Consider the following 121,896-nt stretch of genomic DNA (forward strand, 5'->3'; position numbering starts at 1 on the left):
TTCTTATTTGTCTTTAAATTCCCAGTGCCTTGACCACGGTGAATTCTCAGTAAAAGTCTGCAGGGTGAATCACGTGTCCAATTTTGTTACACCTCTTGAAGATCAGAAACCCCACCCCTTAAAATACACCCCAAGATATAAAAGGAGATTTAGCCCAGATGTCACTAGTGTGGAGAAAGGTGAGTGCTTCTAACAGCTGTTGGAGAAGGTGTCGGTTAATACCAAGTACGAATGGTTCTCGAAGATGGGAGAACTGTCCCTCTCAGCTGGACTGTCCAAAGATGAAAAATTAGATTTGCCTAAAATGTCTACAATGGGGTTGCGAGATACAGATGCTAGATTGGCTGACATTCTTAGGCTACCCAAGTGAATGTTATAAACATTTATGGAGTAGGTTAAATACAACTACTTGTACATCTCAGGTAAGGAATATACCTGGGAGCTGTGGCTCCCCTGATCCCAATTAAATAGATGATAATTTCCTCAGGACATAAGGAAGTCATTTTCAGCTTAAATAAGGGTTCATGGAAATATGTGTTAACCCATGAACTATGTACCAAACTATGTGAAGGCAGATTAGTGTGACCTGCTGTTCTTGGTGTCACTTGAAATGGCTTAAAGACTTCTTCCCAACAAGGTGTGAAGAGCCATCTACTCCAGGGAGCTATGCTTTGGTTGATAAAAGGATTAGGCCGATTCTTGAGGACAAAGTGGGGAAGGGCAAGTTTGAGAGAATAGTGCTCTTGGTGGGCTTACACTGACTGGGCGCATTTTATATCGGAACTCCGGATTGGCTTCTACTGTGGTTATCACTGAAAGAGCATGGCTTAGAAGACATCAGCTCTGGGCTTGAGACTCATCCCCCATCACATGAATTATTCGGGAGAGGCAACTGTTTTGTTGTTTGAATTCCACTATCTCCAGGTACACATGGGGACAACTCTTTTTGTACCCACCTTACTGGGTGCTGGATAAAACCTTAGCAATCATTTCATTTAATCCCTTTACTTCCCCAGGAATTAACTCACCAAGTAAAGTACCTGTTCCTCCTCTACCCCCCCTCCCCCCTTTTTTTTTTGGTCAAGGCTCCCTCCAAGGATTTGTTGAAAACTACTGACCTCCTCCACGGAAAGATGTGCTTCTGTATGTGTGCACTCTCTCACACACATTTTTGCATTTTATTTCTGGGAGGATCACAAAAGCCCTGAGGTTCATTTTTAGAAAAGCCAAATTAAAAAAAAAAAAAATCTAACAAACCCTGAATTAGAGAAAACAATTTCAATGAACCAAAAGAATTTTTAAAAGTACATGCACGGAAAAACAAACTGGTTCATTTAATTATGAATTTAGTTATTTTCCAGCAGTATTATCGTTCTACTAACCCTCAGCATACTGCAACCGTCCGGGTCGAGCACCATCTCCTCATCAGTGACGACCACTTGACACGAGCTCCTTCTACAACCGTGAGAGTGCAAACGGCTGTTTGTTAGTATGTCAGTTCAGTAAGGTGATCGGATCCTAGAGATGAACTAGCAACGTGGCTCTCTTCCGCCGTTTATAAAAGGAGTTGAAGCAGGATCTTGTTGCCTTCATTTTCAAATGCTTCTTCTTAGACATGCTTGTCTTGAACTTGTCTAAACACAGGCTTAGGCAAACTAACCCATTATCATGTGTGGTTATAACCAAGGAAATCATTTCACATCGACAGTTTATTCAAGCAGGACTAAGGGAAAGCACGGAGAGTCTGTAAGCATGGCAGAAAAGCAACTCCCGAGGAAACGGCTTTCATCTGTGTCCTGTGGCCTTAGTATAGCTCTCGAATGGCGCAGGGACCCGTGGAGTGAACCTTTAATTCCCAGGACACTGCTGCATGTTGCCCTTATTGCTAAAGCCTTCCTCTAGAAGCAGGAAAGGAAAAGGCCAAAAAACAAACAGAAAACCTCGCAGAATTCTCTTTGAAAAAAACTCTCAATTTATATATTGAACACAATTCTCTTTATAAAAAAAAAAAAAAAAAAAAAAAAATTTTTTTTTTCAAAACCCAAGTTAAAGCCCTGCCAGACATTCATTTCAAGACACAAATCATTCCAGCGGTCCTCCTTGAAGTACCTGCGATTTCCTCACGTGGCCTCAGAGAAGGGCACTGGGCGCGGGCTTTGTGCCGTCCGGATAGACATCCAAGAGGGAGAACTCTTGCTGCAAGGGGAAGCTGTTTTCATCCAGCACAAAGAGGCTCTGCAGCTTCACCGCACAAGGCGCCCCTCCGCCTGCCAGCAGCGCGTGGAACAGGTCCGCGGCGACCATGCCGTACGTGACCTCTGACGAAGGGGCTGCAGAACAAGGAAACGCGCACAGCCTCAGCGTCCGTCCCTTCCGGGCGACGGAAACGCACAGGGCGAAGGGTTCACTGTTCGCCTTGGTTTCTCAAGCCCCGAACCCACTTTACAGTTAGTTCTCTTTCTACCCCTTCTCCTTCTAGTGACGGGCGCTGAGGATACTCTAGAATTGATGACCCACAGTTCCTGCCGCTCACGGACAGGCTGTTCAGGCTGATGGCACTTCCTATTCCGCACAGCTAAGCGCTTCTTAAAACAACAGAGGAAAGAGCGGACATTAACATCTTCTTAAGTCAAGTCTGAGACAAAAAGAGTGTGTCCGGGTCAGAAAAGAACTCTTATTTATCCAGTCTACAGCCCTTATCATATGTATAAATTTATATAACAGAACCCTGAAGCAGCTACGCAATGAGCATCAAATCTTCATAACACAAAAATACTGAAATTATAGACATAGCTATGTCACTCTATGTTTGCACTTGTCCTATAGGCTTCCTTTTATTTTTTTAGGACACCAAATCCAGTTATTGAGCGGGGTGCCTCCATACTAGACTGACCAGGCACACGTCAAGCTACACTCGCTCCCTGACCAACACCACCAGCCTTTCTTGGATCGGGTCTACAGACTCCTGGGCAGCCAATCACAAATTTTTGGAAGTGAGAGAATTCTCTTAACGATACTTTTCTTTTTCTTTCTTTCTTTCTTTCTTTCTTTCTTTCTTTCTTTCTTTCTTTCTGTTTTTGTTTGTTTGTTTGTTTGTTTTGTATTTTCACTTGGATAAGCTTAAAAGAAGTCAAGATTAGTGATCATTTGAATGGTCTGATGACCACTTTAGAACTGGTACCCACATGTTCCCTTAGGGTTACTATTTAATTAATGCCAGGAAGGACAACTTTGACCCTGTGGGCAAAAGAGACATATATTTGATCTGAGGATGATGGTGCTTCTGTGAGAAACGAAGACTAACTGGTATTGTGCCTAAAACGAAGGGACAAGACTGAAAATACAACAAACAACCTTGAGAGAAGGCCTGAAAGAGCCAAAAGAATGCAAGTTAATAAAGACAGTGAATAAAAAAAGAACAGAGAGCCTTCCAGTTAGGATGTGAAAAGCTGGAAAGAACATGGCTCCAACCTTAACAATTATTAGGAAAACTGAAGAAACTACAAAATCACAATTTATTGAGCCGCTAAGAAGGCAGAGGCAGTGAGGCAGCCACACCCACCGAAGTGAGCGGGGACAGAACAGGAGTACAGGTGAGCTACAATTTTAATGACTTGCTAAAAGCCGAGTGTAGGCCAGTGCACAGGCGAGGGGAGTCCGTACCCTCAAGTGTGCTTCTCGTCCCTACCAGGTGCTCACAAGCCTGGACTGAGGGCAGGACAGAGAGAAAGCTTCCAACCTGGTGAGGCCAGGAGAAGGGGAGAAGCGGCCACAAGGAAAACACAAACCACCCCCCACCCAGGACCCCTCCGCCCTCCTTTAAGGAACAAGAACCTTAAAGTGCTCCAGCAGGGACTGGCAAATCCTACTGCTCCAGTGCTGAAGATGGGAGAGGGGCGGGGAAGGTGAAAGAAAAATCCCCCCATTCCTGGGGGAGGAGCAGGAAACCGCCCAGGATCAAGACCATCCGGGGTGCCCTACTGCGGGGAGAGGGGCAGGTCTTAGCTTCCAACTGATGTCCCCTTTGTTTCCTTTTTACGTGGATAGAAAAAAGACCTTAATTTACAGCCTAGTGTTCTTTCTGCTCCAGTGTACTGTGGACACCCCTGAAATGAATGGTCTCACCAACAGCAGCCCCTGGACGGCGTGTTGATACCTTACCGACAACTCTGCTGAGCCAGTCAGGAGAAATGTTGAGTAGCATCTTCTCAATCAGCTCTGATCCTACATGGACGCACACATTATGTACTCCATCAGTGATGGTCATTAAAGCTGGCCTACAAAAGAGCAAATAACACACGACCCTCAACAAGGTTTTCAAATTAAAGGAATGCTTAAATACAAGGTCATTTCAAAGAGCACTGGGTTTTTATTCAGAGTCCATTTTAATTACTAAAATGACTCTAGAATGCTCTGAGACATCCTAGGAATAAGGGAAGGGCTTTTTTTTTTTTAGTTTCAACCAATAAATGGATAAATTTGATTTATTCCAGATTCATTTTAAGATTTCAGATACTAATATAAGAAAACATATTTTTACACCGTTGTGTAAATTATTTTTAGAAATAAAAATAAAGATAATCACACATTTCAAAAATCACAATTTCAAGTCATTTTTCCCAACTGGGCTCTTTCCTGTCAGAACCAAACTATTAACCAAACTGTTCTGCATGTCACTAAACAGGGAACAAGATAAATCATTTCCAGTATGTCCTACAGCAGAATACTATGTGGGTGTTAAAAAGAATGAGGAAGGGTTATAAGTGCTATTAGGGAAGGAATGCCAGTCCTTAGATGGACTCTAAGGAACCAACGACGTGAATAAAACAAAGTGAATATTATTCTATCTATGCATTTTTTTTATTTATTTGAGAGAGAGAACATGCAGGTAGGAGCAGGGGAGGAGTCGTGGTGGGGGAGGGAGGGAGGGAGGGAGAGAGAGAGAGAGAGAGAGAGAGAGAGAGAGAATCCCAAGCAGGATCCACGCTCAGCCTGGAGCCCAATGGAGGACTTGATCTCATGACCCTGAGATCATGACCTGAGCTGAAATCAAGAGTTGGATGCTCAGCCAACTGAGCCACCTAGATGCCCCATCTATGTATTTTTTTTAATTTTTTTTAAATGTTTATTTATTTTTGAGACAGAGAGAGACAGAGCATGAACAGGGGAGGGGCAGAGAGAGAGGGAGACACAGAATCTGAAATGGGCTCCAGGCTCTGAGCTGTCAGCACAGAGCCCGACACGGGGCTCGAACTCACAGACCGTGAGATCATGACCTGAGCCGAAGTCGGACGCTTAACCAACTGAGCCACCCAGGCGCCCCTGTATTTTTAAAGAAAGGACCAAAACCCATAAAATACCTAGGAATAGGGGCGCCTGGGTGGCGCAGTCGGTTAAGCGTCCGACTTCAGCCAGGTCACGATCTCGCGGTCCGTGAGTTCGAGCCCCGCGTCAGGCTCTGGGCTGATGGCTCGGAGCCTGGAGCCTGTTTCCGATTCTGTGTCTCCCTCTCTCTCTGCCCCTCCCCCGTTCATGCTCTGTCTCTCTCTGTCCCAAAAATAAAATAAAAAACGTTGAAAAAAAAAAAAAATTAAAAAAAAAAAAAAATACCTAGGAATAAACCTAACCAAAGAGGTGAAAAATCTATACGCTGAAAACTATAGGAATCTTGTAAAATTGAAAAAGACAAAAAAAATGGAAATACATTCCATGCTCATGGATTGGAAGAACAAATATTGTTAAAATGTCAATACTACCCAAAACAATCTACATGTTCAATACAATCCCTATCAAAATAATATCAGCATTCTTCACAGAGCTAGAACAAACAATCCGAAAATGTGTATGGAACCAGAAAAGACCCTGAATAGCCAAAGCAATCCTGAAAAAGAAAACCAAAGCTGGAGGCATCGCAATCCTGAACTTCAAGATGTATTACAAAGCTGTAATCACCAAGACAGCATGGTACTGGCATAAAAACAGACACTTAGATCAATGGAACAGAATAGAGAACCCAGAAATGGACCCACAAACATATGGCCAACTAATCTTTGACAAAGCAGGGAAGAATATCCAATGGAATACAGTCTCTTCAGCAAAAGGTGTTGGGAAAACTGGGCGGCGACATGCAAAAAATGAACCTGGACCACTTTCTTACACCATACACAAAAATAAACTCAAAATGGATGAAAGATCTAAACCTAACACTGGAAGCCATCAAAATCCTAGAGTTTTGAGAAAGCAGGCAAAAACCTCTTTGACCTCAGCTGTAGTAACTTCTTACTAAACACGTCTCCGGAAGCGAGGGAAACAAAAGCAAAACTGAATTCTGGAACCTTGTCAAGATAAAAAGCTTCTGCACAGCGAAGGAAACAATCAGCAAAACTAAAAGGCAACTGACGGAATGGGAGAAGATATTTGCAAATGACATATCAGATAAAGGGCTAGTATCCAAAATCTATACAGAACTTATCAAACTCAACACCCAAAAAACAAATAATCCAGTGAAGAAATGGACAAAAGGCATGAATAGACACTTTTCCAAAGCAGACATCCAGATGGCTCACAGACCCGTGAAAAACTGCTCAATATCCCTCATCATCACAGAAATGAAAATTAAAACCACCATGAGATACCACCTCACACCAGTCAGAATGGCTAAAATTAACAACTCAGGCAACAACAGACGTTGGCAAGGATGCAGAGAAAGAGGATATCTTTTGCACTGCTGGTGGGAATGCAAGCTTGTGCAGTCACTCTGGAAAACAGTATGGAGGTTCCTCAAAAAGTTACAAATAGAACTACCCTATGACTCAGCAATTGCACTACTAGGTATTTATCTAAGGGATACAGGGATGCTGTTTTGAAGGGGCACATGCACCCCAATGTTTATAGCAGCACTATCGACAATAGCCAAAGTATGCAAAGAGCCCAAATTTCCATCGATGGACGAATGGATAAAGAAGATGTGGTATCTGTATACAATGGAATATTATTCAGTGATCAAAAAGAATGAAATCTTGCCATTTGCAACAGCATGGATGGAACTAGAGGGTATTGTGCTAAGCGAAATTAGTCAGAGAAAGGCAAATATTATATGACTTCACTTATATGTGGAATGTAAGTTACAAAACAGATGAACATAAGGGAAGGGAAGCAAAAATAATATAAAAACAAGGAGGGGGGAAACATAAGAGACTCTTAAATACAGAGAACAAATTGAGGGTTGCTGGAGTGGTTGTGGGGAGGGGATGGGCTAAATGGGTAAGGGGCATTAAAGGGGAACACCTGTTGGGATGAGCACTGGGTGTTATACATAGGGGATGAATCACTGGAATCTACTCCTGAAATCATTATTGCACTATCTGCTAACTAACCTAGATAGAAATTAAAAAAAAAAAAAAAAGTGCTCATGTCCTTTAATAGAACGTTTCCTACAAGTACCCATAGGAAAATGGCAAAGGCCATGAGGACACAGAAAAAAAAAAGCTTTGCAGGAAAGCAAAAGCAATAGCTCTTAAACCACCAACAATAAAAGTTCAACCTTACTTCTCAATTGTAATGAGAGAAATACACTTAAAGGGCCACTGAGGTTCCATTTGCAACTACTAGATGGTCGAGGAGCATGATTCTTGTTGGCAAGGTTATGGGATCATGGGTACTCTCATACATTGGTGCAGGAAGTATGGAATTGATCCAGTGTCGATGGAAGGCACTCTACAGTATCTGCCAGCCCAGAAATTATCCTGCAGCCATATAATCACTCATAGGAGTGGCATTTGTCTCAGGACGTGCACTGCAATACTGTTAGCAGTTGCGTTACATTTGGACACATCACTGTCTACCCACAAGGCACCAATTAAATATATGCCGATCTATTCAGGTATGGAATATGAGGCAGCCAACTAAAGTGTGAGGAAGCTCCCTAACTGCTGACATGCACTGATTTCCAAAGTGAAAACGATGAGATGGGGAGAGAGTGCTGTGTGTCACAGGGGAGTGAAATCTGGGCAGGGAGGCGCACAGCTTGTGTCTGGACGGAGGCCCAGGACACAGTGGGTGGGGGGAGGGAGGGAGGGGATATTGTCACAGTAAGGCTTTTGTATCTTTTAAACATTTCTATGTTGGTATTAGGAATGTCTTACACATTAAATTTTACATATTAAAAACAATTTTTAAAAATTAAAAAAAAGAAAGGGATATACATGTGCTGGTGTTAGCATAATAAATTACTAGACGAATATACAAAAAACTTTGACAAGCATGGAATCAGCACTGGTGGTGGATGGGGTGGGTGGGGAGGAACTTTCTGCTTTGTATCTTCCTCTACTGTTCGCATTTTTACCATGGCTATATTACCTCTTTTAAAAATAAATTGTAGAAAATAAATTGAGAACAGGTTTTAGAAACAGACTCATTAATATAGAGGAATTTAACATAACAGCTAAACCACACTCCTGATTTTCCCCCTTTACCCACATGATGATTCTAGGTCTTCCCTCTTTTTCACTCTACTCTTTCCCCCATGCTGTCTTTCCTCCTCCATTCTTTATTTCAGCAAATACACACTCAATATCTACTATGTGCCAAGCACCATGCTAAGCACTGGGTGCTTGCTAGGAAACAAGACAAATCTGGTTCCCTCACATGAGGAGCGTAAGAGTTTAGAGGGGCGAAAAGACAGTAAGCATTTTGACAGTGATGCCAAGATGATTCAACAGGGAGAGAATAGACTCTGCAATAAATCATGCCAGGACAACCGGATATCCACATGTGAAAAAATGAAGTTGGACCCCTTCCTTATAATCCTGACAACTCAAAATACACTATGGACCTATATGTAAGAGTCAAAACCATAAAATTCTTACAAGTATAGGAGTAAATCTCTATGATCTCAGCTTAAGAATGATAGCTTTCTTAGCTACGATACCATTTAAAAGCACAAGCAACAAAAAGAAAAATACATAATAAAAAAATGTTGGCAAGGATGTGCAGAACTTCATATACTCTTGGTGAGAATGTAAAACTGGGCAACACCTTTGGAAAACAGTTTGGAAGTTCCTCAAAAAGTTAAACATAGAGTTACCATACAACCCAACAATTCTAAAACGTACATTCACATGAAAATGTGTACACAAATGTTCGCAGCAGTACTATTTATAGCAGCCAAAAGGTGGGGAACAGTCCAAACGTTGAGTTGGGGGGGGGTGCCTGCTAATGGAAATGGGGCTACTGGGGGCAGGGGTGATGAAAATGTCATAAAATTGACCATGGTGACAGCTGCATAACTCCGTGAATATACTAAAACCATGGATTGTATATCTTGGATGGGTTCATTTGATGCTATGTGAGTTCTACCCAATAAAGACGATTTTTAGAAAAGACAGAACACAACTAGACAAGTACAAATTGCAATGTGCACACGCCTGGTGCTGTAGCAGAAAATCGAGGGATTAGGAAGGCCTCCTGATGAAGTACCATTTGAACAGAGACGTGAGGGAGCCAGGCTGGTGGAATCAGGCAGAGGGAAGAACACGCAAGAAAGCCCACGGAGAAGAAGAACAAGTGTCCAAGAACTGCCCGAAGGCTGGGGTGGCTGGAACACAGCGAGCCGGGGTAGGCGTGGCAGCAGACAAGGTTGCGGGCGCGACATGGGCACGACAGTGTAAGGGGAACCTCCTGGAAGGTGTTTAAGTGAGGCAGCGATCACCCAGTCAGCTGCGTAGAGAATGGGCTGGAGCGGGCAAAGGCAGAAGGAGACCAACTGAGAGACGATGCTGCTCTGACAGTTTGAGCAAGACATAGCAGCGGCTTGGACCAGGCCCACGTGCTGCTGGACCAGGACGCACTGACTTCCCTTTCTTGTTTCACAATCACTGGGGTTTCAGCAAGGCCAGGTGAAAAGGATGCCACGTGCTCTGCAATGTGTGGGATCCCCTCTACAATTGGAAAGTGTCCTGCCTGAAATGTCAATAGTGCCCCTGAGTCTGAGGAACAGGACTAAGATGCCAGCAGTGGAGACAGAAAAAAGCAAGTGAATTTGTGATACAGTTTTGGATGAAAATTTGTAGGACTTGCCAGTGGATCAGACATGAGAGGTAAGGAATAAGAAATGATTTAAAGGTTATGTGCAGGTTTCTAGGTTACGGGGGTAGACGGTGATGCCATTCACTGGGAAGTATAAAAATGGGAAGAATCCAGTTTGATATAGATGGGAAAAAATAAGAGAGTCAATCTCAGGCATTTTTAATGTGGGATACCTGACAAATAGTCAAGTAGGGAATTCAGCATCTCAATACTTGAGCTTGGAGGAAAAAACCAGGGTAAAGATGCAAATGAAAGTCACCAGCACATAGAGAATCCTTTGCAAGCAAGTATGAGACTCAAACCATGGTATCTAATGTTTCCACTGGAAAATCAGCTCCAAGTTGCCAGTAACCAACATAAAATGTGATTGATCCACTCACAGTATGGGACTCTCCTGCCATAGGAATGTTCATTAAGTATTTCATAAAAGACTTTTAAGTACAAGAAGTATGCTTGTATCAATCAATATAACCTCCACAGCAATAAATATCAGGTGAACATACATAGACACCTAATAACTGCCTAATTGATGGAGTCTTTGAAAAATAACCAGAGCTTTTTCTTCTTCAGTTTGCTGACTGAGTTATGTAGAGTCCTAAGTGATGATTTATGCGATGTTTTCTGAATTACGTATGTGATAATTTGAAAGAAGCTGTCATTTAATATCTCAAAGTTTTCTTTTAATCTGGATCCTAAACCTAAGAACAATTTAAAGACTTTTAAATAAATTTAAAAAAAAAACCCAACTCTTACTTTGGCTATCAACATTCGAGTGACACAAAGAATTAGCACTACCTCTTCAACGCAGTATCGTTTAGGATTAGACCTTATGTACCTCATACTAGATTATACCATAATCGGGTGATATTGATATGTGAGGTCCTTCTCTTGAACAGTTATTTTTTAGACTGAATATTCAAAGTCTCTCTTCTCTTTAAGGGATATTTATTGGGTAATGTTTTTGTCCAATAAACAATATATTGATTAGGAACATTAAGAATGGCATAAAATAACACATATACTCTGTAAGGAGCCGTAACTGTTGATAAGAAATAAATTTTAATTAATTATGTTTCTTATATACCATGCATCTTAATTTAATTTTCTTTCTCATACAAGCAACCTTCAGAGTAAGAGCAAAATGTACTTACTTATTTATAAGGTTTATAGATTAAGCTTCTGAAAATGTTCTTAATGTATACCATGATAACATGCTGAATACATGTGCATTTAGTTTTTAGATACAGCAGTAGTTAGAAATAGAAAAGAGCATAAGACACTGATGGCTATTCTGTAAAGCCATATAATTTACAAGGTAAAAAGAAAAATATTATCCATGACTCTGAACATTTATTATTTGAAAAATGTGTTTTCCACTGAGCTGGTTTGCAATTTTACCAAAGAACATTTGCAATCCTTAATTTCTAATATAAAGTTGGAAAAACTAAGGCACAGAAAAGTTAAACATCTTATTAGCTTCCAGAACTCAGAGGTTAGATCATAGAATACTTTTAACTTTTAAATTCCAATTATATGTTAAGGTAGGGAAATCAGTTTCTCATGAGCCATTTAGATCTTGGTTAAAAATATAAACCAAGTAAAAATTTTCTTCAGTATAGCTGCTTGAAGACAATAAAAATCTCCCAATTACTGCTTTTAAAAATTCCTGTTATGATTACTGGGTAATTTTTGCTTTCATAAATAACCATTTGTCATTCAAGGGGAAAAAATGTATTCTCTTGGATTTAGCTCTAGTTTGTTCTCATAGGGTGATGGGCGTTGAGGAGGGCACCTGTTGGGATGAGCACTGGGTGTTGTATGGAAACCAATTTGACAATAAATTTCATATATAAAAAAAAGAAACTTACAAAAAAAAACAAAAAAAGAAAGTAAGAATTGATATACACGATTTGTTGGTCATTTCCGGTCCTCTAATAATAAATATCTTCCATCCCACTGGCTTGCCTGGCTGCCTCACCTGTAGTACAGCTTCTTCATCGTAAAGGGCAAGCAGCTGTAGCACTGTTTATAGATCTTATTCCCATCAGTTTCCAGTTCCGATCCGCACTTTGCACAGCCAGTATATACGATGTCAGGAAGGGAAGAGAAGATGCTCCTCAGGGAGCTGTGGGCATTCAGAGTTATCTTCTGAGCTGCTATAACAGGTATCACTAGCTCTAAAATCTGGGCTTTGATTAGAATCACTCCTACAAGAGACCAACAAAAAGACGTATTTATAAATGACAGGACCAAAATTATAACTGCAATTTACAAACATGGTTAATGATATGGTTGATTCAGTTGCTTTTACACTGAAGGATATCCCTGAGGACTCGCTTTTGGTCTTCTCTTTTGTTCACTCTTTCCCTGGACAATCTCACCCGCTTGCAACTTCAGTGTTTACTCTGGGAAGTGAGGGGTGAGCTGCCGGTAACTAAAAGTGAAGATTTATTTGGAGAGTTTGGTTGCAGAGGTGGGTGTTTTCTTCCTCTCTGTTCTCTAGCATCATGCAAAATAAGGTCTATCCTTCTTTCAGGAGAAATTCCTTCAAACACTTGAAACCAGCTAATATACCCTCTTTCCCTGTCCTGTCTTTCTTCTGATCATTGCTAAAAGCCAAATGGCCTGATCATTGCTAAAAGCCAAATGGCAGGTCAGCTATTCTTTCAGTCTCTGCTTTATCCAAAATAATACACCACTAGCTTATCCTCTGTTTAAACTTTGTTTTTGTTTTTCAATTTCCTGCCCATCACCATCCATTCTCTGGGCATAGGTTACACAGCACATGAGCACCGAGAGTCTGCATTTACGAAATGTGTGACTCGCCAGGACATTGAGCATGTTCCTTGACTGCTCACTGGCTCATGCATTCACCTGTTAGACAAATACTGAGTATCTGGTATCTATCAGGCATTCCCTTTTTCTAATTCACCTTTGCCTTATTATATACTAGTGAGGTCTGTGAGTTCATCTGAGTTCATCTTCTCCCCTCCTCTCCAGATTCAGTTTAAAGCCTTTATTTAAGCCTTTGGATTTGTTCTTCTTCATCCTTTTAGCAGGGAGTATACTCCAGGTCAGGAACTCATCTTTCTGGCTACCTATGCTCTTTTTGGGTTATCTTTAAGACTCCCACTAATGGTGACTTTCCTATTCCTAAGTCCTTCTGTTTGCTTTAGTCTTTTGGCACCCAAAGACTTTTCCAATCATGTCCTGTATCCCTACATGAATTGCAAGAATGCGTAGTGGTCAGCATACTTAATAAACTACAGCAGACTCTACATCACACCTTTCCACAGACATGCTGAATCACTAAAACATTGATGAAAGAATTCAATAATTTTAGAAGAACACTAACATCACTCCTAACATTTTATAAATTTACATGCCTCTATAAAAGAATTAAAAGTTCATTATTAATGTAGCTTCTGTTTCAAGGGGGCTTATAGCCTGCTGGGTACTGACATTCTGCTGATGGAAGGACCAGATGCTGAGTAAGCATCTTCATTTCTTTATAAGGAGCCAGGCACAGCCTCACCCCATCCGGCTTCTGTGAAGTTTTGTTAAGAGAACAGACTTTCTTAGGAAATTGTCCCATGTTAAGCTCCCTTTCTCCCTCCTTTTATTTAACTGAAACATGTCAGGAAAAAACTGTTTGTACTTCTATATACTCTATCCATTTCTGTCTTAAAAACACATAAACAATGAGAGAAACAATGAATTTAGCCCTCATAAGTGAACGTAAAGAGAAGGAAAAACGGCTAAAAGGACCACTCTGAACACAGCCTACCAGGGACTGACTGTACAGCACAAAGTCTTTGCATGGTTTAACAACGGGGAGTCCATCTCCAGAGTTTGCAAGGACATGCCCAATCCTCAGCCTCAGCCCCCAAACCAGATCTTCAGAGCTGTGAGCACCTATTTTGTTAGTGTTTATGATAGTCATTTTTATTTTAAAATCTATTTCTATGTCTTCAATTCCAGCAGGGAGCTGCTCTGTGTAAGCAGTAGATAATAGAGCTGACTTCTCCATGACACCAAGTTAAATGTAGCCCCTATTCTACCTGTGGCATACTTTCTTGCAGCGACCAGCTCCATAAGCCTATAGTGCTCTTGGAGGGCAGAGGAGGGGTGCATAAATATGAAGCAGTATAAAAATTTGTATATTCTATCATCTGTGTTCATCTTCCAGAAATGTTAGTTTTTTAAGGTTTTATTTTTACATAATCTCTACACCCAACATGGTGCTCGAACTCATGACCTCAAGATCAAGCGTTGCATGCTCTACTGACTGAGGCAGCCAGGCGCCCCCAGGAATATTAATTTAAATTAACTGTTAGTATGGGGGTGCCTGGGTGGCTCAGTCAGTTACGCATCCGACTTCAGCTCAGGTCATGGTCTCTTGGTTCATGAGTTTGAGCCCTGCATTGGGCTCTGTGCTGACAGCTCAGAGCCTGGGAGCCTGCTTTGAATTCTGTGTCTCCCTCTCTCTCTGCCCCTCGCCTGCTCACACTGTGTCTCTCTCAAAAATAAACATTAAAAATTAAAAAAAATTAATTAACTGTTAGTATTAATAAATGTTGCAATGTAGAACTAGGTATATGGAGTTCTTCTCTAAGAATAAATCTCTGTATTCCATTAAAAGTTGGGTTTTTTGAGAGGTGTTACTGTTTTTGTTTTCCACTTGCATTCTCCTTAGACTTAATAATGGTCATATCTTGGAGAACATATATGCATACATATGTGAATTAACACTACACAAGTCAGAAAATTTTAATCTGGCATTTGGCCAACGTAGAAAAAGGGACTGGATTTATGCTCCCATCTTATGATATAATAAAAAATAAATATTTGATCTTTGTCCCTAGTTCCTGGCACAGAGCTCTAAAAAATGCTTGGATCTCCAAGTGATAAGAGTGACTTCCGTATGCTAATAAGATGATGACAGGCGGCTGGGGGCCCATGGGCAGCCTCAGGTCTTGGTGGGGAAGGGGGCTGATGACCACAAAGACCAAGGCATGGTTAGAGGGTTGGAACTTTCAGCTCCACCCCTCCAAACTCTGGGGAGTGGAAAGAGGTTGGAGATTGAATTAATCACAAACAGCCAGTGATTTAATCAATCATGCCTACACAAGGAAACCTTGATAAAAACCCTTAAGCAAAAGGGTTCAAGGAGCTTCTGGGTTAATGAACATGTTGAGGTACTGGGAGAACTTGAAAAGGGTGGAGGCTCTGTGCCCCTTCATCCATACCTCGCCCTGTGCATCTCTTCCACTTGGCTGTTCCTGAGTTGTATCCTTTATACCAAACCACTAAACGCAAATAAAGAGTGTTCCGGGGGCACCCGGGTGGCTCAGTTGATTAAGCGGCTGACTCTTGAGTTAGGCTCAGGTCATGATCTCACAGTTCAGTTTGTGAGATGGAGCCCTTGTGTCAGGCTCTGCATTGACAGCACCAGCGCAGAGCCTGCTTGGTCTTCTCTCTCTCCCTCTCTCTCTCTGCCCCTCCTCTGCTCACACGCGTCCTGTCTCTCTCTCAAAATAATAATTTTTTTTTAATGGATACATTGGAGTTTATCAAGATTCAAAACTTAGGGCCTTCAAAAGACCTGGTTAAAAGAACAGGTGAGAAGACAAGTGATAGACTAGGAGAACATCTTTGCAAAGCATATATCTAATAAATAATTTTTATTCAGAATATAAAGTACTCTCAAAATTCAATAATAATAATCAACCCTTGTTTTTTAAATGGGCACAAGATTTCAGTTGACACTTCATCAAAGAAGACATATGGATGGCAATGAAGTACATGAAAAGATGCTCAATATCATTAGCCAATAGGGAAATGCAAATTAAAACCACAACCACCTATCATTACCTAAATTAAAAAGAATGCTCATACCAAGTGTTGACGTGGATGTGGGAAAAACAGAACTCCCACACACTGCTTGGTGGAAATGTAAAATGCTACAACTACTTTGGAAAACAGTTTGACGGTTTCTTAAAAAATTAAACACACATCTACCATACAATACAGCTATTTATTCAACTCCTAGGTACCTACCCACCAAAAAAGAAAGGACTATGTCCATCTAACACTTTATACATGAATGTTTATAGAAGCTTTACTTATAATAGCCAAGAACGGAAACAACCCAGATGTTCGTCGGCAGATGAACAGACAAATTGCAGTGCATTCATACAACAGAATAAAAAGGAATGAATTAGTGATATGCACAAAAGCAGAGACACATCTCAAAAGAATTTGCTTAAAGATGCCAAACAAAACAGTGTACATAATATATGATTCCATGTATAAAAAATCATAGAAAAGTCAAACTAATCTCTGGTGATAGAAAGCAGATTGATTGCCTAGAAGGATCAGGGGGCAGGCATGCGTGGAAGGGAGAGATTACAAAGGGGCAGACTGGTGATGGTTTAACGACTGTGGTGATGGTTTCATGGGTTTCGTGTCAAAACTCACCAGTGTGAATGTGTATACTTCAAATAAGGGCAGTTTACTGTATGAAAATTATACCCTAAAAACTCAGTTAAAAAAGTTTTTTAAATCTGACACTCTGAGCCGTATTTGAAAAGCACTGTGATAGATCCTCTGCTCTGCCTATGATACAACTTATACGTTTCTGTGGATGTACCAAAAGGGGGTATAGCGTGCCAGCAAAAAGTCCCAGAAATAAACTTGAAAATCTTAGCATGTGATCTCTTAGGAGCTTCAACCCATTTCATTTTGGAACAGATTCTTTTTTATTAGAATTGTAAAAATAATCTTATTTCACTTAAACCACACCTAGCATTTAATAAAATCTAAAACCATCTATAAGAATTCAGAAAATTACTCATGCAGACGGGAGAATAAAATTAAAACTTACTATCAAGATCCAAAGTTCCTGAGATATTCTTAAAAACTTAACCTACAAAAGCACCAAGAATGGTAATCTTATATAAATTCTGAGAAAAAAAATTTGACCAAATATTTTCTTCTTCATTAGAAAATTTAAATTATGTAACAATAAACCTACAGATACATTCCATTTTTTTCAACCCCCATTTCCCCTCTAAAAACAATTGCTACAATAACCACTAGAAAACATTCTATTAGTTTCCAAGATTGATGATCACTGACATTTACTGATTGATTATTGGCATTTCAACCTTAAATATAGCCTTGAATGCCATCTAATTTGTTATACCTTTAACTAGGAGTTAGCATACTTTTAGCATCATCTCTGTACTTAGGAAGCCAATGCAATATATGAGAAGTATTTTCCACTTAACTTGTATCACTTTATCTAGTTATTTTCACTATTTGACTCTCTTTATTCTGAAGTGTATAACATATTGAACCTAAAGCACATTCCTTTTACTACTGCACTCTAATTACTTCAATGGTATTAAGTTCATGGAAAGCATGTACGTGAATAAAATCCATTTCCAAAGCCATTCTTTCATGTAGTGTTTCTGAGGATTAATTTTATACCCATATATGCACACACACATACAAATACGTAAGTTCAGAAAGTACATTATATTTTACTAAGCAGTAAGCAAATTGCGTGGATTCTATATCAATGCTAAATTTTAACAACCATGTACAGGTAGCAGCTTAGTAACTTGATAAAATGCTTATCTCAACAGTCACTCTGGTTAGGGTCATTTTTCTATTTCCGGTTTATTAAATGATGAATGGCTTGTATAAATATGCAAAAAATATTTTTAAGTAATTCTCTAATAATTACAACTTAACCTCAAAGGATTGGTAGGCAGAAAGCTCAGAAGATGCAAATATCTGGTTCGGCTATTTATGATGATCTGTATTTCACTTTTATGTTCAATTGTACATTTTTCCCCACAAATGGCAGCTTAAACTAGCAGTGTCTTACATATTAGAGATCTTACCTGAACGCTTGTCCTCTAAGTGTGTTGCCAAATCTGACATCTTCACAAAGGAGGGCATGCTTTTTTGGAATTTTGCTTTAAATTTAACCGCCCTTATATCATCATCAAACAGGCACTCACAGGATGACCAAGATGTTGTATGCAATTCTAAGCTTTCTAGGATGTAATTGCGCTGAACAAAAAGATATTTAAATTCCCAAATATAATCTTAAACAAACAAACAAACAAAAACAAAAAGTCACCAAAAAAGAAATAATCTAGGCTCAGAATCAAATTAAATAGATCAATCTGATTAAATCAGTTAAATGCAACATTTATCGCACTAAGGAATTTGGGTGTAAAGAGACAAAATGTGAACGCTGTTTTAAGGCAATAGGATAAAGATGCTGGAGATAATTTTAATAAAAATGTTTTCTAAAGATTTCCTGGTCTCTTAAACAGTCATAATTTATCATAACTAACTGCTTTTCAGAGTAGCTATTTCCTGTTTTGGTGTCTACAGGCAAAGATTTTTAAAAATAGGAAGGCATAGAAATGGACACATGTCTGCCATAAGTAATACCTCTCATTGATTTTCCAACACCTTTGTTTTCTTATTTAGCTAATTTTTCCAGGACAAAAAAAAAAAAAAAAAAAAAAAGCATTGAGAGACAACTGCATGTATTTTTAGCTCCATCAGTAATAATTTGAATCCTTAAAACCACAGTAGCACAGAGCTCCTTTCCAAATAATCACATTCTATATTAATAAATTCAACTTTATAATAAAACAAAAAGATTTCTTAGCACTAAGTTTTCTAATAATAACAGCTATTTTTATAAAACAGTATTTTTAGTTTCCTTCAGGCAATAAATCTAATTCACACCCCTCCCCAACACTGCCTTAGTTTTTTTCCTTAGTTTCTTTTGGAAAAATGGACAGTCTTAAAAACGGTAAATCTGTACAGACAGAGCATCATTAGGAAGAGCTAAAGCATATATATTCCAAGTTATTGCTTAAAAACAATCGCTATTTTTAAAATGGTTTGCTTGTCTTATTATAAAATACATGCTCAGAAATCAGAGAAGCTAAATAAGCAAATAAATAACACCTGTAATCTCAACATCCCCAAATCAACACAGTTAACACTTTTGTGGACATCCAGTTGTTTTCAATGTGATTTTTACTTAATATGTTAAATATATTTTGTATGTCCTTAAGTATTATTCTATATTATTTTTTTTAATGTTTATTTACTTTTGAGAGAGAGAGACAGAGAGACAGAGAGAGAGCAAGCAGGGGAGAGACAGACACAGAAGGAGACACAGAATCCAAAGCAGGCTCCAGGATCCGAGTTGTCAGCACAGAGCCCAATGCAGGGCTCGAACCCATGAACCACGAGATCATGACCTAAGTCGAAGTCGGATGCCCAAATGACTGAGGCACCCAGGCGTCCCGTTATTTTATATTATTTTTAAATACTACATAATATGTCAATACTTTGGCACAGATATTCCAAAATCTTAAAAATTATTATAGCAATTCCCTATTTAAAGCATGTTGGTTGTTTTTTCAATTTTTTATTATTATAACAATACTGTGATAAATATATTTTTAGCTACATCTCTATAGCCATGAGAAATTCCTAGAAGTATAATCATTAGGCGAAAGGTATTCCAAATTCTGAGATTTTCAAACACATTATCAGTTGTCCTCAAGAAAGGTTTTGCCAAGTTACATTTCCAATAGTTTATGAGAGTAGCTGTTCCTCCACATATTCTCTATCAATTTCTCAGGAGAAAAATCACGGGCTGTCATTATTTTATTTGTGTGCCTTCAATTACTAGTAAGTAAATTTTTTTCATACATTCATTGGCCATTTTTATTTCTTCTTTGGGGGACTTTCTGTTCATATCTCTTGCCCATTTATCCTTACAGATATTTGTCTTTTGCTTATTGCATTATCTTCTGACAAAATGCAATATTTTTTTCTGGTTTTTCACTTTCTTTTTAATTTGGTATATGGTGATTTTTATGTACGGTTCTTGTTGCTGCATTTTTTTAACCTTCTAATCTTTTTTTTTTTTTTTAACGTTTATTTATTTTTGAGACAAAGAGAGACAGAGCATGAACGGGGGAGGGTCAATGAGAGGGAGACACAGAATCTGAAACAGGCTCCAGGCTCCGAGGTGTCAGCACAGAGCCCGACGCGAGGCTCGAACTCATGGACCGCGAAATCATGACCTGAGCCGAAGTCGGACGCTTAACCAACTGAGCCACCCGGGCGCCCCTAACCTTCTAATCTTTAGATACCAAATAAGTTTGCTTATATTTTCTTCTACTACTCACAGTTTCTTTTTTTAAAAGATATTTGAAACTTTAATGCATCTGGAATTTATTTTGGCACAAATATGAAGTATAAACTCAATTCTCCTTTTTCCCAAATTGTTAGCTCGATATTTCAAACATTACCTGCTCTTTTTCCAAAAGGAAAAAGTTTCCTTTATTTCTTAATTATAAATAAAATATATTTACTATAAAATATTTATACAATAAAAGAAAAGAGCAGTAATAGATAAAATAAGATTGGCCAATGTTTTAATATAGTAGATAATGGGTACTGTAGCTCATTATATTATTTTGTATATATTAAGTTTGAAGTTTTTACTAAAGGTTTAAAAAATAAATGTGGATTCACACATCCATATAATTCAAACTAGAGGCATAAAGAAAAAAAACACACATAGCATTTTGGTATCTCCAATTCTTTAATATTTAGTATTTCCAATTCTTTTAATGTATACACATACTTACATACCTGCTTTATTAAAATGGGATCCTACTGTACATGAAACTATATAATGTACTTATTTTTTCCTTTTTCCATGTTTTTAATTGCCATTATTGCACCAATACGGCATATGCTTTATACACATATATATTTCATTTTCAATTTTATCATGTACTGTTTAAACTAAATATTAACATCATTTCCATCTCTCCAGGCTAATGAACATACATATCTTTGGTAGTGAATACCTTTCTGTGTCCACCCAGACCACAAATGACCTTCTCAACTGCTCCTTCACCCTCTGAAATAAGCTCAGGCATTCCTATTGTACTTTCCCACCCTGCCCCTGAGGCCACAGTTGATTGAATAGAATTCAATCCGGGCAATCAGATTTTCCGTGCTAGGAATTTGGAAATGGCACTGGTCTAGGTTAAAAGGAAAAGTAAGAGCAGGAGCTACAGGGTAACCATCTTCTGCTGCCTTCCCTATGGTTGAAAAGCAGAGGAAGTCTGCAAGGAGTGAATAAAGCAGACAGACAGAGAAGCTGCCTGGTACCCACAAAGCTTTTCAGCTCCCAGTCCCAAGAACCCCTGAACCCATCAGCGCTCTTGCTCTCTGCACCCTGAGACATTCATTCCTGTATACTTCAGATACATCCCCCTGAATTGTTGAAATTACCCAGAGAAGAGGTCCAGTTCTAACTACAAGCCCTCTGTGCCCAAGTTTAAATGTAATTTCTTAATACATTCCATGGATTGCAAAACCTCTGTGCACAGACATTTTCAAATGTGTGTGTGTTTTTTTTTTCTTATCATTTGAAATGAAGTTACTCCCTCCTCAAACTTGAGTCTCTTACTTCTTAAAGACTGGGAATTTTGACTGGTTGCTTAATCTGTATTTTATTCTTACTTCATTTATTCATAAAGAAAACAGGGGCACGAGGGTGGCTCAGTCGGTTAAACGTCTGACTTCAGCTCAGGTCATGATCTGGCGGTTTGTAGGTTCGGCCCCACGTCTGGGCTCTGTGCTGACAGCTCAGAGCCTGGAGCCTGCTTTGGATTCTGTGTCTCCCTCTCTCTCTGCCCCTCCCCGCTCACACTTTGTCTCTCTCTCTCTCTCTCTCTCTCTCTCTCTCTCTCAAAAATAAATAAACATTAAAAAAAGAAGAAAACATCTATGAGGGCAGGCACAGTGCTGTGTAATGAGCATACAGTGGTGAACAAGCATGGCAGGATGCTTGTATTCATAGAAATTTTAATCTATGGAGAAAATCAGTTTTCAAGCAAGCAAATAAGCTGGATAATCCTGATTGTGTTCAGTGGCACAAATGGCCTTCAAAGAGTTGATCTGATAGAGAGTGGTTATGCATATGTGTGTGAGGCCCCTCTAAGAATATGAAATTGGGGCTGAGAAATGAAGGAGCCATCCACGCAGGGAGCTTCAGGAGAAAGCACTCTGGACAAGGGAAACATGTAAATTCAGGATCCAAGCCAGGAAAAAGATCAGCAAGTTCAAGTAACAGAGAGGAGTCATGTGCAGGTTGGACTAGTTAGTCTGAGGGAGACTGGTATTGAGACAATTTGTAATACATTTTTATATTGAATCATGAATTAAGGATGTGAATAGATTTCAAACTGCCATGCAGACCTAACTATGATTTTGCATGAAGTATAATCACAAATGTTGGGATCATTTGCATTACTCTGCCTATTTAGTAATATCACAAGAGTGATTTACTACAATTTGTTACATTTTTAAAGTATTAGATTTCTATTAGATACTTTCAGGTGAATATTGCATTAGAATGGCATTCACTTCTGAATAGCTTATTTTATGTACCCACTTATCCCTAAGAAGTCCACACTCATTAGGACCTAGACTGTGATCAACACTTGCTACATATGAGGCATCCCAAATTCCCATGCATATTTCAAAAGAATGTGGATTTGGGATTTCTTATTATTCTTCCCCCAAAATATCAGCTCTGTGATCTCCAGTATTCAGTAACAACTACCTGACGGTCATTTCTGGTTATATCACCTACATGTGAGTTTGTTATCCTCAGGAACAAGTAAAACCAGTGCCCAGTGTGGAGGTTAACATAGAGAATGCCTCAAGAAGTCCTAAATGAATACATAAAATGCTAACCATTTCTGAAGGGAGAATTACTTACTTAGATGATCCTTCAAAATTGGTATTATCCTATTTTAAAAAGAATAATCTTGAGGTATTGAGGTGGATTATCATAACTTAAAAGTGATGGCAATGAATAAAGTGTGCTAAATTATTGAGTGAACAAAGAACAACTGTATCTTAATTCCTGGACTCACAAATTTTCAATATTAACCTAAATACCATAGAATTATCTAGAGACAACTGGAATGTCTCTTCTATTAACCAAAGAACTACTATATTCTTCTATATTTCAAAGAATATCCACATTAAGCCCAGAGCAGTGTGCTTGGCTACAGCTCTATCATCAATGGAATAACACCTTTGACCTACATTTTGTCCCGCATGCACTAGACTCATGTTCCCAGCTCTGACATAATGGTCAATAATGATGGCTGGTCTACCACTGACACGTGTTTGTCGGATTTCTCAACTGAACAAATATTTGTTGCTGTTTGATCCTAACATGAAAGTCAAAAGTCAGACTTATCTCAAATCTTGGTTATGGGCTATTAATGATTAAAAGAGAGAATGTGACAGATCGTATCCTTAGATAATTATTTTGTAGGTAGAAGTTTGGGAAGAGGCATTAACTCTTTGGGGTAAAAAAAAAAAAAAAAAGTCACACACCTAATCAATCTGTAGATTAATTTAGCAGGATAAAATGACTGGTAAGCCACTAATTAAACTGTCTCTGACTGTCACAACTAAAGAATCTCACAATATCAAAATGAAGATACATCATTTTCTTGAAACATCAATTCCATTTAATTAAATACATCATAAATTATTATTAACTCCTGTTTTAAAGAAAATGGAATCGTAGGTCATATTTTAAACACGAACATTGTATGGATGGCTAATAGTCCGCACTTTTAGAACAACTGGTATAAAAGCCTGGAATGCACTCATTTATTAAACAGTAACATTGAGACTTGAAAGGGTTAATGCAGCTCCCCTAACATCTGCCTTATAACCAGGGAGAAGTTTATTTATCAGGGTACTTTGGCTGAATAAAAACTGTAGAAGCTTCTCCAGAATTCAATTTTAAAGAACATTTCCTGAAGGAGATAAGACCTTCGCTAAAAAGGTAAAGTAGTATACCTGGGAATAAGTAGAAGCTTTTATTCTACCACCATTAATTATAGAGGACTTTTCAGATCACTAAACTGCTTACAGGAGGTATAAAATTATAACAGAAGAAATCTGAAGAAGAATAGTCAATTATGACCACCTACTATTTCAAACACAGACCTTCTTAATCTCTTAAGAAGTTCCTCATCTGAAGCTCATAAGCATTAATCATTTACCTAACTATAAATAGATTAAATGCTTTTTGGTGTATTTACCTTTTTTCCTTTGAAGTTGAGGGTACCAGGCTGCTCCAGGACCCCATAATACAAGCACATAATGTTGACCTTGGACCTGTTCCACTGTTAACATAACTTTCCTTTGCTTCTGTCCTCTATAACTGTATAATGCCTCTGGAAAAGAAATATTTTAGTTGGCATTACTCTCTCACAGGTGACACCATACTCTAATGTCTCATGATAAATACAACCGTGATACCCAAATGATATCCTAAGAAAGTCTTGTATCTTAATTATTTTATAATCTAAAATTGAGAAGGGGCCCCCAGTGTTTACCTGTCAGTATAGTGATATCAACAACCCTCAGCACCGCATGGACTAACGTGTCCGGCTGCAGCTCCTCCAATTCTACAAATTCTATACTGCTCACTTTCTGAGGCTGCCTCTGAGGAAGATCTCGGAGACAGGAATGTTTTGAAGACACGTATGCCAGTAAGTCTCGAAGTACGGCATCACTGACTATCTTGGAATCTAAGAAAGAAAAACACACACATGCAGAAAAGATGGCAAAATTATATTTTCTTGAAAACACAGTATTTTCTTAGAAATGCATTTTATCTTGTAAAGTGTGATTAAGTGTAAAAACCACGCTTTCATTTCTACAAATATGTAACTTATTCTTAAATGTGTAGATGCAAAACATAAGCCTGATTATTTTTAACCAACGGAATTAGAATTATTTACTATCTCCAGAAATAACTTGCCCTGTTCCCTTCTCGGTTCCATTTTTCTACCAATTAACTAAGACCAGTATTTCTTTTTTTTTTTTTTTTTTTACTCCTCCATTACCCTCTTATACCCAATCGGTCCCCTAATCCTGCAGTCTGATTGGCTCACACCTTCCACGACCATCCCAACCACTGCTATTCTTCCTCAAGGCTCTTACATTTCTCACGTGAAATGCTCTTAAGGGTCACCTACCTGACCCTCCCTGAACATGTCTTCCTTTTCCCCACTTCTATGCCTCTTTCCTTACGATTGTCCCTGGCTACAATGCTGCCATCCTCTCAACCTATCCAAATACTACACAGAATACACTATGGAGAGGCTCTCAGTGACTTCTTCCCCTGAACTTAGAGGGTTTTTAGCTCCAGCTCCCGTGTGGCATGTGAGCATGTGCTACACTGGCATCGTCCCTTGATTATTAGAAGTTATTTAGTTCTTTGGTCATTATGCCATTTACATGTTTTTCTCCTATGTTTAAATTATTTGTCTCAATTTTTCTCATTTTTTGAGATACATTTACATATAATAAAATGCACACATTGATAAGTTTGCTGATTAAAATTTAATTTCCTTGAAGGAAAGGGAGGTGTATTTGAATATATGGTGGATTGTTGATCAAAATACAATCTTAGCAAAAGGCACTTACGTACCTTTTTAGAAGGTTGGGTCTACTTGCCGATTTCAGTAGAAAAAAAAACCAAGTAATTCTTCTTTCCTTCTCCCTTTAACACCCTCCTCCTAATGTATTTCTTATGCCACACTAAAGCCTCATTATTCATTCACTAATCAGAAGACCATCCACTGTGTGCCAGGCGTCATGCCAGGTTCTAGGGATACAAAGATATACCTTGTCTGTATACCTGCCATTATACCTGCCCAGAAGAATTATCAACCTAGAGACAGTCAATAACAAACACAGGGCTTAGAGTATAAGAGATACATGGAAGCATTCTAGCAACACACAAAATCAACTGCCCAGGCAAGTGGAAAGAGGCTTTATTGAAGAAATATTTGAGCTGGGTTTTGGAAAAATGTCCTGGAGTTTTCTAGGTAATAATTGGAGGAGGGGGTATATCTCCAGGTAAAGAGAAAGGGGTCTGTATTCCTTTATGTATTATAGATGCCTCTGGCAGTCTGATGAAGTATAAATCCATTATCGGAATAATATTTTTATAATAGCCTTATTGAGATATAACTCACATGCATAAAATTATCTTTATCAGAATAGTATTTTTATAACAGCCTTGTTGAGATACAATTCACATGCATAAAATTCACATTTTAAAGTGTATAATTCAGGGCACCTGGCTGACTCAGTCAGTAGAACATTCAACTCTAAACCTCAAGGTCATGAGTTCAAACCCCATGTTGGGTGTGAAGTCTACTCAAAAATAAAATTTTTAAAAATGGAAAGAAAAGAAAAGGAAAGGGAAAAGAAAAGAAAAGAAAAGAAAAGAAAAGAAAAGAAAAAATAATGGGGCACCTGGGTGGCTCAGTCAGTTAAGCATCCCACTTCAGCTCAACTCATGATTTCATGGTTCATGGGTTCAAGCCCCAAATCGGGCTCTGTGCTGACAGCTCAGAGCAAGATTCTGTCTCCCTCTCTGCCCCTCCCCCACTCATGCTCTGTCTCTATCTCAAAACTGAATAAACGTTAAAAAAAAAATTTTTTTTAAAGGGGCACCTGGATGGCTCAGTCAAATACCTGACTTCGGTTCAGGTCACGATCTCACAGTTCATGGGTCCAAGCCCCTTGTCAGGCTCTGTGCTGACAGCTCAGAGCCTGGAGGCTGCTTCAGATTCTGTCTGCCTCTCTCTCTGCCCCTCCCCAGTTCATGCTCGCTTGCTCTCTCTCTCTCTCTCTCTCTCTCTCTCTCAAAAATAAATATTTTTTAAAAATTTTTTTAATTTTTAAATAAAATATAATAATAAAAATAATTTAGTTCTGCATAGTATTCCACTGTGGAAATGTAACACAATTTAATCAACCATTCTGCTATGTAGAGGCATTCCAATTTTTCCCTCTTGCAATTACAAATACTGCCTCATGTTGTTATAATTGTATCTTTAGGACAGATTCCTACAAGTAGGCTTGCTGGGTTGAAAGCTGAGTACATACGTACTTTGTAATTTTGTATCACCAAATATCTCTCCAGAAACTGCAGCAATTCTCATTGCCTCCAGCAATGTGTCAGAGGGCCTGTTTTCCCACAGCCTCATCAATAGCATGTGTTATCATATTTTTAAATTTTTGCCAATCTGATAGTAAGAAATAAAATTTCTGTGTAGTTTTAATTTGAATGACTCAGGTCTTTTTCCCATTTTCCTATCAGGTCCTTTGTCACTCAGTTTGTAAGAGTTCTCCCTATACTAGGAATATTAGCCTTTCGTCTAGGTGTATGTTGCAAATATTCTCTCCAAGTCTGCAGATTGTCTTTTGGCTTTGTTAATGGTGCTTCTGGTCATGCAAAATTTTCTTTTTCTTTTTTTTTAAAAATTTTTTTTTAACGTTTATTTATTTTTGAGACAGAGAGAGACAGAGCATGAACGGGGGAGTGGCAGAGAGAGAGGGAGACACAGAATCGGAAGCAGGCTCCAGGCTCTGAGCCATCAGCCCAGAGCCCGACGCGGGGCTCGAACTCACGGACCGTGAGATCGTGACCTGAGCTGAAGTCGGACGCTCAACCGACTGAGCCACCCAGGCACCCCAAAATTTTATTTTTCTACAGTCAAATTTATCCGTCTTTTTTTTCTTTAACTGCTTCTGTATTCTGAGTAATAATAAGAAAGTGTTCCCTACATCAAGATGATAGAGAAATTCATCCATGTTTCCTTCTGGTAACTGAATGGTTATATTTTTTATGTTTAGATTTTTAATCCATTTGGAGTTTATTCTTCTATTTTGTGTGAGATATTGTTCTAATTTTCTCTTTTTTCGAAATGGCTACCCAGTTGCCTCACCACCATTTATTAAAAAGTTTACCTTTACCTCAGTGATCTCAGATAATATCTTTGTCATATACTAAATTATATGTATACAGGTCTAATTCTGATCTTCCTGTTCTATTCCACTGGTCCATTTGTCTATTTATGTACCAGTATCACACTATTTTAATTATAGAGGCTTTACAGTTCAATGCCTGTCTCGTAAGCATGGTCCCTTGTGCTTTCTCTTTTTGAATGTTTTCCTGGATATTCCTGCATGTTTGTTTTTCCATACGATGGTTAGTATCAAGTTGTATATGCCATAGCATGGCTTCCCAATATTGTTATTGAGATGGTCCTGAATTTATAAATTCACTTATGGAGACCGGATACCATTATAATGTTGAGTCACCTTATTCAGGAACAGGGAATGTTGTGCTTCCATTTCTTCTTGTCTTTCTTTCTTTCTGGAGTGGTTAAATTTTTTTCCTTATATAGGCTTTGCAAATTTCTTGTTAAATGTATTCCGAAGTATCTTCTTTATTGCTTTCACCAATGACTTTTGCCCTACCGTCATGTCCTCTGTTCAGTGTTTGTATATGGAAGGCTAGTGACGGTTTCAACATTAATTTTAGTATCCTGTTGCACCACTGAATTCCTTTATCGTTTGAATTGATTCTTTGGTTCCCTGGAGTGTTTCTGATATGTTATCAAAGCATTTGCACGTATAGTTTTTACTCTTCTTCACCCATCCAGATACCTCTGCTTGTCTAGTTGTATTGGTTGATAACTCCAGTATCATGATAACGAGCAACAAGCAGCAGAAATAGTGGACATCCTTACCTTGTTCCTGATTTTAGTGGAAATGCCTCTAGTGTTTCTCCATTAAATAAGATACTGGCATTAGGACTAAATACATCTGTTTTAGTGACACAGTATCAACTGTATTGTAATTGTTACCACTGTGTTGATACTATATTTATTGATCCTGAAGGAAAAAGTATCCTCAACTCCATTTCCTGGAAAGCTTCTTATGATAAAGGGGTGCTCAATTTTGTCAATATTTATGGAGATAATCATACAATTTTTCTTTCCATTTATTAATATGGTATATGATAGTCATAGACCTTCTAATATTGAAACACATCTTTCCATTTCTGGAAAAAATCTCACTTGGTCATTATTTCTTTAAGGTAGTGTTAGATTTCGTTTACTAATATTTTGTTTAGACTTTGTATGCGTGTACGATACTAGTCTGTGTTCTTATTTGTAATGTCTTTCTTTGGTTTAGGTGTCAGTGTCTTACTTACTTTATAAAAGGAATCAGGAAGTTTCCTTCTTCAATATTCTAGAAGAATTTTCAGAGCACTGGAACTATCTGGTCTCTTGGTAGAATTCTCCTGTGAAACGATGTGAGCCTGGCAACATTTTTGTATGGTAGTTCTTGAATAATTTTCTCTATTTCTTCTATAGAACTGGTCTGCCTAAGCTATATCTCAAATCCATCCATTTCTCATTATCTCTGCTGGCCACCCATTATCTCTCAACCTCGACTACTGCAGTAACTTCCTAACTCCCTAATTCAGCTCCATGAGCAGCCCCTCGCAGCCAGATCTATGGTATTCCTATCTCTGCCCTTTGTTAGTTTCCATCATAGCACTCATATCACCCTCATGTCTGTAGGTTCTTCCTTATCGGCCCGCCACACAGGGACATCGGTGCCACGAAGGCTGGCACCAGGTGGACACTGTTCACCACTGTACCCCCGGTGCACAGTGCTTCAAACAACGTCAACACTTCATACATATAAACTGGGTAGGTGAAGAACTCAACTTTAGTTATTTTATGAGATCATGTCAGTGCTGATTTTCTGTTGACTAGTTTCCCTCGGAAACAGGGAAATCTTAACCCTTTCCAAACACCTTTGTTATTGTTCTAACTGTTGTTACTCTCTTCTACTTACCCTGCCTTCCTTTGAGAATACTTATTATTCACGGGTTGGAATATGCTGTACCTTCCATACATGCCACACAACTTTCTTGTTATTCTAATTAATCTCTTGTAAAATCAGTGTATTCTTATGTACTCATAGCTATCTTTCTATGACACTGTTTCAGTATTCCATCAAATACATTTTGCTTACTATTTCTCCGTTAATATTTCTGTATTGTTATTATATATTACATGCAGGTTCAATACCTCATGGTTCAATATATTACATGCAGGTTCAATACCTCACATTTAATCTTCACAGCAACCCTATAAGCTACGTATGTATTTTAATTTCCATTTCACAGATGAGGAAACAAGGGTACAATGAGGTTAAGTAACTTGCCGGAAGACACAGACTGTGCAAGTGGTAGGGTCAGGATTCAAATCTTGCTCTGACTCCAGAGACTATAACTACCAGTTTATACTGTCTCCCTTACTTTGTTTTCTTTCTTTTTTTTTATTTTTTTTTATTTTTTTTATATATTTCTTGGAGAAAAAGATAGCTTCTGGGCTCTTCAGTGATGATTTTAAAGAAGAGAAAATGGATGTCAGAGAAGGAGGGTAGTCTTTCCTTGCAGTGCTGGACTGAAGAACAAGGATTCAAACCACAACTGTCTGAGTGGAAGGCCCAGGCTTTTCTCACGACCTCAAGGGTTCCTAACCAGAGGCTGGGGAACCCCACAGAGAACTTTAGCCTGGCAACAGAGAACTTTAGAGGTCCAAGGAACCATTTGGAGTTATGTGCAAAATTCTGTGTCTATCTACCTAAGTCTATTTTTCTGGAGAAAGGGCACATAGCTTCTCTAAGAGAGCTAGGACTCCCTAAAAGGTTAAGAACTACCACTATGTGGACACTCTAAGGAAAGTAAGAAAATGGAAACTGAACCCCAATATTTCTTAAAACAAATATGATTTACAACGTACAAGTTTATTTTTATAAATTCTATTTTCAGTCTTACTAAAGAAAATAAACCAATACTGTCCAGCTAATCCGTTTAGAAAACATTTTGTAAAATTACTATTTTAACTTTTTTTTCTAATATGTATATATACTTTTGAATACTAAGAAATGATTACATTTAAAACGTGTCTTACATTCTTCAGACTGGACAGACGGGTAACTCCCAAGATTTAATAACTGACTGGTAAAAGTTGATTGTAGTACTGTCTCACCAACCCAATGATCTTCATGAACAGTAACATCTAGACAGGGGGAAACAAAAGTTCTGATCATGTCATAAATTCCTTCACACTGTGGTTAACTTGCCAATCATAGCAAAATATTATTAACATCTCTCACAGGCCAGGCAACTAAAGATCAAGTGGGTTAAATCATCTAAAGCCACAAAATGATAATATAGCAACAACAGAATTTCGAACAGTATCAATATGGAAGCTCATTGCTCCACAAAGAATGGTTTAATGGCTTTTGTTCATGTAAAAAAAAAAAATGTTATAGTGTCTATTTTGAGAAATTAAAAGGAAATCATTTAGGGGCAGGAAGCAAAGTAATGGTTCCAAAACAGTAGTGTCTAACAGAGTAAATAATATTAGTATGCATTTACCCCTTCTGCCACAAACACATATGAATATAAGACATCCTTAAAGGACTTGGATTATTTTCCCCTCAATAGCATGGTAATCTTCATCTACAGATGTTAAAAGTGAAAGATTTTGGAGGTAAGGAACACTTTCCAATAGGAAAAAGAGAGCTCTATGATCTAAGATGGATACAAAAGAATCATAAAGTGGCACTAAATATACCAACAGGTAGAAACAATTTCAAGTAGAGCAAAACTGTAAGTTAGAGACAGAGACATAGCAATCTCTGGAAGAATATAAACAGTGCATAAAAGAATATAAACAGTGCATAAAATGCTAGAGGTATAAAGATATCCTAATAGTAGCCAATTTTTGAGATAATAAGGAAGAAAAACAAGGATGCACACATTCCAAGTAGTCACTTCCAAATTTACACCCAGACCCTTTCCCCAGCTTCAAACCCACTTACCCATTTATCCACAACTGCCTCACGGACATTCCTGACTGGATATTCTATTGGCTCTCCAAATTCAAAAATTGCTCAAACCTGCTTTTCTTCTCACATTACCCATCTCATTTGTTGGCACTGTGGAGCTAGCCAGGTAAATTAAAATGTGAAGTCATCCTGAACATCTACCTCTCCCTCCCCACCTTCTGTCTCCAAACCCCCACCTGCTGAACACTGCCCCGTGAGTCTCCCCACCGGCCCTTGACAGTGCTATTTTATATCGTGCATTCCTTTCTCTCCTGGTAGGTCCCCTTCCCACCTCCAATCCATGTCCCCCAGGGCCAATGAGTAATTTTTCACGAACATTAATGTGATCCATTAACTAGTTTAAAAAACACTCAGCTCCCCTCTGCCTGGCCAGAAATAGCTAGGACAGCATTTTAGACTCTTCATAATCTGACCATCAGGATGCCTGCTCTTCAGGAAGGAACAAATAAGAAATTTCAAGGACAGACTTCGGAAAACTAGGTTGTAAAACCTATGTTGGGTTAGTGACCTGCTAATCACTGGTGACAGGGTGGAGTGGAATCAATGGCCCAGCCCTTGCCTCCTGGCTGTCCTGATTCCCTCTCACTTATGTGCCCTAGAGCCTCTCCTATTTGTTCTTAAAAATCTGTGGTTTCCCCCAGATAGGGCCCAAGGTCCTCTTTGAATTCTGGTCAGCAGTCTCCCATAGACCATCCTTACTTACAGCATCTCTTCATTCTATTGCTGAAAGTCTAACGGCAAAAGGTCAACTGTGTTACTGAACGGAACGTGATCTAGAATACATCTGCTGTGGGAAAATTTTCAGTTTTGGGGTGTATATCAGTAGATAGTATGAGATATCCAACATAGAGATATAAAAATGTACAATTGGATGCTGTTAATTAACATGAGTTTACCTACAAATTTCTATGTAAATATAATTTTACTACCTAATTAGGAAAGTATAGGTTTCTCTGTTTTCCATGAAGTTTCCATCTGTCCCCACAAACAAAAGAAACTTATTCAGAAATTGATGAACTAGATTACTTTACTAAGGAAATAAGGTAAAAGAGGGGAAAAAAAAACCCTGATATTATTTTTAAAGGTGCTGATAGAAATCATCTAAATATCCTATAATGAGAAAATGGCTAAGTAAAGCGGTAAAGTCACTTGACAGGTTACCTAGTTGCTAACAACCGTATGGACACTAGGGGAAAACACAGAGATGGCAGGTCTGAGTTTCCATCTACCAGGAAAAGTCCTCCTATGGGGCCCACACAGTGACAGTAATTGCCTTGGTAAAATAACCAGTCCAGGGCTCAGCTCTCTCTTTATAGTCTGGGGAATCTGATTTTGTCAGCATCCCCAAAATAGATTTCAGCTCTGCAACATAAGCTCACATTAAACAGGTTCATGAGACAAACAAACAAAAAAAAACAGAACACAATTTTTTTTTTTTTTTAATTTTCACTGAGGCATTAATTGCCACAGAAACAACATTGGCAGCCAATTCTCACCTTGTAGGCAGTTTCACACCTGGGAAGCCAGATCATAAGCAAAAGGCAGCTCAGTGAGCACTGAATCAGAACAGAGGGAGCTGGATGAACCGCCTTGCCAACAAATAAGATGACATTGCCAGTGGGACGGGACTGTGCTGGGCCTATGGGTTATAGCCCACGTTTATCCCCTTATTAGAGGCTGCACCTGATGTACAGCCTGATGCACCTAATGTACAATAGCCAAGGCTCTCATTCCCCCAGCAAGCCATTAGGCGGGAACCACTAATGATTGCCTTCATGTTTTCTTTTTCCTAGCTTCTAAGGCTCACCCACTCTTCTTCTCTACCACATTCTTTCTTTAGACACGTTATTGAGCTTAATCAGTTTCCTCCCAGTCTGGGACTCATCCTTAAAATGACTGGTATCTCTGGTCTAATACAATGTGTATTTATTTTCAATTAATAAAGAACCTGTAACACAATGTTAGATTTCTTATGTCAGAAAAAGAAGCAAGGTAAAAACCGTTCCTTGGAAGGTATTATGCTAAGTGAAATAAGTCAGTCAGAGAAAGACAGATATCATATATTTTCACTCATATGTGGAACTTGAGGAACTTAACAGAAGACCGGAGGGGAAGGGAAGAGGGGGAAAAAATAGCTACAAACAGAGAGGGAGGGAGGCAAACCCTAAGAGACTCTTAAATACAGAGGACAAACTGAGGGTTGATGGCGGGGGGGAGGGGAAAATGGGTGATGCGCATTGGGGAGGGCACCTGTTGGGATGAGCACTGGATGTTGTATGTAAGCGATGAATCATGAGAATCTACCCCCAAAACCAAGAGCACACTGTACACACTGTATGTTAGCCAATTTGACAATAAGTCATGTTTAAAAAAAAAAAAAAAGAATGTTCTTAATGATTACAAGTATATAGTAAGAGTATGGGTTCCAGAGTCTAGGTGAAATCCTGGCTTTGCCACTTCCTAGATGTGTGAAACTGGGTAAGTGGCTTTACTTTTCTGGGTCTCAGTTTCCTCAAAGTAAAAAATGGGGATAATAATCCATACCTTTTTCATACAGTTGTTGTAATGAGTTGACATACATGCAAAGTTTAAAACACAAAATAAGTTCCCAATAAACATCAACCATCCTCTGTGTACGTATATACATTCTAAGGAGCACAGGGAGAACAACGGGACGGTAACTCTCCGAAACGTTACCGGTGGTGACATGAGGCTGGTTTACTATCAAGAGTTCTTCCTTTCCACATTTCCAAATGTGATTAATACAATTTTAGTAATTAAAAACACAATAGAAAATCTGTCTCTGATCCCTCACTAAGAATGCGATGTGCACAGCATTATCAGGGAGTAAGGAGTAGAAACACTGTCCTTTCATAAGACTGCTAATATAAAGAAAAGGCTTAAAAATAAGACACACGTAGACAAAGCCATAAGAAAACAAAGAGCAAGCCTGATGATATGACCTGATTGCTAACAGAGCAAATGAAGGAGGGGTGCGACCAGGGAAGGCTTCTTAAAAGAGGAGTGGAAGGGAGGTTCAGAACAAAGCAGACTAGAGCACAGGCCCAGAAACAGCAAAGCACAGGATACAGGGCAATGTTTAGGAGACCAAAGCAGATGCTGGAAGGGGCTGGACCACGCTGGCTCCCACAGAGGCAAACGGTAAAAAGGCGGGGTAAAAGTGGGAGTGCGGAAAAGCCTACAGCTTTAAGCTACCACCATCCCATGATGACCTTACCTGTGAGCAAAATTATATCTCCAAGAAACACTGTAAGTGCCCAAAATGCTGCAGTCCTCCACAGAACGACCTTCTTCTTAATTTCTGATTGGTCAGTTACCACAATCGTTGCTAAAGGCACTTGAGAGCCAGAATTTGGCCCAGATTTTATATTTATTTCTTTCACATGACATGGAGATAATACCATGACTAAACAATTATACTTCCGACCTTTAGAATCACAATTTTTTATTAATGATGTCTTTTTAATCCCCTTAAAACTAGACACATGCCTCTGGCCCACTGCTGCAGTAGGATCTCTTGCATCAGAAACCAACTTAATTTTCTTGGATGGTTGGAAGGCTTTAGACAGAGCTTTGGAATGGCCCAATTTATCTTCAGAGGTCCAACTTCTTTTAGTAGAACTTTTGTGGAAGGTATTTAGTTGGGAACACAGTATTCCTGAGCAATAGGACTCAATACATACATCACTGGGGGGCACTTTGTCTTCAAAATTGAAAAGTTCCTGAGATCCTATATTTTCTTCAAGACGTTTATCAGGCTTCACGTGAGTGTCACCACTTTTTGTTTCAGGACAAACAGGACTGAAGAGTTCAAGGGAATGTGCTTGGTTTTGTCCACTTTCATCTCCTGCAAAATCATTATTAGGCTGAATCGAATTATCTTCAGTTATCCTTATTTCCCCATGACTTGCCTTTGGTTCACTCTCCACACTTATGGGCCCTTTATTTCTAGAATTTTGTCCTTTATACTTCCTCTGAGATAAAAGAACAACCTGGCTGGCAGTCATTATACTAAGAAATTCAGTATCAGTAGATATTTTAAGGTCTGAGACCCTTCTAACAGGTTCAGACCTTGGCTTATCTTCCGTCTTCAAGGAAAAGAACCCCAGACACTGGTTTTGTCCCTCATAATGTCCGGTTGGCACACATTCTGTTTCAACAGCTCCCGGCCCTGTATGAATGTGTTCTGTACCACAGACCAAATCCAGTGCAGCGGCATGCTTATGATCTAACTGAAAGACATTTTTGTGAAAGTTTTGACCACATGTATTTGACTGATCTTTGTGCTGTTCATCTGTGATTTTCTTATTGTCACCGAAAAGCTTTGGATACTTTTCTCCTTCAGTTAAATGCTGAACTCTGTCCTTAAGTTCACGTATTTGCACATCAGAACTAGTTATATCACTCACCCCTAAGAGGTGACTCTTCTGGGATTTTCCAGTCTCCGTTTCAGAAATACAATGTGTAAAGTCTTCTTTCACATGAACAGGTTCATTCATTGCCTTTGTTAAAAAATCACCACGAGGGAGATCTGGAGGGCCGACAGCTTCTAGGACTTGATAGTCTTCAAGAGTTTCGTGCATGCCTTTTTCATCCCTCGGATGTAAAGAACGGTGATTGTATAAAAGTTGAATTTTTTTCCAGGGGTCATCATCGGATATTAAAGAAGTTCGCTCCTGTGACATTGTCATGTTCAGTGGACCACCTGGGGCACCCCAAAAAATGTGGACTTGAGATCCTCCACTCATAGTTTCTGAAAAAAATTTAAATGAGTATTTTGTCAGATTTTTTATATATTAACTTATTATATGCCATCAAAAACATAATTAATAAAGGTTGTTTATTTTGGTATTCCATTAAATTATGAAAGGCATAAATATACAAGAAATCATAAAGGGAAATCAAAATAGCCAGAAAATATCCTCACATGAAGACTCTTTAATACATTAAAAGGGATACTTAAAAAAAGACTACAAAAAAAATAAAGCTAAGTACACTGACATCAAATGGTGTTTAATTACATTTAAATAACAAGTTAGTAGAGAAGGAAAAATAAAGCATTGGTTTAATTGTACTACAGTCACCTTTAAATTTCCTGTTTTCTTCACTCCATAGACTATCTCAGTAACTTTGGGGCCTCCTTCCTTCAACTGTGAACTCAGTTCCCGAGACCAAAATAGAAGTTCAAACAGGAAGGGAGAAAAAATTAAAAAACTGAGGCTTGAGGCTCTCTTCAAGATGTAGAAGTGACTGTCATTTATGCTCACTCCAATCTGTTAGCATAATAATTACTTCTGTATTTTTAAATCTTCTCTGAAATACAAAGAATTAAGAGTAGTCATTTTGTAATACATGGATAAAAGAAACTCGTTATAATTTAAACTTTTTTCATTAACTGTGGCACCTGATATAAGTACATCTAAGAAAGCATCTTATTCATTAAGGTAAAAATGAAGAATTGTACCATGATTTACTTGATCATAACTGACTTTCAAAAGGAACTTATTAAAGAGATCCAGTCCTGGAGTTTGTTGAGAACTCTTTCACAGTGCTCCAGGGACAAAAAGACAGATAAGGCTCTTGGCCTAAGGGAACTGTCAGCCTGGTTTTAAAAAAAACAAAATGGAGGGGGTGCCTGGGTGGCCTAGTAGGTTGAGTGACTGAGGGTTCAACTCTTGATTTCAGCTCAGGTCATGATCCCAGGGTCGTGGGACTGGCCCGTGTCAGGCTCCACACTCAGTGTAGAGATTCTTGAGATTCTCTCTCCCCCTCTGCCCCTCTCCCCCACTCACACACTCTCTTTCTCTAAAATAAAAAAGTTAAAATAAAATTAAAAAACAAAAACAAAAAGGAGGGAAAAATAGTGAGTGTAAACTGACATTCTCAAAATAATGTAATGGATACTATAGACTATAAACAGGAAACAACCATCAGCCAGGGAAGAACGCAGCTACGGAAAGCAAGCATTGTGGCTAAGAGCATTTAAACAAAGGAAACAGCCTCAGTAACAGGCAGAGTTATGAAAAACCATGGTATGACTAAGGACTTTTGATTAGAGTATAGGGTCCTTTGTAAAAAGATGTTTTCAAATCGTGAAAAGTCCATATAGAAGTATGGAAGTATATAGGAAGGAGGAACCATCAAGAAATGACAACTATAATCTCCCATCACTCTTATCCTTGAAGATTCACTCATTGTCACCTTTTCCAAATCTAATAATTTATCCAATTATAATTCTTATGATTTCAATATCAGTGTGGACGATCCCTGGCCTCTCGGCTCCTTGACCTCTTCTCCTCCATTGACTGTATTCTCCACCTTACCCCAGTTATCCATTCGTATAGTCATGTACCCTCCCATTTCAATAACTGCACACCCTTCCCTAAACTCAATTTTAAACCTTCAACTCTCTGACTAGCTTCTCCCATCTTCCTACTCACTCTCTAAATGCACAACTCCAACAACTTTCTGAACGTGCGGGATCTACAACTGATCATACATACCACATTTTTACAGCTTCATTCTTCACTTCCCTCCTTAACCAGCTCAGCCGCTATGGTCCATTATTATAATCACTCCCTAGCACACATCGCTAATTCTGCTGCTCTCCTCACTAAGATATTTGCCCAGCTGAACTCAAACACTGGTTGAATCACCACCTACTCTGCACCTATAGCCCATGGGCTAGAAGTAACTAGGAAAAAAAAATTACACCTTCATCTGAAAACTAGTCTCATTTTAAGTTCATTAGCACTAACCTCCAGGTGGTACCTAGGAATCTATCTTTCCCTATCTGCTCACTCACTAAGGAGCTCTTTCATACCTCTTCATTCTCTAAGTCTCCAGAATCTCTTCCCCAGTCCTCGCGTACAGCTGGTGACCATGCTACCACCATCTCCAATTACAAGCTCTCAACAACATTCCTACCAACCCACCCCTGTCATATTATGTACTGTGCCCACCTTCCTGTTACTATGGATGGACAGTCCATGCTTCGATGCAAGGCCATCTCTTCCTCACTTAGACATTAGATCTTATTCCCTTGTGCTTCCTCAGGTTCCAATAATTCTCCCCTTCGCTCCTACGTTATTTTTTTGCTCCATACTGGAGCATCTCCATCCACATAGAAACATGCTACCGTTCCTTCTCATGTTGTTATTCCTCACCTTCTTTGCCGCTCCAACTGTTGCACCATTCTGCTCCCTTCTTTAGCAAAATTCCTTAAGAGAATTGTCTATACTCCCTCTTCTCTTGTTCTCTCTTAAACCCACTCCTCTCAAGCTTTGGTCCAAGCCACTCCACTAAAACAGCACATTTCGAGGCCCCCAATAACCTCCACATTGCCATGATGAGTCAACTCTCCATCTTCAGCTCACTCAGCCCATCAGCAGCATTTGACACTGCTGACCATGCCTTCCTTCTTGAACACTCTACTAATTTGGCTTTAGGGATACTACATTCTCTTGGTTCCCACTCCACTTCATTCTATTTCAGCAGTTGCTCCTTCTTGGTCTCCTCTGCTAGCTCCTCCTCATTGCCAAACTTCTTGCTCAGGGGCCCGTCCTTGGATCTCTCTCTGTGCTCACTCTTGAAGTGACTTCACTCAGCCTCAGGCTCTGAATACCTTCTATACACGAATGACTATCACAAGTTCACCTCCATCACAACCTTTCCTCTGAACTCCTGACTCTTCAACCCACTTTCTACGTACTCCCCACCACCACAAAATGTCTAATAGTCAGCTGTGCAGAAAAGAGGTAACACAGTAAGGCCTGAGACTACCGTCATTAAAGACGGCTTGCTTGCAAGGTGGGCCCAGGTTGGCATCTAGGAATTTAAATTCCAGGAGGGTTCCCACCATTCCTTAATAAGAATAGTTCAGCCTGCCTATACTATCTATGTAAACAAGGTTACGATGAGCTGGAAACATCAATGTGTGCGCTATGCAGACGGTAGCTCCGTAACCAGCACTCCTTAGAGAAATGGCTGATTCCAGGTCTGGAGCAGGAAGAGTACAAAATACAAAAGAAACCTGAAATATCTCATCACACCAGGCAGCAGTAAAACTAGCAAAGACTACTAGGATGGTGTCAAAATAACTCAGGAGCCAACTTAAAGAGGTTCCCACTGGCCAAAGTTGAGCAACCAATAAGAATAATTACCATAATAGGTTGAAACACACCAAATCACCAAATATGTTTAAGCCCATGAGTTCACAAAGATAACTAAAACAAGCTCACTCAGTGATCACCTTGAGAGGATATTAGTGACTAAGCAATTGTTTTGTTTTGTTTTTTTTTCAACGTTTTTTATTTATTTTTGGGACAGAGAGAGACAGAGCATGAACGGGGGAGGGTCAGAGAGAGAGGGAGACACAGAATCGGAAACAGGCTCCAGGCTCCGAGCCATCAGCCCAGAGCCCGACGCGGGGCTCGAACTCACGGACCGCGAGATCGCGACCTGGCTGAAGTCGGACGCTTAACCGACTGCGCCACCCAGGCGCCCCTAAGCAATTGTTTTAAAAGCTGGTGAGTGAAAAGAAACTTTATCCTTTCTTTACTAACAGTATTGTAAGATGACCAACTATTTAAAAAAAGAAATCTCTCTTTACAGAGGTAGCCTGCTAATAAACCAACAAATAAAAAAGAAATGACAGAAACACACCACTTTGCCACTCCTGATGAAGTAGCAGATTTTCTAGGCAATAAGCATAAGTGACTGTTAACATCGCAAGGTAGATGTCATAAGGGAGAATGGAGGGAATCTGTAGACTGAGATCAATTATAATGTACAGACCTTATTCAGATTCTGACTTGAAGACACAAATGTAAAAATACCTGTATTACAAGACAGCTAGAGGAACTGAAACTCTAATGTTTAATAACATTAAGGGATTATTGTTAGTTTTTAGTGGGATAACGATACCGAGGCTATGTATGAAAGAGTTACGTGCTAGAGATGCAGGAGTGTCTGCAGGCAAGACAGCGTGACATCTCAGATTCCTTTAGAACACTGGGAGGGAGAGGGAGGGTAGGTGTAGATGAAGCAAGATGGGCCGTGTGTGATCAGGATGACGAAACACACAGAGGGTCACTGCACTAATCACTCTCCTTTTGTATGTTTCAAATATCCTGTAATACAAGTCTTCACTTCTGTGTTGGCTTTTTTTACTATCTTATTTTAGAGAGAGAGAGAGAGCACACACATGGCGTGTGCACAAGCAAACACAAGGCAGGGAAAGGGGCAGAGGTAGAGAGAGAGAGGATCCCAAGCAGGCTCCATGCTCAGCACAGAGCCCAATGCACAGGGCTCGATCCAACGACCCTGGGATCATGACCTGAGCCAAAATCAAGAGTAGGCCACTCAACCCAGGTGGCCCTCTTTGTTGTTGCTCTTAAGAAACACTGTTTCATACCCACAGGACTGCAAAAAGGTTTATGCAGAGATACCTAAGATTGGGGAACTCTCACACTGCTGGTAGAACAGGAAATTAGCATTCTACCAAATAATTCCACTTCCAAGTTTCTGCCCTGGAGAACTCCGGTACATATATACGTATACAAGAAAACATGTATGAGAATGATCATGGGATACTTTATAAGCAAAAAAAATTTGGAACCTAAAAGTCCTTGGAGAGGAGAATGGATACATCATGGAATATCCAGAGAAAGATTACTGTACTATATGGCAGTAAAAAGCAGTTACAGGTCAGCACGGATACATCTTACAAATATAATTTTAAATGAAAGAAACAATTTGAAAAATATGTAACTTTTGGTATCAATATATTGAATATTTTTTGTATTTTTTTAAATTTGAGTATAGTTGACACACAATGTTACATTAGTTTCAGATGTGCAACTTAGTGATTTGACAAGTTTATACATTATGCTATGTTCACCACAAGTATAGCTACTCTCTGTATTGAATTACAATATATTCATTTTTAAATATGCCTGAGTATAAAACACCAAATTCAGGATTGTGGTTAACTTTGGGAGAGAGGAATGGGGATATAATAGGTAAAGAGTAAAGGGCTTGAACTGTTCTGAACATGTTTTTTTTTTGTTTTTTGTTTTTTAGTGCAGTGTGGTTAAAGAGGTGTTCCTTATATTGTTCAAAAATATTTTAATATTAAAAAATCCTAGAAAGAAAAACATTAAGAAGCAATATTAAGGATGATTTTTAAATTTTTTCTATATTTTACAAGTTTTACTGTGATGAATAATGAATATGCATTATTTTCTTAATAATTAAATCTTTTTTGCTTGGTAATTCAGGTTTTTCTTTTACAATCTTCAAACTGAATATGATGTTCCAATAGTTGTAGAACAAAGGACCCAAATCTAACATTGCAGAGTAAGAATTGAGCACAATGATGGCAGTTATTAATGCGTTAGCAGCTAAACAAAGATACACTGCAATTTTCAAGGTTCACAATAATGAATTATTACCATAGAAACAAAATTATAGTGTTTAGGTGTCAAGTTTTGACAAATAAAAGAGAAGTAAGCATCACTAATTACCATAACTACATATCCCACCCTTGTCTAATCCACAGAAAGAATAACCTGCGTAAGGAATAACTTATATGTTGGACCAATCAACAATTTACTACTTATATATCATTATCCAGATTGGCCACTAGGGGGCCCCCAAATAGCAGAGCAAAAACCTTCAAGTTGTGAAGATGTGTTCAAACCAAGCAGGAGAAATAAAACAGACTGACAAGCAGGTGAGAATACTTATTTTCAAATAAAATGTATAAAATTACTATGATAATGACCTCCCTTCTCTTAAATCTTTGGGTTTCTCTCCAATGGTTTCTTCCCTTTAATCTCAAATCTTTAAAAAACAAAACAAAAAAGCAAACTTCTATTTTGTTTCTATGTTCTTATTTCCCATTTATTCTTCAGCTCACTTAAATACAGCTCTTACTCCACGCATCTTGCTAGAACACTTTTTACCATGAAAACCAATGCCCTCTAATAGCTAAACCAAAGGTCAGTATTTGATCCTTATCTTACTACTACTTGAAACTGTAAGTCCCTCTTTCCTGAAACATTCTTTTTTTTTTTTTTTATTCTGTGAGAGCATCAAATTGGAATTACTTTGTGCTTAAGAGACAGATAATTGTTGGTTTCTTCATTCAGTCATTCACATAACAAATACCTACTCAATACTATGTGCCAGACATTATGCTAAGTAGTGGGAACTCAGCGATAACAACAGGGAGTTTTAATAGCCTGATGAGAGAGATAAAATGACAATTCACAATAGTGACATTGAACTGCCATGGGATTAAATGCAGGGGTGTGCCTAGAAAGCAGAAGGTGGGGGCTACCAACCAAAATAGGACTGCCTATTATCTGCATTTTTCATAGGCTCTTTGGACTACAGTTAACAACAAAATTTTGAAACTAAATTTAAATAAATACAGGAAAAAAAAGGAGTACAATACAGCCCCCAAGTCCCCTTGCCCCCACTCCAGCACAGGACCCAGGAAAGCAGCTTTAGTTGCCTTACCCAAGAGACACCAGCTACAGAACGTTTTTAATCTCCAGAACGTTTTTACAGATAGTTTAAGACACTCACTGCTTCTGTGTCCTTACTTAACCTTTTCTCCTAAATGTCCTGCAAACGGACTTCTATTTCTTATCTCTGTTAAGACAACAGTGAAGTCCAAATTGTCAAATAAGCACTCACAGTACAGGACTACTCCAATCATAAAACTCTCTTTCCTTCGTTTCTAGAATGCTATGCTTTCCTGTTTCTTCTACCTCTCTGGTTCTTCTTTCTTTTTCCTTGGACCATCTTCTTTTCCCTCCACACAACTCTGCAGAATTTCATCCAATCTCCTTCATTTAACTACTAAATATCCAATTATGCTTTACCAATCTATATTTAACCAACCACTCTCCCTATTATCAGACACATTTCTAGTTTCACTATATTTGACACAATCACAGTAGATAAAAAAAAAAAAAGCAACATTCTATTTAGCTTTCTTGAAGGGAAAATCTGACTAAATGACCTTACATCTAGCCTGGATTACACAGTCCTTGGACTCAACTCTAGTATGGTTTATGGTTACAGGGCCATGAGACCATAAGTCCCCAAGATTTAGAGCTCTATGTGCCCTCTAGACAGGGGAGGATGGGGAAGTGCACAGAGGTGACACAGGGCATCTTGAGAGTTCAGAAAAGATGTCCTGGGAAAAGAGATGTCTGAAATGAATCAGTTCTATAAAACACAAGTGTGGAACTTCCCACACACACACCAAAAAAAAATGGACTAGAAAGTATGGTCCTGTTAATTTAAAAAACAGTAATTTTTTACAAAGTCTTTATACCTAAGGCTGCTGCTATGAAATCCAGTAATTTATAGGAGTTGTATGTGAACAGGGGAATGGGATGTGGGCATCCTAGGTGAGGGCAGGGGAAACAAAATATTTATCAAAGCAAAAATACACAGACTGGAGAGTTGTTATAGACAACCGATAAATTTCAATGATTCTAGGATATGTTTTGGGTGTACTCAGAGGGTTAAAGCTCATTAAGATACCAGATGAAACTTGCAAGTACATATCCATTACCGTAGTTAATAATTACACAATTTCTCAATCTGCAGAAGGCCACTTCAGTCAGAAAGACCAATACAACCATAATCCTTTATCTTTAGAGTGGTCAGAGTCTGATGAATGGGTCAAAGATTTATAAAGCAGGATGAACTGTATCAGCAAGTTTTGTCTTTGCAGAACACTGCAACTAAAAATGCTTATTACAAAATATATGTGGTTTAAAGAGAGTGCTTTCTCCATCTTATTACCAACCTATAAATTTCAGTTATAATGCCTTTCTACGTCTATTTTACCAAAACCACTAAGCATCATAGATATTCAATAGCATCAAATGACAAAATGAAGAGTCAAGACAGGACTGTAATGAGAAACATGGGTTTTAGAGTAGGGTATATGGGTTACAACCCTATTCTATGACTTTACTAAAAATGTAAACTTGAAATTGTAGAAGCTAGGTGATCATTACACAGGGTTCATCTTGCTACTTTTATATATATTTGAAAACATCCATAACAAAAAGTTAAATTTATTTATAGGTCACATGGGAATCAAGTTTCTTTACCTGTCAAATGAGAATAACATCAATCCCTGTCTTACAGTGTTGTTGTGGGATGGACACAGTACTCACTCAGTAAATGTTAGTCTTAAAACCTGGACACTCTATACACACACACTTGGTAACACAAACAAAAACCAAGCCATTGTATTTCCTCCAAGGTTTTGTTTTTTTATGTATATTTTTATATAGTTGTAACTATAAAATTGAAATAAGTTCGTATTCTGTTTCCACGGTTTTATATGGCCACCGTTGTATGTCAATCTATAATGTTCCTAATCATTTTTAATGCTAGCTTAATAATTCAGTGATGAATCTAATTTAGTTAACCATTAATCTCCAATTCATTAATTTGTTTCTAACTTGTCACTATTATAGTCATTGCTGCAATAAATGATTTGGGGCATTGACCATTACGTTTCAATTATTATCTTGTGGTAATCTCCCAGGTGCAGGATTTTTGGGTCAAAGACACGTCCATTGTTACCGCTCTTAAAATGTATTATTGTGTCATTTGCAAAAGAACTGAACAGTTTATAAAGCCACACAGGACAGCTGAGGGTTCCAGCTTTATACAACTTTGTTAGCATCTGAAAAAATAATTGTACTAGTAAGGGTATTGTGAGGTAGTTTACTGCTGTTTCATTTGCATTTCCCTAGATATATCTAAATAGAAAAAAATAGTAAAAAAATAGTAAAATATTAAAAAAAATAAAATAAAAAGTGATGAAAATGTGCATCCATTGAGGTCTGTTAAATAAATTATGTCACAGCCATACAAAGGCAAACTCCACAGCCATACACAGCCATTAAAAATCACAAGGGGGGGGGGGCGCCTGGGTGGCTCAGTCGGTTGAGCGCCGACTTCGGCTCAGGTCACGATCTCGCGGCTCAGGTCACGATCTCGCGGTCCGTGAGTTCGAGCCCCGCATCGGGCTCTGTGCTGACAGCTCAGAGCCCGGAGCCTGTTTCAGATTCTGTGTCTCCCTCTCTCTGACCCTCCCCCATTCATGCTCTGTCTCTCTCTGTCTCAAAAAATAAATAAACATTAAAAAAAAAAAAATTTTTTTTAAAAATCACAAAGGAGGGTGCGCCTGGGTGGCTCAGCCGGTTAAGCATCTGACTTCAGCTCAGGTCATGATCTCATGGTTTGTGGATTCAAGACCTACATTGGGCTCTGTGCTGACAGCTCAGAGCCTAGAGCCTGCTTCAGATTCTGTGTCTTCCTCTCTCTCTGCCCCTCCCTTGCTCATGCTCTGTCTCTCTCTCTCTCAAAAATAAATAAACATTAAAAAAAAAAATCATGAAGAGGGGGTGCCCAGCTCTTCAGTGGAAAAGCATGCAACTCTTGATCTCAGGGTTGTGAGTTCAAGCCCCACATTGGGTATATATTACTTCACAGGCCCAGTACGCTTCTGCTGCGCCACTCTGCTCAGCACAGATATAGATTACTTTAAATAAATTGAGGAACCTGGGTGGCTCAGTCGGTTAAGTGGCCAACTTCGGCCCAGGTCATGATCTCATGGTTCATGATGAGTTTAAGCCCTGCATCAGGCTCTGTGCTGACAGCTCAGAGCTTGGAGCTTGCTTCAGATTCTGTGTCTCCCTCTCTCTCTGACCCTCTCCCTCTCTCTCTCCCTCTCAAAAATAAACATTAAAAAAATTTTTTAATAAATAAAATTTTTAAAAATCATGAACACATGTAATATCATATTTTTCCTTAGTATACTGATATATAAAACAAGGAGACTATAGAAAATTGTATATGGAAGAATTTTATATTTAAAAAAATTTTTTTTGTTAATGTTTATTTGTTTTTGAGAGAGACAACATGAGCAGGGGAGGGACAGAGAGGGAGACACAGAATCAGAAGCAGGCTTCAGGCTCTGAGCTGTCAGCACAGAGCCCAACACAGGGCTTGAACTCACGAACTATGAGATTATGACCTTAGTCAAAGCCGGACACTTAACCAACTGACCCACTAGACACTCCTATATTTTAAAATACAGTATTCAATGTACCACCATTTACCTTGAAGTTAAAAACCATTTCCCCTCCTATGTCAGAAAAATGTGTGTTCTCCATAGTAACTGATACAAGTGGTAGTAAAAAAAAAAGAAAATAGCTTTTCTACACTTTAACCTCATTTAATTAATCCAATTTGTTACCTTATGTCATTGTGCTAAGAAGTGACATGGAGTACTAATAACCCATGTATTACGTACATTCATGTTGAACTCTACTCCAAACAATCATCAATAGCTACTAAATGCTAGTACCAGAATTTCCCATTTAAGATGACAGAACAGCACCACACTTTAGGTGACTTATGAAAGGTTAAAAGATACAGTATTTGTCCTAAAAACAAAAGCAGTTGAAGTTTAAAGCTATTACTCATTCTTTCTTTCTTTTTTTTTTTTAAAGCTATTACTCATTCTTGTAGCTAAACTAACAGCTACTAAAACAAACCTGTGAGCAGACAACTGATTCCCTAAATCTCCTTGCATAACCTTGACTTAATTTGCAACACTCTGGTCTTCAAGTGAGGCATCTGTCATGGGCCCATAGCCACGAAAGGTCCACACAGTGCAGGGAGCGTCCTTAGTCCTACGGCAACACTGCAGGACTTTGTCCTTCCCGCTCCCTATTCCAGGCATTCACCCTTCTCCCGGTCAAGTCCAAGAATTTAAACAGGAAGCAAACCTGAATCTAGCTGCTTTTTTACCATAAGAATGCGGTGGCCAGACATTTGGCTTTGCCCAGAAGAGTCCTAGGTTAAGCGTGCTATCCTGGTGTCCTGTTCAGTTTCCCTTTTCACTGGTTTAGAGATAAATTCTACAGTCACCAAGTTAAGAACCACACAACTACATGAATAAATGCTCTAGCAGTGAAGAGTGTGCTTCCTGATACATTTTATCAGAAACATTTTAATAATAGGAACAATTTAAGGGAGAAAGGAAACATTCTGTTCAGTTTTCCTTTATGACTTCTTAAGTAATGAAATACTAATGGAAATTAGGTTGAATAGTATCTAAAACTTATAATATGCATTTGAGAATCTCACAACAAAGAATTAAATGAGGTAGAGAAAAGAATTAATATGTTTGGTAACTAAGGGGAAAAAGGGGACTATGGCTGTCAAGTTCTAGGTAATGAAGCAACAGACAATGGTACTAAAACTTCTGGATCCAGTCTTCCCACAAAACATCTCAGACAGCAAGATGTTAACTTGTCCAAGGCTCATGCTTTCTCAGGAATTCCAGTCGAATGAGAAATCCTAAATATACCCTAAAATATCACACTTCACATCCCCCTCCCCCACAGCAAAAGGACTAAACTCTGAGAAAGGAAATCACAATCTCATACACATAAGGTGGGTCCCAGGGGTCTGCCTGCCAACCCCTGTGCTTGCTATCATCTCCACCCACTCCCTAAAAATATGAAAAACAAAACAAAATCAAGGGAAAAAACAAAACAAAACAAAAACAACTTTGCAACTTAAGCCATGACCTTGCTTTATAAAACGTCACACTCAGCAAACGGCAACTTCATCCTTCCAGTTCCTCAAGCCAAAGAGCCTGGCATCCTCACTGATTGCTTTCTTTTTCTCATAACTTCCAATTGGTCATCAAATGCTTTTAGCCCTCCCTTTAAAATTCATTCAGAATTTGGCCACTTTGCTCCACCTTCGCCTGCCACTGCCCTGGTTCAAACCACCATGGTCTGGATAATTGGCAATAATAGTCTAATTGGTTTCCCTTTTTCCCCTCCGGCTCACTCTGAACACATGCCCCGGGTCACACAATCTGAAGGTAGTGGAGCAGGGACTGGAATGCAGGAAGTAGGAGCCTATGTTCCTAACCACTGTTCTCGATGTCCCTTTTCTGTCTTCACACATCTGTGCACCTAGAATCCAAGCTAGGACCCTGCCATTGAATCATGAAATATCCTCACAAAACACTGACTTATCTAAAGAGGTGTGAAAAAAACAAAACTTCAGTATAAAGATGCTTCACTATCAAAGGATTCCACTGGGAAAGTTCACTGTAACTTAATAATGAAGTAAATAATAAATGGCTTTTAAGAAAGCATCTTTTTTTTTATCCCTTCCTTCCTTCCTATCTGCCCCAATCCTCTCTCCCTGCCTCCCATCCCTTCCTCCCCCTACCCCTCACCTCTTCTATCTTCTCTCTCACTTTTTACTTTAACCACCTGGCAAGGAGATGATAAGCTTCCAAGAAATTAAATATTCAAAATTTTAAAACCTGTTGCTTAGCTGGTTGAAAAAAAGTTTCGGATGACAGAGCTACCTACCTGACCTAACCTTACACTTTCTCCCTTTTACCTTTAATATCCTTAAAGTATACCCCAGCACCCAAGCACACTTGCATTAATATTCTTCCCCCAGACTCTTGTTTATTATTTTTTTAAACCTGAAGTATAGTTAAACATTCAATAATAGGCACAGAACTTACGGGTTCTGTTCAGTGACTATTGACAAGTGTCTACACCCATGTAACCATCACCCGAAACAAGATATGGCACATTTGCATGGACCTCAGGAAATTCTCTCCTGTCCTTTTTTTTTTTTTCCCAAGTAATCTCTGTACCCAACATGGGGCTCAAACTCATGACCTGAAGATCAATAGTCAGATGCTCTACTGACTAAGCCAGTCAGATGCCCCTTCCCTGTCCTTTTCTGAACAATTTCCCTCCCTCTCCAGTCTGTAATTATTTCCTGATCTCTATCAGTGTAGAATAGTTTTGTTTTTTCTTGGATTTCATATAAACCATATATTCTGTTCATTAATGTCTAATTCCTTTCACTTCACCCAATGGTTTTGAGATTCATCTGTGTTGCTGGGCCAATCTGTTGTTGGCTACTGTGAACACATCGCAATTTTTTTTCTCCATTTTGCTATAGACAGACATTTCAGTTGCTTTCAATTTTTTTAGCTATGGTGAATAAGGCTGCTATGAACAGTTTTGAATTCATAATTTCAAGGACATATTTTTCATTTCCCTTCATCAAATATCTAGAACTGACAAATCATCAGATAGATATGTATTTAATTTCATCAGAAACTGCCAAACAGTTCTCCAAAGTAACTGTACCCTTTTGCACAACCACCAGCAATGTATGGTTCCAGTTGTATCACATCATCCCCAGTGCTTAGTATACTTAGTCTTTCTTTTGTTAGTCATTCTAGACAGTGTGAAATGGTATCTCAGTGTGAGTTTACATTGCATTATTTCCCTGTTGACTAAGTGATGTTGGCAGCCTTTGCAAATGTTTATTGGCCATTAGTATATCCTCCTTTGGGAAGTCTGTTCATGTCTTTTCCTCATTTTGTTACTGGACTATTCCTCTTTTGCTCATTTTGCTGTTGGGCTTTTGCAGTTTTTTATATGCCCCAAATACAAGTCCTTTGACACATAAAAGTGGTAGAAATTATTCTTCCATCACTGGACATTCTAATTGTTGGGTGTTGGCTTTTATGTATTGGCTGTATTCCTTTAAAGAGCGATGGATTTAGTTTGGGTACACGGTTGAGTTACTTGCAATTCATTTGACACTTTCCTAACTTGCTTCTGAGCTTTGTTAGGGTGAGTTTAGATAGGGCTGCAGTCTATGGCTAATTTAATCCCACTCCAAGATTTCCAGCCAGTGTCCATGTATGAAACAGTCCCTCCCTTCATGCCTAGTAGAAACACACACTATTCCAATCTCTGTGTGAGCTCCTGGAAGTGTTTGGTGTACTGAGTTCCAGTGTGGCTTTCTCCAGCATTATGTGGTTTCATACTTTGCATATGCAGATGAGTATTCAACAAAAGATTCTAAAGGACCCTTCTATAGATCTCCAGAGATCTCCTAGTTCTATGAATTTCTGTGTAGTACCCTCTGCTCCAGTTTTTTTACCCCACAAATTCTAGTTGTCTTAACTTCTCTAATCTCTCCTGGGTTCCACTGGGGTTTCCTTACTCTGTGCTGCAATCTAGAAAGTGCCTACAGGCAGTATGCTGGGGCACCTATAGTGCTCATGTCATTTATTTCAAGGCTTGCCATCCTGCATTGACTGTTTTCCCATGTCTAAAAATACTTGTTTCGTATATTTTAATCCTGTTTTCTAGTTTACAATAGGAGGGCAATTTTCAAAGCAGTTGATCCTGCACACGAAGATGTACCATTTTTGTAATAACTCTCTCTGTGTTATTTTTTAGTGGTTGCTCTCCAGATTAAAATATGCACCTGCTGTAAGTTATTATGGTCTACCTACAAATAAAAGTGTACTAATTCAGTCTATGAAATTTATGACAGCATAATTCCATTTCCCTCTTGTGGCATCCTCATGGTATTATACTCTATTTCTATATAAGTTGTGAACCCCACATATGTTAATATTTTTGCTTTAAATAGCCAATAGTGTGTGTGCATATATTATACATAGCCAATAGCCTATGTGTATACATTATCCAAAAAGGTACCAAAAAGTTTTTCTATGTATTTGTGCCACTATTTACCATTTCTGCTGTTCTTTGTTCTTTTCTATATACCCAAGGTTCCATCTGGTCTCTTTCATCTTTACCTCGTAGAACATTTTTTAGCACTTTTTGGCAGTTCAGATCTACTAGAGACAAATTCTTTCATCTTTGTTTTAAGTTTATTTATTTTGAGAGAGAGAGAGAGAGAGAGAGAGTACGCCATGGAGGCGCCATGCACGCCAGGGAGGTACAGAGAGAGAGAAAGAGAGGGGTTCCCAAGCAGGCTCCACACTGTCAGTGCAAAACCCAACATGGGGCTCAACTCCACAAACTATGAGATCATGACCTCAGCTGAAATCAAGAGGCAGATGCTTAACCGACTGAGTCACCCAGATGACCCAAATTCTGTCACTTTTTAATCTGTGTGAAAATATCTTTGTGTTACCTTGATTTCTATAGACTATTTCTGCTCAACATAGAATTCTAGGTTGACAGGGTTTTTTGTTTTTTTTTTTTTTTTTCACCTTCAGCACATTTATGGCTATCATCCCATTGTCTTTAAGCCTCCAGTTTTTTCTTTTTTTTTTTAATTTTTTTTATGTTTTTACTTATTTTTGAGAGAGAGAGAGAGAGAGAGAGAGAGAGCGAGCGAGCAGGGGAGGGGCAGTGAAAGAGGGAGACACAGAATCCAAAGCAGGTTCCAGGCTCTGAGCTGTCAGCACAGAGTCTCACACGGGGCATGAACCTACAGACTACGAGATCATGACCTGAGCCAAAGGCAGATGCTCAACCAACTGAGCCACCCAGTTGGGCACCCCGCCTCCAGTTTTTTCTGATGAGTAGTTAGCCATAACCCATACTGTTATTCCCATGTATATACTGTATCTTCTATTTGGCTGCTTGTGCAATCTGCTCTTTAGTTTTCAGTAGTTTGATTATGATGTGCGTAGGTCTGGAATTTTGTTGTTGTTGGGTTTGCTTTTGTTTTGTTTTGCGTTTAGACTACTTAGGGCTTGCTGAACTTCTTGATTCTGTCAACTAAAGTCTTTCATCAATTTTAGAAGTTCTTGACCATGGTCTCTTCAAATATGTCTTCTGCCACTTCTCTCTTCTTTCTAAAATTCCAGTTATAAACACATTAGACTGACATTATCCCATAGGTAGAAGAGTTCTTTCCTCCCTCTCCCCAACTCTCTGTTCTCTTGTTTATCAATTTGGATATATTCCATCAACAAGTCTTCACATTCACTGATCCTTTCTTCTGATATGTTAAGAAGATATTAAGCCCATGTGACACATTCTTCACTTCTAATATTGTATTTTTCATATCTGGAATTTTGTTAAGTTTATTTATTATTTATTTTTTATTTATTTTGAGAGAGAGATGGAGAGCAAGCAGAGGAGGAGCAGAGAGAGAGAGAAGGAGACACAGAATCCCAAGCAGACTCCTCACTGTCAACACAGAGCCTTATGTGGGGATTGAACCCATGAACCGTGAGATCATGAGCTGGACCAAAACCAAGAGTCGGATGCTTAACCAACTGAGCCACTCAGGTGCCCCTTCGTTTCTAGAATTTCTGTTTGGTTCCTTGGTAGAGTTTCCAAGACTCTGCTAAAAATCCCCATCTTTTCATGCATAATGTCTACCTTTACCATTAGATCCTCTAGCATTCTTTTTTTCATAGTTATCTTTAAATCCCTATCTGATAATTCCACCAGCTGGATTATCTTTGGGTCTCTTTCTACCGGTTATTTCCTCTCCTGATATTTGGCCACATTTTCTTGCCTTTTCTTGTGTCTTGTAATTTTTTATGATAAGACAGACATTCTGTATAAAAATACATTAATGGTTGAGGTAAGTAATATTCTACTTCTAGAAAGAGACATTACCCTTCTGTCAGGCCACTAGAATGTCCTCATATGTAAGTAATCTGGGCCTGGGCTTGGATGCAGCATTAGTTTGATACAGTCTATCACTGGCTTCAAATATTTAGAGGGTGGGAATCAGTACTTTCACTAGAGCAGGGCCTGGAATCCAAGCCCAGGTAGGATTTCAGAGATCTGCCTGTGCTTCACAGCTAAGCCATGGGCTTTCAAAACTGTGGGAGTGCTTTTATGTGTACACTGTGATTGAACAATTTAAGTAAACAGATGGCAGATGGTGTGAAACAGGTTTCTCACTACTGGAGTAAGAATTTACAGATAAACAAGGGGAGGAATTTAGAATGATCTATGTGGCAATGGATTTGAGTTGGATATGTCAATATGAACTCATTTGTATATATACAGATTAGTATACTTCCTGGCTCTGTCAGCTGAGAGGGCCTATAGGCACAACATCTCAGTAGCAACAAGCACATCTAACACCTAGATCTTGGTTTCTCCATTCACCAATTAAAGCAACCAGGGCTCCTTGGAGAAAAGGCTGACTCTAGGACCGTGGCAGGAAATATAGAAGATAAACCTGGAGCATCAGCAGTGCCAAAAAGTAAAAAAAGTGGCCATACACACACACACACACACACTGATGGGGGTATGTCAAAGAGGCATAGGAGCCAATTGAACTAGCTCCCAATGGCCAGAAGTGGAACAATTTCACCAACAAAATACAGTAGTATTGGATTATAACCTCAAGTACAAAATAAATATCCATGAGTCCATACTGTTAAAAGAATGATTGAACAAATAAATAAATGAGGGGAAAAGAGACAAATTTCCCGCACAGGAAAACTCCAAATAATTTACACAGATACTCCACCCTTAAGGACAGGAAGAGTAACTACCCACTTCTTAAGTGTGGGCTTTGCACAAGTGACTTCCTTCCACAGAGTACAGCATGGAAAGAGAGGGAAAAGGAGAAACTTAAAAAACACTACCTCCATCACATGCTGAAGCTCAACATCAACACCACTAGGTCATGTACCCTTACTACGATGTGTAGTAAATGACAATTAATCTCTGTGGTCTTCCTCCCCAAAACCTAAAACCCCATCCTAATTATGAGAAAAATATGAGCCAAATACTAATAGGGGGACATTCTACAAAATGCCTCAACAATACTCCTCAAAACTGTCAAGGTCATCAAAATCAAGGTAAGTTGAGAAATTGCCACAGCCCAGAGGAGTCTAAAGAAACATGAAAACTAAATGTAACGTGGAACCCTGGATGGGATCTTAGAACAGAAAGAGGACATTAGGTAAAGTCAAAGAACATATGAACAAAGTATGGATATTAGTTAAAAATAACATATCAATATTAGTTCATTACTTACAGTACATATACCATACTACTATAGGTGTTAATAATAGAGGAAATTCGGTGTGGGGCATAAGGGAACTTTCTGTACTACCTTTGTGATTTTTCCATAAAACTAAAACTATTCCAAAAAATAAAGTTCATTTTAATTTTTTTTAAGTTTATTTATTTATTTTGAGAGAGAGAGAGAGAGTCAGAGAGCACAAGTGGGGAAGGTGCAGAGAGAAGGAGAGGCAGAATCCCAAGCAGGTTCCACACCATCAGCACAGAGTCTGATGCAGGGCTCGAACCCACAAACCACGAGATCAGGACCTGAGCCGAGATCAAGAGTCAGATGCTTAACCCACTGAGCCACCCAGGCACCTCTGAAGTTCATTTTAAAAAAAGAAAAAGACTGGGAACTCACTCTCTGCTTTAAGCATGACTGCCAGATTTTCCCATCTGTTAGGGAATTTTCTTTACTTTCCAGTCCCACACCTTGCTTTCCGCAGCACACGAGATCTCTCTCAATCCTGTTCTTCCTCCCCAGCCTTCCTTTTGGAGGGCAGCTTCCAACGTTGTGTGAAAGCCTGGAATGAATTAGAGGAGTTTCTCTCACCTCTCCTGCCCCGTCCCCATTCCTTGGGGACTGGAAGCATCGAGTTTTCCATTAGAGTAGTTCCAGACTCTTGGGGGAAGGTCATCTCCAGCTGTTTCCCTGCTTTCAGCCCTCCTCCATAACTGAAAACCTGGGGTGCTTCTGGGGAGTTTCTCTCATCTCTCCAGGTCAACCCCCTGCTTGCTGAAGGTGGTTGCTGTGCACTAGGGGGGAGTTCTGTGGGCCTCGGGTAGGGTCTCTGTCAGCTCCATTTACTTGCCCCAGGGGTGTGGCTCATTACCCCTAAGCATTCAGGGAAGACCTGTAGGTGAGAGCTGGGGCCAGGTGCAGACTTGCCCTTTGGTATAAGAGCAGCCGGGGCTCCTCAGGATCCTAGCCCGTCCACACTAGCCCATCCACACCAGCCCACACCAGCCCACCCTGCCAAAGTGTGGCTGGTTTCTCCTCTCCCCTCATCTGCTGCTGGAAGGTTCCTCCTCTGTGGGCTGTTCTATCCCAGAGCAGCGATGGGTTTCTTCTCTAGTGTGAAGCTTTCATTACTTTCTGGAGTTTGGTTCATTTAGGTTTCCTTGTATCTTCAATCTCTTCCAACTGAGCCAGCCAGGCACCTCCAAAATACAATGCTTTTTAAAAGAGACCTTGGGGGGCGCCTGGGTGGCTCAGTCGGTTAAGCGTCCGACTTCGGCTCAGGTCACGATCTCACAGTATGTGAGTTCAAGCCCCGCGTCGGGCTCTGTGCTGACTGCTCAGAGCCTGGAGCCTGTTTCAGATTCTGTGTCTCCCTCTCTCTCTGACCCTCCCCCGTTCATGCTCTGTCTCTCTCTGTCTCAAAAATAAATAAACGTTAAAAAAAAAAAATTTAAAAAAAAAAATAAATAAATAAATAGATAAATAAATAAATAAATAAATAAATAAAAGAGACCTTGGGAGGGGCTCCTGGGTGGCTCGGTCGGTTAAGCGTCCGACTTCGGCTCAGGTCATGATCTCACGGTCCGTGAGTTCGAGCCCCACATTGGGCTCTGTGCTGACAGCTCAGAACCTGGAGCCTGTTTCAGATTCTGTGTCTCCCTCTCTCTCTGCCCCTCCCCTGTTCATGCTCTGTCTCTCTCTGTCTCAAAAATAAATAAACATTAAAAAAAAATTTTTTTTAATAAAATAAAAGAGACCTTGGGAATTAAACTTAGGGAAATTTATCAGAAAGAATAGAGAATAAAATAGATGATAATAAAAATAAATAAATAAATAAATAAATAAATAAGGAAATTGGAAGTCCACTCAAGATAATTTAATATCTGTATAGTAGAGGCTCTAGAGGAAAAAAAAGTCAATTAAATAATTCAAGAAAATGTCCCAAAGTTAACTAACGTAAGTTTGCTAACTGAAAATACAGAATGCCGTCTATGACCATACCACCCTGAATGCACCCGATCCTGTCTGAAAACACAGAATGCACAGCATAATGGATTACAAAAGTACACTTATACTAAAGCATATCTTTTTGAAATGTCAAAGCAGTAGAAACAAAGAGAAAATCCTACAAGCTTCCCAAGATGGAAAAATAGGTTACAATGGATGAGGAGTTAATGATTTCAAACTTTCAACAGCCACAGTATAAGCTAGAAGACAGTGGAATAAAATCATCAAAATTCTGAAAGAAAATGATTCCAGTCTGACAATAATACACAGCCAAACTATTAATCAAGGTTGAGAGAAAAATTAAGGTCCTTTCAGACATGCAACGTATCAAGTAATATGTTCCTATTCCCTTTCTTCAGTGAAATGTGGGAGTGAACTGGGAAAGAAGACAACTCAGGAGAGAAGAAATAGAAGATCCAACACAAAAGAAAAGAGAACCCCTGGAATGATAGCTGGGCTCTCAGAAAACAGAAGCTACCCCACACCAGAGCACCTTGCCCTGGGAGGCATTTCTTCAAGATGACGATGCTAACAGAATAAATGATGTGAGAGAAAACAGAACTTTGGGCAACTGGTAGAAATTTCTGAGTTGAGTTAGTGATGATAATGACCCAGAAATTCCTATACACAAGTTATCCCCTCAACTGAAAAGTCAGGTAATGTCAGTATGTCAAAGATATTACTTAAAAACCCACAGGTAAATCCCAAACAGCTAAGAGTTGAGGATAGCTACCTCAGAGAAAGGGGAATGAAGGCGGGGACTGAGAATTCCTGTTTGAACAATCCCTGACAAACTATCTAACTTGCTGAACTGTATAAACTTGAAAAAATATATACATAGAAGAATATGGAAGATGGGGAAAGAGTATAGAAAATCCACCTTGACAACTAAATCTGACCTCTGGAAACAAAGAAGTCTGACAAAATTGTCCCATAAAGTAAAAAATGACAAGAATGAATGAGTTTGGGTGGGGTGGGGGAAGAGTAAGAAGGAAGTAACATTACTTCCATGCTACCAAAACTCTGGTCCAATGCTCAGCATCAACAACAGAAATCCGTAAGTTTCTGGGCTCCATGTCCCTAGCCAGTAAAGTGAGCGTAACAGTATCTCTCACAGGACCACTGGTAGGCTTAAATCAAGATAATGCACATGAAGTGCTTATAGCGATGTTAGATATAAATATTATTAACACAGTTAATAATTCACTCTTCTTTAAATAACCTAATTCTTTTTTGATATCAAATCAGCCAATTCAACTATCACAATACTGAAGAGTTTACTTGAAGAGTTACCTTGTCTACTCAAACATCAAGGCTTCCAACCCTTTCACAGATGTCTCCTAAAAAAGAGGGAGGGAGATAAACTGACTATCCAAGAGAAAGAGAAATTGTTTTAAAAAATATTTATCACACTAAAGTATTGACTGTACCAGAAAAACTACCCAGGTCACCATGCTTTATCTTACAGGTTTTCGTTGATTATGATCAATCATTCACTCACTAAGCAAATCAGCAATTAGAATTGAAAACTTTGTACCAACTGTACATTAACTCAGTAATCCTGAGGCAAGAATTTTTCCATTTCAAAATAAGCAAAGTCTCCAACTTATGCACAGATTGTCTTCTCCAAGTTCAATTATACATTGTTAAAAAGCTTGAGAATCATTTTTCCAAAGAAACAAAATTATGAAATAAAGTTGAGACCCTGAGCAATCACCATAGTAAGTCCATAAGTACCTAAAAACCATAGAAAAAGAAATAAAACCACTTCTTTTGTGCTCCCACAGCTAGTAAAAAAAAAAAAAAAAAAAAATAGCTCTTATTTGAGATTAGACATTATATGCCACATCTGGTTTCATTCATCTTTGTATCCTTTTAAACATAAACCATATAAAACAAAGTAGCCGCCTTCTCTCAGGAGCTTAAAATATTTACTTAATGAATGAATACCTAGAATTAAGAGTCCAGCTTTAACCATACTCTTTCCTATGGAGAAATGCATTATAATTTCCAACTGAAGGAACATCTTCCTTTATCCTGGCAACAAGCCCAGTTTGAACACCAAGAATAATACAGTGTCAGCAGATACTCCATCGACATAATAGTCATTCCTCCTTAGAAATCATATTTTGGTCAGAGATCACTCATATTATTGCTAAGTATATAAAAATCACTAAATTGGGTTTTCCGAATATAAAACTTGACCTTCAAAACTTCCCTGATTTCTTTCCCTTTTAATAGCAGCCATCAACATTTTATCTGGAAAGGTTTTTTCCCTAGTTTTATTGGGATTTAATTGACATATAATATTGTATTAGTTTAAGGTATATAGCATAACAATTTATGTACATATAGTACAAAATGATCATGATAATTCTAGTTAACACCCATCACCACATAGTTACAATTTTTTTCATCACAAATGTGATGAGAACATTTAAGATCTATTCTTCTCTTAGCAACTTCCAAACAAGCAATATAGTATTTTTTTTTTTTAAGAGAGAGAGCACACGTGAGCTAGGAAGGAACAGAGGGAGAGAGAATCTTAAGCAGGCTCCATGATGAGCACAGAGCCAGACACAGGCTCGCTAGATCTCACAACCCTGAGATCATGACCTGAGCTGAAATCAAGACTTGGATGCCTAAGCGACTAAGCTACCCAAGGTGCCCCTCAATACGGTATTTTTAACTATAGTCACCATGTTGTACATTACATCCCTAGAACTAAGTTATGTTATAACTGGAAATTTGTACCTTTTGACCACCTTTACACATTTCCCCCATGCCCCACCTCTGGCAATCACAGATTGGTTCTGTGTCTGGGCCTTTGGTTTTTTAGATTCCACATGTAAATGAGATCATACAGTATTTGTCTTTCACTTAGCATAATGCCTTCACGTTCCATTTTTTTTTTTTTTTGCAAACAGCAAGATTTCCTTCTTTTTTATGACTGAATATTCCAATGTGTGTGTGTGTGTGTGTGTGTGTGTCTGTGTGTGTGTGTGTGTGTGTCACATTTTCTTTATCCACTCAGCCACTGATGGACACTTAGGTTGTTTCCATGTCCTCAGTATTATAGATAATGCTGCAGTGAATAAGGGGGTACAGATGACTCTTTTAAGATAGTGATTTCATTTCTTTCAGATATATCCCCAGAAGCGGAATCACTGGATCAAATGGTCATCCTATTTTTAATTTTTTGAGGTAGATTTTTGATTTTCAGTTTCTGTACTACTTCAAGTTAGTACAGAAGCTTATCAACTGCAAACTTAATACCATGTTCCCCAAAAATACCAAAAAAAAACCCCACCCCGTATTAAAAGAAACGATATTCAAACAAAAAGATCTGATTAAAACCCAGTATTTCTGTAGCTCAAATGGAACTACCTACTCTTTGATATTTCAGAAGCAAAATAGATAAAGTTACCCAACACAATAACAAATTATTTTAGGCACCAAAATAACTGCAAAAATAACTGAAAATTATAGGTTAAAATTATAGAATTTAGTAAACATATCCAATATGCACAATGATACTGATTTTCATAGTTTAAAACCTGAGAGAAATTTACCTTAAAAAGAACTCCTTTAATTTTTCATTACTCTAAAAAAAACAATTCAATCTGTATAATATACCCAAACAGGAATAAAGATTAATTTATGCTAGAGAGAGAGAGAGCTCACTTCAAGCTTTTTTGAATGACTGATCATCACGTTTCTTCTTCCAAACACAAAATTCATATAGATTGTCACCTTAAATGAGATAAAGCATGGAAACTGCTTAAGCTCCAATCTAGTATCATAAATTACTCCATCAATGTTATTTCTCTTGAGCACTCTTCCTGCTCTAAAATTCTAAACCCCCAATAAAACCAACTTACTTTATTTCTTTATAATGCTTTCATCATATGTAAATGTATGAAGGCTATCTAAATATTTGTTAGAACAAAGGTAGGAGGCTGAAGACTACTTGATGATGACTACTGACAACAGAAGCAGAGACACAGGTCATGTCATCAGCTGAGGAGACAAAAGCATACCTAGACCACCGACTACATGAACACAACTAAAGATTTTTAAGTGAGGTCTATATGTGATATTTTTGAAAAATATTTGTACATCCAAGAAAATTTAATCATAATTAATTAAATCTATGTTGACTTTCATTTCAAGAATGTTTTCTGTAAAAAGAGCAATGTGCAATGTCTCTGCATTGGTAACCTATGTAATAAAACATGAAACTCACTAAGGAAAAGCAGAGCAGGAACCATTAATGTATCACTTTTAGAGATCTATCCTTATGTGAAAAAAGTAAACATCATTAATTGCAAGCATATTCCAAACTTTTAGGAGAATTAGGTGGATTAAGAAATAAAGATTAAGAGGGCATAAAGAATTTGACACTCTTTCTATGATTTCAATATATTTTATAGGCAAATTGACACATCCATCTGGCTTGTCATAATATTCTCAGGTTAACATTTTAATAAACGTTTTTCTCATTTTTCCAAGTATCTTAGCATTAAAAACTTCATAACATGATGTCACTGCTTTGGAAAAAGTCTGGTCGTTCCTCAAAAAGTTAAACATAGAGTTGCCATATGACCCAGTAATTCCATTCTAGCTATATACCAAGAAAAAGTGAAAACTTACGTCCACACAAAAACTTTCACAAATGTTCATAGTAGCATCATGCACAATAGCCAAAAAGTGGAAGCAACTCAAACATCCAACTGGATGGATAAATAAAATGTGGTATATCCATACAATGTAGTATTATTCCACCCTAAAAATGAATGAAGAATTTGATATGTACCACAACAAAGACAAAACTAGAAAACCTGCAAAGTGAAAGAAACCAGACACACCAGGCAGTATATGGTACAACTCCATTTACATGAAATATTCAGAATAGGCAAATCCATAGATATGTAAACGGATTATTGGCTGCCACAGGCTGGGAGAAAGGGGAAATGGGGAGCGACTGCTTCATGGGTACAGAGTTTCCTTTGGGGGTGATGAACAAGGTCTGGAACTAGATGTGGGGTGGCTGCACAAGACTGTGAACATCTTAACACCACTGAAACTTTTCGTTATGTGAATTACATCTCAATTAATACAAGAAACTCTATGTCACAAAAAATAGACATTGACATCCTATCAGAGAAACATGGATTATTTTGGCAGCCCTTTAAAAACCTTATGGCTGCAGGGGTGCCTGAGTGGCTCAGTCAGTTAAGCATCCGACTTTGCCTCAGGTCATGGTCTCACCATTTGCTCCAAATAGAGCCATTTGCTTTATATACATTATTACTTATTTCAACCTCATGATACTTTACAAGACAGGTTAACTAACTTATCTAAGTTCACAACAGTAGGTTGTAAAGCCAGAATTGAAACCAAGGTCTGTTGGGCATACAACTGTTTTTGCCAAAACATTCTGAGTGTTGACTACAAAAGAATATATTTTCAGTTCAATTGGCAAACGTTCATATTCTCTCCTGAACACGGTTTCCAAGTGGTTAGGAAATGAGAAAGAAAAAAGCGATTGAGAAGAACATTATTAAAGAGTAAAGTGAGGTGTCTGGAAAAACATGCAATGCATTCTGTGCCCACTATATGCCACATGTGTGCTGGCATGACCATTGAACTGTTACAACAATCCTGGGACATAAATACCGGTATTTCATTTTTTACATAAGAGGAAGCTGAAGCTTAGAAAGTTCAAGAAGGTCCAAGTTTAAAGACATCACAAGGCACAGAACTGGGATTAGAAATCAAATTCAGTTCATCAATACATATTTACTCGGTGCTTACTAGATTTCAGGGCTAGAAGAGGCACTTAGAATAGAATATTAGAGATCCCCCCACATACAGCTCAAACCAAACCCATTTTCTTTTCACTTAAGGAGTGAGTCATTGTGAAACTGAAAAATCCCTGTAGATTTTTTCCTTTAATAGCTTTGTGTTAAATATTTTTTTTTTAATGTTTATTTATTTTTGAGACAGAGACAGAGCATGAACGGGGGAGGGTCAGACAGAGAGGGAGACACAGAATCTGGAGCAGGCTCCAGGCTCTGAGCTGTCAGCACAGAGCCCGACGCGGGGCTCTAACTCACGGACCGTGAGATCATGACCTGAGCGAAGTCGGACGCTTAACCGACTGAGCCACCCAGGCGCCCCAATAGCTTTGTTTTAAATAATTATTCATGCTGGGGCACCTGGGTGGCTCAGTCAGTTGAGCGTCCAACTTCGACTCAGGTCATGATCTCACAGTTTGTGGGTTCGAGCCCCACATCAGGCTCTGTGCTGACAGCTTTCTTGGAGCCTGGAGGAGCCTGCTCCGGATTCTGTGTCTCCTCTCTCTTCCCCTCCCCCATTCACGCTTTGTCTCACTCTGTTTCTCAAAAATAAATGAATGTAAAAAAATTTTTTTAAATAATTATTCATGCTTTGGTTAGATGTGTTAAGTACTGCCCCCTCAACTCCAAAGCTGACTGCCAGGAAAACTGAACAAACTCTAGTAGCAAATGTAAAAATAGAAGCAATTCTGTCCTACATGCATGATTTTGAACGTACTGCTGGATGGAGAAGACCACTTTGGAAAATACACTTCACATGTTCTGAAAGATGAATTAAACCCTTTAGCATTCTATGAAGCTTCTAAAGGTCTATCAGATGTTAAGTGACAACAGTGAAATTTCAAAAAGAACAGGATAAGTCAGCACCAGAGCTGGTTTAACATTAATAATAAGTGATCTAATAAATAGGCCTATGTTTGCCCAGTCAGGCTTTGCTTATTATGTCAGTTGGAAAGCCAGAAGGAAACTGGTTTTAACTCCCATACAACCTGTATCAGGACAACATCACTTTATCAGAAATGGAGCTGATGTCAGCATAACATTGAGACAGTTCAAATTTAAAACTGACCTTTCTTTTCTAATTGTTTTTGCAATTCAATCATAGTATAGAATTGAGGGCAAGCAACATTTACTGAGAGCTTTCTATGTACCAGACATGACATGAATCTTATTTAAGTCTCATAGCCACCGTGCAAGATATTAACTTTGTCTTTTAGAGGAAGAAACAGAAGTTTTGAGAAGTGAAATAAGTTTTCTAAGGTCACACAGCTTTCAGAGAGGCAGAGCCAAAGCTCAAATTCAGATGTTAGTTATCATCATGTTCCAGAGCACTAAAAAGCTATCAGTTTCTTACCTTGTAAAGAAAATTTTATTAAAAAAAAAAAATAATAATAATAATAATAATAGCAGAGAAAGCAGAGTAACATAGTGATTTGGATTATAAACTGATTTAGTACCTCAAAAGTAGTATAGGGTGATGTTGACCTATTAAAAATTCCTGGGAAGGTCACTGTGAAAGAGAATATAAAGTGTCTTAAAGTTAAAATAATAGTCTTTTAATAACATTTAAAATTAAAAAATAAACATAATACTGAATATTATCAACAGAGAATTAAGTTAAAAAAGAAAAAAAGGAAAAGGAAAAGTTCTATTCTAAAACAATGGTGTTTAAGAGACTGGACCAGTGTAGGCTGGCTTAAGGTAGCACTTCCCGGTTAACTCCATGAAAAACCAATCCCTATAAAAATATGGAAAGATAATGAGATAATATAAAGATATGGAAAGAAATGCCAGACTTAACACTAAGCCAGTCTTCTTTCCAGTTACAAATAGTACAACATAGTGCTTAAAAGTCTTCTGGAGTCAGTCTATCTGGGTTTGAGTCCTGGCTCTTCTACATACTAAGCCATGACAGTGACTTTGGGCATGTTATTTCACCAATCTGGACCTCAGTTCTCTCCTCTGTAAACAAAAGGAGGTAACTGCAGAAGACAGACTTGTTGTAAAGATTAATATATATGGGATTGTTAGAACAGAGCCTCAAAATACTAAGTACTCAATAAATGTTAAATTGTCAGTGGTAATATATCATTGCCCTGAGTCTTTACTAAGCTGCTGAAAATTGATGCTCATTATTAATCACCAAATGGGGAAGGGATATAGTATGCAGTTTCCTCTCAAAATTACATCACGGAACCCACTTTTTCGCAGCCCATCAAAAAGACTGGTTAATGTGGTTTTTTTTTTTTAATTTTTTTTAATGGTTATTTATTTTTGAGAGAGAGAGAGAAAGTGAGCATGAGTGGGGGAGGGGCAAGACACAGAATCTGAAGCAGGTTCCAGGCTCCAAACTGTTAGCACAGAGCCTGATGCGGGGTCACATCCACAAACCATGAGATCATGACCTGAGCCAAAGTGGGACGCTTAACTGACTGAGCCACCCAGACACTCTGGTTAATGTCTTTAAAACAAAAAACAAAAAACCATACTCTGAGAAATAATAGAGAATTCCATCACTAAAATAAAATGTTAAAAAAAAAAAACAAGAACAAAAACAAGATTGGTGCTTCCCAGTTGGTGAACACATCAAGGTGCTGGAAGGGTGACGTGTCCAGAATGGGCGTGGAAGTGCTGTTTCCCCTATGCCCTGCCCTACCTGTCTCTTCTATTTGGCTGTCCTTAAAAATAAACTAGTAATACCTCCTTACAGATTCCAGCACATGGATTCAGTGCCCAGAACCCATACATGTAGTGGAATGAAATACCATTTTATTTTCCATTCCATAGCCTGCATTGGCTTCAATCCATTAAATACTGCCCCCTAAACTCCAAAGTTAACTGCCAGGAAAACTGAATAAACCTTCAGTAGCAAATGTAAAAATATAAGCAATTCTGTTCTACATGTATGATTGTAAACATACTGCTGGATGGACTGATCATCAGATCATTCATTCAATTATCCAAAATACTGTGTGTTACCTATTCAGTCATGATCCAGCCTGCAATCATCTGAATAAGAACAAAAAATGTTTCCCATTATCAAGATATGGCCATCTATGTAAGTCTCATATCCCCTGTATAGATTTAAAGTCAATATTCAGATGGTGTTTTTGCATTTGATGTTTACTGTGCCCATTTGTGAAATTTACAGTCATTGCTGGAAGTGCCAACCATGCCACCCTATCACTAAGAATTTTTCTAAGCAATATGTGTCAGGATCTTCAGAAATGTGTACAGCCTTTGATCAAACAAATCCATTTCCAAGAATCTATACTATGCAAATAAATAAAGAATACACAATAAAATTGTATGCAAATACACATATTGTAACATGGTTTAATATTCTAAAAAATTAGAAATACAGTTGACTCTTGGGGTGCCTGGGGTGGCTCAGCTGGTTGAGTGTCCAACTCTTGATTTTGGCTCAGGTCACGATCCCAGGGTCATGGGATCGAGCCCCATGTAGGCTCCGTGCTGAGTGTGGAGCTTAAGATTCTCTCTCCCTCTGCCCCTCTCCCTCACTTGCATGCTCGTTCTCTCTAAAAAAAGAAAAGAAAAGAAAAGAAATACAGTTGACCCTCGAACAAAGCAGAGGTTAGGGGCATCAACTCCTACACAGTCAAAATTCTGACCATAACTTTTAACGCCCCAAAGACTTAACTGATAGCTATTGTTGAGCTGAAGCCTTACCAATAACATAAACAGGTGATTAAAACCTACTGGTAGGTATAAAAACAGGTGATAAAATACCTACTGGTATGTAGTATGTACTATATACTCTATTCTTAGAATCAGTAGGCTAGAGAAAAGAAAATGTTATTAAGAAAATCCTAAAAAAGATAAAATACATTTACAGTACTACATTGCATTTGTTGAAAAAAATCTGCATGGGCATGCCTGGGTGGCTCAGTTGGGTAAGTGTTGACTCCTGGTTTCGGCCCAGGTCAGGATCTCACGGTTCATGAGTTGAACCCCACATTGGGCTCTGTGCTGACAGCATGGAGTCTGCTTGGGATTCTCTCTCTCCCTCTCTCTCTACCCACCACCCCCTGTCCCACCCCCCCAGCCTACCCCTGCTAACATGTGTATGGGCTTTCTCTCACTCTCAAAATAAATAGACAATTTTTTAACCTGCATATAAGTGGACCTGCGTAGCTCAAACTTGTATTGTTCAAGGTCAACTATACTCAGAAAGTCTAATTTTAGGGGAAGGGTTAAATACAGAGTGGTATATTCATTGTATTGTGTAGTCATTACAAATGATGTTATGAAGGTTATGAACAATGCTATGTGAAAAAGCAGATTACTAGTTTAGGTTTACAGTATAAGCATAATTATTTACCTAAAACAAACAAACCAACAAAACACCAAATAATCAAAATTTAAGAGAAAAACTCAATCTAAAAAGAAAGACACCAAAATACCAAGTGTGGTTGATTTGAGCCATAGGTAACCCTTCCTTCCTAACATCCTACATTGTCCAAGTTTTCTTTACTGAGTGCATCTTACTGTTAAAACATTTCTTGAAAACTCAAAAAAATAAAAGGTTCAATTTTTTTTAAAGGTTGAATTTTTCTCTCCAAATTGTCATTAACTCTTACTTGCCACCACTTGCCTTTGAGCTAAAGCTCTAATATGACAAAAGAAACAATGTGAGGCAGATCAGCCTAGTGGTTAAAAAGATTTTAAAAAATTGTGGCATGTGATTTCTTTTGAATATTATCTATTATTTTGTGAGAGGCAGAGATAGTTATATATCTAAAGAAATCATGTTTTCTGCTGGGAGAACTGTTCTTGGTTTGTATAGTGAAATCATACATACCAATTATTTCTTTTTTTAATTTATTTTCTTTCTTTTTTTTAATTGAAGTATAATTAACACACAGTATTATACTAGCTTCAGATGTACAATACAATGATTCAACAATTCTATCTGTACATTACTCAGTGCTTATCAAGGTCAGTGCTCAAGAGCACACCAATATTCTTAGGGCTGTGCAAAAACACCATGCATCATGCTTCTAAGTATTCCTTGCCCCGAGGAAGTCTGAAAGCATATTTTAAATATGCCAAAGATTGGGCACCTGGGTAGCTCAGTCGGTTAAGCACCCGACTTCGGCTCGGGTCATGATCTCGTGGTTTGTGAGTTCCAGCCCCGCGTCGAGCTCTGTGCTGGCAGCTCAGAGCCTGGAGCCTGCTTCAGATTCTGTGTCTCCCTCTCTGACCCATCCCCTGCTTGTACTCTGTGTGTGTGTGTGTCTCTCTCTCTCAAACAGGAATAAACATTAAAAAAATTTTTTTTTAATATGCCAAAGATCAACGTAAAACCTTTGGCTTCAAGAAAGGCATTTTGGGAGAGGTAAAATTTTGAGAGTATTATTTTGCAACTTTATAATTTGACACATTTTCTAATTTTAAAAATAGACATTTAATATGTAGCATTTCAGGTTATACTTTTTAACTTAAATATGACTTAAATACTGCTGCAATAGTATTAAATTTTTAAGTCATGAAGAAGATCATTAATCATCCTTACTGCTAGTCCCTCCTTTTGGGACTCAGAATTTTTTACATACCCCTTCAAGCTGGCATCAGGTTTTCCAAAGGACTGATGACATGATTTCTCACCCCAATTTGGACTCAGGATTATCTCTACCTACCTACCCACCCCTTAGAGACAAGTTTGTCCTGGTCAAAAGATCACGTGACCACCAATTGCTTCTGCCCTGCCATCCTCCTTACCAGGGCTAGGCCTTGCCAAAGAAGAAAACACCTCCGTGCTAGGGTTCTTCATGACATGCTGAGCAAAGGCCACAGATTGCTAAACATTGCTAAGTAGACCTGAAAATAATGAAGTCATCCAGTTTTGTGCACAACCAGTATCTCAGTCTGTCAGCATAAATACATTTTCCCACAAAATCAATAAAAATTTTGAGACCAGCTAAGACTACCATGTTTTTCATCACTACCACAATCATCCAAACCTAAGCCCCTCCAATTTAATTCCTCTTTGTTGCTGCACTCTGATCTCATTTCTGGTGTGTACTCCCCCTCCTCGACTAGCGCACATGTCCAATAGCTATATTTCCTGATAACCCTTTACATGTTCCACTGTAAACAAATACCCTAAACCTTGAACCAATTTGAATAACATTCCAGCAGTCTTTCTGTCTAAACTAAAATCTGAATGCAAGCTATTCTTTCTCCTGCTCAGCCAAGGTGAGGCATGGAGGTCATTCTTTGTTCACCAATGCAGTTCTTTACCCTCATATAAAAGTACCTCTGTAGAGGTTTATGTCCTGTTCCTGCCTTTCTCTCCTTGTTTCTGTCATCGACTGACCTCTTGGTCACTCTCCCACGTTCACTAAAGACTTTGGAACAAAGTTCATAACCTTCCCAACCCTTGTCCTAGAACCATTCTGAGCAACTTACTTCCTCTGTAGCTGGCTCCTGTTAACACCCTAGCTTTACAGTTCCCTTATCTGTTCAACCCCCGTAACCTTCACTTTCTCTCTACTTCAGAAATCTGCTCCATAACCAGCTCTTGCAGTCAGTCATAACCAGCAACTGCTCCTCCTATTTAATCTGAAATTTAACTTAATCTTAAATTCCAATATCCAGTCTCGACACTTCATATCCCAGCTGCTACTTTCCGGTTTCAAAAGTTACCCCCTATTCAGCTTAGCCTCAATGGCCCATCGCTTTAAACCCTGTCACTGCTGAAATCTCTTGCCTCCCTTTCTGCCACACTGGCCCATTAGACGGGGACTTGTTCAACTTGTCTGCTCACTCAGGTTGAGAGTATTATTTCTGCTTCAGAAATAATGGGGGGAGAAGATCACTCATACAACTATATACACCAGAGCCATGAAATATGTGTCATTACAATTCGTCTAAGTAATCCATTCCATTAGCCCTCTCATTTCCACCAATGGCCTTCTGAAAATGCTCCCCTCTCCTCAAACTCTCCCCTACAATCACTATTTTCTTACTCGATAAACTCAGCTAATGACTTTAACCTCCCCACACTTTACTGAGAAAATTAATCAAGTGTAAGGAGGCCCCAAATCCCTCACCTACCACCCAAACACTTTTCTTCCTCAACACCATCTCTCCTTCTGCTACTCCTATGTCAGTAGAAACTATACTCCTACTCCTACTCCAGCCCTATATCTTCCCTCCATTCCCGCTAATCCTGAGGATAACATTCAGTCTCACATACTTCCTTTTGCCTGTATCAACTTCTCCCTTTCTGCCAACTTCTGTGTAGTGCATAACCATGTTGGAGTCACTCTCATCTTGATACAGCATGCCCTCTACCTACTATCCTTCAAGTTTTTTTTTAAAGAATGTCTGCACTTACTGTCTCCACCTTCTCGCAACCTTTCACCCTTCATCATCAGCAATCTGGCATTTATCTCCACCACAGACGCTCCATCGATGCTCTTCTAAAGACCGTCAATCAGCTCCTTGTTTGCTCAGTCCTTATGTCCGTTGACCTATTTGAGACATTTGACACTGCTGACCACTGTTCCTTAAGACTTCTCAGTTTTCATTTGACAACCAGAAACCTACTTTATGACCAGAACTGGGGATAAAATGAGGAACATGACAGAGTCGAGCCCTCAAGGAGCTTAGAGTCAAGTGGGGAAACTTCTATGATAACTCATACTCTTCTTTCAACCTTGCAGATCACTCCTTCCTTTCTCTACTCGGTGCTCAGAGACTGACGTTCCCCCAGGACTCCTTCCTTTGCTCTTCTCACTTCCATCCTGGGATTACCATGTTCACACTGCCTACTCACTGATGATGACCAAATATATATCTCTAGTTTAGAATTCTATCCTGAATTGTGGACTCACTTATTCTATGAAAAGATATTGGTACTTCAATATCTATCTTGAGAGTACTTCTGATGTACAAAAGTTTTTAATTTTGATAAAGACAAATTTATCTACCTTTTGTGCTTGTGGTGTCATATTTAAGCGTTTTTTAAAGTTTATTTATTTTGAGAAAGAGTGCACGTGCCTAAGCCAGGGAGGGGTGGAGAGAGAGGGAGACAGAGATTCTCAAGCAGGCTCCACACTATCAGCACAGAGCCCAATGCAGGGCTCAGTTCCATGAACCATGAGATCATGACCTGAGCCGAAATCAGGAGTTGGATGCTTAACCCACTGAGCCACCCAGGCATCCCTGGTGTCATATTTAAGAAACTGTTGCCTAATATAAGATGATGAATATTTACACCTACATTTTTTCTAAGAGTTTTATGGTTTTGGCTCTTACATTTAGGTCCTTAGTCCAATGAAACCACAATTCTTGAAAGTTAAGAATTTCACGTGCAAGATCTAAGGGTTTTTTTTAATTCTAAATTAAAAAAAAAATTTTTTTTAAGTTTTATTTTATATTTGAGAGAGACAGAGACAGAGCACAAGCAAGGGAGGAGCAGAGAGATGGAGACAGATCCTGAAGTAGGCTCCAGGCTCCAAGCTGGCAGCACCGAGCCCGACGCGGGGCTCAAACTCACAAGCAGTGAGATCATGACCTGAGCTGAAGTCGGATGCTTAACCAACTGAGCCACCCAGATGCCCCAGGGTTTTTTTTAAATTCTAAAACCCTGGCTTTCAGCACCACAGACCAAAGCAAGAAAACTTTCCTGGTAGAGTTTATACTGTAAACTACAGCATAGAGGAAGTAGGAGGTACTGGCGTAAATGCAATTCTCCCACAACAATTGAGAGGACATAAAAACCTGAAGGAGGAGTACAGAGAGAATGGGGAGCTAGAAAATAGTTAAAAGTTTGGAATTCTTACTTCCTATCCCATCTGCGACTATGTCTTGGGACGAGAAAGGGTGAGAAAATGTTTGTGGGTAAGGACTCAGACTAGAAGATAACTGTCTTTCCCTTTTGCAAGTTATGGTCCAGAGAACTGTATGTCTTTTAGCAAAAACCTCGCACCTGCCACTATATCAATGTGGTAGCTCAGTAACAGCCAAGGACATGCTCATACTATATTCCTGAAAAGCTGCCTCAAAGACCCAAGCACACCAGCATGCTGTAGAAACCATTAAGAAGTTTGTTTGGGGCCACTGGGCCCAAAAGAGCCCAGAATTAGGGTGGATCCAGCACACACAGACCTGCTGACCAGAGGTCAGTAGTAGCAGGGACATCAGCTTCAGACACAGCACAGCAGGCAGTGCCAATCAAGACTAAGCCAGCCAAGGTACAGCTCAGCAATGGCCAAAGTCAGAAAATGGCACAAAGATGAGATGCCCCCTCCTCAATGCCAGGAAAAATTATAAAGCTTCTCTACCAATAGCCCCAACCCAGAAGAAAAAAAGGAGAGAGCTATGTGGAAAAACTGAATCCTTGTAGAATGAAGCACAAAAAAATAAAAAGCTGAAAACACAAAAAGAGTAGGTAAGAAACACAGAAGATAAAGTGAAGGAGGACAGAATGGGGTAGAGACAGTATTTGAAGAAGTAACAGTTGAAAATGTTCTAGAACCTAAAGGGGCCCCTGGGTGGCTCAGTCAGTTAAGTGTCTGACTTCGGCTCAGGTCATGATCTCACAGTTCGGTTCTTGAGTTTGAGCCCTGCGTTGGGCTCTGTGCTGACAACTCAGAACCTGGAGCCTGCTTCTGATTCTGTGTCTCCCTCTCTCTCTGCCCTTCCCCCACTTGTGCTCTGGCTCTCTCTCTCAAAAATAAACATTAAAAAAGAAAAAGAAAAAAGAAAAGAAAATGTTCTAGAACCTGAAAAGATTTGCATCTCCAGATTCAAAAATCGCAAAGACAAATATACAACAGAAGATATCAGTAAAGCCAATAAACTAGTCAAATGAAGAGACACACTGTCTGGTGAGCTGCCTCCCTAATCTCTTGCCATTTCTTCTTCTGCCTCTCCCTCCCTCCCCAACAGACCTACACATACACACACTCTAGCCACAATGAACCAAGGTGCAGTTACCTAACGCATATCATTTTGATCAGGCTTTTTTGGTTTAAAAAGACATTTCGACCAGCTCTGTAAGTGGGGAGGATATTATTAAGAGACACATGGATTAGAAATAAAACTAAAATTGGAAAGCCATCCTTCTGACCAAGTCACATCACAGGTTTCTGGCCAGCATTTAGACTGGACATGGTTGGGTATCTGCCCAAAAGGCAGTCAGTCATCTGTAACCTGAGGAACAGGATGAAGGTCACAGGGTACCAAACGTGACCATCAGAAAGAGCTGAGCTAAGAACACAGATCACGGATAAGATCAATACTACAGCTCCAGGTAATTCAGCAAAAAGCATGTTGGTCAATATGACAATTTGGCTAACATGACAATTAAAAAAAATCAATCTGTACCAATGCTAATTTCTTAATTTTGATAAATGTATTCTGGCTATATAAGATGTTATCATTAGGGGAAAATGGGTGACGGGAACTCTGCAGTATCTTTGCACCTCTTCTATATATCTAAAATTATTTCTAAAGAAAACTTATTTCAGAACAAATTATCATTAGCATAATTACTTCAAAATAAAAATAAGATTTAAGAAGTGGAAAAAATGAATATATCTAGTCATTGTTTTTTCAACTGTTAGTATCTTAAAATATATCCTGGAGTGCTTTTATGTGCCTAGATACCGATTTTTAAGCATTCTTCTTTCCTATTTCAGAATTTTCAGGTCTTAATCTACTCTTTAAAATTCAAATTCAGGGGTGCCTGGATGGCTCAGTTGGTTAAGCGTCTGACTTCGGCTCAGGTCACGATCTCTCACGATTCGTGAGTTTGAGCCCCGCATCAGGCTCTGTGCTGACAGCTCAGAGCCTGGAGCCTGTTTCAGATTCTGTGTTTCCCTCTCTCTCAGCCCTTCCCCCCATTCACCTTGTCTCTTTCTCAAAAATAAACATTAAAAATTTGTTAAATATATATATCTAAAAATAATAATAATAAATAAAATAAAATAAAATTCAAATTCAGAGTCAGGCTGGGGGATTGGTGGGGGGCCAGGGGTAAAAACAGAAGAAAAAAAATAAAAAATCAAATTCAGTTTTTGCCAGTTATTACTATTTTAACTAATAACTATAGAGAAAAATTAGGAAGATTTAAGTTTTTCATCATGAGAACCAATATGAGAAAAAGTGACTTGGATTAGAAATGACATGAGTCTGCAGAAATAGGTTAGGAATAAATGTAACTATCCCTTGTTGTCCCATCTGTTATGTTTCTGAGTTCAGACAGCAGATCTTGGATCAGCGAGGAATGCCTGTAGTTGAAAACGCACAGTCATTGCAGACTGATGGGGCAGTCTTCCTATTATTTTCATAGGCACACTTTTAAATTTTTCTCTAAGAAAATGTTAAAATAAATGACAACCATAAGAGGTAAGGAACTGGAATTTCTCAAGGTTCAGGTCTTTTAGTTTTTTGCTTTTTTTTTTCAATTTAATTTTTTTCTAGTTACTTTCAAGCCAAGTGTGATTATTTCTCTCATATTTCCTTCACTTTTTTTGGTGTTTGTATTTCATAAGAAAAGAGGCGTGGCAATATGAAATTACACAAGATAGTCAAAGTCTGTCATTCTTTAGAATACTTATTAAAATACACCAAACAATTGTTATTCAAAAATAATTCCATTTATATCTGACCTAGAAAAAAACACATGAAAGTATGGATAAATACCTGCTTTCAAAAGAGCCTTTCAACACAACTTCCCTTGCTCTTGAAGTCCTGACACCTCTCCTATCTCTGTATCAGCACTTTCGCACTGATACACTGTTACACGCTGATACTTCATTTTTTTTAAGTTTATTTATTTGCTTTGAGAGAGAGAGAGAGGGAGGAGCAGAGAGAGAAGGAGACAGAATCCCAAGCAGGCTTCATGCTGTCAGCACAGAGCCCGATGACAGGCTTTGAATTCACAAACCGTGAGATCATGACCTGAGCTGAAGTCGGACGCTTTACCAACTGAGCCACTCAGGAGCACCAATACTTAATTTTTTTTTAAGCCTACTTATTTTTTTTGAAAGAGAAAGAGAGCACAGGAGGGATACTGAGAGAGGGAGAGACAGAATCCCAAGCAGGCTCCGTACTGTCAGAGGAGAGCCCAACTTGGGTCTTGATCCCACAAACGGTGAAATCATGACTTGAGCCAAAATTGAGTCGAACGCTTAACAGACTGAGCTACTCAGTCACACCGACACTTAATTTTTTTTTAAACAGCTGGCCAGAACTTCCACTGTGGGTGGCTGGTGATACCAATTTCTAGAATCTAGAAACCTTTGTGTTTCATTGGTTTTATGTGGCCCTCCAGGAATACAATGATAAAGATTCTGTCTCTGACAAGAAAATTGTGGAGGACAAATATATGTAAAGGGCATCATTACATATCTACCCCAAGTATCTTCAAAATAGTCTTATCCCAAACTGTGTTTCTGATAGTATGTCCTATAACATAGAGGCTCCAATGAAATGGTCACTTCTGCCCTTAGCATAACAAAAGAACTTCCAGTTTCAACATAAAGGCCAGATTAGCCCTCCTGTTGACTTAAGCCACTTGCCTGTGTGTTACACCATTGACAAAAATTGCTGGTGGCAGCTTAATTTGAAGAGCTCATGAAATCATCTGAGCATTTTATATTTCATTATATTTCCCATATTGTCCCCCAGAAGCTGAGGATGGGTTTCTGTTCTGTTCTCTTATCTGGCAACACAGTAAATATTGCCTTATAAGATGTCAATGGCAAAAAAAAAAAAAAAAAAAAAATTGAGGCATAATCTTAAAACTATAATCATTATATAAAATCTCAAAGGGAACTAGACTCAGCAAATGTCTCAATGTAGAGAACATAAAACATAATGATAGTTTTCAAAGGGAACTAGAATCTGTAGATTTCTCAATGTAGAGACATGAAACCACAAGCATAATTCCCAGTATTATATTTAAGAATGTTTAACCCCTCTGAAACTGTGTTTAAATTCTAAGGAAATAATATTATCACAGTAAGAACACAGAGCAGGCGAGCTATTTTCTGAAGCAAATACAGCAAACACTGCTGGTTGCCAACTTCACAATTATTCCTCCTGCTCTTTCTTCCTTGCTGGCAGTGCCTATCTGTACCTTAGAAGTTCAAAGTGTCAGAAAGCCCTACTTCTGGCTTCCTTCACAGCAAGGGCATGGCATATAACCCATTCCTAGCTACTGAGGCCCGCCTGAAAGAGCTGAAGCTGGCTGGCAGGCTTTTGGAAAAGATTTTCTTTTTAATGTTTATTTATTTTTGAGAGAGAGTGCATGAGCAGGAGAGGGGCAGAAAGAGAGAGGAGGACAGAGGATCCAAAGAGGGTTCTGTGCTGGCAGCACAGAGCCGGATGCAGGACTTGAACTCATGAATCATGAGATTATGACCTGAGCCAGACGCTCAACTGACAGAGCCACCCAGGCACCCCTGGAAAAGATGTTTTTTTTTAATGTTTGTTTTGAGAGAGAGAGAGAGAGAGAGAGAGCACGTGTGTGTGTGTGTGTGTGTGTGTGTGTAGGAAGGAGCAGAGAGAAAGGGAGACACAGAATTGTAAGCAGGCTCCAGTATCTGAGATGTTAGCACAGAGCCTGATGCGGGACTCAAACCCACCAACCGTGGGATCATGACCTGAGCTGAAGTCAGATGCTCAACTGACTGAGCCACCCAGGTGCCCCAAGATTTTCTGTTACCAACAAAGAAATATGTATGGGAGGAAACTGCTGTTCCTACATAGCATAGTGCTATGCTCTACATAGCACTTGGTTGTTAACTTGATGTGACCCCTGGAACTGATATAGCAAACTTACAACCATGAAGAAAGAGACCACCAACTTGCTGAATGTAACACAGAAAAGCTCTTGGTTCCCTGATAGAATCACTGAGCCCTATACCAATAACCTACGGGAATAGCCTTGCCCCCAGGCTTCTTGTTAGATTATAGTTATCTCATTTAGTTTGCAGCTTCAGTCTAAGGCACTTTTATTTGGATAATGTCCCAACTAATACAGCTAGCAAATATCTTGTTCACTTCAAGGCCAGGAAGTTAGGCCAATGCTACTTAGCTGACCCCAACCATTACCAGTGTCTCTTCCTGGATCCATACTGCCTCATTCATGTTTTTCTTTTCTACCTTTCAATAAGAGCAGACTCAGTGCCATTACACTCATAGCTATGCTTCACAATAAAGTCTGTTTCTTCCATAACTCTTCCATGATAGTCAATGAGAAGGTACTTTTTGCTTCTCTGACCTGCTTTTCAGTTATGTCTGCTTTTAACAGCATCACAGACATGTCTCAATTTTTAGTAAAAATTTTTACACTTTTTTCCTTACTATTCTAACTCCAATCCCATAGTAAGATCACAAGTGATCTAAAATTTCCAAAATGGAAATGCAAAACCTAGAATAAAGATTTGCTTTTATAATGGGTCATCTACATAGATCAATAAATAGAGCTGAGGGGTGAGGCACCCTTTTAACATACAAGGGAAACAAAAGATCTCAATTTAAAAACAAAGACACAGACATAATGAATTACGTACAGGTGAGTTCAGAATCCCTTCTTAGTACAGTTAATTTTTAAGAGACCTATTTGTTTCTTGCATACTATGCTTAAAGAGATAAAGTTCCTACAATGAGTTTTTATGTTTATCCACAACATGGAAAGAGCCCTTAAGCAAGAGTTGATAAAAACCTTTGTTGAATATTATTCACCTTAACCAAACTAGACAAGTAGATATAAGTGACATTTAATTTATTAGGAAAAAAGTTTTTTTAAGAGGAAAAAAGACTACAAACTCAGATCCTTTTCTTGGATTTTGTTTACTGTTTTCTGCTTACTAAAAAAACATGCTCACTAAAGGGGAAAAATGAAAATGACAAACTTTTCTGAAAATCAATTAGAAACACAAAACCAAGTATCAGAAAAAATTTTCCTGAAAATCATAGCACACAGGCTTGAAAAACAATCCATGATGCACCCAAATTACCAATATTGGAAAAAAAAAAAAAACAGAATTAGAGAATACTAATTTTCAACCAAATTGATGTTTAAGCCAAACTGTTATCATGATCAAACTGCTTTCACCCAGAGTGTATGCTACCCTATATTCTCAAATCATTGTCTCATTTACCTTCAGGCCTTTGCATTTGGTGTTCCCATAGCACAAGGTTCTCTTCTCTCCTCACACTCAACTGGCTGATTAATGAAGTACTAATAAGCACTTGTGTAAAACCTCTTGAAATATAGGGCGCCTGGCTGGATCAGTCACTAGAGTATGCAACTCTTGATTTCACGGTCATGAGTTCAAGCCCCATGCTGGGCATAGAGCTTACTTTAAAATAAAATAACAATAACAATAACAATAACAATAAAATAAAGTACAGTAAAGTAAAATAAAATAAAATAGGAGTGCCTGGGTGGCTCAGTTGGTTAAGTGTCTGACTCCAGATTTCAGCTCAGGTCATGATCTCAGTTCATGAGCCCACATTGGGCTCTGCACTGACAGTGTGGAAACTGCTTGGGATTCTCTCTCTCCCTCTCTCCTTGCCCCTCCTACACATGCAGTGCACTCTCTACCCCTCAAAATAAATAAACATTTAAAAAATAAAATAAAATGTTGTCACAAAATAATCTTTAAAAAAAACTATTAAAATTAGAAAGATAGTGACCTAATAAAAGAAACATCAAATTCTTTAGTTCCTTGTTTAGAAGCTCTTATTTAAACTTTTTTTTTAAGTTGTATTTATTTGAGAGAGAGAGAGAGAGAGAGAGAGAGAGAGCAAGTAGGGGAGAGGCAGAGAGAGAGGGAGAGAGAGAGAATCCCAAGCAGGCTACTCACCACCAGCACAGAGCCCAATGCACAGCTTGAACTCACGAACTGTGAGATCATGACCTGAGCCGAATCAAGAGTCAGACGCTTAACTGAGCTACCCAGGCACCCCTAGAAACTCTTGTTTAAAAAATCAAATATTTGACTTTTCTACTTATGTCAAATGAGAAGTGAACAACTTCACAGGAAAACAAAATTCTGATGGCTATTAAATTCTTCCTAAGTTCAAAATCACTGCTCATACTTAGGAAGATAAAGTCATCCTGAGAGAAAAAAGTCTGAAAACAGATGTTCTATGTAATAGGTTATTCATGGTTGCACTGCTGTGACTTCAAGGTATTAGAAGCAACTTACATGCCCATCAGTGAGAGACTAGCAAAAATAACTATGGCATGTACATACAACGAAATACTGGGCAGTAAAAGAAAAATAAGGAGCAATTAGGCAGTGAAATAAAATACATCTATTGGAAAAGAAGTAAAACTATCGCCCTTCGCAGATGAGCTTGTAAGTAGAAAATCCTAAGAAATCCACTAAAGTAACTAATCATAAGTAATAAATGAGCTCAGTAAGGTGAAAGCATAAAAGATCAATATACAATAATCGGGGCACCTGGGTGGTTCAGTCAGTTATGTGTCCAACTCTTGGTTTCAGCTTAGGTCACAATCTCACAGTTGTTGAGATTGGTCCCGGTGTTGGGCTCTGCACTGACAGTGCTGGAGATTCTCTCTCTCTCTCTCTCTCAAAATAAATAAATAAGCTTTAAAAATAAAAATATATAATAATCAATTATATTTCTATAACGTGAAGTGAACAACCTGAAAATGAAGAAAACAATCTGAGTTACAATAGCATGAAAAAGAATAAAAGGCTTAGTGATAAACTTAACGAAGGAAGTACAGAACTTCTACTCTGAAAAGACAAAACACTGCTGAGAGCAATTTTCAAAGACCTAAGCAAATGAAAAAACATCTCATGTTCATGAAGCCCAGATGGGATATTGTTAAAATGGTACAACTCCCAAGGCGCCTGGGTGGCTCAGTTGGTTAAGCGTCCGACTTCGGCTCAGGTCATGATCTCACGGTCCGTGAGTTTGAGCCCCATGTCAGGCTCTGTGCTGACAGCTCAGAGCCTGGAGCCTGCTTCAGATTCTGTGTCTCCCTCTCTCTCTGACCCTCCCTCATTCATGCTCTGTCTCTCTCTGTCTCAAAAATAAATAAACATTAAAAATTTTTTTTTTTTTAAAAATGGTACAACTCCCCAAACAGATCTACAGATTCAACACAATCTCAATCAAAATTCCAGCTGGAGTCTGTGCAGAAACTGATCACTTGATCCTAAAATTCATATGAAAATTCAAGGCACTCAGAAGAATCAATCTTGAAAAAGAACAAAGTGAGAGGACTCACACTTCCCAATTTCAAAATTTACTACAAAGCTACAGTAATCAAGATAGTGTGGTACCAGTGTAAAAAAAGACATATGGGCAAGTAAAAATGAACTGAAGAGTCCAGAAATAAATCCTCACATTTAGGTCAATTAATTTTTGATAGAGTGTGTAGATAATTAAATGGGGGGAAGAAACAACCTTTTGAACAAATGGATATCCACCGACAGAAGAATGAAACTGGATTCCTTCCTCATTCCATGTACAAAAATCAACTCAAAGTCCATTTTGAGACCAAAATGTAAAAGAACTAAATGTAAAAAGACCTAATGTAAAAGCTAACACTATAAAACTCTTACAAGAAAACATAGGTGTAAATCTTCATGACCTCCAATTAGACAATGACTTCTTAGACATGACACCAAAAGCACAAGCAATAAAAGATAACATTTATAAATTGAACATCATCAAAGTTAAAAATGTTTGTGCTTCAAAGGACACCACCAAAGATGTAGAAAGGCAACAACAGAACAGTAGCAAACGCCTACGAATCAGGCATCTTATAAAGGATTTGTATCTAGAATATATAAAGAAGTGTTACAACTCAACAATAAAAAAGACAAATAATCCAGTTAAAAAATATGAAAAGGAGGAAGGCCTGGTGGCTGTCGGTTAAGTAACCAGGTCTACTCAGGTCTACTCAGGTCATGACATGAGTTCAAGCCCCGCCTCGGGCTCTGCACTGACAGCTGTGAGCCTGTTGGGGATTCTCTCTCCCTCTCTGCCTCTCCCTGGCTCTCTCAGGCATAAGTGCTCGGCCTCATTCTCCCTCTCTGTCTCTCTCAAAACAAATAAACTTTAAAAAAAAAAAAAATAGGAAAAGGAAATGAACAGACATTTCTCCAAGAAAAGATATGCAAATGACCAATGAGCAGGTGAAAAGATGTTCAACATCATTACCCATCAAGGAATTGCAAATCAAAACCAAAATGAGCTACCACTTAACACCAGATAGTAACAAGTGTTGCGGAGGATGCAGAGAAATCGAAACCCTAATATACAGCTAGTAAGAAAGAAAATGGTGCAGCTGCTGTGGAAAACAGCTTGGCAGTTTCTCAAGGTTAAGAAAGCTTTTTTTCCCCCAAAGGTTAACAGCAATTCCACTTCTAGGTATATACCCAAGAGTTGAGAAAACCTATGTCCAAACAAAAACTTGTACAAGAATGTTCATAAGAGCATGATTCACAATAGCTAAAATGTCCATGATGAATGGATTTAAAAATGTGATACAGTAACACAATACATACTATTTAGCCATAAATATGAAATACTGATACATGCTACAACATAGATGAATCTTTAAAACACTGTCCTAAGTGAAAGAAGCCAATCACAGAGGGCCACATATTGTATCATTCTGTTTAAATGAAATGTCCAGAAGAGACAAAGAGAGACACGGTAGAAAGTATGCATTTTTTCAAATCATTTTTTTAAAGATTATGTTGTTCATTTATTTATATGCTATATCTTTCTAAATCCTAAAACTCTTCTTCTGAAATATTTTTAAAAGCACTTTCAAACACAAAAGCATGCAATGATCAAAGAGAAATAACCTGCAATTTTAAAACAGCTAAGGAAAACTCATAAATGTCAAAGGCAGAACATGGATTTGTCTTTGTTGAAGGTTATCAAGTGACCAAAATTCCCTTCAAGTTAAATTCTGGCCTCCTTTTGAAATGGAAATTACTAATAATAAAAATTTAATTTACAAAATAACTGTATATTTTATAAAGGCAATCATCAATGTAATATATGGAATTGTTCAATCACTATATCGTACACCTAAAACAAATAAAATACTGTATGTTAACTATACTGGAATTTTAAATAAAATAAAATAAGAAAAAATCATCAATGTAAAGCTGAAACTTACTAGGCTTTATATCACAGTAGTTTAAATGCAACAAATACTTAAACTATTTCTTGGACAGTAGCAATAGAATAACTTTGGAGTCGAATACACAGGTTTGATTCCCAGACTGCTATTTACCTGCAAGGTGACCATCAACAATGTATTTGGCCTCTCTGAGCCTCAGTTCCCCCTTCTGTTAAATCGGGAATTACAATACCTACTTTAGTTTAAAGAGAAATACTCCCAACTACTTACTAAATGGGGGAAAGGAAAGTAGTGTTTGGAAAATATCACTCTTTTACCTATACCATTTGAATTTTCCGTATGATTTGAATTTTTTTTACAACTTATAATTTTAAAACACAATGGAAAATTTAAAAATAAAAGCATCCACTTTATAGGGTACTTATGGAACCATTTTGTAAGATATTTATACATAGGAGGCTCTCAAACATAATTTCCTCACTACTTCCATAGCCTTTCCAACTTTTGAATTCAGGTGAATACAACTTGGAAGAAGTTAAACATTTATTTTTCAGAAGGCTATGGCTATCAAGAAAGAGATAAACAGGGTAATAAAACTAAGCTTTCAAACCACTTTCCTCAAAACATACCAAAGAATTTAATCTGAAGAGAAAAAAATGTCCACATATTTACTGATGTTAGTCACTTTATTCTAAAATTTTAGGATTTGGGGTTTGGTTTTCATGGCGGTTTTTTGCAATGTAAAATAATACCATCAAGTGAAAAGGAAATCTGGTACCTCGATTTTTTTTTTTTTTTTTTTACCAACAAGACAAATTCAGGATTCAGTTCAGAGAGTATTTTTCACTGAAAAACAACATACAAATATAAATAATGATACATTTATCTAGCAAATAAGATAAAGTATCAGCTGCATCTTCTTTGAGAGCACACTGAGATAGATGAATATAATCTAACGATCTAGGTTGTCGCTTTATACTTTGTGGTATATTGTAAGAATTAAGGACATTCTTTTCCATATTCTAATAGATGCATAAAGTGAATGTCAGGAAGTTGTTTTGCAGATCAAAAAGGTGCCATTTTAAACCACCAAAGTACACTGGAGCCACTGAAGTTGGTACTGTGGCCTTTGGTAGCTTTTCAGAAGACTGAGTCATAGGACTTACATGCGTCTTACCTACAGGAGCCTATAACTTTAGCATTGCTCATCACATACGTGTAAGTACAAAATTAACCCTCATGTAGCTTAAAGTTTACAAATCCTATTCTGGACCACTTAACACATATATTACTGAGAACTTCCTGCAGTATTATTATTGCATTTCTATAGTGCCTTTTTGTTTTTAAACTATTTCAAGAACATACTTCTGAAAAGGGGAAACATGGTCAGTAAATGTTACAAAGATACAATGACTCACATAATTTTTATCTTGACATTAATGAATGGCTGCCATGGAGCAAAATTAAAAATTTAGTTTTTTGACTAAGGCCAGTGGGTAAGGGATTCCCCAGCTCCCAGGCTTGTTCCTTTCCTGAAAGCCACCTCAAAAATCCTACTCCGGATGACATTAAGTCCTTCGCAGTCCCCGCAGTCAGAGCCAAGCCCACAGCCCGGCTTTCAACCGCCGCTCCCGGGTCGCGGAGCCCAGCCCCGCAGGAACACCAGAGGGCAGGCCAGAGAGTGCAGGGCGGCCACCCAGCCCGAGGGCGTGCGGGCGGAAAGGAGGGACACCCGTGACTCACCAGGCCCAGCCCGCCGCCAGACCGCACGCCTTCACACACACACACCCCCCCCCGCGGCCCGGCCTGTCAGCGCCCCCCAGAGGCACACAGGCCCCTTCCGGGGCAGGCCCCCTCCCGGAATGGGCCCACTCCCTACGAAGGCCCGCTCCCCTGGACGCGGTGGGGGCGCGCACTGACCTGAGACACCGCCTCCCTGCAGATCCGGCAGCCGGTGGGTCCCTCGCCCCGCCCCCGGGCCGGCGCGAGCATGCGCACTGGGCCCGCGTGCGCGCCTGCGCGCCCCCGAGCGCCCCTGCAAGGCACGCGCCGCCGCCTGGGAGGCCGGGCGAGGCCGCAGCAGAGGCGGAGGCCCGGCTCCCTGGGCGGCGCGCACCTCCCGCCCCCCGCCCTGCCATTCACTGGCGACTTGGGCCCTCGGCCCCCAAAGTCCGTCCTCCCTGTTAGGCGGCGGGCGCCGGAGGGGAGGGGACAGCCCAGGGGGCAGGAAGCTGCAGCTTAAAAGGGCAGCCCGCGCCGGGCCCTTCCTCCCTCCCTTCGTCCCCGGGCCTCCGAGAGCGCCTCTGCTCCGCGGCCTCCGCCCTGCCGCCATGTACCGCTGCCTGGGCGAAGCGCTGCTGCTGTCCCGCGCCGGGCCCGCCGCCCTGGGCTCCGCGGCGGCCGACTCGGCCGCGCTGCTGGGCCGGGCCCGCGGGCAGCCCACCGCCGCCGCAGCCCCGCAGCCGGGGCTCGCGCCGACCGCCCGGCGACACTACAGCGAGGCGGCGGCCGACCGCGAGGACGACCCCAACTTCTTCAAGATGGTGGAGGGCTTCTTCGACCGCGGCGCCAGCATCGTGGAGGACAAGCTGGTGGAGGACCTCAAGACCCGGGAGAGCGAGGAGCAGAAGCGGAACCGGGTGCGCGGCATCCTGCGGATCATCAAGCCCTGCAACCATGTGCTGAGCTTGTCCTTCCCCATCCGACGCGACGACGGCTCCTGGGAGGTCATCGAAGGCTACCGAGCCCAGCACAGCCAGCACCGCACGCCCTGCAAGGGAGGTGAGCGCCGGCCGAGCCCCTCGCGCCCTTCCCCGCCGCCCTGCCTGGCCGGGGATCTGGCCCCCTCCCACGCTCCCCCCGCCCCCCGCAGCAGGCGTGTCAGTCTCGGCGCGGGTGGTGGGTTTTCCTCCCGAAATCCGCCACGTTAGTGGTCCTGTCTTCCTCCCCCGTGAGCCATCATTCCGGGTTCCTGCAAGTGTGAACACTGTATGCTGAATAGATGCTGCACCGCTCTCCTTTTGATCTTAGTATAGGTGACACCCAGGGTGGATCCTGACGAAATGCACTTCTAGAAATGGGAATGACCGGCCCATCTCATTGTGCTCTGCAAGTTTTTGTGAGCATCTATGACTCACCGAACGAAAACTATGAGATAGTTATTTCCAGCTCTTTTTTTCCCCCACTCATTTTTACATCAGTGGCAAATGATACAGGAACTTACAAAGTGAATTGTCTTGTGGATTTGAAATCTAGACAGTTTTACTAGACAAACGATTTTACTAATTACACCATTGGCTTTTTAAGTTGTTTTTCTACCCTGACAGCCTCAGTTTTGCGCGCGCGCGCGCACACACACACACACACACACACACACACACACAAAGTAATACATGAGCCACGTAACATCTCCGACAAATAAACACCGGGCGCCCTGACAGTAAATCTTAAAGGGTGTAGAATGCAGGACAGCCCGCCAGCCAATGGAATGAAATAGCCCTGGGGGTGTGGACTGGTCCTGGCTAGCACCAGATTTGAGCTTGGGTAAAAGATAAAGTACTGAAGGAAAGGAGTTGAATCGGTTACAATTTGATAGTCACCAAGTTATCCCGTAGTTTAAATTTTCGAATATGTGTAGATTTGGCCTCTGCAGTCAGATTGCTTCCTTTGGGCCAATAAAAACTTTCAAACATTTCTCCTCAATACATCTTTAAAGATGTATAAATGTAACTTTAAAAAAAAAAGAAAAAGGTAAAACCACTTCTTTTCTATTAAAAAAAAATGATGTTTAATAAAGGCCCCAAGGAGGTGAAGTCTTGCTTGAGGTTGCTTGGCTAATAACCACAGAGAGGATGTTGGGCTGGACCCTTTGTCTCCATAAGCCTGTCACAGTGTTCTATTACACTAGCTGACTTGTAATGATAATTTTTAGAAATCTCTCTACTAGAAGAATTTGAACTCTGCTGGCATTCCCAGCCTGGGAACAAAGGTTGCCTGAAACTGTTTAATGATTTACTTGTTAAATTTGCATTGGCCCCACCCTCTTCTAGGACATACCTTTAGTGCTTAATTATCCTCTAGCTCTGTTTCCTCTTCTCAAACTGTTTGAACCACTTTGACCTCTAATTTCCCTTTGCAGCTCCAAAATTACATAAAAGGTACACAGTCAGTCTCCTACATCACCTTCCTTCTTCCTACCACTCCCTTATTCTCTAAACCAAGAATACAAGTTTAGACTCCCAAGAAAAGCAAACAAGGATGACGGAGGAAGAGAGGTTAGCAAATACTAAACTGCAATGTGTCTTTAAAATGGACGTCTATGGGGCGCCTGGGTGGCGCAGTCGGTTAAGCGTCCGACTTCAGCCAGGTCACGATCTCGCGGTCTGTGAGTTCGAGCCCCGCGTCAGGCTCTGGGCTGATGGCTCGGAGCCTGGAGCCTGTTTCCGATTCTGTGTCTCCCTCTCTCTCTGCCCCTCCCCCGTTCATGCTCTGTCTCTCTCTGTCCCAAAAATAAATAAAAAACGTTGAAAAAAAAAAAAATTTTAAAATGGACGTCTAGTTTATATTACTATCCTGCTGGCAGTATTTTCCAGTCCCTTAAAAGATACACAAATAAACCATTATGTAAATTTCCGGCAGGATCTAATTTAGTTTCCCTGAAGTTCTTTACATTCCTGTTCTTTATATGCCAAGCCCTCTCCTATCTTTATAAATCACAACTCCACAAACCCACTAAAGCAACTAAAATTTACCATAGTTTGTCAGTCCTTATCCTCTTGTTTCCACGGCAGTTTCGTACCAAATTATTGAACCTAGCAACAAATCACATCAGCCCTCTTGAGACACTGTTATTGTAGCACTTGCTTGCACTGGAAGTGTAAGATACAGTTCTCTCTTCAGTTTATCCCATTTACCAGAAGGCATATACTAAAAGCACTATTAACTCCCAGCATATAAACATGGAGAAACCTATTTGCAACTAATGATTAATAACAGGCATTGAAAGATAACAGAACGTGTAAGAAAATTGGCCACTATAAAGTGATAAATGTATTATCTTAAGGAATTTGAAAGACATCATGGAGATGAGATTGGGAGGATTATATAGCCCTGAAAGCCCTTAAAAATATTTTAGTGTGCTTAACATAATGAACAGTGTGCTAAATAGGTGATCATCAAAATTTGAACATGCTTTCCTTTCATAACACTCCAGGATCTTTCTCCCCATTGCCACCTTCATCTCATTGCAGAGAATACATATTCTAAGAGCACTTTATTTTTGGTAGTTTTTGTCTCCAATTAAACATGAAAGCTTTATTTTGTTTTGCTTTGCTTGTAAGAAAGTTGTTGACCTCCTTGGTTGTATTGTGGTCTTAGAAATACAGAATACATTAGGTGATTGAAATTTTTAAGGATGCTTCGAATAATCCCTGTGACTTCAGTAAATCTTTCCTTTTTAAGCATACTTTAACACACTCGCTCTCACCTCCTCAACTGCCTTCTCTACCATAGTTCTTCTCAAAAACAAACAAACAAAAACCCAAAAAAGCCTTGTCTGCTCCTCTTCATACTTTTCATAACCCTCAGTTTTCTGCATCTAATCTTTCCTGGACCTTCTACCTGAGTTTTCAGAAATAAAATTTTCAAGGTTGAAAGTAACAATCTAATTATAATCTGTGTAAGGGAAACAGGTGGTTTTCAGACCTGGGGTGGCTGATGTGTACTTTCTTCCAAGTAAATATTTAATAATACATTTTAGTTTTTTTGCTTCTTTTCCCGCAAAGCATATTTAACTGAAACCATCAGATTGGTACCTATTAAGGATTTGCAAAAGAGTATGCTATAGGCTTTGAAGGGAAGTTTTAAGAGCAGTCTTAATATTTTCAGCAAAGATGAATAGTGTGGGAATTTCTGCTTTGAGAAGACTTCTTCAAAGTTTCTTACATGTTTGAAAACATTATCAGTGATTGTTCCTGTTATCTTTCTCAGAATAAATTCTGTATATTTTTGGCCATGCTTCTGCCTGAGACCCATGTACCTTTTTAGAAAGGAAGTTTATCATTTAAAAGTCAGTTTTGAGGGAGAAGTACAGATTGGTAATAGCAATTCATTGATATAGGAGCAATTTAACTTTCTCTCCCAACTTGTCCTCCCCCACCTCTTTTCCTCATATTAAAACTATTAAGCCAAAATTCTGTTACTGATTCTTCCTTCTATCATAGAACTTTCTAAAGTTATCATTATTGAAATGAAGTTGATTGACTGTAAATGGAATGCTCTGATATACTGACCCTAAATCTTTTGTTTAACTGTAAATATCAGTATCAAAAAAAAAAAAAAGGTATAAACTGTGTTAACCCATTGACTTGTTTTTTAAGAGCCAAAATGCAAAAAAAAAAAAAGAAAACAGTGGGAGGTAGACAGGCTTTGTTCTTGTCTCTGGGGGACAGGATGCAGGGGTGGAGGGCAAGGGAGGCAACAGGATTGGAGTCTGTGTAGTATTAGTCCACTCGTCCTCTGGAATATAATTGTCTGATGATGATGGTACTTTGGGGCAACACTACAGAAAGTACTTTTACTGTTTTAAAAGGACACATCCTCTGTCTTCACTGAAAAGAAAAACGTTTCTGACTTATTTCTGCTGGGTCGAATTGACAACCATCAAAACTTGGGTAACTTTGTTTTTTTGTTTTTATTTTTTTACAATTTTTTTAATGTACATTTATTTTTGAGAGCAAGAGACAGTGCGAACAGGGGAGGGGCAGAGAGAGAGGGAGACTCAGAATCCGAAGCAGGCTCCAGGCTCTGAGCTGTCAGCACAGAGCCCAGTGTGGGGCTCAGACCTTCAAACCATGGATGAGATCATGACCTGAGCCGAGGTTGGATGCTTAACCTACTGAGCCACCCAGGCACCCCAAAGCTTGGTTAACTTTGAATAGACTCTCACACTTTCTAACATTCTCAGAGTGTGACTGTGTATCTGCATCTACTTCCACAAGATAAAATGTAACCTTTGTAGATAGATTAAATTTAGGATTTAATGCATTCTGAAAATTCAGTTAAAAGACAAGTAATTGTATGGGGTGCCTAGGTGGCTCAGTTGGCAAGGTGTCCAACTTCGGCTCAAGTGACTTCGGCTCAGGTCGTGCTTTCACGGCTCACGGGTTCAAGCCCCGTGTCAGGCTGTGTGCTGACAGTTCAGAGCCTGGAGCCTGCTTCAGATTCTGTGTCTCCCTCTCTCTCTCTGCCCCTGCCCCTCTCGCATGCACGCGTTCTCTCTCTCTCAAAAATGAATAAACATTTAAAAAAAAAAATTTTTTTAAGGTAATTGTAATGTGTTCTTCTCCCTAGCCCTCATCCCTAAGGTTTTTGTTGGTGGTGCCACTGCTGTTGTTTTTAATACTTTTTAATTAAATCCAGAACTGTTTTGCCATGATAAAGGCCTTTTAATATCATGGAATCCAAATAGCTCAAAGCCTCTAAACCGCTCCCCTCTCACAAATATACTAGAGAACGAAGAGATCGCCATTCGGTCTTGCTGTCATTTGGTGTGAATCCACGTAGCTGGTTTGCTTTGGCATTCAGAACCCCATACGCAGGAACACAGACGCTGCCCACTGCCCACTCATTATGCAGAGTACACATTGCAGGAATTGGGGCATCAAAAATTGGAGGACAAGCACCAGTATATTAAACCCCAATAAAACTTGCAGTGTTTAAATTTTAAGCATAAGAAATAAGAAACATGAGGGGCACCTGGGTGGCTCAGTCGGTTGAGTGTCCGACTTCGGCTCAGGTCATGATCTCACAGTCTGTGAGTTCAAGCCCCGCATCGGGCTCTGTGCTGATGGCTCAGAGCCTGGAGCCTGCTTCCGATTCTGTGTCTCCCTCTCTCTCTGCCCCTTCCCTGCTCATGCTCTGTCTCTCTCTGTCTCAAAAATAAATAAAAACATTAAAAAAAAAAAAAAAAGAATTAAACATGAACTTTCTGACTTATAGGGGAAAGAAATTGGCCTTACAACTATTGATGATAATTTAGATTGCTTAGGAAAATTGTTTTTGTCCAGTGATGTTAAAGGTGCTGAGGATTCTGCCAGGAACCAATAAAGACTAAACTATCAGCTTGTGGATGCTAAAAAATTCTGGGATGTTGTGGGGTTCTTTCCTGTTTACTTTGCATAATAATTAGATTTTCATAATACAAAAAAAACTTTTTAACCTCTAATATCACTTAGTGAAGAGCATCAACTTATAAATGGCCCATGATGACTCCACCCAACAAACTCCTGTTAAAATACATGTATGTCTTTCAAATATTCATATAGTGATAACAGTTGTAAAATGACAAGTAAAACAGCTCTACCCCCAGTTCTTCCCCAGGAAATAACCGTCAACAACTTTAAATCCAAAGCCATTATCTAAAACTGACCTAGCTATTCTGAGGAACCAGTGTTTTTTCCCCTTTGCAGAAATTGATACAGATTGCAGTACTCACTATCAAGACTGAAGCATCAATGTAGGAAATACTACGGATAAAGGCAGGAAAGGTTTTGCAAAGGGCAAAAAGACAGCCTGGAAAAGGGCTGCTTCGAGACCTTCTAAGTTTCCTTTCACAAGGTAACAACACTTGGGAGATCCTGCCTCCACAAAGGTCAACTGGAAAGCAAGGGATAACCTAACATCTAACATTTATTGCGTTCTCCGTGTATACCAGGCATTTTGCTAAGAGCTTTTCATGCATCATCGCTTTTATCCCTCATAACAACCTCATGAGATACACTGTTGGCCCTGATTTTCAAATGCAAATACCAAGGCTGAAAAGTGGAGGACTCCTGGTAAGGTTACACACCTAGTTACCTAGTGGAGTTGGGCCCTGTTAAGAGTCCCATCCTCTGACTCCAGCACCCACTTTCTTAATAATTATTTTCTGGGGGCTTTCATGTAAAAAATTATACATTGTATCATAAGCAGTGATTGAGAACCATGCCATCCACACGATAATTCCCAACACTGGGGCTCATTCGAAATGTGTTAAAGGTTATTAGAAGGCCTGCCTTCTTCCTAGAAAAAACAAGTATATGCTAACAAGTGTGCATGTAGAACTCACTCGTATATGATATCTTTATGGGCCCACTTATTCCAGTTACTTAGGCAATGGAAGAACATTTTAGAGTTTTCTACTGAAAGAGGTTTGAAGAGCTCTGGTGTTGAACAGTGGCTCATTTCTCTGCCAAAGTGTATGACATGTATCTTTAAGGGTTTTCAGTGGACTCATTTTAACACGGCTTGCTTCTGAGTGTCTATTCCTTAAAAACGAAGAAGTTATAGTTTGTAATGAATTGCTATTTCTCCTGGTTATTTATTCTTGGAGAAAGTCTGTCAGACCTTTTAACTTTTCTGAATTGCTTCTTGGCTAGAGGAAAATGTGAAAGATGACACAAATGGAAATTATAAAGGTTGTCAGTAATATGACTCCTTTTGCCCACGTATCGTTATCATAAATATGTGAACACAGGCCTTCAAAACATTTTGTACATTTAAGCCTTAGAAGGATTTAGGACTCTTTTTTTTTTTTTTAATCCCTTTTAGCAAGAGAAAAACAGCAAGGGAATAGTCAAGGGTGATAGTACCCCCATTGGGGGTTTACTGAATAAGCTATATGAGCTATAGACTATATTCCAAATAAATCAGTTTTTCCATTATGTGTTCATTTTCTCTGCAGGCAAGAGCTTTAAACTTTATGCTTGATTAAGGAACATTCCTTAGCTCATGGGGATTTCTGATAGTTAACCTGTTCATTACAGGTCTTTTAATTGCCTACTCTGTGTCAGGTACCCTGCTCTTTGCTAAGGGAACTATTCACAAGAAAGCTTTAAAAAGAAGAAAACAAAGCTGATTTTTTTTTCTTAAAATGTTTTTAATTGATTTCCTCAAAATAGAGCAGAATCCCAAATCCCTTCTGGTATCTATATCATTCTTCTTTTGCTTTTAGTTCAGTATTCTATTTCTACATTTTCCTTTCCCAGGAACAGTCAATAAATGACACAGTTGAAAACACTAAACAATGCATTGCTACAATAGGAGTTCAAAGGAGATACCAGGGAGAGACAGTCTTGATCTGCAGGTAGGGAAGGCTGGATAGGAGTTGGATGGGGGAAAAGGTCATTTAAAAAAAATTTTTTTTTTTTTTTTTTTACATTTATTTACAGAGACAGAAAGTGAGACAGAGCACAAGCGGGGAGGGGCGGAGAGAGAAGGAGACACAGAATCTGAAGCAGGCTCCAAGCTCTGACCAAGTGTTCAGCCCAGAGCCCAACGCGGGGCTCAGACCCACAAACCTTGAGATCATGACCTGAGCTGAAGTCAGTCACTTAACTGACTGAGCCACCCAGGCGCCCTGAAAGGTCATTTTAGAGAAAGAGAAATAAAGGCGGTGACTGATTCAGCCCAGACAAGATGCAGGACTGTGTGTGATGGAGTCATAGGGACAGACTGTGTGTTTATAAATAGTGGAAAATGAGGTTTTATGACATAATATTTACTTGGTCTCTGCTCCCAATTCCTGACATAGAGCTCTTAAAATCTTTGTAATTTCCTGAGTGATGGGGGTGCTTGGAGCCTCCTTTGTCCTAATATTTGGTCTTGGACTCCAGTTCCTGATATAGAGCTCCTAAATCCCTTGGAATTTCCTGGGTGATAGGAGCATCTTTTGTTCTAATGAGGCACTTCTTGCTGGGTTCCTGGATAGCTTCAGGATGGCAGCTGGTGACTAGAAAGACTAAACCATGATTAGTAGCCTAGAACTTTCAGCCCCATCCCCCGCCCTCCATGGAAAGGAAAAGAGTTGGACATTGAGTTAACACCCATCATACCTCTGTGAGGAAGCCTTCATAAAAATCCGTAAACCACTAGGTTCTGAGAGCTTTCCGGATACCTCCATGTGTCAGGAGGACGGTGCACCTGTTACCTAGAGATAGGCTCCTGTGCTCAGGACCCTGATAATAAACCATTAAACATATGTAAAGTGTTTACTTGAGTTCTGTGAGCCATGATAGCAAATTATTAAACCTGAGGAGAGGGTGTGGGAGCGTCCAGCCAAGTTGGACAAAAGTATGGGTACTGTGGGCACCCAATACTTGAGATTAAAATGAAGGCCAGTCTTGTGGAACTAAGCCCTTAATCTGTGGGGTCTGTGCTAACTCCAGGTAGTCGGTGTCAAAATTGAATTAAATTGTGTATGACAACCAGTTGGTGTCCACAGAGAATTAGAGAGCTGGTTGTTGGTATGGAAAACCCGCACATATGGTGTCAGAAGTATGCGAGCAGAAACAGCTTTTTCCCTTTATGCTTGTTGGGTGCATAATGGTAAATCCAGGAGAGCTAGGCTGCAGAGGAGCTGAGGATGAGGTGATAAGTAATAGCAGAAGAAATGAAAAGCAAAGGGCAGCTAAAAACATTTTGAAGGAAGGACAGTATTCCCCAACAGGTAGGATGTATCAATGAAGGAGAGAAAAGTCAAAGATAACTCAAGTTTCTAGCCTGAGGCACTGTTAGGAAGAAAAGGTGATATTATTATTAGGAAAGAAGACTGGATTTTGAAAATAAAGGAGATTTGGTGTAAAATGATCCTTAGCAAAACTTGGAAATACAGGCATAGATATTTTCCCGATCTTACTCTTGCAACATATAGTCGCTCTACCTGTAGTGCCCATCTATCCTTTATCTCCTTTCTCCCTTTAATTCTCTTCTTCCTCTTCAGAACCATCTCAAATATCACCTAGACTTTTAAATAATTTATATGAAACTGGATATCTGTAATTTCAATACTTTACCCTTTGAACCTTTTTATAACAGGTTATCGTTATGTTTTACTAAATGTTGTCCGGTTTTATATTCACCACTTTTACTAGGCATCATTTCCAAGACCGGTTTGGTAGGAAGGTGTGGCTAAGTTTACTGCTATTATCCCAATAAGTCAATGAAAAAAATCAACAGGATCCCCCTCTTAATGTGTAATCCTTCCTCCATCCATTGGGCAGGAAGTTCAATACTTAGGCACACAACAGAACTCTGTGTCCTATAAATAATATGTACTTAAATGCAGGCAAATTATTTGGAAGGATCTATATATACCCACTTCAATCACCAAGAACAGTCCCCCATAAGAGAAGACTGGGATTACATAGTGGTATGTAATGGGAGGTCAGGGGAGACTTCCAATGTTTTGTTTTTAAGTTTTGATGAACGCATACACATATGTGTTGTATAATTTTTTAATGTTAATGAAAAGAAGAAGTGAAATGTCCTTTTCATTTCTCCAACATCAGCTAAACATATGCTTCCCAGAACTTATTATGAAGTTTGTCTCTTTAAGTGTTTGGTTCCTTGCCTTCCTACATAGACATGGACACTGTCAAAAGCAGTTAAAGGGTATGATATTCCTTCGTTCCTATGTGGCCTGCTTCTTGCAGTGCCAACTGAATTTTTGTCTGAGACTTCCCATGTTTTCCGAGGTCATTACATGCTGGAGGGTCCCAGTTTCCCACTGCCCCTTGCCCTCCTCTCCTCATTTGTAATTATGTTACTCTGTTACACGTTAGGAAATTATATTAGTATTAAGTGAGAAAAGATATTCTCATGAGTAAATGGCAAGAGTGCTAGGGCATGCATTTCAAGAGTTCTGAGGTCTTTATGCTTTTCTGTGAGTTCTGTGCTTGTGGTAGAACTCTTGGTTTTCTGAAAAGTGAGAGAATGCAGTTGGAAATTGAATTTGTGATAAATAAATCAAAGACCTATTAAAAGATCCAGGCTCAAGTAATTTTTAAAACCATTTAAATTGTCATGAATGTGTTTCGTTAATGATTCATCACAGAAAAAAACAATGGTGACTTAGTTGCTAGGAGCTTTTTTGTATGTTTTTGGTTTTGAGTCAGCTTGCAAAAGGAAAAAAATTCAAGCTACTCAGTTGTGGTTTTCACTGAAATTTTTCAAAGTAAGGAACTGGTGTGGTTTCTTCATCACTATAGCAGCTTTAGCTAATTTTTGCTTTTGATTTTGATTTCTCCTAGAAAAACCTGGTGTAGTAAGGAATATCTTTGGTCATTAAGTCAAAAGGCAGAGAAATGCTTTGTGCTGTGTAGTGTGCAGATGTCTGCATTTTATTAATGTTCTTTTGAAACATCTGGATACCAGTTAGCTCAAAATAACTATGTGGTAGAGTTAATTACTCCTCAGAATAAGAGGTCTGATTTCAGACTTCTACCACCAACCCTTCCTCCAGCTCTACCAGGTTTGATAAATAATAAACAGTCATGGGTGGTGTTCAGTTTCCGCTGGCGAACTGGAAGTACAGGTTACTCTGTGGGCCAGTGAGAAAGGGGTCTTGATTTGGGGGTCCTTGTCTCTAAGGACATCTGCCGTGTGGTCCATACCTGCGTAATCACCCCATTTCCTTTCTAGTTCTGCCAGCTGTGGACTCTGCTTTTCATTGAAAGCATCCACCTCTGTCGTGATACCTACTAGCGCTGTCGCTCACAGACCCCATCTGTCTCTTCCCAGACACTAGCAATGCCAGCTGCAACATGGGCTAATGGGTAGTGCTACAGGACTTTAGAATAGAAAAAAACCTAATTTACTCCTTTCCATTTCTGGAATAAAATTCTTGGCCCTTTTAGTTTCTGCCCTTGTGCCCCCATCCTATCCCAGGTAGTAACCGACCACCTGCATTCCTTTCTGGGTACCTCCCTGCCTCCTCCTTCCTCTGCTCCAGAGCTTCCCCCCCCCACTAACTCTTCTGCTCCTTTCCTTACTACCCCTCCCTTGCCTCAGTTCACTAGAAGCCTTTCTTGGCTCATAGCCTGCAGAAAATGCTGATGTGAAAGGTAATTTATGTAACTACTTCTCTTCTGTATCTTGCAGTTGAGTTTTCTGATTGGGTGTGGCTCGGAAAGAAAATTTCACTTTACACACAAGAATGCCTGGGTTCCATCCAGTGGAAACATGTTTTTTTGTTATACATACACAGTTTCTGACTCATGGTTCTAGAACTGTTGCAGTAACATAGGCATTTTGTTTACACTGTCTTGTACTAGGAGGGGTCCAGTTTCTAATTAGCATCAATGTCTAGAATAACAGGATTATAATCAGATTTGTAAATGTTACTGTTTCAGGCTGTGTTTAGTTTCCCACCGAATGTATTAGTTTGAAACACTGGATAAGGGAAAGTAACTTTTCCCTTCCCTTAAGAAAGCAAGAAAAATGGTAGCTACACTTGTGAGCATGCTGTAGTATATAGAATTGCCCAGTCACTATGTGGAACACCTGAAACTAATGGAATATTTTTAAAGAAAGCAAGGGAAATTGGGGGCGCCTGGGTGGCTCAGTCGGTTAAGTGTCCGACTCAGGTCATGATCTCTTGGTGGTGGGTTCCAGCCCGCATCAGGCTCTGCGCTGACAGCACAGAGCCTGGAGCCTGCTTCAGATTCCATGTCTCCCTCTTTCTCTGCCCCTCCCTTGCTCACGTTCTCTCTCTCTCTGTCTCTCTCTGTCTCTCTCTCTCTCTCTCCCCCTCCCCCCTTTCTCTCTCTCTCAAAAATAAACATTTAAAAAATTTTTAAAAAGAAAGGGAAATTAAAATAACTTAATGACTACTTCCACAGACTCTAAACGAGCAAGAAGAAAGTGCTTTGTGTATGATAGAAATACTAATTCTCAATAGCAGACTATTCTGCCCTCATGAATTTATCTTAAAGTAATGAAATCAAGGTTTATTAAGCTGTCTGTTTAAACTCCTATAAGTTTAGCCTTTTTAAGACATAGATTTCTTTGTTATCTGCCACTGCTTTCTAATACTTACAATAGCAGTGATAATATAGCCGAGATTGAACTATTGACCATGTCAGCTGCTTCACGTGCATTGTCCTGTGCGGTCTTGATTAAACCTGAGAACAGAGGCTGTGCCTCCCCAGGTAAGCAAGTGCAGTCACCACAGTAGTTGCCACTGAGCTGGGTCCACTTGGTCAGGAAGTACCCAGCCCAGATCACTGGCCTAGCACGGCCTTCACTGAGGCATTTGCCACATTGCATAGTAGCATTTTCACTGATTTTTAAAAACATATTTTAGTGTTTAATTTTTTTTTTAACGTTTATTTATTTTTGAGGCAGAGAAAGACAGAGCATGAACGGGGGAGGGTCAGAGAGAGAGGGAGACACAGAATCCGAAGCAGTCAGCACAGCGCCCGACGCGGGGCTATAACTCACGGACCGCAAAATCATGACCTGAGCCGAAGTCGGACACTTAACCAACTGAGCCACCCAGGCGCCGCAAAACATATTTTAGTGTTTAAGCCAAATTTTTTTCTTATTTTTGAGAGAGAGAGAGAGGATCTTTAGCAGGCTTCACACTCAGCATAGAGCCCAACTCAGGGCTCAGCCTCACAACCGTGAGATCGTGACCTGCACTGAAATCAAGAATCGGACCCTTAACTGACTGAGCCACCCCCCAATTTTGCCTTAAAAAAACAAATGTTGGGGCGCCTGGGTGGCTCAGTCGGTTAAGCGGCCGACTTCGGCTCAGGTCATGATCTTGCAGTCCATGGGTTCGGGCCCCGCGTTGGGCTCTGTGCTGACAGCTCACAGCCTGGAGCCTGTTTCAGATTCTGTGTCTCCCTCTCTCTGACCCTCCCCTGCTCATGCTCTGTCTCTCCCTGTCTCAAAAATAAAATAAAAACGTTAAAAAAAAAATTTAAAGAAACAAATGTTTAGTCGTAATATTACTTACAAATTTTTTTTTTTTCTGGAGTACTTTTTAGGACCTGGTGCTTTTGCCTCTTACTGCTTTATAGTCCTTTTGTAATACATGCAGTGTATTGTGAATTGTTCAGAACTTATAGGCCTGTCAGAATTTTTAGAGACTACGGTTTTTCTGTCTTAATACCTTAAGTTTTAAGAGTCAAGAAATATTCATATATTTAATCATCCTGTATTTGCGTGCCTGATACATGCATGCCATTTTCTATTTTAGGGACCAGGAATTGAAGCATTGAACAAAACACAGTCTGTCCTCATGGTGATAACTTCCCACGTGGGGAAGCCAAGACAGTAAACAAATCTATAATATAAAGTCAGTGGTAAAACATTAACGTAGAGGGGGCTAGAGAGTAGGAATGAGAAAGGTGCTGTTTTAAAGAAGGTGGTCAGGGAAGGCCTCTTGGAATGAAGAAAGTTTTAATAGAGGCCTGAACAAAATAGGGAAGCAAGCTCTAAAGCAACAGGTAGCTGGTCTATCTTTAAAAAGACTATCCCTTCTTGGGGCACCTGGGTGGCTCATTTGGTTGAGCATCTTCAGCTCGGGTCACAATTTCACGGTTCATGAGTTCAAGCCCCATGTTGGGCTTTGCGCTGACAGTGCACAGCCTGCTTCAGATTCTCTGCCTCCCTCTCTGCCCCTCCCCTGCTCTCTCTCTCTCTCAAAACTAAATAAGCATTAAAAAAATTGTCCTTCCTTATTCTAAAATTTCGTTAACAAGTAAATTTGTTCCAAGAGCTCCCTTTTCTAAATATAATCATTTTATTTTTCTAATACGCTAAAGAAATATGTTCAGCTTTAGAATTTGCTCTTTATGATCTATGTACCACAGATAAAATTCTCTTAAGTCGTATCATTGGCGTTTAGCTTTGTGCAGTGGCAGTATCATAGCCAGTGAGGTTTATCCAAGGTGCAGTTATTGCTAATTGGAAAAGATATCATTTTGTTTAGATAGATGTTTGCAGAAATATACAAGAAGCCATCTTTTAAAAATGACGGGGACGGGGGGGCTTGCTTGGGTGGCTCAGTCAGTTAAGCATCTGACTTTGGCTCAGGTCGTGATCTCGTGGTTTATGAGTTCCAGCCCCACATTGGGTTCTCTGCTGTCAGCACAGAGCCTATTTGAAATCGTCTGTCCTCTCCTCTCTCTCTCTCTCTCTCTCTCTCTCTCTCTCTCTGTCCCTCCCCCGCTCACTCATGCTGCTCTCTCTCAAAAATAAACATTTAAAAAAATTAAAATGACTAGGGAAGTTTTCTCCAACCACCAGTTTGAGATATTGTATATTGCTATCTGAAAAACATTTGTTCCCAAAATTCTTTAAGAGATGTCCCCGAGGCCCCCCATTACTGTAACTCAGTGGAAGTTGTACCCAGCGTCATTCAAGAATCCTTCATCACTCACAAACACACATTGTGCCAGGGAGCGCCAGGTAGCATGCAGACATTAACCTCACCCTGGCCTTCTTCCTTTGGGTTGAGAAACAGTGAACTGCAGAGGACAAAGGGTGGCCTAACCCTGAAAAACTTGGGAGGGTGAGTGCCCAGGACCCACAAAACCAAAGTAGTAGACATACTCACTTTCCACGTCCACTCTACCAAACACCTAACACTACCAAGTACAGGCGCATTGAGACAGTTAGTTGTCTGTCGCTTGGCCTTCTGCCATCCTTGCAGGAAGGATAGAGGGAATTGCTCATCTCCAAGAAAAAGAAATGACTTGTCACCTTCTCGTCTCTTGGTTGACAGGCTGACAGTGAATGAAGGGAGGAAGAGACTGGGACATCTGGGTGTACTCGTTTGAAGCCAGAACTTCTATTTAGACATCTAATATTAGATTGAATCAATCTGTTGACTATCCATTTGCTCATATCTGTATGCTATCAGAAAGCAAAATTTTTGAGCTCCTTGCTACCAAATCACCTAAGTCAAAACATAAAAGAAAAATTTTAAAGCCTTCCCGGAGTTAATTGCCTTCCTAAAAGTGTAACATTCATTTGAAGGTGGTTTTTGTCTTGTGGAATCATAGTTACTGGTTTTTCCCACTGGGCTGTCAGTCCCCAGAGGACAGGACTGTGCTCCATTCACCTCTTAATCCCCAGGAGCCCTGCTCCATGGTCTCATCCTGAGCTTGTACCAGAACACAGAAACTGCACTCCAACACCAGTCTTTCGCTCATAACTGTCCAAATACTTAAATTCAGTGCTCATTCTGTAGCTCTTGCTAGGTGACTCCTTAGATTTCCCTTGACTTTGTATCATAAGTTTCTTTAAGTGTTCTTGGAAATAACCAAGGTATTGAAATGCAAAAAGTGTGGACAGTTCAATTTCTAGCACTTTTTTTTTTAACCTGCCAGAAGGGTGTTCTAAATGCATCCCCTTCTTTCTCACCCCCTCAGGTATCCGTTACAGCACTGATGTGAGTGTAGATGAAGTGAAAGCCCTGGCTTCTCTGATGACCTACAAGTGTGCTGTGGTTGGTAAGTGATCTCCTTTGTTGCCACCTAATGGCGCTTGGGGAAATATGTTTACATACAGGGTTACTGTTAGGATGTTATTCAAGGTGCACAGTTTAATGCCCACACCATTTTTCAATTAGCCTTAATTAAGAGTTAGTCTTTTTTTTTTTTTTTTTTTAATGGAGGACTTGTTATAGGAATCAATTGGATTTTCTTGAAGTGTAGATCTTTTTTTTAAATCCCTTTCTGTACACTGTAAATAAGACCAAATCATAGTAGAAGGGGAATAAATGTTTTTTTCTTTTAGAATTAGGAAAGCACACTGATTACACATCGTAACTTGCCTAGCCTTATCATTTCTGTTCCTCTAGAGTTTTAGTTAAAGTACAACATTTTAGAAGAGATTGACGTGGGTGTATTTCTTGAATTTTTTTAAACTAAAGCTTAAAGTGTCATATTTATACATTGCATAGTACTTTCTGCATCTTTAATTTTTTTACCCTTTGTCTGGAATAACAACTTGCAGCCTTCTCTTCCAGATGTGCCATTTGGGGGTGCCAAGGCTGGTGTTAAGATTAATCCCAAGAACTATACTGTAAGTAACAAAATGACATTTGTGCACATGATACACTGATGGGGGACTTGTAATTACTGGGCTTCTGTGTGTCCCCCATATCAGTGAGATTAATGGCCCCTATTGCTTTTTAAAGGAATGGAAAAACAAGTAAAGAATTAACACATTGAGTGTTGTGCCATATAAAGGTCACCTGGCTTAACATCAATGATCAATGTCCTTTTTCATTTTCTCACTTGGTTAGAAGGTAGTTAATACCTTCATATTCTTAGGCATTTATATCCATGTTATGTATTCTATAACATAAATATAAATATGTTCTATATAAATATAGTATATATTACTATGAGATTTTTGTGTTGGGTTATCAAGGTCCAATGACAAATGTCTTAATTCAGTAAAAATCTTATTGTTTATCCTATCAGTTCCAAGTTAATTTAAGCCATTACTATACTTTGCAGCACCAAAGTAACATCTGTTACAAACATAACATGTATGATTTCATTCTTTTTGAGATTAACCATTTAAATGAAAATATACCATAGGGATTGCTCATAGGGTCCTATATTAATACAAAGAGAACAGGAACTGGGATCTGAGCCCTAATTCTACTGTCTGTTGTTTATATGACCTAATTTGTGATCTGTCATTTTCTCATCTTTAAAATGTAAATGCCTGCTTTATGAGCTTTGAGGATTACACAAGAAGATAGGTGAAAATGTCCTATAAATAGAAAATCCAACTATTACCTATCTCCACCGGTGGTTTTCTGTCAAAAACATTTGTTTCATTGTTGTTTTGTTTTCATGTTTTTCCTTTATAGGATAATGAATTAGAAAAGATCACAAGGAGGTTTACGATGGAGCTGGCAAAGAAGGGCTTTATTGGTACGTATTACCATGCAGGTTTCCACAGAGTAGGAACATCTAAAAAGTAATGTTCTTAAGGTAAACTCCTGCTTTTACCTGTGTGTACATGGGTAGAACTGCCCTTTTACTCTGAAAAGCTGGGTTCTGTGACAAATATGGTGGACGTACATGGGCCTGTTTTTGATACATCTCTAATAGCAAAGTTCAGGTTCTCACTATGCAGTATGGACACCAGACGGATCGCTTCCACCTCGTCTCCTTGTACAATCTCTGTTGTGATGTCCAGAAAGATTCTAGGAACTGAATAATACCTGTATTATAAACATTTTTTTTAATATGTAGAAATCACTTTCACAGTAGTGATCCTGTTCTGAAAGCAGTGGGAAATCTGATGCCTTTGGAATCGGAGGTTCAGCACAGTGGGCACAGGCTGGGAGGTGAGGGGCCTCACACTAATAGCTCACGCTGCCATCACCGGCTGGTTTGGAGGGTTCCTGGGGCTTCTAATGTTTGTTACTAGGCCCTTTCCTCAAACACTAGATCTCTGAGGTGCTGATCTTCACTGGCTTGATATTTCCGTATCATACTGTCATCTATCTCACGTGCTCTTTCATATGAGGTGTGAATTCTTTGCTGTGATGTGTAAATATTCATTTAATCTTTAATTTTCAAGCAAATTAAATCTTTATATTTCTTTTGTTGATCTAGAGGGATTCTAATTTGTTTAAATAAAAAAAAAATATTTAATAGAATGTTTGCCCTTGTAACATAAAGAAGACTGACTAAAATAAGAAAGAAAATCTACTCTTTCTCTGTTTTCCAGCCCCTGTGTTTTTACTCCCCAATATTCTCCCAACTGTTGGTTGACAGGTTCCTATGAACTTAAGATATGTTTATTTTGAAATGCCCTCTTTTTAGGGAAAAAAAAAAGGACGTGAAATAAATAAACTAGCATAGAAATAAATAAAAGTTAACACTAGAACTTTACCAGATTCAATATGTCTTTCATCGTTTAAAAGGCATGCAGGGGTGGGGGGCACCTGGGTGGCTCAGTTGGTTGGACATCCAACCTGGGCTCAGGTCTTGATCTCGCAGTTGGTGGGTTCGAGCCCCTGTGCTGAGAGCTCAGAGCCTCAAACCTGCTTTGGATTCTGTGTCTCCTTCTCTCTCTGCCCCTCCCCTGCTCTCTCTCTCTCTGTCTCTCAAAAATGAATAAACATTAAAAAAAAAATTTGTAAGTAAACAAAAGGCATGTGGATTCCTGGCATGCCTCCCCCTCAGCACTGCTGTGAGCTCATACTACCACCATAGCAGCAAAGCAAGGCACTGGGTAGCTGGAGTTGACTGCCTCCTTTACAGAAATGCCCACTACTTCTGAGATTTGGGGAACTGCTGTCATGTTCAGCTTGTTGATAGCCTTCATGATTTTTATATCATATTTCCTCTTAGCTTAAGTCACAAACATATTTAATGGTCTTGAGTGGTTTCAGACTTATTCAGTTGTATTTATTGCCCTTATCTAGTGTATAACCAGCTAATTTTCTCTGCATTTATATTGTCAAGTACCTTATAATTCCAAAAGTTAGAAGCAGTTTGACTCCTTGGTTTAAGTACTGAGGCCTCATTGCCTCACACTGCAGCTAACCCGATTGTGGCACGTAGAGGGAGGTGAAGGAGTTCTTTCTCTTCCCCCAGGACAGAACTGGTCCTGAGCAAACTTCTGGAACTGATGTCATTTCTCCATTCTTCTCCAACTTCTCTTTCCACACAGTTTGAGAGTATGAGTTGAAGCTGGCTTGGAGTCCTGGCCCTGTCACATTGTGTGCATTTAGGATTAGCTTTTGATTTTCTGCAAAAACGGTCAGCTGGGGTTTTCATAGGGATGTTGCCGTCCTCACCATGGTGAGTGCTCCAGTCCAGGAATACTGACTGTCCACGGACTCGGGCGTCCTTTAAGGTCTTTCAGTAGTAGTTTGTAGTCTTCGATGCACAGATTTATACCACTTCTGACAAGTTCTTTCATAAATTGTGTGTGTGTGTGTGTGTGTGTGTGTGTGTGTGTGTGTGTGTGTGTATGCATGTGTGTGTTCTAAGGGATATTGGTCTGTAGGATTCTTTTCTTGCAATGTCTATGATATCAGGATAATACTGGCCTCACAGAATGAGTTAAGAGGTGTTCTCTCCTTGTGTCTTTTTTTTTTTTTAAAGCTTGTGAAGGTTGATGCTAATTCTGCTGTGTGAGTTTAGGTACCACCTTTGCAAATGGTGAAGTTCCCTTGCAATAACCTGATGTCTCCCTCCTTTTATTCCCCTAGTGTATCAGGCACCAGAATTGCCCTTTCAGCTCTTGCTCATGCTCTGTTAAAGCAACTGCACTCTCCAGCCAGTTTTTCACCTTCTTTATACTATTATGGGATTGAGTGATGGCATTTTAGCTTTCCTGAGGGTAGTTACATGTTCTACAAGGTATGGACTTTCAGACCTGTTCTCTGTAAGATATTTGAGAATTTTTCTGCAACTCAGGAACTATTTGTGATCTGAATGTCGATTTTTGTGTGGAATAGAAAACTCACAAGCCTAATAATATTTTGTGACTTTGGCGTTGGGTAGAGAGAGCTGTCTCACCTTAGGCTGTCTAGATGAATTGAGGTTTTTGAGAAGCAATGTATCATGGTACATTTCTGATTTACAAACTATATTCCTCATACTTGCTCCTTGCCAATAGCCCTTCTCCAACTGGAATTGTTATTTGAGCCAACAAGGTTACTTGACCCTTGATATTGCTAAAATACTTTTGTAGATAACCACCAGAAGGATTCAGGAGCAATTTGTCATTGATACCTTGGGAGAAAAGCAGTATGATTAAACAAATCTTTACTGACATCCTCGAAGTATGTCACTCTAAAGGAATGGACATCATGAGCAAATGGGGATGGTAGAGCCCTTTTGTCAGAGGATGAGGCTAGAATGTGGAATGAATCCTTCCAAGTAGGAGAGTTATATGGAAGGAGAGTAACTTTGGGGAAGTCAGACTTCATGAGGTTTAGAAGCTGCCTAAAGGAAAGGGTACTCAACTCAGGAGTGTGACAGATTGCTGGGAGGAGGGGCAGGACTGTAAAAGCAAGGCTTGACCACTTCGCAGTTGTCTTATGCCATCTTGTGTCCATCGCATCACAACTTGTGCAGAGAAACACATCACCTAGGATCTGGGCGTCTGAGATGTAGGAAAATACTAAAACGTACCTTGTTCTATTGGTTAAAAAGTAAAAAATGTAGAACTCAGGGACAGCCCTTAGAAAGAACTTTATTTGAGAGACTTAATAGTTTAATCATTTGGGGCGCCTGGATGGCTCAGTCGGTTAGGCGGCCGACTTCGGCTCAGGTCATGATCTCGCGGTCCGTGAGTTCTAGCCCCGCGTCGGGCTCTGTGCTGACAGCTCAGGGCCTGGAGCCTGCTTCATATTCTGTGTCTCCTTCTCTCTGATCCTCCCCTGTTCATGCTCTGTCTCTCCCTGTCTCAAAAATAAATAAACGTTAAAAAAAATTTTTAAATAGTTTAATCATTTTTAAAGTTGTTGTTTTCCTTTTTATGAAGGTAATGAGTTTGTATGATACAATTGACACAATATAGAAAGTTATAAACAAGGCCGAAATGGAAACCTAGTGAACAAGTGTGAGCGTGTCCTTCCAAACTTCTGCACGCAGACAGTGTATACACGTGGAAGGATAGATGCTTAGATATTACACAGATCTAACTAGAGAGGGAAAAAGAATTTTATTTAAATAGGAACATACTATATACGTGCTATATGAAATCTCCTTTTTTTCCACGTGTGTTTCGGTGAATATTTTTTACATAGATACACCGTATTTTATTTATTTATTTATTATTTTTTTTTAATTTTTTTAACGTTTATTTATTTTTGAGACAGAGAGAGACAGCATGAATGGGGGAGGGTCAGAGAGAGAGGGAGACACAGAATCCGAAACAGGCTCCAGGCTCTGAGCTGTCAGCACAGAGCCCGATGCGGGGCTCGAACTCACGGACCGTGAGATCATGACCTGAGCCGAAGTCGGACACTGAACCGACTGAGCCACTCAGGCGCCCCCACCGTATTTTATTTAGTTGACTCACTAGATACTTAGGTTGTTTTGATTCTTACTATTTCGAGAGATGTATCTCTGTGTATCCCTACTTTGGCCGATTTGAGTAGGCATCATTTAACGCATTTTTATCTGAGATCTCAGTGTGGCCATCAGTATTAGTGCTGTCACTAGACTTTTTGTTGTTGTTGCTGCTGCCTGTGGACTAACTTCTTATTATCCTCAAACTTTTTAATTTTCTGTGATCTGAGGAATTGAAAGCTAAGGTTTAAAATTGCATACACTGAGTAAGCTTTGAACAACAGGCCAAAGCACAGGTGTGAAGGTATTAATGGGACTTAATTCAGTTGCTTCAACAATGTGTCTTTTTCTTCTTTTCCTACTTGGTGGGGAGGGCTTACCCATCCCTACCCCGCCCCCAGAAGTGATGTGTTTCTGTGCTGTCTCAGACTCATACACTCCCTAACCGTAAGAGTCATCCTTCTGTAGGGCAAGATGGTACTGTTTACTCTAACTGCAGTTCAAGGAACTGACATCAAGAGGGGTACACTGATTTGCTTATGCTCACATGTTCAGAAGTTCAGTTGAGTGGCTCACATCTGTCACAGCAGAGCTAACCTCCAAACATAGAGCAAGGAAACGCCACCGTAAGAAATTACTATGTAACAGTGTGTGTGTATAATTGTGTAGCGAAACATTTAGCAAATATTTCAATTAGTGGCTAATTTCAACTAATGGCTTCAATTAGTTACACAGATGAAATCTAAAGTTTTCTAACAGTGGTAGCTTTGTTATTATAGAAAATCCCAAGGATCTATGTGTTTGAGAGGAGTTTATCTTAAAAGCTGCCCTTTCCTTGTGCCCCAGGTCCTGGCATCGATGTGCCTGCCCCAGACATGAGCACAGGCGAGCGGGAGATGTCCTGGATTGCTGATACCTATGCCAGCACCATCGGGCACTATGTAAGTACCCACCGAAGGTCCTGAGGGCCTCATTCGCCATCTACGAGAAATAGCAGTTAAGCTCATTGTATGTGGAAGGTGAGAATCCTCTGGGTTTTTCTCCTCTCCTTTAATCATGTCTTGATTGGCATATTATTTTACTTCCCTCTCTCCAGTCATAAACCATAAATGTAGTGAATATGGCCTGAGCTTTCATTTACATGCCTCCCCATCCCGAAAGCTGGGATGGAACCTCGAAAACGGATCACCTGCTAGGCAGAGCAGGACATGCTGCAAGACACTAGAAGGGAAGTAAAGAAGCAGATGAGGTATGGAGATAGTGTAATACAGAGATGGAGTTACATCTCTGAAAGAAGGCTTCCTGGATGAGGTGTCTGGGCTAGACCTTGAAAATGGGTAGAATTTGAACACGGAGGTTGCGGGGATAGGAGGAGAAACAGTAGAGCTCAGACCGTTAGGAGATGAGGCATATTAGAAGGGTGATAGAAGAGCGAGGAAATACATGAACTAGGACAAAAATACTCAAGGCCAGTGAGAGGGGAGCCTCTGGTGCTGACCCTGTCTTGGGGGCTGAGGGGGCTGGTGGTGTTGGGCTGCCCAGGGGCCCTGGGGGCTAGGGAGAAGCAGTGGTGCATGGCAGAGATAGGCTCCGCAGGACTCCAGTGGATGTGTGTCATCAAGGAGCAGGAGACCTGGGAAGACTTGAATCTAGGGGACTGAGCAGAAGTAGTGCCACTAATGCGGAACACAAAAAGAAAAGCCAACTTTCCGTTCTTGGAAAAGGGTTGGAACCTTGAAAAACATTTAAGGGGTAGGAATCGAAAGGGAGTTGAAAAGACGTACATTAAAAATGCATACAAGGAGTACCTCTGCCACGCAAGCAGGGTTTCCAGTACAGTTGGGATAAATGAGAGCAGGCGAAGTTCTCATGCTGCGAAAAGGTGTAAGGGGGCCTGGCCAAGCCTTTGCAGGTGACATCAGAAAAGGCCTCCGTGAAGGAGTAAGCTTCTATTCTGCACTCTGAACATCGAATAGGATCAGCTGGGGAATGGGTGGGGGTGCGAGTGTGGGAGGCAGAAGGAACCACTGAGCAAAGTTCTGGAATGCAGAAGAGGGGAACCTGAGACTGAGAGGAGACTGTGGTAGCCAGAGGGGAAAGTGAGAGAGTAGGGCGCAGGAGAGGCCAGTTAGAGGAAGGTCGGACTAGATCATCACCCCACGAATGACAGCAGAGACTCTGGTTCTTTGTCCTGAAACCAGAAGGAAGCTGGGGACTGCTAACTATAAGCAGGTGTGAGGCATTTTGAGTGCCACTCTGTGTGCAGCAGAGAATTGGGACTGATGGGGGCAGGACACCATACAGGAGCCCAGAAGAGAGGGGGTACTGGTCTGCCCTGGAGCTGGGGAGAAATGGATGGACTAAAGAGGGATTTAGAGGGAAAGCAGTCAGTCACAGAAGAATGAGAAGTGCTAAGAGTTCCATGTGGTGATGTTAAGGGAGGGGTTTCTGGGAAGAGACCAGTTCAGCAACTAGATCATTCATGGGACGGAGATTGGAGCCAGGCTGCAAGGGGGTGTTGAGAGAGGGAAGTAGGGCATGAAGAGTAGCCTTCCCTGAGAAAAATGGCACTGGACAGCAGAGAGAAGACTTGAAAGGTGGCTGTTGCCCAAAGAGAAAGGTTTTTGTTGTTTTGTTGCCATCTGGCTATGGCCCCAGATTCCTCCATGTGAGAGACGATGGGAGAAAGGTGTGAACAGTAGAGGTAGCAGAATCTTCCAAGGGAACAAAGTCCTCATGAATTTTCCTTTTAAGGGCCTTAGTGGAAAGATGAGCCTTGGAGAAGAGAAATATTCCCTCCTGAGAAGAAGGAAGGGGGCTGCAGCATTCAGGGGAGGAATTCAGACCCCGGGCTGATGTCTGAATTTCTGAGGGAGTGCAGTCTGTGGGTGGGAGCACGGGTGGGCAGCCTGGATTCTCAGGCTCCCTCACACACCAGCTCTGTGACCCATGACAGGTGCGTAGAGCTCTCTGTGCCTCCGTCTCCTCGTGTGTAAGACGACAATGTAATAGCACCCAGTGGGGGTTAAGTGGCTAGTAATATAATGCACTTAAAACAGCACCCACTCCTTAGTAAAACACACAGTATTACATCAGGTGAATTGCATAAATCCCTGAAATGAAACAGGAGCAGTATGAGACTCTTGAAAGAATTTTTATTTCAACTGCCACTCCCTAAAATGATGCTTTTCCATGTCACCTTTTGATGTTAAATGAGTTCTGGATATGGTCTCTCATTCGTTTTAAGCGAGACACTAGACTGAAGAGTGCAGAGTAGTGGGCCATGTATCAATCATTATTTGTGGCTCATTCCCAGTGGTTAACAACAAAAGGAAATTTTGTGAGGCTCTGCCAGCAAACCCCGGTGAAAGACTTCCTTCTTAAAGTGACACCAAAATCAGGGCCTAAAAGTAAGGAAGCTACAGTTTTTCTGATTTCCAGATGTAGACCTGAACATGCTGCAACTTGTGTCTAATCCTGCCCAGAGGCACAGGCCTGGGAGGGAGGGGTGTTGTCGGTGGGCTCCCGGGACAGTCAGGTGTGCTGGGGGGCTGGGGGGCTGGACAGCTGGGCAGCTGGCGCCGGGCCTGACCTCGACAGGACTGTGGCTCCAGCATTTGCATTTGCACTGTTTAAAAGCATTTGGCACTAGGTTTGCAATTCTGCGTTCACAAGTGTTAATTATTCATGAAGGCAAACTGTGGGAAAACTACTAATTTCTGTAAATCACTTTACTAACTACTTTCTCTTTTTTTAGCTTTTATTCTTTTTGCTGGCAGTTATGCAGCTAATATAATTCTAAGTTGTCCTGGTAAAAATAGTTAAACAATACAGATAAAATCCAGGTCACTTTTTAACTCACCCAGCTAGAACATCTATTGGAGAGTAGGACTATGGTGTGAAGTAAGGCACTTCATCTTACTTTACATGGGTAACAGAGTGCCCCACGAGTTTATTAAGTAGCCATACCATCCATACTTTATCCACGAATTTGAAATGCCTCCTTCATTTTGTGTTGGTTTCCTGTATGTGGTAGGACTGTCTAGTTTCTCCTGCTCCACTGATCAGTCTGTCTCTCCTGCACTGTTCTGGCTGATACAGTTGACGGTATATTTGATATACCTCGGAAAGGACGCTCTCCCAAGCCCTTTCATTTTCCTAATATGGTTGTTTCTGAACAAGAATACATGGTCAGTTCACAGACTACAGAAAGTCGGGTGGTGAAGACAGATCCTCTCCCACCCTGCTTTCCAGAGCACACTGCTGCCACCAGAGGCCCTCCCCTCACGGTGTAGGCAGGAGCGGCTCCGTCTCACCCACATATACCTTTCTGCTTCCCTAACCCCAACGATACCATACTAAGTGCACAAAAAAATGTGACTTCCTACAAATAGAATCTTTGGATTAATGGGTATTTTTATTTGGTAGGTATTCCTGCAAACCCCTTAGTTATTTTGTCTTTTTTTTTAATTTCTTGAATACTTTTGTTAATCCACTCTTTTATTTGAACTTGAATATTATCTTTTAAAGTTTTTTTTTTTTTAGGGGCGCCTGGGTGGCTCAGTCGGTTAAGCATCCGACTTCGACTCAGGTCATGATCTCACAGTTGGTGAGTTCAAGCCCCGCATCGGGCTCTGCACTCACAGCTCAGAGCCTGGAGCCTGCTTCAGATTCTGTGTCTCCCTCTGTCTCTCTGCCCCTCCCCTGCTTGTGCTCATTCTCTCTCTCTCTCTCTCTCTCAGAAATAAACATTTTTAAAAAATAAAGTTCTTTTTTTTTAAGTGGCATTTTATTGAATTTCTAAATTAGTTGAGCAGAAGAGTATCTTAACCGTATCGAGTGTTCCCATCTAACCGAGAACACCATAATATCTCTTCCTACTTAGGCTCCATTTTGGTGACGAGCTCAAGTTTTATAGTAGATTTTAAGACACATGTGAGATGTGTACTCCAACTTAATAGGGCTTAAATATTTTTGAGGGAATAATATTTTAAGCAGAACTATCTCTAGTTTCGTGATATAATTATTTGTACTTGATGATGTTAAATTCCTAAAAACCTTGTTTATCCCATTGGACAATATAGTCTATTTTATTATATATTTTCTAAGAATAGAAATCTGAAAAAGTAAGTTTTCTCCCTATTGGTGAATGTGTACCATGAGCACACACATAGTCTTAATGAGCATATTAGTTAGAAATGTGACATCTTGACTTTTTCTTGCAGGATATTAATGCCCATGCCTGTGTTACTGGTAAGCCCATCAGTCAGGGTGGAATCCATGGACGGATCTCTGCTACTGGCCGGGGAGTTTTCCATGGAATTGAAAACTTCATCAATGAAGCTTCTTACATGAGTATTTTAGGAATGACACCAGGGTTTGGAGACAAAACGTTTGTTGTTCAGGTAAGAATGTTTGCTTTTTTAAAGAATAACTGATCTACATAAAGGAAGTTTTTCAGTGTTTTTAGATTTACAGTTTTTAAAATGTCATTCTTTTGAATCTTTTAAATTCTAGAGTGAATGTTTTCAGAGTAATACATGCCTTATTTTTTGAACCTTGGTATAATTCGTGTGACTAGTACCAATTTAAGTATCTTGCAGATACATATGAAACTATCACCAACTTCTTTGGGTCAAAGTTTAAATTGAATTTTAAACTTTGAATTAAAAGTTGAATATTTCAACTTTGAGGAAGAATGGGCTTGCTATTTGGATATTTTACGGAGTGGAATCTAAATTAAGTTGAATGCTACTTTTTTATTTTTGTTTTTGAATCCTATTTTGAAATAGAATAGAATTCATATGCCTCCCAGTGAGTGACTTTATGTTGTTACAACCATAGGACACCTGGTCATCAGGGCCTGAGGATTGGGGTGGCATGACTGACCACTGCCAGTTCTTTATAAGCCACAAGGCTGCACCAAACTAAAGTTCTTTGGGACCCATTATCACAAATTAATGGGTTCCACGTTCTGAAACAAATTGCTAAAGAGAAGCGATTTAGTACATTGTTTCTTATGGCAAAGGATTCTGAGAATTCTTCCTAAACTTACAGAAGGGGTACTGGTCAGAATCGACTTTACCATGTGCACTAAGACTTCAGTTTCTATATCACGTGTAATTGTTCTTTACAGGGATTTGGGAATGTGGGCCTGCACTCTATGAGATATTTACATCGTTTCGGTGCTAAATGTATTGGTGTTGGTGAATCTGATGGGAGCATATGGAATCCAGATGGTATTGACCCAAAGGAACTGGAAGACTTCAAATTGGTATGTCAATCTAATATCTCAATAGTCTGACTACCCTGAATATTGTAAAGTTGAAATAAGTCTTATTAAAATCTATTTCCATTGTTTACTTTTTAAAATGTAATCCAAAGAGCTCTTAAGAGATGAGTCTTCATGTCATAGGCTCTAAACATAAACATTTAAACAGTGATGTAGCCATTAATTCTGATTTTTCAATCAATTTCAGCAACATGGATCAATCCTGGGCTTCCCCAAGGCAAAACCCTATGAAGGGAGCATCTTGGAGGCTGACTGTGACATACTGATCCCTGCTGCCAGCGAGAAGCAGCTGACCAAGTCCAATGCACCCAGAGTCAAAGCCAAGGTGAGAGCATGATAGAACCTGAGCTCAGCCTTACCAATGTAGAATGCCCTGAGGGTCATAGAAAAGCTCTTAGTTGGCTTTCCTTTTTTTTTACACCTTTATTGGGATATAATTCACATACCATACAGTTCACCCAAGTGTAAAATTTCATAGCTTTTCGTATATTCGCAGTTATGCAGGCATCCATCACCATGAGTTTCCTCTTAAACCAAGCTTCCAAAAAGCAGTTAGGAAAATAGAAAGGTGAAAAATAATTGTATACGCTTTATAGAACAAAATAACTCTTAATAATTGTATTCAAACTGCAGTTCTGCCTCTTCCCGCCCCCACTCCCCTGCCCATCCCCCTGCCCATACACACACACACCTCTTGCACCTGCTGGAGGGATTTGTGGTGATGTTGGTATTTCTGTATGTCCTGACTCTCTTGCAGATCATTGCTGAGGGTGCCAATGGGCCGACAACTCCAGAGGCTGATAAGATCTTCCTGGAGAGGAACATTATGGTGATTCCAGTAAGTCATCTATCTGTGTTTGCCAGGTTTTAAATGTACTTGAAACCCTAACTGTGTTCTGTGAGGAATTGTGGGGAGAAGAAGATCGTCATTCATTTCCCAAGCTATAGTGAATTCTTCATCTGTATTTTGCTTTTAAGTAAATAAAGTAGAAGCATGCTTAGTATAAAAAGCCTATCAATTTTCACTTTGACCTGAACTTTTTCTTCCAACTTCAGGCTCTTTCTTGAGTATGTATTTAGCCTTCTTAAGAATCTAATCATAGGGGTGCCTTGGTGGCTCAGTTAGTTAAGCATCCGCCACTTGATTTCAGCTCGGGTCATGAGCCCATAGTAGTGGGATCAAGCCCTGTGTCAGGCTTGTGCTGACAGTACTGAGCCTGCTTGGGATTCTCTCTCTCTGCCCCTCCCCGCCTCGCTCATGTGCACACTCTCACTCTCAAAATAAATACATAAACTTTAAAAAAAGAATCCAATTATATAAATGTACATTGTGCTAGAAATACAAATTCTAACGTGAACAATGAGGTTTCGTGTAATTTCTAACCTTATGCATTTCAAATGTCCCTTGCTGCTTTACTCAGAAAGCTAGTATGAGGAATATGTGTTTCGGTTTTCACTGGGTAAGCATGGGGTTATTTTCAAGTGGAAGTTAGTGTGGACTTACGATGCATTTAGGACTTTTGCTGAAAACACTTAAGAAATTCAGTTTAGCTGAAACAGACTGCCCTTAGGTAGTAGGAGAAGGAACGCTGATCTGGTGAGGCACCCTGTGGACAATCCAGTGCATCGTTGAGTGGGCAAACAGTTTTGTCTAAAAACTTCTTTGGGAAAGAAGCTCTAACCATAGTTGATCAAATGCTTGTTAGTTAATAAACAAAAAAGTTAATTTTTTTCAAAATGGAAAAAAAACTTCAGTGGATTAGGAAGGACATTAGTTAAATTTAAATGTGAAATTCCTTTTTTTTTAAATATATTTATTTATTTGGGGGAGAGTGCAAGCGGGGGAGAGGCAGAGAGTGGGGGACAGAGGATCCGAAGTGGGCTCTGCACTGACAGGCTGACAGTAGCGAGCCGATGCAGGGCTTGAACTCACAAACCGTGAGATCATGACCTGAGCCGAAGTCGGACACTGAATCGATTGAGTCACCCAGGTGCCCCTGAGTGTGAAATTCCTGATACAATCTAAGATATATTTGGGAAGTTTGAAGCTTAATCTGCTTTGATGTTAAAATGGATCTCTGATGTTCATTGAAAGCTTTCAGTAAAGCCATGATCTTCTCATTTCTTTGGTGTCTTCCCTGTCACATTTTTGTGTGTAGGATCTCTACTTGAACGCTGGAGGAGTGACAGTATCCTACTTTGAGTGGCTGAAGAATCTAAATCACGTCAGCTATGGTCGTTTGACCTTCAAATATGAAAGGGATTCTAACTACCACTTGCTCAGTGAGTTCTGATGACCTTGTTCAAAAACAATCTTTGGGGCCAGCTAAAAGGCTAGAACTAGCTTACACTTGAAAAGGACTGTTCGCTTTTTGTAATCCTAGAGAATTTAATCTCAGAACAGAAAATCATATTCTTCTCTCTCATGAGTCTTAGGACCAAAAATTATATTCAGGTGTTTACCCTGTGATATAATGTTTCTATAACATCATCTATAAGTTAATAAATATAGAGTATCCTTTTAAGCCAGGAACTCCTAGTGAGACTCATCCATTCCAGTCTCTGGTTGCTCCTAGTAAAGGCCTTTCTAGCGTCAAGAATTTTTGGAGTCTTCTGATGCGAGTGTGGTTTTTCCTTGACGAGAGTAGCTCCAGAGTTAATGGTCCAGTCTCATCAGGCTGGAATAAGACCAAGACCTCCAACCGAGCTTTACTCAGCCCTCTCTGAGAATCTGGGTGAAGTGTTCCATCGATTTCCGTTTCTTTTTCCCTCAGCATTTTCTTTTTAACAGAGCCAAGGAAAAACCGTGGTAATGGGTGTTATGGAAACAGAGGAGTGACCTAAATTCACATTTATGTAGGAATTTGGCAAAGTGCTTTATTCCCTTTTAACAGAGTTTTAAATGATTAACCCTTTTATGTCATTAGTGTTGAAGGTTTCTAAACTCTGTATTCGTTTTTGGGTTGTGGATATAGTTTGAGACTACTTTTGGTTGTATTTCAGTTTTGTTTTTTTTCCTACTAGCAATGTCTTAACTTCATCTCTTGGTTTTTTATAGTGTCTGTTCAAGAAAGTTTGGAAAGAAAATTTGGAAAGCATGGTGGAACTATTCCTGTTGTGCCCACAGCAGAGTTCCAAGACAGGATATCGGTGAGTGTGCTGTGACAGGATTACACTTTCCACACCCAGCCAGCTCTTACTTTAGACCCAGGCCAGTTGATTGGGGTTATGGGTGGTCAGCAACATGACAGTGATGATAGGCTCTGTGTGTGCTTTGTACGCTCCTCTCTCACTACATTCCAAATGTGGAGTAAGAAATTTAGTTTAAAATAAATATATTTAATGGTTCTTCCAATCTTGATCCCTGTGCAATACAGATGACTCAACAGGTGGTTCTAACCTAATTGTGCAGAATTACTATGTATCTCTTCAGCTCCAGAGAAATAGAATAGAGAAGTAAACATTAGGGGCGCCTGTCTGGCTCAGTCAGAAGAACATGGGACTCTTGATCTCTGAGCCCCACGTTAGGTGTAGAGATTACTTAAAAATAAATAATTAAATGAACTTCTAAAAAAAAAAAAAAATCTTTAAAATAAAAACAAAGTAAACATTAAATTGAACTATATGAAGAATTGAAATTGCTATGTGGGCATGAATAAGAGTGAAAGAAAGCAGGTGTGTGTGAATTAGCTGTTGACGGGACTGAGTGGTAGTGCTCACACGCCATGAAGGGAACTTCCCCAGTAAATGCCATAGACTTGAAAAGCAGAGTCAGGGGCGCCTGGGTGGCTCAGTCGGAGAAGCGTCTGACTTCGGATCAGGTCATGATCTCACGGTTTGTGAGTTCGAGGCCCATGTCAGGCTCTGTGCTGACAGCCTGGAACCTGCTTTGGATTCTGTGTCTCCCTCCTCCTCCTCCTCCTCCTCCTCCTTCTTCTTCTTCTTCTTCTTCTTCTTCTTCTTCTTCTTCTTCTTCTTCTCTCTCTCTCTCTCTCTCTCTCTCTCTCAAAAATAAAAGTAAAACATTAAAAAAAGAGAAAAGTCATAGGAAATAGGCCTAGAAAGGAAAGTGTTCAATCTCATTGTTAAAGAAATACAAATTAAAATAAGGTTTCTTTAATGTATTAAACTAGCAAAAACAATGGATCTTATACTCACCATGTCTGTAGCGAAACAGTTGTACCTTTATTTTGATGACAAGGCAGATTGGTGCAGCTCTTTAGAAATTTAAAGAGCTATTACAGTTTTCCTGCCCGTTGACACTATCCTAACATCCCCCCTGCAAATTTATCCTAAGGAAATAATTCTAAAGGAGAGAAATGGCTCCATGCAAGATGATGTCATTGGAACGGTGTTTGCAGTCAGGTTTTTTAATCAGGTTTGATAGTCTACATATACATGGCAGGGAAATGGCTAAGTTGTAATGTATCTTCTGAAATATTCAGTCATGGAAAGTAATGTAAGATTATATAACAACATGGGGAGCGGGGGAAGTTAAGGTTTTGTTTTGCAGAAGAAAAGATGCTTTTGCCACTCAGGGTATTAACCATCCCCCTAAATGAACCTTCATCTTTCCCGGACCATGTCTCTGTTAGCTGCGGTCCCTTTGTCTGCGGTGCCCTGACCCGCTCCCTGCTTAGGTAGCCCGCCCCTGAGGATCCCGCTGTGGGCCGGAATCGCACACATCCTTCCACCACACGTATCCAGGCAGCCCTTGCTATGGCCACCACCCCTAGATGGGCTTCTTGCTCCTCCCTGTGGTCGCCTGTGTCCCAGCCCAGGCCTGGCATGCAGCTGTCGCTCAGGCCGAAACCTGAGGAGGAGTGCAGAGGAGGACAGCCAGTTAGTTAGGGAGGCAGCCCGATGGCTTGCTGTTTGTGCTCTCTGAAAATAACCTTTGCCAGGACACTGGCCTTTCAGTGCTTCAAATTCCGGACCTTAATCCTGTGTCTCACCTCTTACTGAATGACTTGTCGCAGGAGTTTTGTAGTAAGTTTAAAAAACAGGGTTTTTTCCCCAGCTCCTTCCCTCCAGTTCCCCCTCCACAGCCGTGCTCTGGCCCTTCCAGGCCCCACATTATTGACCGTCTTTTCACTGTCCCCCCGGGATGTCCTCCGTTCTCTGAATTCCACACTCCGTCATTACAGTCACTCCGGCTTGTTTTGCTCAGCATACCCCTTGCTGACACCTGGACCCTCATGAAACCCAACCATGCTCCCTCCACACCTGCAGCCCTGTCACCATAATCCTGACCACGAAACTTAAGTGCGCAACCGGTGCTGTCCGGCAGTCATCCTACTTTTTCCTGGTCTTTCACTTTCTCATTCTTCTGATTGGCTGTATCACACGTTCTCCTCTTCTCTGTCCCCTGCACTCCAGCACCTGACCTGGGATCTGCCCACAGAGAAAACAGCAGTCAGAGAACTTCCCGGCACCCAACTCCGGGCGCCTGCACCCTGTCTCCTGTCACAGAGCGACTCCGTGTGCCTGCATCTAAGCCCATTCTCAGCTCCCCGGGTGCACTGCTCAAGTGTGCATCCTCCCCCTCCTCCATCATCAGTCACTCCTATCAGCGTGCCGAATGCGGTCTTAAAATGCGTCTCAATCCCAGCTCTCTTCCAAACTTTGTTCTTGCTGTGTTCATTTCCCTTTCCCTCACAGCAGACACCCTAAGAGTTGCGTCCACTGCGTCTCCAGTTCTCCTAGGCTCAAACCTGCCCTGGTGCCTACCACTCCACCACAACTCGTCTTGTGCAAGCACCAGCATCACTAGATCCAGTGACCGCTTTTCTGCCCTCATCTTACTTCTGTCAGCACCTGCTGTCACGAGTGATCATCCCCCCTGAAGCTAGTCTCCTAGCTTCTAGAACCCCACATCCTCACTGATTTTCTTCCTGCCTTTCCCTCACATTGCCTTCTGTGATCCTCACCACCTCGCCACACTCTTAACATGGCAAGGCCCCCGGCCCTGAATCACTGCTCTGTCTGAATTCAGAATCTTTGTGATCTCACCCAGACGTCCGGTTTTCGGTCCATGTGTAGGCTGCCTCCCCCGACTAGAATATAAACTCCACGAGAGCAGAGAATTTTCATTATTTGTTTTCTGCTTTGTGCCCTGTGCCTAGAAGAGTGCCTGGCACGTAGTAGCCACTCCATAAATGTTTGATGAGTAAATGAATGAGGGAGAGTAAGGCAGTACTGCACCTATAGAACAAGTTTTTTCTTCCTTAGTAGGACAGATCAAGGTTTGACCCAGCTGTTTGTTAACAGATACAAATGTATATAGAAATACACCTTCCGGCATACATAGAGTGCCAACTATGTGAAGATCAGAGTAGATCTCTGATCACATTTGGGTGGTGATCCACTTTTAAGTTTTCATCTCACATAGCAGGATATATGTTTGATAGCTAGGTAGGACATACTGGAATGGGGCAGTAGTTAACTGTCCTAAAATTGTATTGTAATTTATTTGTTTGTTTATTTATTTAGAGAGAAAGAGTGAGTGCACATGTGCACCTGTGCACAAGCAGAGGAGGAACAGAGAAAGAGAATCCCAAGCAGGCCCCACTCTGTCAGCACAGAGCCCAATGCGGGGCTCAATCTCAGGAACTATGAGATGTGTGACCTGAGCCAAAATCAAAAGTCAGATGCTTGACCAACTGAGCTACCCAGGCTCCCTGTCCTAAAATTTTAGAAAGCATTCCAAAAACCAAATTAGATACTTAGAGGAATCCATTGATACAAATTGACTTACAGAAATAATTGGCATTGGAACGAGATGAGCACTCCTGAGTACACAGCTGGGGTTCTGCCACAGAGCTACTGTTGGAGGGGGCCACACTCCTTTCTGTGCCCTGTGCGGTGTCCCTGTTAGCTGGGGCAGGTGTCCCTGTTAGCTGGGAAGAAGAGATGAACACTTGTTGCTGTGGGCATCTGCGAATCAGATGGGTGACCAGTGCTGGCCTCACTACTTGCCCTCCTGTTTCTTGTGCATACTTTTCTGTGTACGTTCATTTTACCATGATCTTATTTCAGGAGTATCTGTTCACCATCAAATGCAATGAAAACTAAACTGGGGTTAAAGCACAACTATTTAAATAGCTATCGAGATACTGTATGGAAATTAAATGTATTTTTGCCAAAAGACAAAACAATTCTGTCTGGCGGTATATTGACTTGAGAATCCCTTGTGCTCTTACAATTGAAGCATGTCTTTTTGTGGTTTTGTTAAACTTCTGGTCTTTTCCCTAACAGGGGGCATCCGAGAAAGACATCGTGCACTCTGGCTTAGCTTACACTATGGAGCGTTCTGCCAGGGTACGTGTGCAATGCTGTTTGCCTTTCTGCTGGTGACCTGCAGCACAGCTCAACCGTGTCACCTCAGCTGCCAGATTGTGTGTGCTGTGGTCGAAGACAGCAGTCTGTTTACACGTTCTTCATTCGTGTGTAGCAAAATGCATGCTTGTTCAGTCTTAAATGACGGGCAGTGTTTTCAGGGTGTTCAGTATGTCTGCTGGGCTTTGGGAAAGAAATGATAATACCAGGTTAGGCGGGAATGGTGTTCGGCAGTTAGCTTTAGCTAGACATCACACAGTCAGCCAAACTGGATTGCAGTTGAGTACACCACTCTCTTATCGCTGCAGGAAACTACCTCACTGGAGAATTTGGTATAAACAAAAGGTTTTTTGACCCCTTGCTCCTTATTTCAAGACCTTAAACGCACTTTGATGCATTTCCCTCATTTCTTCTTCAGTTCAAACTCTGTCCACCCACCCTTAAGTTGAAATAGCATAAGCAGCCATTGATGATGGTGCTCGTTGTTAATTTGTTATAACAATTTGTTGTCAATACAACTGATATACCGTAAATTCACCCTTTTAAAGTATACGGTCCACAGCCTTAAGCATATTCACAAAGCTCCAGCACATTTTCAGCACCCCATTCTGAGTTTTATAAAATTATCACCAAGTCTAACAAGGAGCTTACTCCAGATAACAGGGCGTCTAAAGGCCGGAGACAGCTCACATCTAAAGAGCAGCTCCTTACTGCTGCCTAGTCAGTGGCGTACTTTGGTTGCAGAGAACAGGTCCTTCCTGACGGGTTCTGTGCCTGAGTCCTGCGCTGCCATGGTGGCCGAGGCTCCTCGCACCGGGCCCACGTGTGCCCCGCATGCACACTTCACCATGTTTTCTCCTGCCTTTCAGCAAATCATGCGCACGGCTATGAAGTATAACCTGGGGTTAGACCTGAGAACGGCTGCCTATGTCAACGCCATTGAGAAAGTCTTCAAAGTATACAATGAAGCCGGTGTGACCTTCACCTAGATGGAGTGTGGCTGACCTCTTCACTGCCCTCTTCCCTCTTCATCTGCAGGCCCTTCACAAGTTTACATGTAACCACAGGAATCTGTCTCTCTCTCTCTCTCTCTCTCTTGACTTAATAGATAATGGACATCATTCTCAACAAGTCAGTCCAAATCAGGCCCTTTGAGAAAAAAGAAATTAAGGTTAGGGGATCATGTACAAGCTGATGAATACGAACATAGAAATTACCTAAGCCAGAGAGCGATTTGGGTATTTTGCCTTTAAATGAAAAGTCCCTTCCATCCGGCTATACCGCCTTGCTCCACGGCTGCTTCCCAGTACAGCCAGAGCTGTGGCTAGGAAAGCACCTGTCATCCAAGAGCAGTCAGTTGCTTATTACTTCAGCTCTGGACAAGTCTGAGACGTGCTGTAACTTTGATACATCTAAGTAGCAGGTGTGTGGCATTTTCAGAAGGTGGCATGGTCCTCAAGTGAGTTACTGGTATTTTTACATCAGCAAAATAACTCAATTTTACAGATTGCAACAAAAATAAAAGCTATTTCTCTTTATGCATTTTATTCTTTTAGAATAAAATAAGTATGTGCTGCTGTAATAAAATTGCCTTTAATCACTTAATAAGCCTAACCTTGACTCAAGCAGTGAATGCCTATAAACATAATAAATGAAAAAGCTAGTATTTTTATAACATAAAACAGTATCATTTATAGCTTATCAGTCATGTATTGTCCAGCAAAAATAAAAGGCCCGATGGAGAATTAAGTTATCTTCATAACTGCAAATGATGGAGGCTATTTTTGTTAAGACTGTCAGAATTCACTAACCACAATTATGACATATAGTCCAAAGAGTGCAGTAACCTCCTTATCATGTTAATTAATCGTTCTCTGTTGAAGATCTACTGTGTTGTCTAATTGAACAATAATTCAAGTAGAGCGTCCCAGAAAAAATACCACTTGGGCTCCCACTTTGGAGTCTTGCTGGCGACTCTGAGCCGTGCCAATGGCCCCGACTCGCCCTGACTTTGTGTCCTCTGTTAGAGGCCTGTATTCTGCACACAGCTTCATTACCAGTGGGCTGAAAACAACCTTGGGTTGAGTGTTTTGTTTGGGGGTTATTTCGCCAAGGCCTTTTGAACAGTAGTGTCCCAATGAAGTACTAGATATTATTTATGTAAGAATGAGCTTTTTTTTTTTTTTAAACGACAATATCCTTTCAGAAATTTCTAACTACTTTGTAACTGCATGACTTAACCTGGTGATAAAAGCAGTTATTAAAAGTCTACCTTTTCCAAAGCTTGTGTTTCTCTTCTGTGTTTTTATATTTGATAGTATCTCTTTTAGTAAATAATAAAACTACAGTTGGGTTTCTAAGGACTTTTGCAACAACCACCTATGTACCACTTCTTTCCACTACATTATGAGCTGCCCAGATTTTATTAGTGAATTCTTTTGTGTTTCATTCTGTTAAATAGTATCAATGGCTATTCTTGGAAGAGGTTTTAGTGCTCATAACTGATATACTGAAGTAATTCTTAGTGTCTCTTTTTAATGAAGGACA

The 121,896-nt window shown here is 39.9% G+C and overlaps 2 protein-coding genes and 1 pseudogene across 7 annotated transcripts; 2 read left to right on the forward strand and 1 right to left on the reverse strand.

Annotated features, from left to right (window-relative positions):
- Nucleotides 1-537: 537 nt before the first annotated feature.
- SHLD2 (shieldin complex subunit 2) lies at nucleotides 538-84,095 on the reverse strand. Of its 6 annotated transcripts, none has more exons than XM_060642261.3 (10): nucleotides 83,812-83,898; nucleotides 70,126-70,261; nucleotides 35,231-36,766; nucleotides 31,050-31,157; nucleotides 24,588-24,782; nucleotides 24,291-24,425; nucleotides 18,000-18,206; nucleotides 12,065-12,293; nucleotides 4,162-4,277; nucleotides 538-2,330 (listed from the first exon to the last, which is right to left on the reverse strand). In XM_060642261.3, the coding sequence occupies exons 2-10, from the start codon at nucleotides 70,160-70,162 to the stop codon at nucleotides 2,131-2,133; spliced, it is 2,763 nt and encodes a 920-aa protein (XP_060498244.3). In that variant the 5' UTR covers nucleotides 70,163-70,261; nucleotides 83,812-83,898; the 3' UTR covers nucleotides 538-2,130. The 6 variants fall into 6 exon arrangements, with proteins under 6 accessions (XP_060498244.3, XP_060498247.3, XP_060498242.3 ...); XM_060642264.3 differs by lacking the exon at nucleotides 70,126-70,261 and adding an exon at nucleotides 58,195-58,241 and having other exon boundaries at nucleotides 83,812-83,826; XM_060642259.3 differs by lacking the exon at nucleotides 70,126-70,261 and having other exon boundaries at nucleotides 83,812-84,095.
- GLUD1 (glutamate dehydrogenase 1) lies at nucleotides 83,962-121,631 on the forward strand. The gene is made up of 13 exons (XM_060642267.3): nucleotides 83,962-84,672; nucleotides 100,092-100,172; nucleotides 100,691-100,746; nucleotides 101,549-101,612; nucleotides 106,566-106,660; nucleotides 110,945-111,124; nucleotides 111,856-111,993; nucleotides 112,199-112,336; nucleotides 112,769-112,849; nucleotides 114,171-114,294; nucleotides 115,070-115,161; nucleotides 119,269-119,331; nucleotides 120,219-121,631. Exons 1-13 carry the CDS (start codon nucleotides 84,222-84,224, stop codon nucleotides 120,336-120,338), a joined length of 1,683 nt encoding a protein of 560 aa, XP_060498250.3. The 5' UTR covers nucleotides 83,962-84,221; the 3' UTR covers nucleotides 120,339-121,631.
- Nucleotides 98,562-98,691, forward strand: LOC132685706 (U4 spliceosomal RNA; annotated as a pseudogene).
- Nucleotides 121,632-121,896: the final 265 nt, after the last annotated feature.

This window comes from Panthera onca, chromosome D2, assembly GCF_046562875.1.
Source record: "Panthera onca isolate mPanOnc1 chromosome D2, mPanOnc1 haplotype 2, whole genome shotgun sequence".
Lineage (NCBI taxonomy): Eukaryota > Metazoa > Chordata > Mammalia > Carnivora > Felidae > Panthera > Panthera onca.

Coding starts and splice junctions, on each gene's coding strand:
- SHLD2 (XM_060642261.3), bottom strand. CDS start 70,162: ATGATGAAGGGTGAAAGGTTGCGAGAAGGTGGAGACA. Junction 36,767..70,125: donor GTTGCGAGAAGGTGGAGACA/GTAAGTGCAGAC, acceptor AATTTTTTTCAG/AAACTATGAGTGGAGGATCT. Junction 31,158..35,230: donor AGATATAATTTTGCTCACAG/GTAAGGTCATCA, acceptor CCCCCTGTCTAG/ATGTTACTGTTCATGAAGAT.
- GLUD1 (XM_060642267.3), top strand. CDS start 84,222: ATGTACCGCTGCCTGGGCGAAGCGCTGCTGCTGTCCCGCGCCGGGCCC. Junction 84,673..100,091: donor CCGCACGCCCTGCAAGGGAG/GTGAGCGCCGGC, acceptor TCACCCCCTCAG/GTATCCGTTACAGCACTGAT. Junction 119,332..120,218: donor CTATGGAGCGTTCTGCCAGG/GTACGTGTGCAA, acceptor CCTGCCTTTCAG/CAAATCATGCGCACGGCTAT.